Source organism: Portunus trituberculatus, chromosome 44, assembly GCF_017591435.1.
Source record: "Portunus trituberculatus isolate SZX2019 chromosome 44, ASM1759143v1, whole genome shotgun sequence".
NCBI lineage: Eukaryota > Metazoa > Arthropoda > Malacostraca > Decapoda > Portunidae > Portunus > Portunus trituberculatus.
Window position 1 is genome coordinate 1442501 of NC_059298.1, and position 120000 is coordinate 1562500.

Here is a 120000-nt window from a genome sequence, read left to right on the forward strand (position 1 = left end):
AAGGGAAGTATTATGTTAAATTACACCATTATGTTCTACAACATTAGGAATGTGATTTTTGTTTGCCTCGTTTTGATTTAAAAAAAAATGTCTTAGTTTCCGTGAGAAATGCACGTGAGTTTCCGTGAGAAATGACCGTTTTTCTTTTTTTTTTTCTTTGAGCTCTTCCCCAACAAGTGTGAAGAGTCCCCCACACATAAGAATAGTTACGAATATCCTTGGCTGTTATTGTTATTTAAAATTATTTTGAATATCAGGTGTTCGAGAAAGTGTTTGTCAGAGCATGATTTTGGAACTTTCACTGGAAGTGCACATACATGGTCGATAAGTTCTTCACAACTTGTAAACAAAAATTGATAAAATTATCAGCCAAAAGAATTTGTAAACTGAAGGTTGATTTTACCATCCTTTGAGATTTCAATGTTCACCACCAGGTTTGGCTTTCCTCTCCCTTCACTGACCATCCTGGTGAACTAGCCTTCAACTTCGCTATCTTCCATGACTTAGAGGAAATGGCCCAAAATTCTTGATTTTTTCCTTACCTCTAATCCTTCTGCTTATGCTGTTACCCGATCTTCTCCATTGGCCTCCTCCAATCACAACCTCATTTCTGTATCTTGTCCTATTTCTCCAATCCCTCCTCAGGGTCCCCAAAGCGGAGGTGCCTCTGGCGTTTTGCCTCTGCCAATTGGGGGAACCTGAGGAGGTATTATGCTGATTTTCCCTGGAATAATTACTGTTTCCGTGTCGGAGACCCACCTCTGTGTACTGAACGCATAACAGAGGTGATAGTGTCTGGCATTCTTTTTCTCAACCTAAACCTTCTAAATCTTGGTTTACCACAGCCTGTTTTCGTGCTATACATGATAGAGAGGTTGCCCACAAAAAGTACTTGAGCCTTTCATCTCCAGCATATATATCTTTCACTTTATATTTCTGCCTGGAATCATGCCAAGTCTGTTTTTCAACTTACCAAACCTTTTTTCATAAAGAGAAAATGTCAAAATCTTTCAAACTCTACTTCCCTCGTAACTTCTGGCATCTTTCAAGAAACATTTCCTTCTTCATCTTTCCCTCCTTTATTTCATCCTGATCGCACCACTGCCATCTCATCTGTCTCTAAAGCTGAACTCTTCTCTAAGACCTTTGCTAACAACGCCACCTTGGATGATTCTGGGCTTGTCCCTCCCTCTCTCACTCTCTGACTATTTCATGACTAAAATTAAAGTTCTTCATAATGATGTTTTCCATGCCCTCGCAGGCCTAAACCCTTGGAAAGCTTATGGACCTGATGGGTCCCTCCTATTGTTTTCAAAAACTGCTTGTGCTTCCGTGCTTGCACTTGCTTGGCCAAAGGGTGGCAGTGACATAGTGGATAAGGAGATGAGCGTGAGTCCAAGCGTAGATTCGAATCCCACCAAGTATCGCTTTGATACTTTGCCATTTGTCGAGTGGTTTAAAGTTACCTGCATATCACCATGATACCCAGGTTCTAGGTGGTTACACCAAAGATGCGCTTGGGTGGTGATATGGGCCCTAGTTTGGGTACCACTATAAATAAGATTGCCTGCGCCACTTATGGGTGGAAGTTTAACAGAGCTTCCAATACTCTTCAAGTTACCTACAGGTGCTATAGGCCACTGGACATAAAAAAAAAACAACACTCATTCAGCTATGTCTATCGACTTCTACCTATCCTTCTTGCTGGAAGTTTGCCTACATTCAGCCTGTTCCTAAAAAGGGTGACCGTTGTAATCCCTTCAAACTACCGTCTTATAGCTTTAATTTCTTGCTTGTTTAAAGTTTTTGAATCTATCCTCAATAGGAAGATTCTTAAACATCTGTCACTTCACAATCATCTATTTGATCGCCAGTATGGCTTCCGTCATTGTCGCTCTACTGGTAATCTGGCTTTCCATACTGAATTTTGGTCATCCTCTTTTAGAAATTTCGGTGAAACTTTTGCTGTCTCGTTAGACATATCAAAAGCTTTTGATAGAGTCTGGCACAAAGCTTTGATTTCCAAACTGTCCTCCTACAGTTTCTATCCTCTCTGCAACTTTATCTCAAGTTTCCTTTCCAACCGTTCTATTGCAGCCGTGGTAGACGGCCACTGTTCTTCTCCTAAATCTATTAATAATCGCGTGTTCCTCAGCCTTCTGTCCTATCACCCGTGCACTCTCTTTCTATTATTCATTAATGATTTTTTTAGCCAAACTTCTTGACTTATCCACTCCTACGCTGATGATGCCACCCTATACATCTTTCGACGTCCTTTCAAAAACGATCAACCCTTCAGGAAGTCAACAGATCACGCAGGGACGCCACAGAACGCCTGACTTCTGATCTTTCTAAGATTTTTGATTGAGGCAGAGAAAACTTATGTTCGATACCTCAAAAACTCAATTCCTCCATCTGTCATCTCGACACAACCTTCCAGACAAGTATCATCTTCAATGACACTCAACTGTATCCGTCTTCCACACAGAATATCCTCTGTCTGTCCTTTACTCATAATCTTAACTGGAAACTTCACATCTCATCTCTTGCTAAAATAGCGTCTATGAAGTTAAGCGTTCTGCGGCGTCTGTGCTAGTTTTTCTTGCCATCTTCCTACGATTTCAACTAACCTAACCTAACCTAACCTAACTTGAAGAGTGAGGTTTCATGACATGTTCCTGTCTTTTGGTTAATTATTTACCGATCTTTTAAGGAACTTGCAGTTCAAGTGGGCATTTTCTTTTATTAATCTTTTGTTGCACTTAGCTAGTTTCCCTCTTGCATATATATATATATATATATATATATATATATATATATATATATATATATATATATATATATATATATATATAAACACATTCTCTCGCTATATGTGAAGGTGTTCATTCGCTTGTTTTGGAGGTGTGGAAGCAGTTTTTTTTTTTCTTCTTTTTTTAATGGTGCAGCACAATTTTTTTTTTTTTTTCCTAAATCACACCGTTATTTCAAGTACTATGAAGTGTCCAGAGTATCAATCGTAGTGCAACTTTCGTGAAGAACAAGGTGTTTGGGGTGCACGAAAACTTTCCGTTGGATGCATAAAGAAGCAGCAGTATAGGTATTAGCTACTGTGATTACAAGGTAAGCCAGTCTAAGGGTTAAGTTGCATTATGTTACATTACTTTACATTAAGAATATATTAGGCTAGGTTAAATTAAGTTAGTATAAGTTAAGTTTACCAGTCATATATATATATATATATATATATATATATATATATATATATATATATATATATATATATATATATATATATATATATATATATATATATATATATATATATATATATATATATATATATATAGATATATATAGATAGATAGATAGATAGATAGATAGATAGATAGATAGATATAGATATTGACACGAAACTGGAAGACACTTTGAGCAGTACCTACTTGTGGAAGCGGTGTCGAGATAGCACATGCAAGAAGTGAAGGAAAAGAGAATGGACAAGGACAAAAGAAACAGTTGCAAGGTGTACAGCACAAGGCAGTCACTGCACCAAAGACTGGGCGAATAAGAATGGGTCAACGTTAGATGGAAGTGAAGGAAGAACAAGCAAGAATGAATGAATAATAGACAAGATTTGGACAACAATTGAATGACATACAGAGATAGTCTGTATGGGCGGCCGCAGAAGACCGCTCATTAGGTTCACCAAGAGGTAAAGTAGGTGGATGATAAGATGAATATCATAACTAATGCATAGTATGGCAGTGTATATTTTGTGTATATGAAGGTGAGAGTTGTTAGTTGACATAATACACTTTGGAGAAAGTAGCACCCTCTGAGATCATGGCGCATGCCGCGCTTCTTTTGTCTAGGCCTAAGTACGCAGACGAGTCACGACTCACAAGTGAGATAGTTTGTTGCGATGCACTCCTTGAGCACTTGACGCTGTGTACTCTCACCTACCCCCATCAAGCAGAGACCATGTGACCCCGCGCTAACTGCACCAGACTCAGCTTAATACAGCTAAGTTTAGGCTAAGGATTGGAAAGGCCTTCACTGCATTAGCTTGGGCTAAGCTCGCAGCAGCGGCAGCCATTAGCCACCCTTAAATCGTTTATCAATAGTACGCTTTTTTTTTTATTTATTTATTATTTTTTTTTTTTAAGCCTTGTCTCCACTCGCATGGTATTGAGTCCCCCGCTAGTTGTGACAGTGAGTATTACAAGTGGCAGAGTGCAGGCCCTTGAAAATTATTTGACCAAAAACGAGCAGCCAGCGGCCATGGAAGACCGTTGTCTCGTCCAGTGTGTTATCGCTGTAGGATCGAGTAACTCGAATCCACGTGCACTGAATTGACGTCTACCCAGGGCCGGTGCTAGGAACTCCTACTCCACAAAAGTAAAAATTTGTCTGTTTATATTTCGTGTAGTATGTTCATTTTTAACAGAAAGAAAAAAAAATTAAATGCTTGATATACTAAAATTTTGAAAGACAATATGAAAGTTTTACTTTTTATACAAAGGAAGGCAATCACAGACATACTGCTCGTACACAGGTCTTTTAGAAAAAACTTTTATTTGCAAAGTCTCTCAAAATATTTTCAAGGTCAGTGGTTTTAGCAATGGCATTAAGTAAATCCACCAAGCAATAAAACATTAGGAAATGCTGGAAGTCGATTGTTTACTACCAGGTATTCAAACAGAGCATGAGGCTTAATGATACTGGTAGGAAGAAAAGTTTTCAGAGCTTCAAGTTTTTCAGCCAACAGATTACCATCAATGTCTTTAGTTTTTTTTATTTTCAGTAACTAGCTCTCCATCAATGATCTGTTTTATTGTGGTGTCTGTTAAAACTGCTTCAAGATCTGCGGTGTGTTTCCTTATTTCCATTTTATGTATAGCTATTTTGAAAGTTATTTAGAAATCCAAATAATTTTACATGGCTTTTAAGTTGATCAAATCTACACTCCAATGACTAAATAGCTTGGTCTAGCACTAAGTTAAATCACTGAAATCTGTGTACTTCTTTTGGATCATCTAAAAGTTGATCTTTTGTTTCATATGAAAACATTCTCAATTCCTTCTATGTAATTTTTTTCTTGAAGTTGTCTAAACTCCAATGGTAATTCAACAGCTTCACCCAATTCATTTGCATTGATTAGAACATCATTAAAACTTTCCTCTATAAATTCTTAGCCATGATAATGTTTTTTAATTGACTCCATGCTTTCATCTGTGTTCCTTGTTTCACCTTGTAGTTTTTTTTTTTTTTTTCCTACAGTGCCTGTAGGCATACTTGAAGAGTATTTATATGGGAAGTGCTGTTAAGCTTCTGCCCATTAGTGACACAGGTAGTTTTATTTGTAGTGGTACCCTTATTAGGGCCCATATCACCACCTAAGTGCATCTTTGGTGTAACCGGCTTTAAACCGGCCCTGGGTCTACCAAAAGTGCCATCATTGGCAGTCCCAGTGCCACAGATCATGTGGGGATGCCAGTTAAGAAGAAGCATTAGGAGTTTGACAGTAAGGTTTCCTGGGAAGCCTATAGAACACAGTTTGAGGTGTTGGCTGGACAGAATGGATGGGATGACAAGGGAAGTGCAGAGGGCGTTGAAAATGGTTATTTTTCAAAAGTTGCCCTGTTCAATTTATGCAAGTAAATATGTCAGATGAAAATTCACATTGTGCAAAAGATAGAGGAGTTAAGATGTGCAGAAGGTGCAGATTTGTGCAGTTTGTTATTTGGGCAACTATTATTGGGGATTTTCACTAACACATTGTTGACGTACCTGAACCACTCGCATTCATTTCCCGTCATAGGCCTGAATTTATCAACTTCTAGTGTTTCCATACATAGGCACGCCATTGCTGCCCCAGGGTGTTGCATATATTCCTGCGTTTCGAACTTAAGTGCACAAAAATTTACAAAAGAATGATCTTTTTTCCCTCTTTCTTTTGTTGACCAACAGCATGGTTTCATATATGTGATGTCAAATCAGTTGCATGAAAGAGCTGTGAAGGGGGAGCTGGGAAACGAGAAGAGCTAGAGGGTCATGTATATTAGGACAGTGCCGTGCCGTTTGCTTGGTAAGCAGTCTCAAGGGTACAGCAGTGGAGGTTCTTATGCAGCTTGACAGTGTGGTGAAGGGGAGTTGCTACAGACTGGCACAAGCGTTTGGAGCAGCATTATGGGACGAGATACAGGATGAAGTTTTCAGGGCCAGATTCTGGACCTGCACCAGGATGCAATCTCAGGAGAAAGTCCCACCAACAAGATCTACTGGGCTCAGTGGGACACTCTTTGGAGTGTTGCAGTGATGCTGGACCTCTCGTGATGGCCTTCAATAATAGTGGGTAACAGTGCTCCCCATTAAGCTTTGGGAGACCATCTTGAGGGAAATGCACTTCATCACCAATGGACACCTTAGAGTGAGCCACCTCTGCCAGAGATTCTAATGAGTGAGTATGAGGAAGGATGTGGAAGAATGGTGTCAGGCAAAGAAGGGTCCCCAGAAGCATCACCTCGCTCCATTGTAGTTTTACCAGTTCCGGAGCTCCAATGAAGAGGATGGCAGTGGACAAGTCAGGGTCCTTGCCTCTCACAACAGATGGAAATAGATTTATCTGTGTTAATAGTGATTGGCTACTTCACTTAGAAGGCTATGCAATCCCTGACCAGGAAGCTACTACCATTGCCAAGGTGTTGGTGGAAGAGTTCTTTTGTCTCCAGTGTACCTAATGAACTCCGCTTTGACCAGGGGAGAAACTTTGCGTCGACAGTTTTTGCTGAGTGCTGCAAGCTCATGGGGCATCAAGAAAACCTAGACTACCCCTCTCCACCCATAATCAAATGAAATGGTTTAATAGGATGCTGGTTCAGGAGCTGGCCAAGTGCATGCACCCATAGATGATCTATATAGGATAGGAAACATCCTGTGCTGCAGATAGCTTACAGGTTCACTGCCTATGAGGCAACAAGTTATATGCCAGCAAAGTTGATGTTTCTTAGAATCAAATAAGGTATGCAAATATCACATTCCCAATATTGTTGAGTATGATGGTGTAATTTAAAATGATATTCTAAAAATATATTTTCTTTAAATCATAATCGATATAATGAAGGAATCAGCACAAATTAAGGAACTGAATGTGTTTACATCTAACTTGATCCTCAGATATAAACACTAGGCATTGTTATTTCTGTATTGCTAGAGGAGGAGGAGGCAGTAGACACCTGCCAAAACGATAATTACTCTGAGTGAGGTCTAATAGCACTGGTTCAAGGGGTGCTGTGATCTCACTGAACATTTCCCTATGTGTCTCACAACATAAGGGGGCAGTCACAGCCTGCCCTCCAAAGACACCTCTCTTCCTTCACACAAAACTACATGTACCTCGCTACACATACATTCTTTACTTAAGATTTAGAATTGGAAAAAGGAAAATAAAATTTCCTTTCCTTTTGACTTGTTTAGGAACTGGCACCTTAGTGGGCCTCCCCTTTATATATGTATATATATATATATATATATATATATATATATATATATATATATATATATATATATATATATATATATATATATTTTTTTTTTTTTTTTTTTTTTTTTTATTTATTTATTTTTTTTGCTCTTGCCAGTTCCCCATCATACATAAAGAAAGATAAATAAACAAAATTTGTTGTTAGAATCAAGGTGACACAGTGATCGCTATGAGCTAAACAAAATAATAAATCACTTATGAAATGCATGCCTCCCTTAACCCATTCCTCCTCTTCCCTCACTCATGTTTTGTCCTTATATTACCTCTCCTTTCTCCCCCACAGGGCCCACACAAAGCATTCATGCTTACCTGGCAGAAAAAGCATCTTCACTGCTGGTGGTGAGGAGCAATGGAGAATATGAACATACTGCACAGGCAAGTAGGAATAGCAATGATTATATTATATTAAAGATTGTGAGAGATCATTCAAGTGATTGTTATGGGGGAGATAGGAATGTACCTTGTGGGCATTTTAAATGAGCAAATGAACAAGAATGGTGAGATGCTTGACAGTTTTGTAATTAAGATAGATGTGAAAAATTTTATTAGAGACCCAGGCAGAAGGCTGAGTGACGATGTGTTAAGAACCAGAAGTCTGCGATTGATTATATGCTGGCAAGTGAGAGAGTGAGTGAGATTGTTGATTGATGAGGGTGGAAAGAATGACATTGTCTTGATCCATAATATGCTTGAGTGGATGTTGTGGAAGAGAGGAGAGGAATGGAAAGGGGAGGTTGATGGATGTAGGATGAAAAAATTTCCATTTAGACGAGGGAGACAAACTGGGAGGATGAAAGCTTGAGTGGTGTGGATAAATTGAATAACAGTTATGTAGAGAACTTGAGGAATGCAGCAGCCAGCCATACATGGTATGGAAGAACAAGTGGCAAAAAGCATGTATGTAAGCTGTGATGGAATATGAAATCAGTAAAAGTGCAAGGAAAGAGAGCAAAACATTAAATAGGTTGTGCAGATGATTGAGGAAGAGGAGGTATGAAAATGAGGAGACTGAAAATGAGTACTGGATTGCATGGACAGCATATGTAAGGCAGTATCAAGTGATGAATTGAATGGGTTTTGAGGAAATAGAAGAGTAAGATAGATGAAGCAGTGAAGTACATGGTAGTGAATAAATAGAAAAAATAAGATGGAATGAAAGAGTAAATTTACCCCAAAAGACCTGTTTTGACCAGGTTTCAGATCCAGGCATCAGCTCTCACTGTCCTCAATCAGGATGAAGGACAAGAGATAACAGCTGCAGGTTTGCTAAACTTACATTTGGATAGAAAAGAAAAGATATTGGTTTTCCATTTGTGCTAGATGAATAGAATGGAATCATTAAGTTCAAAAGAAGGATAGACAAATTTGTGAATAAGAAGTGATTTGTGAACATGATGTTGGTACCCTGTGTATGTTTCATGCAGGAACTAGCAGATATAGGGCCCATGGTTTCTTTCAGCTTCGTTTATGATTTCATAAAAGGAGGGTATATATATATATATATATATATATATATATATATATATATATATATATATATATATATATATATATATATATATATATAGTGGAGATTCAATACTCGAACGTCTCAATAGTTGAACTATTCAATACAGTAAGTCCTCGTTATACGGTAGTTCTCTTTCAGGTTTTCAGGTTCACAGTTACAGTATTTAGAAATTACTATCCTCAATTCAATATACGGTAAGAAAAATTCACAGATACGGTATCTGCTCGTGTCATCCGAGAGGGCCCTTTTCGGGGGAGCAGGTGTGATGACGTCATCCACACCACACCTCCCAGCCACTCACAGTACTGACTTTACCTTGACCACCCTTGGAGCCTATTATATCTTCCCCTCCCCCCCTTTTTTTTTCTTACTGCATTACAAATTACATGCATTATTAATTAGATGAATAATTGGAATATTAAAGGGTCTATTGTAAGCACAAATATATTCATAATAATCATGGCAAACACTAAAAGCCTACTACCAGTGGCGAACCATGCAGCAACTGATAAGGGCACAGATGGGTCTGGCAAGCCCACAGTCACTGAATGGTGAAAGTCGTATAACATCAAGCACGCCTTAGATAACATCAAGTCATCTTAGGACGAAGTGAAGACGTCTACCATGAACTTGGCCTGCCACTCACAGTATACTGACTTTAACTTGACCACCCTTGGAGCCTATTATCTCTTCCCTTCCCCTTTTTTTAACTGCATTATATATTGTTATTTGTTTTTTTCATCATAGATTTCTTGATAAATGTTGACACTTTTCTCTACGTCATGAGCCACTTTGCTACTCCTGGCAGGATTTGGGTCACGTTCCTTCAGGGTTTCCAGAGCTTTTTCGATACCACCGAGACATTCTCTAAGAGTTTTGATGTCCAGACCACGCACAGGTTCTTCCTTGTCTCCCTCCTTTTCTGCCTCTTGTGATGCCTTGTCTAAGTTCATCATTTGAGAGAGATTCACTATGGCTTTCCAAAAGATCTTGAACATCATCATGAACTTCATCGAAGCCAGCCCTATGGCAAAGATTTACAATGTCATTTTTAATCGCACCGATGTCATCTTCAGCGAAGCCTGGGAAGTGCTGAGAGAGGACGGCTGGGCTCCAGGCCCATCTGCTGCGGACGGAAGAAGGAAAATACCTATGGTGTTACAGGGCCCGGGTAACTCTAAGTTAGTGTCCTGTTAATGTCCTACTGTCGCTTAGTGTTGAAAGTGAGGGATATGGAGAGTGATCCCTGAGAGGAGAGTGTGGGCGGTGATTGTTTTGGCCGTAATCAGCTGACGATAACAAAAATGGCGTCTAGACAAGCCAGAGACTTTGAAGGTTTTATAACTACGCCAAAAGGACTGGAGAAACTAGATATGGATGCAAGAATCCAGGCACTGGAAAGTAAGTTCCTAAACATTTTGTCCATAGAAGAAAAACTGGATAGAGTTCTAGCCGAGAATGATTCGTTCAAAAAAGAGATCTATTTGTTAACGTTAGCGAATAAAGAGCTATTGAAGGAAAAAGTAGAGATGGAGAAAGAAAACCAACAACTAAGGAAACAATGTGAAGAGATGAAGGCTAAACTCATGGAAATGGAGATAAAAATATCCGAAGGGGACTTGAGGAAGGAGGAATGCCTTAATCTAATTGATACCAGGATGAAAGAAGTGAACCATGAACATCAGGAGGTACAAAGGTCGTTTAGGAGATAGTAAAAAAGCAGGAAGAGGAAAATAAAGGGATTACGCAGAGGGAAATGGTAAAGGCACTAAAGGAAAATGAGTATGTGGTGAGAGATATTGCTGAAAAGAAAAAATGTGTGATCATAATAGGATTGAGGAAGAAACTAACAGGAACTGGCAGGACAGGAGGGATAAGGAAAATGACAGGATTAAGTCTTTACTGAACAAGATCTCTGTGGAAGAAGAGGACCTATATGCTGAGGTAGAAGAAAGTGTGAGATTGGGAGCTTTTGAGGAAGGCAAGAATAGACCATTAAAATTGAAATTAAAGTCTCAGGTGGCAGCGGAGGCCTTGTTGAGGAGGGCTTGGAAACTTAAGGACTCTGAGGAAACCAAAACAATTTACATAAGAAGAAATATGTCACAAGATGAGCGAATGAAAATGAAGGAGCTTGTAACTGAAGTGAAGGAGAGGAATGACGAAAGAACAGAGGAGGAAAAGACCAAGTTTTTTGGAGGATGAGAAATGGGAGGCTAAAGAAGTGGTGGATAAAACAGACGGAATAGGCATTACATGGAAGAATGAGACTAGGAATGGAATAAAAGTGACTTACACGAACATAGATGGATTTCTGTCTAAGAGGCTAGAATGTATGGATTACCTAAGAAATAACGAACCGGACATAATGTGTGTAGTGGAAACAAAGCTAAGGCCGAAATAAAGCTAGACTGGTTTGTTGTAAAACACTACAAAGTATGGAGAAATGATAGAAAAATAAAGGAGGTGGTGGTATAATGGTTCTTACTAAGGAAGATCTGATAGTGAAGGAGGTGAACTATAGTAAGAGAAATGAGGAAGTGATAAGTATGCTTATAACAGATGGCAAGAGGGACATTAATATTATAACAGTATACATACCACCCAGAACCAGTGCTTGGGAATATGAACAGTACCAAATGGTGATGAGAAATACTCTAGACAGAATGAAGCAAGAACTCATCAGAAAGGATAGAGTGATGATAGTTGGAGACTTTAATTGCAAAGAAATAGTGTGGGAAGACTACGAAGTGGTGAACGGTGGTGAGTGGGCAGAAGAATTGTTAAAGGTAGCAACAAATAACTTGATGACACAGTGGGTGAGATCACCAACAAGGTGCAGGGGACAAGATGTTGCAGCAAGGTTGGATTTGGTATTTACCAGGGAATCTCTAAAAGAGGAAATTGAACATGAATGTCCCTTGGGGAAAAGCGATCATGATGTCCTAAGCTTTGAGCTGGATACGGAATTAAGCACGAATAAGATTGTGGAACGCAGGGAGGAAAAATTAAATTATACTAGGGCAAATTATAACCATATAAGGGAGTTCTTTAATGAAATTGACTGGTCCGTGGTATACCAGGAAAGGGATATGCAATTGAAATACGATAAATTTATGGATTTGTATAACTCTGCTGTGAAAAGTTTGTGCCATATCACAGAAAGAGGACTTTAAATAATAAACAGTGGTTTAATAGAAATTGTGAAGAAGCAAAAAAGAACAAAGAAAAGGCATGGAAGAAACTTAAGAAAAACAGTGATGTATTATCAAGAGAAGTCTACAAAACAGCAAGGAATAGATATGTTGAAGTAAGGAGAACAGCACAGAAGGAATATGAACAGAGGGTGGTGGAAAACTGTGATAGTGACCCAAAAATGTTTTACAAATTCATAAATGGAAAACTAAATAAAAGGGAGGCAATAGAAAAGGTAAAAACGGGAAGAAGTATATGAAGATGCTGGAGATATAGCTGAAATTTTGAACGACAACTTTTGCAAAGTGTTTACAAAGGAGGAGCATTTTATGGGAGGAAGGCCTACGGAAATAAAGCAAATGCAGGACATCATGGTTACTAAGGAAGATGTAAGGAAAATTATAAGCAATCTGGATATTAATAAATCAATGGGGCCTGATGGCATATCTGGGAGGTTGCTAAATGAATGTAAGGATCAATTGTTGAACCCCGTATTTGATATTGTGGAAACCTCCATACGAACAGGATTAGTCCCGAAAGAGTGGAAAAGAGCTGACATTGTGCCTATATATAAGAATGGTAGTAGAATGGAACCGCTAAATTATAGACCAGTATCGTTGACTAGTATATTGTGCAAGGTATGTGAAGAAGTAATTAAAGCTAAGTGGAGTGAGTATCTAGAAAGTGAAAACATTCTGAGTGAAAGGCAGTTTGGTTTCAGAAAAGGAAGATCGTGTATCCAATTTATTATGTTTTTATTCAAGAGTGACTGACATACTACAACATAGAGAGGGATGGGTGGATGCTATCTACCTGGACTTGAGAAAGGCCTTTGATAAAGTACCACACAATAGACTGATGTGGAAACTAAAGATGATTGGAGGAGTAAATGATAAACTAGCAAAATGGATGGAAAATTACTTAATGGGAAGAGAAATGAGAACAGTGGTGAGAGGAAGGAAGTCCGAGTGGAAGAAGGTAACCAGTGGAGTTCCACAAGGGTCAGTGCTGGGTCCCATCATGTTTTTGATTTATGTTAATGATATGCCAGTAGGAATTGACAGTTACATGAACATGTTTGCGGACGATACTAAAATTATGAGGAGAGTAAAGAATGTGGAAGATTGTAACAAGTTACAGGAAGATCTTGATAAAATATATGAGTGGAGTAAGGAGTGGCAGATGGAATTTAATATAGACAAGACCCATGTTATGAAAATGGGAAGAAGTAGATACAGACCAAACAGGGATTACAGGCTGGGTGATGAGAAAATTAAAGAGACCAATGAGGAGAAAGACTTAGGAGTAACCGTGCAAAACACCTTGTCACCGGAGAAACACATTAACAAGATTTTTTGGAAAACATACAACATGCTTCAAAATATTGGCCTTGCATTCCACTACCTAGATGAAGGAATGATGAAGAAGATATTATGTACCTTAATAAGACCCCAGTTAGAATATGCAGCATGTGTCTGGTCACCGCATATGAAGAAAAATGTGAAGAAGGTGGAAAGGGTACAGAGGCTGGCAACAAGGATGGTACCAGGACTCAGGGAGTTAGACTATGAGGAAAGACTGAGGAAGCTGGGGCTGACCACATTAGAAGAGAGAAGAACAAGAGGAGACATGATAACTATGTATAAATTGGTGAACAAGATTGACATACTGGACAGAGAGTTGATAAAGGTGACCACAAGTAATCATCTCCGAGGACATGGAAAAAGCTAATAAAGGACATCTGTCTAAATGACGTGAGAAAATACAGTTTCCCGCATCGTAGCATTGATAAGTGGAATAAACTGAGCAGTGATGTCGTTGACGCGGTGTGTGTCAATCAGATGAAAGAGAGATATGACAGGAATGGACAAGGAGACAGGTCACAGAGAGCTTAGCTCGGGCCCTGTAATACACAAATAGGTAAATACACACACACACACATGATCACAGGACACATTTGCTCTACATGTGAATTTTACGGAGTGACATTTATAAGTACAGGTAACTCAATTTACGTGTGTTTGATTTACGCGTTTTTGTTATAACGCGACCGAAAAAATATTATAATTAATTTAATTTGCACGATCAGTTTGCTTATACGCGATTTGGCCCAACCACATTTTCAAACTGAGCGACAGATGCAATTTCAAACCGCGCCAGAGAGTTCCGCAGCTGGCCGATAGGGGGGAGCTCCGGGGCCGGATCCAAGAAGCAGGTTGTTGTCTGTGTTGGTACAGACAACCTCCATAGCAACCTCCTGCTCACATACCAACCTTCGTAAAATAGCATCCACAAAGATTCGTTGCTGTTGGCGGGTGGAGGTTGGTAGCCCGCCTGAAAGTGCTCATTGGCTGCCAGGAGCTGGATCCAAGAAACTTTAACAACATCAGAGCAACCCCTTTACCGTGAAATGGCATCCATGAATGCTTGGAGGGACGGTAACGAGGTTGCTATCGGGTTGCTCTCATGTTGCTGGGAACACCACCTCTCAAGGTGGTGTTACTCTCTTTTATATATGGATTTATGTTCACAAAACAATATTTCTATTAGCTTTTTACAAACCTTGCTCCCAAGAAAGGATTGTTTTGTAATGCATAAAGTGAAATCTGACATGGAATACCAAAAAATAAAAAGATGAGATTGACCACAGACGAGGTGGAGACTCGTGGCGACTCGGCCGCTTCTTCTTCTTCTTGTGACCCTTTTAGCTTGCGTGTTGCTTTCACCACGATATTTATGTTTCCACTCTATTGCCTGCTATAATGGAGCATATATGAATACTGTACTGCGGTATTTCATAAGTAATTCACTATCACTCAGTGCCATGGGGTTGAGGTTATCTTCATGGCATGGGCATATATGAATAATAAGATATGAGATCCATTTTAGCAGGCAATAGAGGAGTGGAAACATAAATAACGTGGTGAAAGACAACATGCAAGCTAAAAGGGTCACAAGAAGAAGCAGCCGAGTCGCCATGAGTCTGCCTCGTCTGTGGCCGATCTCATCTCTGCTTTATTTTTTGGTATTCCATGTAAGATTTCACTTTATGCATTACAAAACAATCCTTTCTTGGGGGCAAGGTTTGTAAAAAGCTAATAGAAATGTTTTGTGAACATAAATGCATATATAAGATGGTAACACCACCTCCAGAGGTGGTGGTCCCAGCAACCTGAGAGCAACCTCCTAGCTCTTCTCGTGCCTCATTTGCAGTCTGCCAGCACTGAGTACAGACGGAATGGAATCTCTTCAATCTGCCTATAATTTGCCAAGATAGCCCCAAAATGTCCTTCATCTTCTGCATGTGGGGTTATTTTTGGTAAGTGGATTTTTGATAAAGTGCTAAAGCTCAGAGGAAGATGACACTGTGGTGTGAGTGGTGAAGTGAGTGTTTTGTTTACATAATCTTTGTTTTGTTGTTTTCTCTTATTTTTTGCTTTCTCTTATTATTTCTTACTTTTCACTTTACTTTAAATACTCTTCTAGTCTTTAGAATGGTAAATAATAAAACATGTTAATTTAGCCAAATAGAGTATTTTGTATGAATTTTTTTGGACCACATCCCGCATCCCCTTTATTATCTATTGTTTCTTATGAGAATTACATGTTTGTTTTAAGCGAATTTTGATATACGCGATGCCTCTTGGAACACATCTATTGCGTAAATCAAGTTACCTGTATATAGCTGGGTTCATGCTATCACTACTGAAAGGGAGAGAATAAATACACAATTTCTGTTTTTCCTACCTGAATGGGGAATATACTGTGGTATGTTTGCTATTGTCACAAAATATAGTATTACCTGTCAGTATTCTGAAAATTAACCTTCAAACATTCAATACAAAATTAACTAAAGACAATACTAAAAAGATGGACAAAAACATACAAAAATCAAACCTACTGAAGACAAATTGAAGTAGCTTAAGAGTGTCACATTAGACAAAATCTTCTCAATTAATGTTTTTTTTCCCATCAAAAGATGAAGAAAATAAAAATTTAGAGCTGACAAAAGCAGGTATACTCATGTGATAGTTCTCATGCATTATTTCACTAATTTATGCTGACCTTCAATACTTCTTAAATATATTTTCCTCCAAGGGAATGTTATTGTGTTCTGAGTTGTTGATGTTGAAGTGTTTACACTTTTGTTACTAAGGTAATTTTGGAAGAAAAAAGAAAAAAAAAATGGCATTGTACTCAGAACAAATGCATGGGTAAAGAAATTTGATTATTTTACTGCATCTCTAGCTATTAAATATCAAATACTTCAAGATATTTTCTGAAGCTTATTTGAGCACCAAGTCTTCTACAGAACCACCACAACCTTTTCTATTTTAGCATATGGAAGAATTTTACTCACCCAATGGGATATTACTTAATCATGTCTTTTCTCATAGTAGTACAATAGTACTTAATTTATTCTTTAACTGTGTTATTCTACATACATTATAATGATAAAAATCCACTATAAAGCTGTTGATGCCGTTTAACATATTAACCTCTTCAGTACCATGACGTGTTTCCATATTAATTCTGCTATCTATTTGGTGATTTTATACAGCTTCAGGAACTCATGCGTGGGATTTAAATAGTGAAGACTCTGACCATTAATCTTCTAACCTCCATAGACCCTTTCTAATGTCAATGAAATGGTCTTCGTACACAAATCTCAAGGTAAAAATGTGTCCCAGTGTTGAAGGGGTTAAAACAATATCCTAATAGATTTTAAAGCCTGTGTTCATCCATATAATGTTATATTAACACAATGATGGGAAACAAACATGATCATGCCTTCAAAGTTTGCTCAAGCAGGTAATGATCTGTATTACTATTTGCAATAAATTATATTTCATTCTTGGGCTATATGGTAATCAAACAAGGAAGTGTTTACCTACTGTTATTTACAGAAACCCCCAAACCTAACTATAACACAATGAAGCTATAAAAGACAAGGTAGGATCTGAAAAACAATGGAAGAATTAATGAAAAAATATAATTTGCATGTCTGTGTGTAATTCACCACTGTCCTGACTCAGAATCTGTTCCAGGACTTATGATTGTCAATTTTATCCGTCCAGTGAGAGCTTAGACCCTATCAAATACATTAAGTGGCTAAGGTTATCTTTCAGAGAGCCACACACATCCCACCTTGTTAAGTTTATAAAATGATACTGTACATGCAATGGAACCCTTTAAAAACTATTCATGTGGCTGACCATTTATTATTAGTTGATTTCCTTTCTACTATATTTAACTTCAAATGTGTTTGCAGGCTATGAATACATTAAAAATTGTCACAAGATGAACTATTAATGTCTCCGTATTTAGTGCTTCAGTGCCATTAGGTAAGAAAAAAAAAAAAAAAAAAAAGTTCAGTCAATAAATAGTTAAAATATAGGTGTTTTTAAAAAGCATATAATCTGATAATCACATTAGTTTGTGGATTCTTAGAGTTGGCCAGTAACAGGATTGCATCATATTTCCTCCTGTGTATTTCCTGCACTGCACATCTACAGCCAGTTGTGTTTAAGATTATATAGTGATAATTTTCACAAATATGGCATATCTCCTACACAATAATAATGTATTGTCACATTTTCAACACTGTAGGTGCACTCCTGTGTTAGGATGCCTCTTTGTTTTCAGCATTATTGCTTCCTTCCACTCCTGATCACCATAAGTATAAAAAAAAAAAAAAAAAAAAAAATACATATATTAAAATTATTATACCTTCTTGTTCTGCACTATATGGAGTAGAGATTATTTTTTACTGTAGAATTAATAAACTATTCTTAGCAAAAGGGTAGTCCATAAACAAGTTTACATATTATGATCTCTTAATGAGCCATCTTCCTGGGAATTTTTTGTTGGGTGTAACAGTAAATATTTCATGCATAGCATAGCCAGATTTCATATGATTGATAATGTTATACAGTGCTTTATGGGGTACATAGTAGATGAGTGAAAAGGGATATGACAGACACTAGTTTGTTACCAAAATTCAAGGCAGTCATAGAAAAGGTGTGGATATCTCTAAAACTCACATGTAACTTGACAACTTTGTTCCAAACTAACAAAAAAATTGTTTGTCAAGAGGAGTGAAATTTTCATCAATAAACATTCTAAATAAGTGTGCACCTTGCTTTATGTTCAATGTGAACCTGATGCAACCAGAAGATAAGTCTATGCAACTCTAAGCACCTACGTTCATGATAACTCCTGTATTTGTTACCAACACTAAGCTACACTTTTTCTTTACCTCTATTACAGTAGAGTACGAGACAATACATGATCGTTATAACCGTGGAATGACTAACCAAAATTGACATAAACTCACCACTTGTGCAAGCAGTGAAATTTTAATAGAAATGTATTTGGAATAACAGACTAAAACTTACAAGACTAACTCAGCTTTGCGATCTGCTGCTCACCTAGCCACTGACTGTCCCTTCCTTCCTTTCCTCTCCCTTCTTTCATCTTGCCTCAAACCTCCCACCCTGTAATTTCCCTTTCCCTTTATATGTCCAAGATAAGGGACAAGAGAGTGATATCCCCTCTCTCTCTCTCTCTATCTCAGATGGAAGAGGGGAGAGTGTGTGAGATAGATAAGAAGTTAATGGAGGAGAAAGGTGGAAAAGGGAAGGGGAGGAGAAATGCTGGAGGGACTGACTGAGTGGCATTCCTAGAATGGATGTTTGTTTGAACTGGAGGACAAAATTTGTTTACCAGCCTTGTTCAGTTAATTGAATTAAAGGACATTTGAAATAACACTTATGACTGTATTCCCCTACACTAAAAAACAAACAAATGACTATAATAATCAATGATCACATAAGCAATGTGTTCAATTAGTGAATGAGTGAAAGGATATGATGGAAACATTCTCCTGCAAGTAAGTAAAAACCAGCTGTCAAATGTTCAAAAACAAAAAATAGAAATGCATACATATATTTACTCATTTATATATTATTTGTCAAAGGAAACCGATACACAATTTGGAAAAATAAATATGACCGATGCAATACATGAAAGTAATCCAAGTAATTCTCCTCTTCCCAGGATGCTGCTACTTTGAAATTCAAGAAAATGACCAAGAAAGCAAAATTATTCAATAAAAATGTTTATGCAAGGATGCATATTGGAGTTCACTCAAGAGGCATGTTGTTGGGTCAGTTGTTTCAGCTGCTTCAGAACAGTCTCCAAGAGTTTCTTTTTATCACTTCTCTTAAGGATGGAGAACATTCCTCGCTTCTCACCTTCTCTCAACCTGGAGAAAAGAAATTCTGTAAGTACAGTTAAATTTTGTATCACATAATTAGTGTAACATACTTTACATCAAATTTTTTTTTAACAAGATAGCTGTAAGTTGCACACTCAAATTCTGGAAATATAGAATCAAAATATCAGAGATGTACATAATATTTTACCTAACCTTACTAAATTGTGTGGGATATGAAGGTTATGTTCATAGGGGGGCGTTATTGCAACAAATTATTGCAACAATATTGAGATGTTAGTTATCCAATAGTTCATTTTCCTTGCATTATTAATTTACCAATATCATCAATACTTTTAGTTTCTAGCTAGTGATACTCAGTAATTCTTTCACCAAGTGTGCATAAAGTAAAAAATTTTGTGCATTGTATGAGTGATGGAAACAAAGCCGGAAATGCATTAACCAAGGTGCGGACTAAAAGAGGACTAATCTATAAAAGAATACTATGTATTAAGTTATTACTCACTTTTCTACGACAATTATGGCATTATGAGGACTGACTCGGAGGTATTTTGAATTTTCAGATCCATAATCATGAAGATATGTTGACCAGTCTTCAGTCATGAAGAGGTCTAACAACTGCCGGAGATCAGCAAAGCACATAAGGAGTGCACCCTCTTCAAATCCTTCAACTGGTTCAGTGGCAGCAAATTCTGTAAGATATTAAAACATGTTGAGACAATAATTAGTAATAATCATATTGGAAATAAAAATGTGAGAATTTCAATACATTACATACAGAAGGCAAAAATTTTAAGCACTATTTGCAAGTTTTTAAGTCACAAGAAGGTATTTTATCAAATGTAAACACTCATCGATGGATATCTTCACTACCGTATATTGTAGCCTAAGTCAAGTTTTTAAGGTAATTTTTATATGGTCAAAACTCATGGTTGACTTAGAGCAGTGGTTCTTAACCTTTTTCAGTTCCCGCACCCCTTGATATCTCAGAAAGATTTCTCGTACCCCCTCCAATATGAATACTATACAAACATGAAAAAAATGTGATAGTGTTTACAGCACTAACTTAAAAAAAATAGACAATTACAGTAAGAGAAAAATTAAGAAAATATATGTTTTGCTTTCTCATGGTAAATATACGGTACCATTGCACAGGCTACCATGTCTCGTACCCCTTGGGGGTACAGGTACCCCAGGTTAAGAACCACTGACTTAGAGGGTAGATATAAAATATATAAAATAGCAACCTTTAAATATATTTGCACCAGTACCATTTGGATACCAGAATACTACTACTGTACTTTGCCTAAGGGCTGTTCTTACACACATGGTATAAACCAGAAACTGCTACTCATGAGGATTGCACATACTGACACACTGTAGTAAGTAGGAAGAACATACCTGCCTACAAATTACCATAGTTTATTACTATAGAATATTTTATTGATACAAAACCTAAAAGGATAATAATTTTGTAATGAAACAATCATGGTTGACTGCCCATTGCTGCCACCTAGTGATGAGAATTCCATTTGAGCAGCTGTTTAGGTGTGAAATTTTAAATTCATTTTACGTTTTGAATTTTTTATATTACTTTAGGTATTAAGTTTTTAGCTTTTGTATCAATGAAATATTTTATAGTAATAAACTATGGTATGTGTTTTTCATACTTACGACAGAGTGTCTGTCCCCTGCACTACATGGCAGAGGAAGAGGCATCTCTGGCTTTGAGCCAAGAGTCCTATCTGGCTTCCCTGAGTCCCTTGCCTGTGAAATATTCACATCATCCTTGAACATATTCTTTTTGGGAATATGTGCAGTCCCCATGAGTAGTAGTTACATTAATTTCTTTTGTTCTAACATTTGAAGCAGAACTGTAGGTGGTTGGACACTTGCCCATTGGAGTTTTAAAAGTAAATATTCGTCTGATATAGAGGTCAAACAGGTGGGTATAGAAAAAATAGTAAAAACTAACCACTTGTTTATATTGAAATGCTTAATTTGGTGGTGTTTCCAATTTGTTTGAATTTTATTAATTTTATTGTAGATAAAACTTGATTTAAAAAAGCCACTACTTAAGTGACTCAGGCTGACATGGGCCAGGCTTAGTAATAATTTAGGGTATATTGTATATACTATATACTGCTAGTGTTGACATCTCTCTGCTCTCCTTTCTTTCAGTGCCTTACCAAACACATCATTATATATCCCCACAACCCATATTCTTCAATTTTTGGTGGGTTAATACGTGTCAGTGTGTGGATGGCAATGCTACCTGCTAGAGGTATCAGGTAGATATTGCTGCCTAGCAAGACTGACACGTTGGTCGTGTCCAGATACTAGCAGACTTATTTACATTCTGATGTCACAGAAGAGGCTTTGAACATGTGGTGTCCAGATACAGATAAGAATGAAGGTAAGAAAAATCTAGTAATTTTTTTTCATGTTACAGAAATTATTTACAATAACACAATGTCAAGATGCTTTGCTGGTATGGCAAATGAGATAGACCTGCACCACCAAAGGGCAAGCAACTCTAGTCATACATACTGACAGAGTACAAGACTGGGGCCAATGTCTCCATCTTACACTCAGGACTGAACTGGAGAGAGGAGGACTGTACAAACTGCATACTTAACTACACGGAAAAATATTACCAATCTCAAGGAAGTGTTCAGCACCCCACTGTTGGTCTTCATAGTGATGGACCATTCCATTGCAAGACTTTCCATAAGCTGAGCTGCAGGAAACTGCATATATACTGCATGGTCTTAAGTTGTACTGTATCTCTCTGAGCAAGACCTATAGTCAAAATGTAATAGAAATAAGGTATTCCTGGGTCAACCCAAGATTCGTCTACCACCTTCACTACTAAACTATCCATACGAGTCTCTACGAATAACTGTAAAAAGAATGACCTTCCCCGTGGTGTCAAAACTTTTCACGTATACTGTATAGCAGTGGTCCCTCACATTGAGGGTGAGGTATTTGTCTCTTCAAGCCAAGACCTAGTAGGGACCTGTGGAGGGGAGCTGCAGCAGCCCAGTGAGTGCCCCAATCCTCAGGAAGATTGATGCTGCAGTGAACACTGATCAGATATACTTACGTTCACATTGAATGACATCAAGGTTAACTTGTTCCAGAGCTGCAAGAGACATCTGCTTGACATCTTCACTGAGTAACATTGTCATAAGGGATTTGGCAACATACTGGCAGGCAGACATACAGGCAGTCTGGGCCACCCTCACCTACAATGTAACCAAATATTATTCATCTTTCTGCAATGTAACCAAATATTATTCATCTTTATCTTAAGTAATCCTAAATATAATTTCAAAGTACTTCAGATCTTTATTCACCACTTATATGTTAAATCCCAAGTATTTAACCTATTCCAAACATTTCAGTCCAATTTTGAGGAGTTTTGTGTGATCTTTACCTCTAAACCAAGTAGTCAAAATTTGTATTTATAAGCATTGAATTTTGTTTTTATGAAAACAAAACCCTGTTCTCTATATTTGTAAGTGTAATATAAACATCTGCATTATACAGTATTGGAATGTAATATTGAGACAATCAATTTTGATATAATTAATTATTATGATAGATACAAGATATTTTATCTAGTCATATACATCTAAAGCTAAAAAAGAAATTCAGGACTTACTGGCAAGTTGGTGAAGGCAGTAAATGTAGAGGTGAGGAAGGCTATAAGATCTAAAACATACGACGATGACATTCCCTTAGGCTCTGCCAACATCCAGTCGTACGAAGCTAGCTCCAAAAATTCATCAATCTTCAGCCTCAAAGCAATATAAATTTGTTCTTCAGCTTCACCTCTTATATCTTTGAACATGGCCTTCCCCTGCAATCTTCCTAGGCCAGGCTTACTGCTGTCCTCAATGCTTCTGATTGTGGTAAAAAGAAAACATTACTCAGGTATTCACCACAATAACATAATTATACTCTTACCAACTGAATAACTAAGTGAAGGTTATACTCTTACCAACTGAATAACTAAGTGAAGGTAACAAGACAATGTCTTGAGGAACACCATTGGTAACAAGACAATGTCTTGGGGAACACCATTGGTAACAGAGTTAAAAGAACACTGGTCATTTACTATTGTAGCTATTGTAGGAGCAAAACACCAATAGAGGAACAAGCTCTGTCAGGATCATAGCCATGAAATGGAGGAATTCAAAACTGGCATAAACCACAGACCCCCATCAGAGGCATCCACTATGAAACATACATGGTAGCTTCTTATTAAAGGCATTCAATAATTTCACATGGTGGACCCGTGATTAGAAAAAAAATATGAGAGAGGAAGAGATGAATCATGAAAAATGTACAGGATTACTAAAGATACTGAAAAGTAAGGATTATGTGAAGTTCCTGACTACTAATGCCTTTATTGGTAAGGCAATTTAAAGAAGAATACAAGTTTATTTCCCCTAATAATGCACAGGGCTGTATATAATAAGGACTCTAGGATCTAACTACATGATAAATAGTTTATGACTTCAGACTGCCACACAATGTCATCTCACCCAGTCAGCTTGGCTACATAATGTTCTAATAGGACATTAGCATGCTCCAAATGTAGAGTGTTGATAGTGATCTGGATGAGCTGAAGAAGCCGCAGTCCAGGTCGCTTGATCAATGTTGCTAGACATCCACTTAACGTTCGAGTCAGCAGGAGGTTGGTGGACTTTCGAACCATATCTTCCTTTTCTGTTTGACTGGAAAGGTGAGACTTCATTAAAAAAAAAAAAAAAAAAAAAAAAACTGACATTACTTAGTTGAGAGGAATATCCTGGAATTGCTACAAGGCACCAGTGACTTACTATAGAGATACGAAAAAAAGTCTAAAGCTACAAACTGACTTTTAAATAGGATTGACATCTAAAAGTAGTTCATTCATTAACATCTCTATGCAACTAAATTTCTCCCTTTCACATATTCTAACAAATTCCCTTCAATCTCTCTTCTGAATCGTCACAATGCAGTGCCATTTACAAACACCAGATAATTTTACTCTCTACCATCAGTATTCACAACTCAAACTTCTACCTAACAGTCTTGACTTGTAAAGAACACAATAAGCAACCAATGAGATATATCTGCATGAAACATCATTATCAGTACCTTTTACTAAAATACTTTTCACATCTGTCTTGCAGCAAAGATTTGGTCCCCACAATGTTTCCTATAAGCAAACTATTCCACACAAAACAGTCCCTCTAATCTTCTATCCTCTATTGTATCACACTTCAATTATTTATATATATATATATATATATATATATATATATATATATATATATATATATATATATATATATATATATATATATATATATATTTGATCCCACATTGTTTTCTATAAACCAAACCATTCCACACAAAACAGTCCCTCTAATCTTCAATCCTCTATTATATTGCACTTCAATTATACTTTTTTTTTTCTCCCTTCATACATACTACTATATACAGAAAAAAACATTCAACCACTCAAGCAATACATACAGTCAATGAAACACACAATCAAATTACCATACACTCAACAACAGCTACACCAATATGATATATAGATAAAATGTAAACTAATTCAGTATCATTAATGTACCACAATACTATACCTTTCAGAACAAATGAGAAGGCTACATGCAATCACTGCTCTCAACAACATTGGAACACAACAATACTATCAACATTATATACATGTATTTCACTTGTTTAAATGCCACCATACATACTATATGATAAATAAATGAATAAATTAGCAAACTTAGTGAAATGGCACTAGTTAATTTTGATCTCTTATAATAAGGATTTTCTGGCATATATTAATCCCATCTACTGGAGCCTTTTGAACCAGTAGAATTACAAACAAAAATAAGTTGGTAGAACTACTGAGCTTTAGCTTTGCATGGTAAGGACAGAATAGAATCCCTTGGTTATGTCCAATACTTCTGTTGGGTGATTAAGAATTGCAACATACTTAAATTTTAACACAGATTGAAATATACAAGCATCTTTACAAGATAGTGTTCATCTAATAGAAATAATACCCATTATTTAGAAAAAGGAAACCCTTTCACACATTTTTTGTACCTTGTATGCATGCTTTGAAGTTTTATGATCAAAATTCAATAATTCTAGTAAGAACAGGACAAGTTTATGCTATCCCTAAGATTTTCCTTACCTGAGATTTAAGTCCTCTGAAAACTCAAGGCAAGCAGAAATGTACACCTTGACCTCCTGGAACACTTTTGGAACCATCATGGAGAATGGGAAGCGCTTGGGAAACTGTGCCTGTTCGAGATTGCGGTCACGGTACGGGAATATTTCTGTAATGCGGCTGAACTCCTCCGGTGTCTCAACTTGCACTGGGTGGTAGTTATCCTTCTCAAATATATCCCTGAATACCTGAAACACAACAAACTATTAGTCTACTGAACTTTCACTGAAATCTTTTTAAATGGATTACCTAAAAATACAATTTAGTCATCTTCATAATACAGATGATATTCATATCCTCTCTCTCTCTCTCTCTCTCTCTCTCTCTCTCTCTCTCTCTCTCTCTCTCTCTCTCTCTCTCACACACACACACACACACACACACACACATTGAACTACATCAAATTATATATGCCACAAAGCTAGAAATTTCCATATTATAATCCAAAATAGAGTAAGCACTCACCTGGACCCACTTCTGCATCAGTACTTCATTATAGTGATCCTTCACCTCCAGCAGCAGTTCATGCAATGGATTCACAGTGTACCCATAGTTCTGCAGCCAGACATAGGTGGAGATTACAATCCTATAAATACTGGCTATTACTTTCTTCTATTTATCAAATTCAAAAGCATTTTCTTATTCTAAGGACTTAGGTAAAAAAAAAAAAAAAAAAAAAAAAAAAAAAAAAAGAGGGGGTGGGGGACCCATTGAGATATTGAATCCTGAATAGTTGAAAGTGGTCCTCCAGGAGTCTCTACGAATTATGAAGAAGGTATAAATACATGCAGCCTCACCAACTAACAGCCGCTACAATAACAGTGCATCACAGTGATGTAAATTCGTAAATTTTAGGCAAGTTTTGGAAAGTGGAGTTTGGGACTAGTTGTTGCTATGTATGGATAAAATTTACATCCAGCTGCTTTTAATCCTTTGGCCACCTGACTGGACAAAGGAAATAGTATGCCAAACTTAGTTCAGTTTAAGGAAGAGACTTTAACCCTTCAGACAGCCTGAACTATCTGCTAAACCCACTGTTATTCCCCAAAATTACAGAGTACAATCTAGAAGGGATTAATGTGTCTGTTTTTCTATCCATATTTTCTTTTTTAATCTTGCAGAATACAGGTACATCTTACATGCTGGCAAATATGATATCTAAAAATATGGGTTAATGCAACACCTTGAATTACTCTTTTCACTATCACAAGAACTTCATCAAGACACACTCACCTGAAGCGTATGTGCAAATAGCATGATGAGGTTCTTGATGTTTAACATAAGGTAGGTGTCAGTGCAGTATGATGAATGATTACGAATGTTGTTAACAACCTAAAAAGAAGAAAGCAAGATGAAAATTTATGTTTATCCTCCTATATGTTTACAACTGACCCAGTTCCTTGTATGCTTTAACAACCTTATTCTCTTTTCAACCATTTGTGATACACATTACATATTCCAGCATTCATACCTTCCTTATCACTGAAGAACATCCTCTTGCATCTATTATGTCTAATACATTTATTGACAAGCATTTAAGTCTCAATTTTGGGCATTTCCATTATTTCAATGTCATGGTTTTCTGAATGCTACAAATGAAATACAGTGGTACCTTGAGATACAAGTTTTTTGAGATATGAGCTACGATTTGGTCCAATTTTTGTTTAGAAATACTAGTGAAATTTTGAGATACCAATCGTGCTTGGGAATGTTGCCGCTAGTCGGCGGCTCAGCACATCTCCGCCTACCTCTTCGACCAATGCTCATCACCGAGGGGGGAACAATATAAACAACCCCCCCCTCTCTCTCTCTCTCCTACTTAAAACTTCATTTATTCCATGAATAATGATTAAAGAATTATCAATGAGCTATTCTGTGATTATTAGAGTAGCCAGTCCTCTGTGGGTGGCTATACTTGTATACTCCAGCTGATCAACAGATGCAAGTGAGGATATGGATGCAGTAGAGTAATGTCCTGTGGAATGCAACCCTCTGAGATAAATATACTATAAAAGTAGTTTATCTATTTTTAGTCTCTTTTGTTATGTTTTATTATGTTTCTATACAATAATTATTATTCATAAATACCTTTTTCTTACCTAAAAACACAAAAAAAAATTGGGGTTATTTTTGGGGAGGCTGGAATGAATTAATAGCATTTCAATGGTAATTTTTTTTTTTATACAAGCATTTTGAGATATGAGCTCTATCATGGAACAAATTAAACTCGTATCTTGAGGTACATCTGTATGCTGAGATTTGATTTAAAGAATTTCATAGTAAAATATCTATCTGTTGACAGACTTAGTTCAAAGACAGATTTTTTTTTTTTCCCACTGGTTTTCATCAAATTAATTTCACAATATCATGCAAAATAGTTTCTATCTTAATGTTTTTCTTTCCACCAGGTAAAGAAAGTGTACTATTGCCACTATTACCTCCCTTTATCCTGGCCCCAAGATAAATGGTAAGCCAGCAGTAACACAATTAATACAGTAAACAAATAAAAATATATAAAAATAATAAAATAAATAGGAAAATCAAAGCAATCTTGGAACAATCTTTTGCTCAAATCCCAGTTTCATCCAAACACAACAATTCAAAATGAAAATTTTTTACAGCTTACCTTGCCTGATGCCATTTCCCAGACTTCACCCAAATATGATCTGGTAACAAGACCATTGCCAATGTTGAGCACATGATCTTCTATTACAAAGAAGCCCAATACTCCATAGAGATACTGCCGATAGGCTTCTAAGTTTTCATGCTGGAGAAAGACAAAAAGTAATTAAAATATTATCCTTTCATCATGAACTTATCAACTAAACACTATTAATCAATAAGGCATCTGTTATCACTATGCATGTTTTCCTCAAATGTGATGACAGACAATGTCTGCAACACTAAACAACCATAGAAAGGTTTCTAAATTTTAATGTGTTCATCCTAACAACAACAGGATTCTCAATTTTTTTTATTTATTTATTTTTTTTTTTTATGTAGAGGGGAAACTGGTTTTTGTTTTTTTAACTGCATGTAAGTATATTTTTCACGTGTTTAGCTCAATGCAAACCAGTTTATGTAAGTTTTAATTAATGTTTTATCTTTCATCTATTCAGGAAGTTCAAGAATCCCTGAGCTAGGCCATCTAAGGGTATGTAGCCTTGACAAACATCAATGATGGACATTGGAACTGAAATTAGTCCAGTTAGGGTGAGAAGATAGCATTATCACCCAGCTAGAGTGAGAAGAGAGCTTTACCTCCCTCATCATACAATGGTTGTGTTCAAGGTACAAAACTTACAACCTTATGGCCATAAGCCAAGCACTCAACCACTGAGTCATCTGGTTATCTGTAATGTTTTATCTAAAAGAAAAATGTTAAAATCCAAGCTAAAGATCTTTTATTCTGAAATCCTAAAAATTCTAAAATCACAAAGTGTTGGATCCCAAGGTTTTCAGATATGTGACAGGGAACTTTCTTTGCTTATGAATGTAAAGTTAAATTACAAAAATTAATTTAATGGTAACGTATATGGAACCAAAACGCAATACAGAATGGATCTAACATATTACAGGAAAGTGGAAAAACCCTACTTATTTTTAAGAAAGCTCCTACCATATTTGTTGGTGGCTGAAGAGCTAATCTGGCTTGTTCTCTTCTTTGCTCCCGGTAGTATGTCTCAAATTGGTCTCTTGCACCAAGCACTGTATAGATGTGGAGACACCTGTACACAGATGTAAAATCAATCAGGTCTTGAGCACACAATTCTTCTTCCTCATCACTCTGGGCCTCAGCCTGAGCCTCATATGTTTCTCCTGGAATTAATATATTACTATTACTATTTACAAAATCCTTTATATCGACATGAAAAAAAAAAAAAAAAAAAAAAAATCAGAATGTCTGTTCTCACTTTATCAAAATATATCCACTGTCTGGCAATATGTGGTAGCAATCTCAATGCTCCACTCTCACATCAAGTACAGTGGTACTTCGAGATACGAGTTTAATTGGTTCCATGAAGGAGCTAGTATCTCAAAAAGCTTTTATCTCAAAAAAAAAAATTTTCCCATTGAAATGCCATTAATCTGTTCCAGCCTCCTCAAAAAGAGCATCCCAATTTTTTTTTTGTCTTTTTTACGTGATTTAAAGTAAATAGGTATTTATAAATAATAATTATTGTATAGAAACATAATAAAACATAACATAAGAGAATATAAAAAAATGAACTACTCTTATAAAGTATATTTTATCTTGGAGCGTGTATCAGCTGGAGTGTGCAAATATAGCCACCCATGGAAGACTGGCTGTTCTAGTAATCACAAAAGAGCTTGATGATCCTTTAATTATTATTCGTGGAATAAATGAAGTTTTAAGTAGAGAGAGAGAGAGAGAGAGAGAGAGAGAGAGAGAGAGAGAGAGAGAGAGAGAGAGAGAGAGACTGCTATCCCTGCAGGTTTGTTTACATTTTTCCCCCTCTCAGTGATAAGCATGGGTGGAGTAGGTAGCGGATCAAAGATTTCAGTTATGTACACATGCATACTTTATCAATGCATAAAAATATATAAAATAAAAGCAAAAGTTTATTTAGTGTTATTATCTTGGAGACAGACTAATGGTGGTGAGTGGCAGCAGAGGAGGAGGAGGAAGAGGGAGGGAGGGATGCAGGCACCATTCACATGTAAACATTTAATGTAAATTAAAACTACACTTACTTTAAACCAAAAAAAGGTAAGTAAATAGTGTGAAAATAATGAAAGAACAATCACAGTGCATGAGATCCACAGGAAACACGACGATACTAGCTGTACTGAGGCTGGACCGATGTGCCGAGCCACTGACCTGCAGCAACATCCCCAAGCATGACTTGTGTCTCAAAATTTTGCTTGTATCTCAAAACAAAAAATGGACATAATCGTATCTCATATCTCTAGGTACCACTGTACTTTTAATTAAAGCTAATCTATTTAACTCCATCAATCTTAATGACACAAAGAATAATTTGTACATTGTGGTCCAGAAACATTTGAGTGGAGTGGTTAGTGACATGGTTGTCCCTTGGGTTCCTTTCAAATGCAAGTTGTCACCTTTTTTATAAATGTACTATTATTTTTAGGCACTTTTCTTTTACTCTGTTCAATTGGTTTGTCAGTTCAAGCTGTGGATTATCAATTACCTATATTTTTTTAAAATTGCATTTGTATATGTATCTTAAAGTCCTATTCACTTCTTTCTGGTTTTTGAAAATTTTTGTATGTTCTAAATAATTTTCTAATGAACAAAAACTCAAGAAATAAATAGAAGGTAATCCAATTTTATTTTCATTCACCTTACTGTACTCAAACAAATTTTCAAACGTTTTACTTCAGAAATTTTTACATCATGATAGATTTAATAAATATTGTACTTATGTGAAAAACTCATGCTGGATAGTATATATATTAAACCATAATTTCTTTAACATTGTCCAAGTTTAAAACAAGGAAATGGCTTCATAAGTCAAGAAAAAATACTCAGGGCAAACAAACAAGGATTAATGCAAAAATGTTACTAGAAGTAAAAATAAAATAAAAATAAAAACATAAATAAATGAAAAAAAAAAATAATAGTAATTATTATTAATTAATAAAAAAAATCCTATTTTAGTAAGTCAATTTTGTATACATTTTTTTATTCAGATTTTTTTTCCATTTGGGCATACAATTCTCAAGAGTTCAAGGCAAGACTGCCACACCAGACAGGAAGCTTTGATAACATCATGAAATAGTTTTTACAACAATTCCATAAAACAAAATTAAAGTTTAGATAGTAGGTATTTTATGCGAATCATTTTCTATATTATAATTTCTTAATTTTTTTTTTTTTTTTTTATAAACTAGAATCTCTTTCAAATCTAAGAGGAAAGAACAATTGATTTTTTCTTCCACTTAAATCTATGATGTTGATGAAATTGCAGCTTGACTAACCTGTAAATGGGTTTGGAGGTAATGTTCCATGTCTTTCATTCCTGGTCACAGCCACCTTTGGGTCCATATTGTACTGAAGGGCAGCACGTTTCATGGCCACCTGCCCAATTCGTGTTGATACCCTGAAGCATGGAGAAAACTTAAAGGATGATCCATTTCTCGTGTCTTTTAGGATGATTCAAGTGCCTTCTTATAAGCTAAAATCAGTACTTCATGTTTTCCTTCACTTTATTTTGTTTTCTAATACTGAAGTTTTTTCCACTAAATCCTATGTTTAGGGCATATCATAAATCCACATAATTAACTAACTAAATAAATAAAATAAACAAATAAAGAATAAAAGGGAGGGGGTGGGAATGGACATTTTTTTTTAAGATGACCAAATTTGAATCATGAGGTGCCACTATTCAGGATAACTTTCTGATCACACTTTTCAAATACTTGATGGTATAACAAGTGTAAACCCTTTAGTTACCATTAAAACAATTTCCTGTTACAACTCACCATCTAATAGCTTCAAGGAAATCCTTTATATCAGACATGGATGCTTGCTTGATGTCTTCTCGTACTCTTGGAATGTTATCACGCATTTGTTGAGCAAAGCGATAACTGGCAACACGAGGCAAGTATGTGTGTTCTAACTGTTCCAAAGTTTTCAATGCAGGGTAATATCTGAAAATCATTGTTAATATGAGTTCCTCCAAGAACATATAACATTTCTGACACAAGAAAATTGTAACTCAAACTGAATGTGAAACCAATATAATCCTTTTATTACTTTATTAATAAATCCAACTAGTGACAGTATTTTAACCTAGTATGCATACTGGGCCATGGAGTTAAATATCTCTTAGAACAAGAAAGGGAATCATTCTGTCTGTTGCTTTGTATGACTAAGAGAGATCAGGGTCCTGATAAAAGGGTATGAAAACATATGAGCATCTAAGCAGAAAAGTGACATCCTCTACATGTTAACGAAGGGATTTGCCCTGCAGGAAGGCTATGTAGGCTGCTTTCCCCCACATGCTGCCTCTCTCTGGTAAACTCCAGTATTGCACATTACACTCTTGGGTAAAACTCGGGGCTTGAGCCCAAGTAGCCATCCCCTAGATCTGCCCATGGTCTGAACACTCAAGCTGGATGGAAGCACTGATACTTTTTTGGTAGGAAATAACAAAATAAGGATCAAGAGAAAAGTTAAAGGAGAAGAACAAGTTAAATCTAAAATAAAAATTACCAAGCAGTAGAGTAAATAGTGATATGTGGATGACTACCAACCTCTTGTCTTTCATTTGACTCTGAAGTTTAGAGTAGGTGGTGAGAACTGGAAGACACAGGGTGAGTGCATCCACTGCTGCAGAAATGTTAGACTGAACTTTTCTAGTCTTTATCATCTCCTCACTTTTGGCAAGTAGTTGCTTAGCTGATTCCTGTGCCTCCTCATCTATTCTCACAACTTCTGTCTAATGAGTAAAGAAATGGATAAATAAATAAAATAATAATGCATTTACAGTACAAGAATAATCTGGTAGAAATTGTGTATGAATTATTGGAACACATAGTTTTCTCTATTAACTTCATTGCTCAAATTAATGCCTTACAAGTTGGGCACATCTTAAGATACATGTACACTGGCTGACAATATTTCATCTGTCTGCTTGTATCATAGCTTTCTCTTTAAGCACTAACATAACAGGTAGAGTATACAGCAGTCATGAGTATGAGGTTAATCTGCAAAACCTTTAAAAACTATTCAGCAAGTCAATCCTACATTTAGTGGACACTGATTTAACAGAGTTTGGGTTTAATGGGTACTTTTAGTTATTCACTAAAGTCCTAGATACATCAATTTTAGTCACTGATACTGACTTCACAGTCTTAACTGATACATTTTTGATACATAGTGAATTTCATCTGACAATTTTAGGAGCAATCATTTGTAGAATGTCCTCCACACAAAGTAAATAAAAGCAATTCAAATAAATGTATATAGTCTGACCGGGCTTAATTTACGGCTGTGGTAGGGCGAGGGTAGCTCTACAGTGCTGCCACGTTTCCAAAAAATGCGATGTGAAATGGAAGTTATTGGTGTACAAGGCATCGCAAACACCATCAATTCAGATGTATAAAATTTCGACTTCTGTATATAAATGGATGAATCAACAGTAACAATCATATGCATAAAAAACTATATAGTACCCTACAAACATGGCATACATATTCAACAGTGTTGCTGATATCAACTGTAGTAACTTATAATGGTACTTAGTGTATGTTTAGGGTGTGTAATAATATCAGCATTACAGATATAAGATAATGAGCATGGAAAAAATAAATAATCTTTTATAAAAAAATAAAAAAAAGTAGAAGTCTTGTGAGTGGCGGCAATACTGATGAACCCAGCCTGGCCAGGCCGAATAGCCTCACCTTGTAGTACGAGAAGTTGCTATAATTATAAGATAAAATGCTCACATTTACTGGCTTTTACAGTAATTTCAAGGGTGAGGCATAATTGCATTCATAATTCGTAAGCCAAGCTAATGTGTAGTTTCTATTTTTACAAAATAGTAGGTATATGCCAATACCTAAGTGAAAAAAAAAAAAAAAAGCATTATTCACTTGTGAGCGGCAACTCTTCCACACCCAGCTGGTGGCCTTGACACATTGTGGTGGCGACGTGACTGACCTCGTGCCACTCACTTATATATATATATATATATATATATATATATATATATATATATATATATATATATATATATATATATATATATATATATATACACACAATTATAAATGACTTATTAAAGAATCAAAGGTAAGCAGAGAGAGAGAGAGAGAGAGAGAGAGAGAGAGAGAGAGAGAGAGAGAGAGAGAGAGAGAGAGAGAGAGAGAGAGAGAGAGAGAGAGTAACGGAACAACAGTAGTGAAAACGTGGCAACACTGTACAGAGACGCTCGCCCCCCCCCATGGCCATAAATTAAGGCTGGTCAGACTATAGTAATCAATTTTGTGTGTATTGTAAGTGTTCTGCTTACCTTGAGCTTGTGGGCCTGTGAGCGTACTTGCAGCAGCTCCCTGATGGAATCAATAAAGCCTTGGTAGTGGTGGTTGCACATGCGTTCGATGTCTCGATCATGATTCCGGATCCTAGTGTCCAGCCTTTCCATGAACTTTCCATGCTCGTCGCCATCATAAATTGTCCTGGAAAATATTCAGGTGAGTAATTTGATATAGATAAAATACATTACTTAAAAATCTAAATATTGAAATTATGACACAAATTACATGTAACATTAAATTTTCCAACAGAGCAGGAAAGGATATCTTACTCAGGAAAGTAGGGGGGAAACTTCTACATGTGGTGAACGTGTAGGGATAATTAAATGACAGAAGTTTTGCACAAGAGAGAGAGAGAGAGAGAGAGAGAGAGAGAGAGAGAGAGAGAGAGAGAGAGAGAGAGAGAGAGAGAGAGAGAGAGAGAGAGAGAGAGAACACTGGCAAAATACTACCAAGAAGATATAGATGATACAATAAAAGAGCATACATGGAGAAATGTCTAAATGGAACAAGAGACCAGCAAGATGCAATGATTCTGGGATAGAAGTGTATATAAAAGGACTTTCTGCCAGCCACCTATGTGACACATCTTTGAAATTGATACTGCAGAGAATAAAATGTGTATTGCAATATATCTATGCATATCATTCAACAAACCTTTATGTGATATACATGCAAGAGAAATATCCAACAGACATCTAAAACAAGAACACTTTAACAGATACCTATGTAGATTCACTAGTACTTTTATACATACATAATCTCTTGATAGAGTGATGATGTGGTAAAGATCCTTTCAAAGTGGTCTAATTCCGCGTTTATCTCACCACCATCCATTATCACGTTAGTATAAAATATAAAATATTACATATAACTTTAAAAAATTGTACCAAACATATTAGGAAATGTTAAAAGTTATTGCATTTATGTACTTCAATGGTTAAGAAATATTTTTCTTGTGCACCCCTGTACTTATGTAAAAATCACTGACTATTCACAAGCAAAAAGGCTGATAAAAAAGCAAACTGTAGTGTGATATAATATAGATCAAAAGTGACAAAAAGCACAACTGGTTTCTTTCCACCAGAGCTCTCTCTAGGGCACAGGTGTAACTCCCTCAAAATGCACTATTCTCTCCTCTACTAAGCTTTGCTTGGTGTAACATGACCACCACTGACACCTAGCACCAGTAAAGGGGAGGCAACCAGATCAGGGTGCCACAAGTGGTTATATTCACAAGTTTTTGGAATGTGGTGGCAATAATAAAATAATAAAAATAATAAAATAATAAAAAAAAAAAAAATTAGCATGAAGTCCCAATAATTTTCAACACATCTATCAGAAAAAAAAAAAAAATAATAAATAAATAAATAAAATCTTCATCTTCACATGTAAATGGCAACTCTGAGTACAAATGGTTCTGAGTGCAAACTATGATAAAGCAGTGATGCTGGTCAAGTGTGTATGAGGGTCCGTGTCTCCTCACTATACACATGAAGACAAATATCCTTCATCCTCCATCATGTTTTAATTAGACATCAATTACAACCTTTCATAACCAAGGTGAGTCTCATATTTGAAGGTAATGTATACAGAAGTAAACAAAGAAAGAAAAAAAAAAAAAAAATTACTTAACTACTCTTAAAAAAATGTAGCTCAGCCCATCTTCATCTTCCTTCCAGCATATCTGGTGCTACAAAGATTTGCAGTTCCTTAAAGATTCTTACTAGTAAAAATCCAGGATGTTATACTTTCATCAACACACTAGGTCAGATTTGTCCTTGATAATATCTTCCAATGATAGGATAAGTTTACAAGTACTATATACATAGAATATTTAAGAAATAATCAAAATAACTATATATAAAAAAAACAAACTGCAACAGAGAGGCATACATTATTTCATTTTACTTATCCATCCATTTATATATCAACAAAAGAGCCTGGGGCCTTCAAACACTTTTCTGTTACACTTTTCTGTTATGTCCTTTTCAAATTTTCTCTCCTCCTCCCTTTTTATTTCAACATACTCACTCCCTGCTTCTTTACACTGCACTCTATTATCTTCATTTTGATGCTTCTTCAGTTTCTTTGCCTATATCCTTGCCCTTCTGCACATCTAGCATTACATCAGTTTTGTTTGTTCTTACTTAGTATAAAGGGACATACTTATGCATGGTCTCATTGTACTTTTCCAGAAATGCTTCTTGTTTTTCTTGTACTGTTCCATCCTTCATAAGTCCCTTCCAATCAATACTCTCAAAGCATTTCCTTAAATCTGCAAAATTTGTCTTAGCATAATCTAAGGTGGTGAGCGTGGGATCGGTCAGACGTCCATGCGTACATTCGAATCCCACCACATACTACCTTGAAACTTTGTCATTCGTCGAGTGGTTTAAAGTTATCTACATATCACCATGCTACCCAGGTTCTCAGTGGTGTACTGTCATACCTCGCCGAACACGAATTCGCTGAACACGAATCCATCCTTCATAAGTCCCTTCCAATCAATACTCTCAAAGCATTTCCTTAAATCTGCAAAATTTGTCTTAGCATAATCTAAGGTGGAGCGTGGGATCGGTCAGACGTCCATGAGTACATTCAAATCCCACCACATACTACCTTGAAACTTTGTCATTCGTCGAGTGGTTTAAAGTTATCTACATATCACCATGCTACCCAGGTTCTCAGTGGTGTACTGTCATACCTCGCCGAACACGAATCTCGCATATACATGAATCGGTAAAATATACCATATTTCGCCGAGCACAACTTTGACTTGTGATTGCACAATTTGGTCTCCATTTGAATCTCCTGCTGGTCCTGGTGGATGCTCTCGACCTCCCCTCCCAAGCTTCTTGGACTTGCCCCGGGGCTGGCGGTAGCATGCTGCCTCGCGCCACTCGCTCTCTCCTTGTGCTGTTGTTGTGTGCAGATGTGGCTCCCTTGCGCTCTCTTGATTTCATCTTTGTCATGGCCAGTCAGAGGCCCATCACTTCGTATTTCAAGCCCTCTCCAACCAGCAAATAAACTAAATAAGGTACTACAGTCGTACTGTAGTTAAATAAAATGTGTGTTTGGTACTTCATTTATTGTTTTATTTCAGTCTTTTTGGTAAAAAAAAAAGTGTATTTTTGGAAGGATCTGGGAACCTAAGCCCTATTTTCCCATAGGGCCTATTATTCGCCCAACACGAATCTCGCTGTGCACGACGAGCTCAGGAACCTAACTGTTGTGTTGGGCGAGGTATGCCAGTAATTGCCTTACATCAAATGTCAATTTTTTATATATATATATATTTTGTTACCCTTGGCTGGCCCTCTCTCCTACATAAATAAAATAATTAAATAAATAAATAAATAAAATAAAAAATAAAATAAAATAAATAAATAAACAAATAAATAAAACTGCCTGCGTTGCTAATGGATGGAAGCTGAACAGCGCTTCTCATACTCTTCAAGTAGACCTATGGGCACTATAGGTCATAATGTAAAAAGAATAATAAATAAATAAAAAAAAATAATAAATAAAAAAAAATAAATAATCACGTTAAAAGCTCAACATCCTGCAGTTCCATTTCATGATTACTTTTCCCAAGGACTTATATATCCAATGGCTGGACAGTGTTCCAGTTTCTTTGTGAATACCAAGTCCAGCACAGATGGTTCCTCCTTATACACTATAGCCTTCAACCTCGTCTGCCTATAATAAATAAATAAATAAATAAATAAATAAATAAATAAATAAATATATATATATATATATATATATATATATATATATATATATATATATATATATATATATATATGCTCATCACACCATTTCATGCATTTCCTTTTTATTCAAACACAAATTTAGTGTGACTGGCATGCTTATCCACCTCTCATCTAGTAACTCTTATACAGGTATATTTTGCTGATATTTCAATGGCAATACTGTTATTTGCATTATTCAAACTATCAGATGATATGTACTGATCATTGTGCTGAAAGTTTTTGATCAATCAAATGTACTTCCTTGGCATAAAAATTAACCAAGATCCAAGAAATGTCTATGAAATATTATTAATTATAACTTTTTTTTCTCTCACCATGACACCAAATCTGTCGCTTCAAGGTCTTCCTCTCCTGGATATATCATTACAAAATAGTAAATTATGCCACTGCGTGTTTCTTATTTACACCCTGGTGGAGAGTATTGATAGTTATTAACACCTTGGCTCTGGTGGAGCTACTCCGGATGCAAGTCTGATAAGCCTTCTACCTCCGTCCACTGTCGCTAGAGAACATTTTGTAAACGACAACTGTACAACCAGGACTCAGGATGTCATCCCGCTAACGTAAAAAAAACTGCACTAAGGAGCCCATATAAATGCCCAACTGAAAAAAGTTTTACCTTATCACTAATGCTACGCGACTTGTGTCCGGCCCTTCTAATTCGTTGAGTAAATGTGTGACGGTGTGTGGATCCTCTTCAAACCCACTGGAACTGTTCGGTCCAGTATGTGACCACATGGATGTAATTGTCGGGAGGGGCTGTTTACCCCTCGGCCTCTCCCCTCGACGTGACTCACTGTCCTGTCAGCTGATTCCTTCAGGCCAGGTCCCCCCCAACCCCCCCACCACTTGATACCTTCTAACGTGCTTTGATATTTATTACATTGTTATCACTTCATAAAAATGTACAAACTTCAGAGTTGCATTCCGTGCATTACGAATTGTTACAAAAATTTTGTTTAGGTTTTCTTCGCGGGGAAAAGCAGACGACGGGAACCGCACAATAATGTTGAATTTCATTTTCGGCTTATTCCACGATTCTATATTCCTTTACTGTTTAGATATTATAGTCTGTATTTTTCTTTTAATTTCAATGAGACCAATGTTAAAATATAGCCGATTATTTACCAATTAAGTGGTAGAGTCCCAATGTTAATTTAAACAAACGCAGCGGGTCGATGCTCGATGGTAGGATTGACTGTCGCTGGACTCGCTAACGTTGAGTGGCAAGAGGGGAAGGGAAGCCCCGGTAACCACACTTGGACGTTTGCCTGGCAGTGTTATATACTCTCTACATGTGTGTGAAGGGCTATTGTCCCAAAAATGCAACTGATTGACATGTTAATGGAACGTGGATTTTCTATGGTAAATTTTCTGAATCTCGCCCGTCACACACGACAGACTAAACTCGATTACTGCAGGTAAGTAACAATTAGACGTTGCTTACCGTCGAATTTCCTACCCTTTAAAAGCTGTTATTTAAAAATAATCTAATCCTTAAAAAAATGGTTAGAACATTGTATAAAATAGTTAATGGCATTGAAAAGACAGACAAGGAAGACCTGGTGCGGTGACAGAAGCTGGAAGGACAAGAGGACATGTAAAGAAGATTAGGAAGAGGCAGTGTGTGAAGGATATTGGAAAATACAGTTTTCCACATAAAACGGTGGAAAAGTGGAATGCATTGAGTGATGAAGTTGTTAGAGCAAATAATGTGCATTGCTTTAAAGAAAAATGAGATAAGTGGAGATATGAAGGCTGGACACTGAGCCCCGCTCGAACCTTGTACAATACAACTAGGTAAACACACACACACACACACACACACACACACACACACACACACACACACACACACACATGATAAAAAAAAAATATACATACAGTTGATAAATTGGTTCATACTGCTCATTTCAAACACCTTCATATACATTTATTTAAAATTTTTGTCTTTTGCACACATTATTAAACACATTTACACTAAAAAGGCTCTTACACTTCCCATTATTAAAATTTTGAAATCTGTAAACAGTACAGTATTATATCAAAGAACCATTAACACGTTTCTGGTCTAATTTTGTCAGTAGCTACTTTCACTGTACAGTAGGTATCTCTTTATGTCATAACTGAATCAACCACTACATTCTCCAAGACGATACAATGAAATATGATTCCATTGTTAATATAAGAGGTGGATGACCATAGGGATCAAAGCTGGATTAGATTGGCCAGAAAGACAAGCCCTCTTAACTAGACCAATCAATCCAGTTTTCACTAATGTTTCTCTGTTCTATCACATTAAGAACACCATACACCCAGGGCTTACATTCAATTGTATGCTAAAGTTTTGTTCTGTATTAACTTTGCTATATTTGCATAATTTAAAAGGCATTCAGCCAACTTGGCAGCCTCCCATCAAGATATATGTACATACACTAAAAATATTGCACATTGCCATCCGTAAATCCAGCAATGAAGCAGAAATTTATTTCTTTGATCTTCTTTAATTGCTATTGTTAGTAAAGATCTGCTTCTAAAGTCTCTCAATACTTTGCAAATGCAAATCTTACTCTGATCTGTACCCTTTCAACTATACAGATCTTTTTCTTAAAACTATATAATTCATTGCAGGAAAAGAGCTTCCAAATAATAAGGGTGAAATTAAGCCTGATGCTTAAGTATCGTGCTGGAGGGTCTGCACCATGAAACGAGGCTTATACCTCTCTTAGTTTTCACATTTCTTTTACCATGAATTTCCCTTCTAGAATAAGGAACCTTCCATGCTATCACATGAGCCATAATAGCCTCCCTCTCAACTCCTTTAGTACCATGATGCATTTTCCTATTTATCTGGGTACTATTTGGTGATTTATACAGCTTCAGAAATTCATGTAGGGATTAGAATAGTGAAGACTGTTGCTATAAATCTTTTGACCTTCATAGACCCTTTCTAATGTCAATAAAATCCTCTAATCATACCCAAAACTCAAGATAGAAATGCATTCCAGTACTGAAGGGGTTGAATTATTTTATACCTTTCTATCTCTCAGTTTATTCATCCCACATTAATTCACCATTCCTTCAACCTTCCTCGCAGTAATTAATCAATGAAAGACCTGAGTCATATTACTCAAAAATGTCTGAATAACACAATGATTATTTCTATTCCCTTGTGTCTTGATGACATAGGGTGGGAGTGAGGAAGGGAGGAAGGTATATGAAATAAGTTACTGTGTCCTGGTAGTCACAACAGATAAGTCTTATTATATAGTTTTCATCATTTAAATAAATATCTATCATCACTAAGGTATATAAACCACAAAAAAATATTTTTGCTCACATATGTTCATTTTGATTAATCAATTTATACTCCAACGTTTACCATATCAGGTTTTGAAAATAATGTTGTAGTTGTAGTGACTGACTGACTCCAATGAAATTAAACAATTTAAATTTTCCTTGTAGGGAAGTGAAGAAATGCAAATATTTATTGAAGAAAATTGAGTGAAGATGAGAAGGTACCATAACACACTGGTGGTGTCTCTGTCCAACAGGCTTATCAACAAATGGTAGAAATATAACAACTTTCATAAATGAATGAGAACAGTAGAGTAAAGCCTGGACAATTCTAACTTCAATTTGAATAAAGTTGTTGAAAATTTAAACTGGCCTAAAATAGAATTAATTATTCTAAGTTTTTACTGCTGTATATTGATTAAAATTAGAAAGGGTTTACAATAATAACTTTTAGCATTATCTTAATTACCTTCATGGTGAGGTATTTTATGGTGGCCAGAGTTTATGCAGTCACCTCAGTTCAGTTCAAACTACCATTCTGCATACAAACACAACAGTCCTCTTCATCTATGCTCCTAATCCAGAAATATACATTAGTACTGCTAGCCACACATCATCTCTAATACCATCCTACATATATCAATGGAGTTTACACTAAACTAATCTAATCCATCAAATTTATCCTCAGGATGTCTATATGACTTTGTCAAAAATTATCAAAATGTTTCTACAAGATTGTTTTTGTTTACTCTTGTACTCAATGACATCCACTATAATTGTAAAGAAGATATTTTCACCATTCAGTTATCTCATGTTCAGAATCCTTGATTGGTTTATAACTCAGCTATAACATCCTTCAACACTACTCTAAAGACTCCTCTGATTGTCAACTCATAGACATATGTACTGTTGATTAGAGATGTACCGATACCACCTAATTGGGCCAATTCCGATACTACTACTTATAGTGATTACTGCACTGGACACCAGGATGAGTTGGTGGACGGTGAGCGTTATCAGATGGGAGGCTTTGTTTTGGGGGATGCTGTAAGTCCTTCTGAGAACGTTTGTGAAATAGGAGCAATTCTACGAGTAGAAGCTTTTTTGAAGCCATTTGCAAAAGTAAATTACTCAGTAATTGGAATGAATATCTTCTCAGTCTTCTGATTCTTGTCAGTTGTTTTAAATTCTTACTTCTTACTCCTTTAGTGACCATTTGGTCTTGTGCATTTTCATTATTAATTTTATTGACAATATTTTGGCGATCAAAAATATTTTTTAAATTATTAAAATTGTAAAACAGACACAAAATATTAGCAAAAGAAACTTATTTTGTTCTTTATGTTTCTCTTTAATTAAATCTGACATCCTTTGATATTAATTCATTAGACATTAGTTGGCCAATTCAGAAAAAATGAGCTTTCACCTAATCTTTTCAATTAAATAGAAAAAGTTTAGTTTATTCTAAATTTCTAGTGAATTGCTATGATCTTAAATAATTAATATGCAACAAATCATACACAATGCACATGATTACAAAACAGAATCGTTATTTTCTTAGTTATGGAATTTTCACATCCTTAGGTTAGCAGAAGTAACTAAAAAATTAAACTTGCATTAAAATTAATATACATATATAATTCGAGCTTCCACCTATTCCAGTATGATATCTTGGAAAAGGCTAGCACTAGCACTGTTAATTATTAATTATAAATCAAATAAGAATATGCTGTTATTTACAATAATGCAAAATGCCTAAATATATATATATATATATATATATATATATATATATATATATATATATATATATATATATATATATATATATATATATATATACCAAATCATTTTGTTGGATTCTCAATATCTGAAGTTTGACATTCTTAGATTATAGTTCAAAAACATAAGCTTTTCACCTGTGTGAACTTTGTGTGGGTGGAGGAGCAGCGTCTGACTGAGAGACAGTGAGAATGCGTGGTGACTCATGACCGACCGTGTGACAGGATGCCGGAGTTCAGCCTATACGCGTTTCATAGGCGTCCAATTTAGAGGTTGTGGCTTATTACCACAGAAAACAGTATTCTATGACATACGGTAATCACCACGGAAACTTAATACGCCGTATTATATTAATTTGGTATCATCAATATCTTATATCGAGTATATCACTAAGTAGTAAATTCCTTTTAGGTATCGGAAGTATCGGCATAAAATAAGCCGATACCGATACCAATACCGATACCCAAAAAATGGGCTGATACGGCCGATTCCGATACCGATACCGATGCATCGGTACATCTCTGCTGTTGATGACAGTCTCATCCTTTTTTTCCAAGATCTCATACTGTCTTGGCTGTCCCTTTAAAGGTTGGGTTTGTAAGATTTTTTCCTGATTAATTTCTTTTTTTTTCTCTCTCTCTCTTTCTCTTTTTCTCTTAAAATCTTTAGGTCATCAGAATGAGTCCCACTCAGTTCAATGATGATCGTGATTTTCATTAATTCATGCTACATTTCTTAACCAGATTCATCTAATGATAAATTTTAGAAAATTAACTCTATATACACTTTTGTAAAGTTAAGTTTAAAGGATTATTTTGACTGAAACTTTCATGCAACTATCTTTGTAGATGGAATTTACACAGAAGCTGGAGGAACAAAAGAATACAGAAATAAAGTTCAGATTGAATTATTGTAAAAAGAGAAATTAAACATTTGCTCACATGTAACAAGATAAAAATTACCATTAAGAGAAGTTCATAGGAAAGACTAGCCACTGTATGAGATTGAAACATGGAAATGAAATATGGAACAGAAAAGAGAGCAATATTGATTGTAATGGATATAAGGCATCTGAAAAGTATTGTGGAATATCATACGATGATCAAATAAGGAAGAAACGTGTTATAAAGGACTGGTATTGAAAATAAGTTTGTGTTCCAAACAGAAGAGTAGCTTGAGGTGACTGGACTTGATGCAAGATTAAGGAAAAGCCATACAGAACTGATGGAAAGTGTGAAAAAAGCATAAAGTGCAAGAGAAAAGAATAGATATGTGTGATGGAAATGACAGAGATGATCTAGAGAACACTTCTTGATGCATGGTGAGATACATGGTCCTCATTGATAGATTAAGTTGATGAAATAAGATGCAAGTAATGACATTGATTGTCAAATACAATGAGTAACTAACCCCTCCCTGCAAAGTTTGGGCAAGATGAGAGGGGGTATTGTAGATGTTAATTTAAGCACACAGAGTAAGGTCATTCACTTCAAATCTAAGATAGAAAGTAAATATCTAAAACCAATGTACAGTATTTTAAAAGACAACTTTCGCTATAAATAAAAATCTATGGGGCATTAGCTAGCATGTATTTCATATTTTATTTATTTATTGTTTTACTTTGCAATATTTTTTTTAATATTTCTAATTTCATGCCATCTTATATCCACAAAAAATCATACCTACGTTTTTCTATTAACCACTTTTTTTTTTTTTTTTTTTTTTAATAATCCACACATTAATGAAAAAAAAAATCACAATACTAGTAGATCTAAAAATAGGCTGGCTGATGATTGACTACTACATAAAAAATAATAATAATAGTAAAACAAATGGAAATAGCCCTACTAATTACTTCTTAGCCTTAACAGCAAAACACTACTGGGTTAGTTACGCCACATCCATACACTTTACAACACCATTTATGCGTGGATGTATGTGGACATTGACTTTGCATGACATGAACATCTACTGGCAAGCAAACTGTCCTAATAGCGCGGTGTTTATCTCATTCAAAGTGTGTATTAATTTACTCTCCCCTACCTGTTGCTTCTGGGACAGGTGAGCGAAGGTGTGAGTCACCACTAGCAACTCACCTAAGCGTTGGGCCCCAATATTCATCAATTGCTTCGATTTCACGGAGTAGTAATTCATGTCTTACAGCTACAGGGTCTTCCTCCACATCCTCCTGACTCTTGGAAGACAATTCGGAGGGCTCTTCTCTTGCTGTCACCTCCATAACAAACTTACTTTTCTCATTCCAGGTGGTATCACTGTTGCCAACACAGGTGATCCTCCATCGGGGGCACTTTCCATTATAAACTACAAGTATTTCAAATAAAGATTAAATCAATAATATTTTGTTTAAAATTTCATAGGGGTCAAATGATCACTTTTATTAACACACTGCAATCTTAATATAATTCAATAAGGATCATGGCACCTAACTACCTAAGTAGATACCGCACCTATCTCCAGAATGCCGGAATTCCCAAAAATATATTATTATTTTTCTATTGTCTGTTTTACTGTCAAAATAAGTATATAGAGAACTCAAATACTGGGACCCGGGAGCACTGTCACTGTCAGCAGGTAAGTTTGTGATCGGATTAAAGTGAATTAAATTAAGTTTTTAATTATGGCAAGCTTTATGTTATTTGATTTTGCATGATTGGAATTTATATTTGAGAAAATGTCACTATAATAAAGTATTACTCTCATATTGTTAATAATATGCGGCAGGGAGTAAAATGGCACGATAATTAAGCAAATTGTTGAGTATAGATACTCGAGGGAGTAATGGCCTTTCGACATTAATTCTACTTAGAGATCTACGTACATGTAAAAGCTGTTTAATGATATTATTATTGTCTTTGTACTTGTTGTTTCTCTTACCATTCTTGTTGGTCTTCACAATATTTATCAATGTTAAAAATATGTAGCAGACCACTACAAAACCCCATTTCAAACTTTCTTCGTTTATATTGTTTATATTGTTCTCACTTCTCGATACTTTCCAAGAAGTCTGTCTGTTCGTATTCTTAGGCACTTCTCTCCGTAGCTAACTAAATAAAATGAATGTAACTTTTCATTATAACTATTTAAGTGTTCACAAGGCATGGTGGATCGTCTGTTGCCGCTAGTACGTGCATGAAAATTGTTCAGTTAGTGAAAATTAATGTTTGTTACAATCAGGAATTTAATGGCAAATATTCTCATTTTACGTCTCTGTACAACTTGTAGAAATAAATATAATGTTCATACGTCGATCCTTTGTATATGTACGTACCTACGTATATGTATGTATATGTTTATGTTCCCCCGAAACACCATATATACTTCCATTATCTCATTGTGGATGTACTACTTTTATATGCAACAGTAAATCTATCAAATGAAATTAACAATATTCTTTTACCTACCTACCTATATTACACTAAGTTGTCTATGATTATAATTCACCACGGTTGTCTGCTGGTCATCCAGCCAGCCTTCCGCATTACTAAGCGAGCTCAGAGCTCAAAGACCAATCTTCGGGTAGGACTGAGACCACAATGCACTCCACACACGGAAAGCGAGGCCACAACCCTTCGTGTTACATCCCGTATCTATTTACTGCTAGGTGAACAGGGGTTACACATTAAGAGGCTTGCCCATTTGCTTTGATTTAACTTGATGGCATACGTGGATCTCACACAAAATGAACTGCTTATGAAATTCTTGAAATAATTAGTAGTAATCTCCCGCGACATTTTGGCACGCTCATGATCTAACCCAGTTTACTAGCATTTCATGTGATGATTGGCCATGAAAATCGACTAACAAGACCAACATGTTGGTCTTGTTAGTCGATTTTGCGACTTTATTACGTCGTGACGTCACGGAGTAAGCTTTGAAAATGTGGTCTCCACAGGTATAGATCAGATGATGTTAGAATTGATGAAGGAAAAAGAACACATCTGGGACCCTATAAATGAATAATAAAGAAAAAAAAAAAAAAAACTGCGCAAATCGTCGTTCGACGAAATACCTGCCACTCGAGAAGAATTGTTTCCTTCAATGCAGGGTGTTGTTAGAGGTGAGGATTGAAGACTTGTCAGGATTTACTTTGATTGCAATTGTGTATATGATTTACTTAAGATTAATAATTTTCTTATGAGAAATGTAGGCTACTTTAGAGTGTGGTAGACACTCCTTTCTTTCCTTCTACTTAGCCGTATCTACAGGCATTTTCTTTTCTGTTGACTCTTCGGTACGCCAAGAAGAGCAACCAGCTTCAGGATCGTCACTGGAGGAAGACATCTTGGCGGGTAGCTGTTTGTTTACATTCACTTCCCGCGAAGGCGTCAACTATATGGTCGATTCTTTCCAGGCGCTACGCGTCATGGTACAATAACGAGAGCAAAAAAGTTATTGTACCATGCTACGCGTGACACTTTCCGATTGGAAGGGATGAGTCAGAAACTCTACCGACGTAAAATTTCAGTCGCAAATTGGCACGTCTGAACTCTTCTTTACTCCAAAGACCCATCCGCCCACCCACACACACACACACACACACACACATATATATATATATATATATATATATATATATATATATATATATATATATATATATATATATATATATATATATATATATATGTGTGTGTGTGTGTGTGTGTGTGTGTGTGTGTGAATTCATTGCTTCCTCTTAACATAAATTATAGGGAAAGCGCGAAGCATGATTATCAGGTCAGATGAGAAGGTAATTGATATGGCAACACTGAGATTATGCGGCTGTAACAGGTGGTGGGCGTCACAAAACATGGTAAGGAAAAAATTATACTTGTATGCAGTATTATAATGTCAAACACACATAACTTTTATAGAGTCAAACATTTAATAAACAATCAATCAACCAATTACACACACACACACACACAGGTTGTGGCCTTGCTTTCCCGACGTGTTGAATCTGGTGTGACTTGAATGGTCTCAGTCCTACACGAAGATCGGTCTTTCTGAGGTCGCTCCGTAACGGAGAAGATTGGATGACGAGCAGGCGACTGGGAACACACAAACATACTGGCTTCACAAGCCAGAGGACCGGGGTTCGATTCCTCGGCCGGGTGGAGATATTTGGGTGTGTCTCCTTTCACGTGTAGCCCCTGTTCACCTAGCAGTGAGTAGGTACGGGATGTAAATCGAGGAGTTGTGACCTTGTTGTCCCGGTGTGTGTGTGTGCCTGGTCTCAGGCCTATCCAAAGATCGGAAATAATGAGCTCTGAGCTCGCTCCGTAGGGTAACGTCTGGCTGTCTCGTCAGAGACTGCAGCAGATCAAACAGTGAAACACACACCGCGTAGTGTAGTGGTTAGCACGCTCGACTCACAATCGAGAGGGCCGGGTTCGAGTCCTAGGAAGCGGCGAGGCGAATGGACAAGCCTCTTATGTGTGGCCCCTGTTTACCTAGCAGTAAATAGGTACAGGATGTAACTCGCTTTCCCGGTGTGTTGTGTATGATGTGGTGTCAGTCCTACCCGAAGATCGGTCTATGAGCTCTGAGCTCGCTCCGGGGAAGACTGGCTGGGTGACCAGCAAGCGACCAAGGTGAATTATTACACACAGAGGTTGTGGCTTCTCTTTCCTGGTGTGTTGAATCTGGTGTGACGACTGGTCCAGTGCTACCCAAAAATCGGTCTGAGTTCTTAGGTCGCTCCGTAATGGAGAAGATTGGATTACCAGCAGGTGACTGTGAACACACACACAAACACATATGGGGCCAGCGCGAACAGTGCACACACACATACACACACACTGAAAATACTTCTTACGTGAACGAAAGCTGAAGTAGACGTGCAGGGCCTCGATCATAGTTTCTGTCAGCTGGGTAGACACTGAACATGATTTTCGCACTGGTATGCAGACAAGAGGCGGCAGTTTACGCTATCCTATGAAAATAGGTGGCAGTGACTAACGTTGACATTCATATGTAGGTACTACTGAAACAGTGGACCTCAACGTACCTCAGTTATAGTGGAAAGCACACTATCTAGTTCTCTCTGGCACGCACACAACAGTGGAAAGGTACTTACTGGCGAAAAAAATTTGAACTTCGCCTTGTCATTTTCACTGTTTAGGTGTTATGGGACTTAACGCGGGACATAGTGCATAGACCTGCCAGGCACACAAACAGTACTCTGGTACTAGTAGTGCCGACACACAATCCTGTTTCGCGTCTCTAACGACTAGGACAAAATTTCTCAAATGACACTATGTGAGAGCTATCTTTGCTATTTTAAAATAGTACTAGCCTAGTGGCTTAACATTACTCAATGAAAGGGGAAAAAACTTGTGCACTATGGATAAAACATTGAGAGAAACATCTGCTTGTGACTACATGTTTATCTGTAGTGCATTTATTACCATAGTAGAAAAGGCAATCTGAGAAACAGTTATAAGTAGCTACTGCATACATGCAAAAAGCCTTCAACAACTTGACTAAGTTTATTTTCTTCCTTCTAATGCTCGACCTGAATAAGAAAAAAAAATTCTATTATACAATACATTAAATTGTATTTGATGAAATGTATAACAGATAATATATCAAAGTATTCAAAGTCTCCTGTAATGTATTTGTACATCAAAGAAAGTTTATTTCAATAAACATATTTTAAGACAGATTTCTTAAATCTTGAGAGAAAAACAATTCAGAATATATATAATATGTATTTTTTGTACACATTACAGCATAATTTACATAATGTACACAAACAGCATAATTTACAGTAACAATAAAAAAAATTTTCACAATTAAATGATACAGTAGTTTTAACTAAAATGTGTTATTTTGGTCTCAAAGAAAAATCAAATATATTTGTAAATCACATCCTCTTTGTCTGTAACTGTCTGTAATTCCAACTTTACAGGACATTTAAGCCAATATGACAAAAGCTCTTCACAATAACCTATAAGAAAATACATTTTTTGGGCAGTTATCCTTTGATGGATTATTCCAGCAATCCTGACCATATTGTGTTGTCTCTTGATTATCACCTAGGGGGAAAAACACAAAGTATAATGTGCTCTGTAAGAAGTTTTCAAGAACAACTATCAAAATGGTTTGGCTTTACTGTTTCATCAATCATGCCTATTGTAAGCATTACATGACAAGTTGGCTCACAAGTTAATTTTTTCTACTTTTCTAATTAGAGAGAGAGAGAGAGAGAGAGAGAGAGAGAGAGAGAGAGAGAGAGAGAGAGAGAGAGAGAGAGAGAGAGAGAGAGAGAGAGAGAGAGAGAGATCTGCTATGGTTTTTACTATACCAGCCTAGTAACTGGAAATCCCAGCAGATCTTGCCACAAATTTGCCAATATTTACCTTTTCTAATAGGGATGAACAGTTCACTACTTCAAACTACCGATCTACAGCTTCAATACTGTATGTCTTTCTAAAGCAAATATTACATATATCCTCAACAACAAGATTCTGAGGAACTCATCTTACCTCTGAGAGAAACAAGTTGTGCCAAGTCCCTGTCATGAACTTGCGTATGAAGATGTCCTCTACAACTGTTTCTGGTTCTCGCATTCCCTCAAATAAACTTGCTGTTCATATTAAACAGATTCAGTAATGAAGCACAATACTTCAATTAAAATATTCAGTCATGAAGCACAATGCTTCAGTTAAAAAGTAAGTCAATATGTGACATAGGTGTCCTACAGAAAGAAAATAAAAGTAAACAGTGGTGTTGAGAGGCAAATTTCTAAGCAAGATATAGATTGGCTGAAACAATATCTAAATCTATGACAAAGTTAAAACCAAACTGCAAGTAAGGAATTAAAAGAATTTAGAGAAAAAAAAAAAAAAAAAAAAAAAAAATCTTAAGCTACACCCAATAAACATAGATAAATTCAATAGCTATTTTTGGCATACCTTTGTCCCTATCAATATTTGTTGTAATAATAAATATTTTATTCATATTCATTTGGGATTACAAATAAACAATAAGAGTTAAGTAAAGCTAAGAATTTAAAATCTATTCACTAAGTACATGATACACAAAACTTACTTGTGTTCCAGCTATTCCATGATTTACGATGAGCAATCTTAAATGGTTGGTTTGCCATTTCATAAGTAAGAGGCCTGGATCTGTCTCTAGTGACTCTATAGCGACCAGCTTGAGCTTTGCTAGCGATGGCTGTTGTGTGGAGGCCTCGAAGTTCTGCTCCTGGTATCATCCATTGCACAGTATTATGCCACAAATTTAATTGTGGCCTCTGCAATGAACCTTAGTGTAATTAGAAGTTCTTACTTACTTACTTACAATGTTTCTCTCTCTCTCTCTCTCTCTCTCTCTCTCTCTCTCTCTCTTCAGAAAAAAACAAAGCTAACAAAAGTTCAGCATATGTTACTTAAGACCAGGAAATTCTAGACACATATACATGAGAGAGAGAGAGAGAGAGAGAGAGAGAGAGAGAGAGAGAGAGAGAGAGAGAGAGAGAGAGAGAGAGAGAGAGAGAGAGAGAATTAAGATCAATAAATGAAAAACATTTTATTTTTTTGTACAGTATTTTATCTATATTTTTAAACACTCTCTGACTTACTGATGTTTGATTGAGCAGCAGAGAATATATGGTAAATGTTTAGGGTGGCTAACTAATGTTAGAGACAAGCAGTATGTCCAAATTGAATTTTTGTCCAGGGAAATGCAGTTATACAAGCCACTGTTATACAAGAAACTGAGGATAAGACACGTGTAAATTAGGGACTATTTTCTTGATATGAGAGCAAAAATTCAATTACAGGTACTCCACACTATACACTTCACCATAAAATATTTCACTTTCATGATCTTTCTTCTTTATTGCCTCTTGCCCAGTAAACAAATGGCTATGCTTTGTGTGCACTCACTCACTCTACAGGTAAGTATAGCTGACTGACTCAACGAACAACACTGATGACAGATAGAAAGACATGAAATGTCATATATGTAAATGATATATAATAAGAGTAAAAATGATAATGATAATGATAGTAATAGTAGTAATAACAAAAACAAAAATAACAATAGTTAGTTAAATGATGTATCAGAACAAAACCAATCATAGGCCTTCATCTAAAGGATATCCAATGAGAGCCTGCCTTGCTAAGAATTACTTATGTAGTAGTGCATTTGTTTCTTGAGATAAAAAAAAAAAAAAAAAAAAAAAAAATCTTATGGTCTATAGCACCTATAGGTATACTTGAAGACTATGGGAAACAATGTTCAGCTTCCACCCATTAGTGGCGCAGGCAATTTTATTTATAGTGGTACCCATATTAGGGCTCACATCACCACTCAAGCACATCTTTGGTGTAACCACCTAGAACCTGGGTATCATGGTGACATGTAGGTAACTTTAAACCACATGACAAATGGCTAAGTATCAAGGCGGTGTGTGGTGGGATTCAAAACTACGTGTGGACGTCTGCCCGATCCCATGCCCACCACCTTATCACTACACCACATCAGCTTCTACCAGTAGCAAGTTGCCTTCACCATGGGCACCTGCCCACTGCTCAGATTGTGAGTTCAGGCTTTTTTTTAGCTCTATCATCTCTACACTGGAAAATGCAAGCATTTGACTGTGTGTACATCACGAGTTGATTTACTTCCCAAACTGTGAGTAATATCAGATACTACCAGACATTTCTGTGATTTCCTTGAAGGGGTGCAGCACGACAAGGATTAGCCTGATAGGAGGGAGCGGCTGTGGTGAGCCTATGTGCTTTTATTGGTGAGCATCATTGCCAATGTTTTGCTACATTTTGTATATTGGTCAAAATTAGCTTAGGTTAAGTTTTGTTTACGGTTTGGTTAGTAACCAGGGGGAAGTCTGAGGGGGTTGCCTCCTGGCTAATCTAGAAAGGGCTCCATGTGCGGGCACAGCCCCACCATGCCAGTCTACAGGGGGATGTGGGGGAGGGGGGCACAGCCACCAAAGCTAGTCTTGGGGTGGGGTCTGGAGGGGCACAGCCCCCAGCTAGTTTAAGATGAAGGGGTCCATAGACTTTTTTGTGGGCAGATTTTGCTAAATTTGTCTCCTCCCCTAAACAAGATCACAAGGTACATGTTCTCCATTAACTACTCATCATTTTGTGTTATTATTGCACGGATTAGAGAAGAGGTCCTGATTTAAAGATTTAGGTTCATTACTTTTGGCGATAAATGTATTCAAATATGATATTCCATGGCTTTCATGGCTTTTAAGGGTGAGGCACAGCACCCTCGATTCGGCTAATAAGAAGTAATAAAGAAAATGACCTTAAAAATTTTTTTAATGCCAACATTTCACTTATTTTTCACAACAGAGACAAATGATATTTGATCGGTCTTAATGGTTAATGAACATTTAGTATTAATCTTGTCAGTAACTCGTGATGCAACTACACAGTACTTTACGTTAATGATTTTTTCGCGCTTTTATTGACTAGTATTGATGATTTTGAAAAAATACAAAGTAAAAACACGATTCCCCCATAGGCCCTCAAAACTGTTTTTTGAGGATGTCTGGTGGCGAATGCGGGGTTGGACTTCTTAGCAATAATCATCAGCTTAAGTAATTTCCACAACAACCCATTATTACGGTACCTACTCACAAACAAACCTCTTGATTTGCTCACAACAAACCTTACTCTTGAAGAGGAGATAACTCAAGCCTGCCATCAATGGAAATCTTCTTCCCTTTATAATTCATACAACCCCTGTTTCGGCCCCTCAATCTTAATTTCGAAAGGCCTCATGCACCACTATAAAACCATTCACACTTTTCTTACCGAAACAGTATTACGGAGCATTGCCAATATCACCATCACGCCCTTGATGATCTTGATCTTGATCTTGTCCTCGATATGATCTTGATCTTGATGTTTAGGTGGCTCGGGATCACTACGGAGCCCTTTGGATCGGCAACTAGTTGAAAAAAAAAAAAAGAAAAAGAAGAGAAAAAAAGCAGTATTCTATTCACTAGTAATCTCTACACCTCGCTCGCCACATTCTCTCCAGATACTCCTTCACAACCTCAATCATCCTTTCACTAGTCTCTACACAGTCCCAACAGCAACACCATCCATTCCCTTCCTGTCTTCTCCATTCTTTCATCCCTATTATGCCCCAATTCAGTCAAAATCACTTGCATCATCTCATGCATGTCTCTCTCATACTCTCATACTCCAGAATGACATATGCTCCACCACTTCGCTTGTCACACATCGGGCATACTTTGCTGCGGGACTCAAGACTCCCTGTAGTTCCTTGCATGTACATCCATACACTGTGCCCTAGCTCGGAAGAGAAGATTACCACCCAGGTTGCCATCATACCACCTTTCATATATCAGTGCTTCCTTTTCCTTGTACCATTCCAGAATAATCTTTCGTTCCATCTCATTCTTTCATATATTTAGTCCCACCCCCTTCACTTCTCTGTCTATCTCACTCTTCCATTTCCTTGCATCCCATTCAGTTCCTACTCTGCCTCCTACCTAGATACACTTATTATAGCTTATTACCAACCACCTCAAACCTCCCATTCACATTTTTTTCACTCGCCTTTATCAAAGGCCTACAGTGCTAATGTGCTATACCTATCCTGCCTCCCATGTTCTGTATTTGTAATCCTTGTCTTTATGTTCAACATAAGCTGTAGGTAAGGATGCATATGTCTTAAACTATCCTAAAAAGTAATTCTACTCTCAGTATAAAATTATCCATTTATTCCTATTATTTATACAGATCTTTATAGATTTAATTTCCTTTTCAATATTCCCATACTTCATCAGTTGGCAAACAAATGCACGTTATACATATGTAATAGCTAATATCAATATGATGACAATGTTGTGGTACCTTCATTAAAGTCAATCAATTACAAGATACCCACTCACCATTATGTCTGTAATAGGATGTTGAATCAAGAAAACTAAAATTGCAGACACTACATGTATTGCACATTACATTACAGACATTCTAACTAACTAAATAGGATGTTGTGCTTACAAAGGTCAACTAGTAATTGTTCAATAGCAATATATCATACCAGCTAGCACATGTTGCAAGTTGCCTGTTCATTAGATACTTATACTTATGCAATAAAGCTGCACTGTAAATATCCAAATGTAGTTGAAGATGATATTCAATCAAATAAGAGGTTCCCCAATTCTTTTTTCCCATAATTCACTAATGTGAATTGCCTCTGTAAAGGAAATAAATGGCTAGCAGGAATTATTATTTGTCAGAATTGTAAAAGTGCAACTTGGCAACTGCTTTCTTAAGGAAATATTACAATTACCCACATTAACCCTTAACTGACGGGGTGCTTGATTTTATCTGTCTCCATTCCTGGTCAAAATTCACACATTTCTAAAATGTCAGAAAACTACTTTAATTACATAAATCTATGCCTTCTTTTGATAGAATGCAATGATGTCTTTCTTAGCGCACAATTATATCTGAGAGTAAAGTTATTATACATCAAATAGTTACATAATTGGCACATGATGTGTGCCTGCTGTGTGATAAGGTAGGAAGTGGAGATAAAAATAGATCAGACTAGCTAATCTTCACCATCGACATTTGCCCACACACCTTATGTAAAGAATCAATATTCAGTGAATCTCAAATTATAATACATGCTCAAAATAAATTCACAATGAAGAAATAGCTTATCAGCTGCTGCTTATGTAACTGATCTTAGTGCCTCAAAACAGGATGGCATGCACACACATGAACAATCATTGTCAGTTAAGGATTAAAGTCTCCACAAAGGCTACAGTCACAAGGAGTGCTTCACATAACAATGAACTCATAGACTCTGTAGCTATATAACAAATGTATTTACACCACTAACTGATATCTGAATGCCTTGTAAGCCTTATCACAGATGAAGGAGTGAGCAAACTGCTGCACCTGGAAGTCAGTCCTTGGAGTATTTCTGGACAGCCTGGACAAAGGCAGCCAGGTGATCTGGATCCATATCTGGGTACATCCCATGTCCCAAGTTAGCAATGTAGCGATGACGGCCAAACTTCTGCACCATCTCCTTCACAGCAGTATCAATGGACTTCTGTGGGACATCAAGAAGGCACCTCAGTAATTTCTATGGAGAGGTGCTAATATCATCAACATAGACTTCTTTCTCTACTCTGAAGCACAGTAGGGAACTGATGAAAATATGCAATATAATGTAGATTGTTCTTCCTTTGTAGCCATACCTTAAAATACTGTGCCTATCAAGCTACACCATTACTCACCATTTAGTTCCCTTGCTTGGCCACCACTCACTTTTTAAATACTTATACTTTTGCACAACCCATTCATTAACAACTACCTTCCTTCTATGCAATTATAATCATGGGTAGTTATACACAACAATTAATCAAATACATAGATCAATACATTTAAATACTTATCAAACAGCATCTTGTAATGCGGAGTTTTCAGAACTGGAGATCAATACATTTAAACACTTATCAAACAGCATCTTGTCATGGGAGAGTTTTCAGAACTGGTGAGTGTCGGCAGGTGGAAGCACAATGCAAGTCCCCTTCTCACACATATGACCAATATCAAATATGGCTACAGTATCATTCTATATAGATAAAGATCCAATATACTTTTCCACAATTCTTTTAAAGTACTTACACAGGTAAAATTGAACTTTATCTATAAACTTTATTCATACAAGTTAGTTTTCTAGTGAATTGGCAATTAGATCTACTTGGTCATCTACAGCTTTCCAAACAAATAGACCATTGTACAAGGTGTACAATTGTACACCATGCATCATACACAGTTGTACATGAGCGGGAGAGTGTGACCTTGTTGCTACCTCCACCTGACCTGTCTTACCAGTCATTTCTGATCTGCCCTCACACATACAGTCTCACTAAGGACTTTCTGCTTCAAGCTCACCATATAGCCACACTCACAGCCAATCAAAGGCATTTAAACACAACATGAACAAGTACTTTTTGTAAGAAGGGCAAATAGAGGACCTATACTGCCACCCACAGCAGCAATTCCCAGGACAACTATGGTCACTAAGAAAAGCAAAACAGTGGAGGACTAGCTGTCAAACAGGGGACGGTACCCAAATGGCTACCTTAGATTACGATGGGTCTACCATAAGTTCAAGCATTATCAACTGCAATGGTCTATCTTGAATAATAAAGGAGTTAAGAAGAATAATATACAAACATAATGGCCAGATAAACTATAGCTGTGTGATGAAATGGTGCCTAAACACTAGATGAATACCTTCCCTGAACTAACATAATTTATGCAATGTATTTGCTATTACAATTATATTTGCATTTATTCTTCTAAGTTTAATAAAACTTGTTTGAAATCCTATTAACTTCTGTAAACATACATACCTTGTCACCATAGAGTGCACATGGATCTAGGTTTCCCTGGAGAACCTTATTTGGTCCCACAAGTTCTCTGGCCAAGATTGGGTCCACTGTCCAGTCTATCCCAATCACCTCATACTTAAGGGAAGCCAGATCTTTCAGGGTATAGTGACCGCCCTTTGGGAACACTATCTGCAAGTAATAGCTAAGTTATAAAGTGTGTGTGTGTGTGTGTGTGTGTGTGTGTGTGTGTGTGTGTGTGTGTGTGTGTGTGTGTGTGTGTGTGTGTGTGTGTGTTATTCACCACAGTTGTCTGCTGGTCACCCAGCCTGCCTTTACCCTATGGAAAGAGCTCAGAGCTCATAGTGACCGATCTTCGGGTAGGACTGAGACCACATCACACACCAGGAAAGTGAGGCCACAACCCCTCAAGTTACATCCCGTACCTATTTTACTGCTAGGTGAGCAGGGGATACACATTAAGAGGCTTGCCCATTTGCCTCGCCACCCTGATGTTAGCTAGTGTCCTGTATGTTGATGCAAATAACCCATTTATGTTTCTCTCTGGAGTCAGGGTGTCTTGTATATCATCACTCCTAGGTCTTTCTCTTCACTCCTTTTTATTATAATTTTTTTTTCCCATTTTGTATTCACATGTAGGTCTTTTATTACTTGTACCCATTCCCATTACATGGCATTTCCTGGTATTAAATTCTAATTTCCACTCTTCGCTCCATTTCCAGATCCTGTCAATATCTTTCTGTAATTCCATACAGTCCCCAATTTCCTGATTATTCTCAAAAGTTTTGCATCATCAGCAAAGAAATTTATGTAGCTACTCAAACCCTCTTGTATATCATTAATATATACTTGGATTGGTGCCAGCATCGAACCCTGTGATAGCCATTAGTAACTGTGCTCCAACTTGATGGGTGTCTCTTATCCCTGTCCTCATTTCCCAATCTGTCATCCATTTCAGATATTTCCCTGTATTCTTTCGACATGTTCTACTTTCCATGAGTCTTCTATGAGGTACTCTATCGAGAGCCATTTTACTGTCCAAATACACCATGTCAACCCATCCATCTCTCCCTTGTACTTCATCTATTACTCTTGGATAAAAACTTATAAATTTGTTATGCATGACCTTCCTTTTCTGAAACCGAACTGAGTTATTTATTATTTCATTTTCCTCCAGATATTCTAACCATTTTTTCTTTAATTACAATTTCAAAGATCTTTCCCACAACACTAGTCAGTAACACTGGTCTATAATTTAGGGGCTTGGTCTTTTTTCCTTTTATATATAGGGACTATATCTGCTCTTTTCCACTCCCTTGGTACCTTCCCTTCCATCAGTGAGCTGTTGATCACATCCCAAATTGGTTCCACCAGTTGTTCTCTACATTCTCTCAGTGTCCATCCTGACACTCCATCTGGCCCCATTGCCTTTCTCACATCCACCTTTCCTAGTAGTTTGCTAATTCTCTGCTTATGCACCACACTGTTTCTCAATCCTTCTTGTGTTGCTTGGCTGCTTGGTTCAATGAAATCTCCCTCTTCATTAAAAACTGACTTAAAGCTCTCGTTCATAAGTTTGCTCATTTCCTCCTTTGTTTCATATATCTTATTTCCCTTAATTAACTTAAAAGATAGTCTCTCTGGTTGTCATTTTTCCATTTATGTACTTATAAAAAGCTTGAGTTCTTCTTCACATCTCTTCACTACATCCTTTTCAAAATTTCCTTCCTCCTCCCTTCTTATTGTAATATATTTGTCATGTGCCTCTTTATACTGCTTCCTATTTACTTAGTTTTGTTTCTTTCTTAATTGTGTGTGTGTGTGTGTTTACCTAACTGTATTGTACAGGGTTCGAGCGGGGCTCATAGTGTCCTGTCTCCCATGTCTTCATTTATCCAATTTTTCCTTAAAGTTATGCACATCATGTGCTGTAACAACTTCAATATTCAATACATTCCACTTCTCCACCATTCTGTGTGGAAAACTGCATTTTCCAATATCCTTCACACACTGCCTCATCCTGATTTTCTTTACATAAACTCTTGTCCTTCCATTTTCTTCTGTCAAAAGCACTAGGTCTTCCTTGTCTATCTTTTCAATGCTATCTTGTACATTGTTATTAGTAGATCTCCTCGTTCTCTTCTAACTTGTGAGGTTGGTAGCCCCATTTCATTTAGCCGCTCTTCATGTGTTAGGTCCTTTAGTTCTGGCACCATCTTTGTAGCAATCTTCTATACCTGTTCTAATCTCCTTATATCTTTTATAGAGCTCAGAGACCACACCACAACTGCATATTCCAGCCTTGAACGTATCATGCTTGTGATGATTTTTTTCAATCATATCTTTGTCCATGAATTGAAATGCCACTCTTATATTAGTCAATATTTCATATGCTAATCCCAATATCTTTTTTTTTTTTTAGGGTTCAGATTTTCCTGTATAATCATTCCCAGATCTTTTTCTTCTTTAGTCTTCATTATTTTTCCTCTCCCATCAAATAGTCCCATACTGGTCTTCTTTTCCTCTTTTCTAGTTCCATTAAATGACATTTCTTGGCATTGAACTCCAATTTCCACTTCTTACTCCACTCATAGATCGTGTTTATATCATCTCGTAACAGCAAACAGTCCTCCTAGGTTTTGATAGATTATTGTAACTGTTTATCCCATTGTGAATGTCATTTACATAAATCTGAAATATAATGGGGACTACCACTGACGTTTATGGCACTCCACTTGTTACTTTACTCCAAGATGAGTATGTTTGATCATGGTTCTCATCTCCTTGTCCTTCAAATAATCCCTTGTACACTCTAACAAAGTTCCTCATGGTCCTCCTATGTTCTCTATTTTCCAAAGTAGTCTTCCGTGTGTGTGTGTGTGTGTGTGTGTTTGTATTTTTTTAACGGGTGATTCATGGTAGCTAGTCTCAATGTCAATCATAGTATAGTGATTCGTCCACATTAGCTCCGGACGTGTGTGTGTGTGTGTGTGTGTGTGTATGAGAGCCTGCATGCATGTTCCTATGTAACAGTTAGGAGCACTTGGGTATTCGAATACGATTCTATTTTCATCATCTGTAATTAATGCAGTAAGTACACTGTATAGCAGGACATCATGCATGTTGTGCAGTGATAACTGCTTTTCCTTTTCAAGGCATAAATGTAAAAATATTATAGGAAACTTATGGAAATAAACAAGTACCGTATTTTACGGCTTACAAGACGCACTTTTTTTCCTAAAAAATACCCTGAAAAATACTAGTGTGTCTTCCAAGATGAATGTTGTATTGTAAGGCAGCATCCAACCTCAAGTGAGCTTGGACACTTGACAGATAGCGACCTGGATTTGTATGTTGAGTCATTACATTATGATGTTAGCTTAAGTACCATTTAATTTGGTTTTTTATATTATGTAAACTCAGTACTTAGGTGTTACAAGTATTTACAATACCATAATCCTTCCTGCAGCCTACTCAGCGTGTGGAGAAAACGGGCCGCTCCCCTCGTCTCATTGCAACACACACATACATGCACACGAACGCATACACATAATGCCAGATGCCTTTATACCTTAATTAATAGAAAATCCAAGTGGCTTACTCATTCAAGCAAGAGTCAAAACTCCACTTGTGAATTGTATTCACATTGATAAAGCCTATGAAGCACGACTGCAAAATAGAATAAATACAAACTGCAGCACTGACATGTTCGGTTTCGGCGATCGGACAAGTGATTCCGTAATGCAAACAACAGGTCCAAAACATGCCGTCGCCCGCCACTAAAACAAGAAGAGATGGACTGTTTCACTGTGTATATGTATTTACCTATGGTGTTTTTATTTACATAGTTTTAAATTTGTGGTGAGTGCTCCAGCAAATTTGTAATGAGTGGTGAAACAATAGTGTCTTGCAGACTCCTTGCTTCTGATGTTTTTTGTGCTCAGTGGTCGGGTATATGGTGAATGCGTTCTTGTATGAGAATGACTTTTTTTTTCTTAGAAATTTCTTTCAAATATTAGGGTGCGTCTTCCAAGATGCAGCGTCTTGCAAGCCGTAAAATACGGTAGATGCCTTATCTTGGCTATGTGAGGCACAAAATTCTAGTGTAGAAGTTGGAATGGCTTTAGCACCACAACATATGAAACCAGAATTTTGTCATGTACTGCTACTTACTATAATACAAGCCAATATGAATCAATGTTTCATGCATAAGTAACTTTAATTATTATCTATATGAACATTACCATTATTGGAAGGAAACATGAAGCCACACACGTCACTCACTCACCATTGGAATGTCTGGGAGGCCAAGCTGCTTCACTCGTTCCTTCACTTGGTCACAGATCTGCTTCAGGTAAGGCAAGGCAAAGTCCCTAAACAGTTGTGGGCCCAAGTGTTCAGCATGAGACTCAAACACTTGCAATACCTGAAAAATGAAGTGTTCAGCTACTGTATATATATATATATATATATATATATATATATATATATATATATATATATATATATATATATATATATATATATATATATATATATATATATATAATTAACTGGACTAATTCGGGGACAAAAGTATAATAAGATGCATGGGCAGGTCAATTTATGCAATGATGACAGGAATGGCTGACAATTCAAAGCCATAAGCATATTAATAAAACCTTCAGCATTATTAACTCATTATATGTAGGAAATGAAATCATATATTATTTTACAATTAAAACTTTCCTGCAAATACTAGAATAGATGAGAATGTAAAACAATGGAACAAGAAAAGCTGCAACACACACAAACACATTTTTCTTTGAATTTGTTCATCTTGTCATTCCATTATGTAATTACTATGACTTCAAACTAAGCAAATATAGATAAAGAAAGTATCATCTGAGCCTTTACTACAACTATACAGAATCAATGTAAACACATAGAAACAGACATCTAAAACTTGACCTTGTTGAAATGCTTAAATTGTCAGGGTTTTGACAGATCTTCAGATTCCTCATAGTCCCATAACTATATCTTCAAATTTATCTTTGTATATCTTAAGGAAAACCTTTACCTGAGCTCCAGCTTTGACTTGACCCACAAGATAGTGAATGGTTGCTTCTGTGATGATCTTGAGGAGTCTGTGGCTGGCCTCAGCATGCCTGTACAGCCATCCCTTGGCATTGCTCATGGTCTTGGAACCTTTGCCTTCAATCATGTAAGCCATAATTGTCCACTGAAAGATTAAAACATTTACTTTTCATTTTAAAGTAATTAAATAACATCCTCCCACAAGCTACAGTAGGCCAAGACAAAAAGTCTTCATCATGAAAGCCAGCACACATAATACTTACTGGAGCCCCACTAAAGCCTATGAGTGTTGCCTTTCCTTTCAGTTCTTTCCGAGTAAGTGTGAGTGCATCAAACACATACTGCAGTTTGGTGCAGGCATCCCCAGGTGGGGCCAGGCGAGACAGGTCATCAGGCCCACGCAGTGGAGATGGAAACACTGGCCCCTGGAGTGGAGGGGAGATGTGAATTAAAGAAATCAATTGAATTCTAAACAGAAAATATCTACTTCAGTATTATATATCTTTTGATGGAAAGCAGGCTGATGTAGTGGTGCAGTAAGCATGATGTCACAGAGTCTTTCTTAGAAGCTGACAAAATCATCATAATTTTGAAAGATTTCATGCAGGCTTGCCTGTCACCCTTCTTCACCAGATTGTGAACCAGACTCCCTGCATGGATCTTAACTGCTGGGATCTTTCTCAACCACTTAATTTCATGTTTTCTTGTGTCTATGATTACAATTATTAACTACAAGGAAATAACAATAAAAATAAAAAATTATCACACAATAAACTCTGCCTTCCTCTCAATATGGCCAAGTCACCCTCTCAACACTACACTAATACATTTCATTCTGCTTACTTCCGTCAGCTAAACACCCGTGATCCCATATTCTCCAAAAAAGTTGACATGTACCATAGTTATAGAAGATGTGTATCAACTTAAACATCCATAAGTTATATAAGTTTAGATGAGTGAAACCACCAGTCATAACCATAGTGGTTACTTGATTTCAAATACTAAAAGACGAAGCAAAAGCATCTGTTTACTACTAATTCATAGTTTCTATAAATACCTCTTTCATTTTGATGTATTGGGAAAAGAGACAGTGTGTAAGACAGGAATTCAGTCTTTGGAATATAGTAAATGTGATCCTCTAGGAATGCCTCAATGTATACCATTACATTTTTCAAATGGTTTTGTGGCAAAGATGGCTGACTTGACAATCACCAAGGGCATCAATACTTCACAACTGCATCTTAAAAGTAGATTTTCTTAGCAACAAGATGTCTGTTACAATCACCTTAATTTTGGGGTGAGTTTATTTTTCCTTTCTGTGTCACTGTAATGCTTTCCTCAGTAGATTGGAAACAAAGAGAATGTCTGTAAACTCTATACAATAACTTTCGATGAGTTTCACATCACTAGGTTCATTTAATACATCCTAACTGGATAAATAATTCATCAGCTAGAAATGTTCTGGAGCAGCCATCTTGACTATGGGGAGCCTGTGTCATAAGCTGCTAAGACAGGGTGGATCCAGTCTTAGCATCACATGCAGATTTATGAAGGAGATGCACAATTTATGACAAGTATACATAATTTTGTCACAGCTATGAAACATTTCATAGCTAAGGCTCACTAGGACTGCTTTGTGAATGTGGCCACTATGATTCCAAATCTTGTGTATAGCCACATACTGCTCAGCCTGGCTCACTAGGTGACCAAGGGTGATGCAATCATGTATAAAGCTTTTCAAGATAAGGAGAATGATAATGAAGACAATGACAGGAAATGTTGAGCTTTCAGAGTTTCATGAAAAGCATATTAGGACATGTCTGTAATGCAAAAAGAAAATACCATGAAAGATTTGATAAATACAAGAATGCTCCATTTGGATTCAGCAAGCAGCTGGGAGTACAAATACACCAACCATGTTAGGTGGTTTCAAGACTCTTGTGTGGTATGTGTATGAAAGGTTGAGAGAGAGAGCACGTGGGGTGGGAGAGCTGGACATCTGCGGGCATATACAAGACAGGGTCACAAACAAAATCAAGAAATGAATGCATTCAAAAAGGAAATGGGAAAATATTTAGGCTAGCATCAAGTACTATAACAACTAATTAGTGGTTCTCTATATCAAGAAAGGTGTCACAAATGAACATTCACTGGAGGAGACTAAAGTGAGTTTTTGGTGGATAAAAGGGATTTACTGAAGATGATACAGCAAATGAAAAAGTAAAGACTTAGGGTAGTGGTTCATAAATAGAATGGAGAGTGACAATAAGAGTAAATGAAACAGCCTAAACTCTAAAGGACCAGTCATGGTGGTGATTTTCATCCTACTAGGGCTAGGGCTAAGCATAAAAAGTAACCTATATTCACACACCTCAAACTTGGCCAGCAATGGAAGAGCAAATGAACATCAAGACTTTCTCTTCTGCCATCTATATATCTCTATATGCAATGGTTATGGAGCGACAGTGAGTTGAAGAGGAGAGCCTTTAACTTGCCTGCCATACATTCAACTTACCTGACTCGATATGGCTAACAACTAATGAAAACAGGTGCCCTAAGCTCTCTTCACACATGCAAACCTGGTTTATTAAGTTCCTGCCCTACTGTACTCTCACTATGAAGTATAGCAAACAGTTGAGGGAGAGTGGGAACAGTTGAGTGTGAGTGGGTAATATGCATTGTGTTATAAATGGTGTTTGTACATCAGTTATAACTGTCACCAGTCCTTGCCTGCTAAAGTGGCTATAGCTGCCACTGGTCCATTAAGGATAAGAATATTATCTTAAAACATAAAAGATGAAAAAAAAAAAAAAAAAAAAAAAAGGCCAAAACAAGTTGTATGGTAGCAGTTTTGTGTAGTCAATAATCTGTATGAATCTTGTAAAATCACCATCTTGGATACCTTGCTTCAGGCAAAAGCACCTCATTGGTCCCCCTTTCTGTCCTCCTACTTCCCTGAAGGTCATTCTCCTCTAGCCCCTGTGTCTACCACACTCAAACACTTAGTCATCTCACTTTTGTCATGGCCATGCACAGAGAGAGAGAGAGAGAGAGAGAGAGAGAGAGAGAGAGAGAGAGAGAGAGAGAGAGAGAGAGAGAGAGAGAGAGAGAGAGAGAGAGAGAGAGAGAGAGAGAGAGAGAGAGAGAGAGAGAGAGAGAGTTAAAATTTACATATGCATCTATGATAAATTCCTAATTAAGACATAGCTATATATACAAATGACACATAACATATTTTCTTTTCAGAATAGATAAGAACATTAATTGATCTTCATTTTGGTCTAGCAGTGCATGGATGATAAAGTTTACACAATACTGATTAAAAAAATAGTGATAAAACAAAACCTTTTCCTTTAGCTCATCTTACCTCACCAGGCCTCATTTCTACTTCCATTCCTAAGGCTTGAGGAATCACCAGGATGTCAGAGAAGATAATGGCGGCATCCAGAGGAAAGCGATTCAAGGGCTGAAGGGTGACCTGGCACGACAGTGATGGTGTCTGGCACATGGTGAAGAAATCATGTTTGGCTCGTACCTCTCGGAACTCTGAAGAAGCAACACTCACATCAATAACTTTATCTAAGGTAGCAGGTGTTTGAACATTTAGTGTTCAGGTGCCTTGGTGGTACAGTGATAATTTCATGGCTTAAATATTGCAAGTACAATCGTGGCTAATAGTAATATCCAGATGAAAGAGGCTGAGCTTACTTGTGAACTTCTTGTGATCTCATAACTCAATATTAACAATAATTTCTTACCTACAATTCCTAACCCTTTAGCTTTAAGCACTGAGACACTGCAAGCCAATATACACCCCACCAAGAGAAACCTTATTCATAAGATGGGTTTTGGAAAGTTAACCACACCCCAGTACTATACATGTCTGACAGAACATTGTCTAAATATGCACAAAACATCACAGCTCTTCAAAATGCTAAACGTATTCAGGAGATTAAGTTCAGTGTATACTGCTATTATAAGATTGAACCTAGTCGAACTGTTGCTTAAATAGAACACATGTGGTAAGGTTCCATGGATGCATGTGAACATTATATTTATACCTATCAAACTTTATAGAGCAGTGGTTCTTAACTTTGGGGGCGCGCCCCCCTTGGGGCGGCGTGGGTGATTTCCACGGGGCCATGAGCCTCAGGTGAAAAGTAGAAGTTTTTCCATTTATGGGTTATTTTCATGACAAGAGCATGGGCCAGTACTGTAAAGATAAGCTTATAAAACAATGCAGAAGTATCGTTGTTACTAACTCTTGTTTTCAAAAGTCTCCCAGACATACCATTTTTCATATATCTATGTGAAACTGCATTTTCCACGCTCGTTGCTATCAAAACCAAGTACAGAAACCACCTGAACGTTGAAGGGGACTTACATTGTGCACTCTCAAGCATTCGACCACATATTCAAGATCTGGTAGATAAGAAGCAGTGTCAAATATCTCACTAATCATGTATTCAAGATCTGGTAGCTTAGAGCAATGTCAAATATCTCACTAACCATGTATTCAAGATCTGGTAGCTTAGAGCAGTGTCAAATATCTCACTAATGTAATTCATGCTTAGTAAATGGACTAAAAAGCCATTTTTAAAATTTTCTTTTTAAATCTGGGAGTGAAATTTGTCTATAGATGCAAGGGGGGAGTGGAGGGAAAGAGCAGTTTCTAGAGGGGGCGTGATACTAAAAAGGTTAAGAACCACTGTTATAGAGCAATAGGCAACTAAGACTTTAGTATCCTTGACTTGCCTGGGAGGTAGCGGCCAGCTTGCCTCATAACCCACACAGGCACCTGGTCCACCTCCTCGCCCCTTGCAGCACGCAGGAGACGGTCATTGACCATGGCAGGGAATCCACTCTGGAATTCCAAGATGTTGTGTGAGAGGACATTATAAGTGTTGAACAACTTCGCATTGTCTGCCTTTCATCCTATAAGAGAAATCATGTAAAAAAGAAAAAAAAATAACAATAATGAAAAAAAAAAAAATAAATAAATAAATAAATAAAATAAATAAATAAATAAAAATAAATAAATATAAAAAAATAAATAAAAATAAAAATAAATAAATAAATAAATAAAAAATAAAAATAATAAAAAAATAACAAATAAATAAAAAAAACAAATATAAAATAAATGAATAAATAAATAAAGAGAATAAAGAGGCCATTATTTCAGGCACTGCCCAGGACCATTCACCACTAGTAAATATGAAAGGACCTAAATCAGCCCTTGCAAGTTTCTTTCTTCAAATATAAGAATGAAAAAAATTTTGCACTAGAATCTACAGGTTATCAATCAGTGAAATTTCACATTCAGGTTTTATAGAGTAACTGCAAAACTCATGATTGACTTCCAAAGAGCTGACTTGATTGTTGCTTCAGCCATGGATGCTCTAAATACGAGATATCAAATTATTCCACAAAGTATCACATCTTTATTTCATAGCTAGTGATGGTTTGACAGGCCAAGATGAAACATCTAGAATAGCCTGCTTTTTAAGATGAAAGTAAATGGAAAATAAATGAGATAAAATGTAATAAAGCTCGGACAGTATTTCACTAGAATTCAAACTACTACATTAAAAATCATGATCAAGTAGCCTTTAGGTTAAGTTATGTTATATTTTGTAGTCTCCTTTATGTCATAATATGAAACACAGGTATTCAAGATAATCAGAAGAGTATTGAGTATATATAAGAATAAAGAACATAACTTCCACAGCTTGGGAAAAGGAACACCTGTGCCATACCAACTCCCTCATCATCTGCATTGAGTATCTGATCATGAATATTACCTGATGATACAAATGTTGGTTCCATCATCATGAAAAAGTCCATATGAAGTCAAACAATTGTAAAAGAGATAGTAGTTGGTGAGATCTAGATCATTAGTATTCAATGTTATGTCTGGCAAGTTAAAAAATAACCAATGAATGTCAAATTCTTTTCCAGTGCAAAAACTATAAAGGAAAGCAATCATTATCAATATCTGGTGATGGAACACCACATTTAGGTAGATCCCCAGGTACATCTTTTATGAGTAAATAGTAACCTAGTATTTCAACAGTGCAACTGGAAATGGAAGACAATAATCATGTTTCAATCATACCTTGGACAGATATGTTGGGAAAAAAAAAAAAAGTCAGTAAGCGAACTATCATCAATATGTGCTTAACCCCTTCAGTATTGGGATGCATTTATATGTTGAATTTGGGTATGATTAGACTATTCTATTGATAATAGGAAGGGTCTATGGAAGTCAGATGATTTATGGACAGAATCTTCACTATTTTAATCCCCCAAATGAGTTTCTTAAGCTGTATTAAGTCACCAAATATTACTCAGAATGAATATGAAAATGTGTTATGGTACAGGTGGGGTTAATACATAGTGCAATAGAACAAAATTAGTTTAAAGCTCCAGAACTGTTAGGGACTCATCAGCCAGAACCTCATCTCTGCTGCTCAAAGATGCAGCGTTATGATTAGGCCTCACAACAAGGACTCCAGGGTGTTTGAATCCTGAAACAGCAACTGCTGGGTAATCATGATTTAAGTTAGGATTTACCTATGAAGAACTACTGCAGGTGTTCGGCGTGGTAAATCTATCCACACCAACACATGGTGCCATGGCACCATAACTAAATCTAACCCTACACGTATATACATAAAATATATAATTCACTGAAAATGACCATGATACTGCCGCTTCACCTAAAGGCAAGACAGAGGGTTAGCCAAGCCGTGACACAGCTGAACGGCGAACAAACAGCTGACGGTCCCTGTAATCACCTGTGAAGATTTAATTTCCTCATCTATCTGTGGATTTGGTAAGCAGTCTTTCCCTCTATTGATTCGTGATACCATAAAGAACCGCAAATGTATGAAAAACCAACATGCCACCCATCAATTCAGTCATTACACAATAAGCCTAACAGTACTTGTCATGTTTTACACTTGACTAACACAGCAATTGTCATTCATGTCAATCACAAAAGCCAAGTTAATAAATATCAGCCAGCACCCACCTCCTGAGCCATGGCTGGAGGTGGAGGATGATGGGAACCTTATGCAAAGGATCTATCACCGGTAGCCGCACACCAACCACCAACAACCACTCTCAGCTAGGTAACCCCAGCCCTCAGGTAGGTTCAAGAATCAAGATTCCACCATTGCCTTTGCAACGGCGCAGGATCGACGATGTTCCTTCCTGTTTAGTTCTGTATTTTTCTTTGCCTGAAAATCCATATATTATCAATTTACTGTTTAACTTTTTCCATTTTACATGAATTTCTACCCTTAAACAGTAGTAGATCGCTTGTACAACTGACACCTTGAGTCGTGACCCCAACACGTGCTCACCGCTTAATAAGTAGCAAAATATAGCATAGAATCCTTGATAGGTAGTTACATCTCAGGCACAATGTGCACCCAACAACTCCACGACGCATTTTGGAAAATGAATTACAAATGTGCTTTCTAAAGAAAACTGCATTTTTTTTTCGTGCCATTTTCTTCTATTTTCCATGGAAGCACAGTCGGCTCCCTACTTGATGAAACAGTTTTCCTATCTATAGGTACCTACCTGTAATTCTAATAAAAAATATTATTTATATTATTTTAGTAGCTGTCATTGGCTAAAGCTAAGCTGCTTTTTTCCCATCCACACCCCACGACCCACTCCCTATTCCTCCTTCCCTCCAGCTACGTACTACATGCATATACTTCTCATACCTTCTTCTGCCAAGCGTCCCTGCTAGCCCATCCTACCGCAGCCAAGGTAACAAATATTTCCTCTCTTATTTAGATTAGAGGAAATTCGATAGAATCCATCGAGTTGACGAATGGCTTTAAATAAAAGAAAGGATATAGGAAGGCTGCTTCTGGCACAAAACTTTGATTTCCAGACTATCCTCCTAGGGTTTTTATCTTTCCCTCTCAAGGTGGTTTTATAACAGGCGGCGTGACGTCACAAAAATGAAGCCAGCGCGCTATTGGTCGCTGCTGCCCCTACCCCTCTTTACACACAAAACATTGCCGACCGCCCATTTAAAATACATGGGAACCCCAGAGTTACGCTCCTTATTTTCCGTCTTATGTCCATGTTTCGCGGCCGCTTACCATATATGTGGCCTTAATAGACTCAAAATAGTCGTGGCATACTGTGCCACGAAGATTTAGACGGTCAATCATGCATACAAATGAGATAATACAGTGTTTTCGAGCTTTGGTGAACCTGGTGAGGTGTGGGAAGCTGTATTTGGGGCAAACTTATGATTGAGCAAGGTCATGTACACATATGATTATACATGTACATATGCATGTGCATTTAAATGAAGGATAAGTAAACTGTATATAAGGTGAAACTTTGCCTGAAGGTTGATTTTTCTTAGTATAGAAATTACTTAACGCGTCAAAATGCACTCTCTCTCTCTCTCTCTCTCTCGAGCTTTTATTTAGAATGATGTGTGATTTCATGTCACTGAGCGTTGGAAAAACATCAGTAACTGAAATTTTACTTCACTATTTGTTCCTTCTCATGCATTAAACGAGAAAAAGTAATCTTTTTGCCGTAATTTCTCCCAGAAACGTACTGCTATATTTATTTCAATATTGTAGCTATTTCGCAATAACACCGTTAATAACAGGTCTACATGACATATTTAGGAAACTATAATGTGGTTTACATAAGTTAAACTATCAGTTCTTTCTTAGTTTTTCTCTAGTAATGAAAAAGAAAGTGGAAATTGATTGGAGTGCATGCGTCTAGGCTAAGCTAGTCTTAAGCCCCTTGCAGCCTCTGCCTCCTAACTGCTTGCATGCTACCTTCCCGCGGTCCCCCCCCCCCCGTTTCCACAGAATGCATGCAAGTGACCGAGTGGTCTGACGGTATATTCAGACTCCCTCCCCCTGTTGCCTTGTAGGGTACGCCTTTTTAGGCAAAGGCTAGGAGAAGGAAAACTTCAAATCCAAACCCCCTGCTGCCTTGTAGGGTGTGCCTCTTCAGGCAAAGGCTAGGAGAAGGAAGACTCCAAAATCAAACCAACAAGACCCCAACGACGGAGCTATCCAGCGACGGCGGAAGAGGGCAGCGCCTGGCGGGCAGGCGACAAGGCGGGCCTTGACACATCAAGAACTCGGCAGCCCGATGCAACCAACATCGGAGAAGCTGCCTGTCTCATCTGTCTTGAGCCGCGGTGGAAACGATGTGGGCCAAGTGTGTGTGCGTGGCCGTCGCGCAGCCACGACCACCCAAAACAATACTCAGCGACTGGCATTCTGTCGTTTCCTCCACCTCTCTTTATCTTAAAGATAGGAGACGTTTGACTAACGACAGGACCCAGTACTCGGACACGAGTGGGAGCCGACGATGCTTAACACGAGAGAGGTAATGTTTTGGGTGTAAGTTGCAATCATAAGCTCCGCCCACTGGCTTCGGTTTTTTTTTTAGTACAGCTCCCATTATGTTTCAGATTTATGTAAACGACATTCACATTGGGGTAAACAGCTATATTAATTTATTTGCTGATGATGCAAAGCTGCTAAGAGTTATCAAAACCAGAGAGGACTGTCTGCTGTTACAGGAAAAAATAAACAAGGTCTATGAGTAGAGTAGGAAATGGAAATTGGACTTCAATGGCAAGAAATGTCACATAATGGAACTAGGAAAGAGCAAAAGAAGACTGGTATGGAACTATTTGATGGGAGAGGAAAATATGAAAACTAAAGAGGAAAAAGATCTGGGAGTGATCATACAGGAAAATCTGAGCCCCGAAAAACACATAAGCAAGATATTTGGATTATCATATAAAATGCTGACTAATATAAGAGTGGCATTTCAATACATGGACAAATATATGATGAAAAAAATCATCACAAGCATGATACATCCAAGGCTGGAATATGCAGCAGAGATGTGGTCTCAAGAGCTTTAAAAATGATATAAGAAAATTGGAAAGGATACAAGATTGCTACAAAGATGGTGCTGGAATTAAAGGACCTGACATATGAAGAACGACTGAAGGAAATAGGAATACCAACCTTAAAAGATAGAAGAGAATGTGGGGACCTAATAACAATGTACAAGATAGTCAATGGCATTGAAATGATAGACAAGGAAGACCTGGTGCTGGTAGCTAGCAAGGATACACATCCTTACTAATGCAGGTATCTACATGAATAAACTTTTGATTCTAATGTCTTGCAAATTAGTCTTTACATTTTGCTGGCAGGAGGCATAAAGCAAGGCATGAAGCCAAGAGTCATTAGAGAGCACACTTCTAATTCCAGGGCACAAAGCTTTTGTAATTTATTCCCAAGTTCATTTCATTAATATTCTCAGAAATGTACACTTCTTTGAGGCTTAATCTCTTGTCCTCACTAATCAATATTTACACACAACACACTAACTTCCTTACTGTCTATCTACATATGAGGCTGGCAACTCCATACAGGGTGACACAAAGCACCACATTGTCATACATGCATTCATTCAAAGACCATCCTACAAAACCACAGGTGACTACACTATCACCTTCTAGATATATAAAAGAGGAAAGTAAAAAAAAGTACAGCTAGTATTAATTTTATATATAAAATACTTACTAATATCTCATCAAGTGACAAAATGCTTGATGCCTGCACACACACACACACACACACACACACACACACACACACACACACACACACACACACACACCATCCCATCATACACACATTTCCATACCCCTACACCTCACACAAGATAAAACACATTTTTGAATTTTAGTGTCTAAACTTCCAGGGCACAATAAAATGATAGTGAATGAATACCGATTTTGAAAAATGAACAATGATTCCTATATAACAGGACAATCAATGAGAATAAACAAAAAAGTATAATAAACTACTATTGATTGTAAATCTTAGAAGTAATCTTTAATTCATTAACATCAAATATTGTGGCTTAAAACCTTTATGTCAATTTTAACTCCATACTCTTAAATGATATCTACGTACACATAAGACTGCTCTGATAATGCTGCAAACATTTTCCACATTTTTAGGTCTCACAGTTAGTCATTCAAGCTTACCTTGCATGTGCTTGTTAAACACCATTTACTTATGAACATAGAGAATTGAACACATTTACTAAGTTATCTATCCTGCCTCGCTGTACACAAAGGAAGCAAGTCTACGGGCATTTCCTTTCCACCTGTGACTTACCTGACTCATCATATTCTTGTTTACTTATCCACATCTGTTGGAAGGATCCCAGGGAGGCCAGAATGGAGCCTCCGATCCATGAGCCAAACCTCCTTTCTGTAGTACCAGTGGAGGAGATCAATTTGAACCTCATGTTGGGTGGAGTGCGACTAGACAGATCACGGTTGAGGCGTTCCACGTATCCATTGAGGAGGGAGTTGCCACCAGTCACTATCACGCTGGAGTACAGACTTGGCCGCAGGTCAATGTCACACAAGCCAATACTAGTGGAAACAACATGAGACATTCCCAGCATGGTGGAGCCCACACCCTTGATGTAGCTGGGGTCAAAGAGGCTCTCAGTGATCCGGTAGCGTTCCAGCCCATATTCCTGTATGAAGGTGTGAGTGAAGGGATTAGAGTCTGTGCTGAATGATCTAAACTATGTTGAACAAGTATAGTCATAGTCTAATCAACATAAATTTCTATTGTTTTCTTTCTCTTGTTGATTAATCTAAAACTCCCTGATTTGCTAGCAATCCCCTAGTAAAATCTGAAAATTGACAAATTCTTAGCAAATCAGAGGAATTTGAATCCAGCAAAAAAACACAAAACACACAGGAAGTAAGAGCAGATTAATCTATTCCTGTCCACAATTCTACTACAAGAACTTAATCCACCTATCATTGTTCTGTTCAATTGTGAGCTTCACTCTGAGGCCCAATTTTTTTTACACGACTACCTTAGACTCCTTTTAAAGTTTGACACAATACAACCTGTTTTGTGATCCACTGGCATCATAATTCATAGTTAAAGCATCGGGGGCCTGATCCTTCAATACTTGTAAATAATTAAGATGGTCTACTTTCATGCTTGACACATTTAGCAGACAATTAATAGGGCAGGCCAGATTCAGCTTTGAGAAAAAAAAAAAAAAAAAAAAAAAAAAAAAAAAAAAAAAAAAAAAAGTTAGCTCAGGAACAAACCAACAAGAGTAAGTCCTCACATTGTTGTAGCCTGAAGGGAATTCATAAGGTTCTGTGGGGATGCCCATGATGGCGTCCTCATCATAGGGCGCCTCGGAGCAGTGCAACAAGGTCTGTTGGAAGTCCCGCACCACCTCACGCTTCATGTAGTTGTGCCAGGAAGGTGTCACCTCTACAAGGTTGTTCTTTTTGGTCCATTTGGGTCGGTCTCCTTCCTTGACGGATTGCTTGTCTGCCACCATGTATGAAGGAACAATGTCCACACCTGACTCCTTCAGAAAATTATTGGCCTGAAAACAAAACAAGAAGCAATTTTTATAAGTTATTGATCTAAATAATTTAGTATTGGTTAAGGTCATAAAGGACAAAAAAGTAAGCTTTATGTTCCAAAAGATGCATAATAAAATGGAGAAACTTATGTGTGGAATGAAAGTTAAGGATCTTGTAAACTGAAGTATGAGATAGGCTCTTGAAGTTGTTACGTTGTTACCTGAGTTGGCCCTGAAAGTGACCCATTTTTTTTCTTTTTGCTGCTGTATCCCATCTTCTTATTTTATATTAATTATCAATATTATAATCATTTGTATTAGATGTTTAGTTGTAGTATATTACATAAGTTTATTCTCCTTTATATTTATGTGCTTTATGTCCTTCTAATGTAGTGAAATAGAAATCTAATTCACTGTGATGAGCAGAGATGCCAAGTGTAAGCAAAAGTGGGAGAAGAGCGTTGCCTGAGACAAAGGAGGCGAGAGGAGGCTGGGATGCTGGTCTGAGGGGAAGCAAATGCATTGTTGGACAGCCAGTTAATTTCTGTTGTAATGTCCATGCCACTATGCCATGAGGAGGAGGAAAGCTTCACATAATCCTTTCTCCTCACTCTACAGTAGTCCTGTAATATGCTTGTTCTATGCTGGACTGTTTTGCTACATCTTGATCTTGATTTTGACTTGTGAAAGCAATGCTAAAATCTCCAAGAAAATAACTACATTCATAAATCATGATGTTACTAAGTATGCTGGGTCATACTATATAGTACATTAAAAGTTTTTACCTTTTTCATTGTCCAAATCAATATATTTTAGACTTGTAATATGCCATACTTAAGATATTGATAGCAGTATTACAAGATAATCACAAACTATTTTTGTTTTGACCAACTTCTCCCAAAATTATCCATACATGGTATTTAAAAGTAGATACAGTATCATAATAATCAATGTTCTATGCATATGTATGCACCTTGGATTTAATACAACAATATTTTAGCTCATGTCAATAGGGAACATATATCAGTGGTGACATCTGGTGGATTAGTTCCGGAAACATCCCATTAATGTTGCAAGATATGCAAAATGAAATGTGTTATATTTAGAGACAGCAGGAACATTAGTGCATTACGAAGCACAAGATACAAAACAAAACAACAAGTCAAACACCAATGATATATCACTTGCAATGAATGCTGATACTGTTCGGTATAATAGAAACTCACCTGGTTCAAGAGAAAATCTCCTCCGAGAGGAGACTTAACAATGGCATGCTGGAGAACGTAGCCATCATGGACTGGGATGGCTGAGGTGTGTGTGGCGCCTGAGTCCAATACCAGACCTGTTGACCGGCCATTGGCAAATGCAGCAAGAACAGCAGATTTGACCAGGAAGAAGGCTGGCACCTGACCAATAAAAAAACCCCACTGAGTTCTACCATAGGCACAATGTGGTACTGTACATTGTCAAATGTGAATAAAAAAATATGAGTTTCGATTTGGACTTCTGCTCAGGATATTAACCAAATGAACACAAAACATCTCAACATCATATCCAGAAATCAAAACTTACTCAGTCACAGTATATGAGATGAAAGACTCAATAGCTCAGAGAAAAAAATAGGGATGTACAAAATTACCTGATACTTTTCAAAAACTAGTTCACAAAGCCGCTCCCTTTTACCACGAACGTTCCACTGAAAGTAACAAAACCACATTAAGATAATGAATATACAATTGTTACAATCATAAACAACAATTGCTATAAATCAAAAGCAGAGAGAGAGAGAGAGAGAGAGAGAGAGAGAGAGAGAGAGAGAGAGAGAGAGAGAGAGAGAGAGAGAGAGAGAGAGAGAGAGAGAGAGAGAGAGAGAGAGAGAGAGCACTCTATCATTTTTTTACTTGATGGTAATGGTTTTTGAAAACAGACACTATCACAAACAATATATAGATAAATGGCAAAGATTACAAGTGTTGAGCAATAACTGTGTACATACAGTGGCTTCTGAGAAGAGGACTGGGTGATACTGGGCCTCACTCTTAATACACTTTTCATAGGAGTAGTCCAGGACTTTCTCAAAGGTGTCCCAGTCCTCTATCATCCCCTCCTTCATGTAGTTCACCACCTCACATCCTGAAAAAATTGTCAGTTCTCTAATATTTCTACTTGGAAACTATAGGCAATTTCATGTGGTTTTAGTGAAACAGACTGGTTGATAATTACTGGATGAACTGATTGAATGCTGGGTGACAGACCATGAAAAGTTATCATGAGGGAAATATACAGGAAAGCAAGTAGCACATATTGGTAACTATACTAATGGTGCAGCAAGGTGATCAATCAGTGACTAACAAAGATTATGTTACACGTAAACATGAAACTCATTCCTGATAAAGACAACTTACCTTTACGAGGAACATGAAGAGCTACTGTGTCAATGTGATATTTCTTCTCATTAGTCTCTTGATCCTCAATGACCCCCACCCATGATGGGACATCAAACTTGGGAGAATCTTCCCCAGCATAGCCCACCCTCAGGGAGGAGTGGCCAGGATCAAACACCAGCGCCCCCACTTCATCTGTCATAAAGAAGATATATCATTACTTAATCTGGAAAACAAGTCAGAGCACAAAATTTTGCACACGATTATTCCTTTTCCTCAAGCATAGATATTGAAAGAGACACTGTATCCTTGGTAAACATTTATCATGAACAAAGCAAGTAAAGATATTAATGGGCATTGCTGATAAAATCTAAATTGATATAAGGTGTAGCTACATTTATAAGAAAACAAAAAGCATCTGAAAAAAATAACTTCTTTTCATGCATTTGGAAAAAAAAATCAAGAAGAATGGAGTGTATATTTCTTATTAAAGCCACTAACTCATATTGCCAAAAAAGCAAAGAAAATCCTTAAGCAGCAATGAAAACAGCAGTGTTAAAACCCAGCCACTGTTAAAGAGCAAAACATTTAAAAAAGTGAGACATGAGAATGTTCGGACCTGAGTTGCCATTGTTTGCATTTTCCATTTCTAGCATGCTTTCCCTAATTTACTCATGTACTCGTAATTACATATTAAAATATCACATCAAGCTAGAATAACGTGAAAATTATTAATGCAATAATAGATAAGGCAGTGCAACACTTCAAGAGAGAGAGAAAAAAAATGGTGTCATTATCTGGAAATACAAAACAGTGCATGGCTGGGTGGCTGATGGCACACTCTTTGACTATGAAGGCGCATGAAACACCAAGAAGAAGCAAATGACAATATCATGTTATTTGAGGGTAATTTTGACCTTAATGCAGTTTGCATTCTGTGCCTTGTGGTTGCTCTTCAGATGAAGAAGGTTTGGGTTACACAGTGCTACACTTGACTCGATTTCCCTACCAGTGGCGCTTGGCAAACTATTATTAGGGACCTCATAAGAGACACAAATTACTATTGAGAAGGAAATGAAAGGCCATGTTTAGATTGGTGAAAAAGAGTAAAATAATACCAGGGAGGTTGTCTACCTGCACTGTTGCCACACAAATGTTGGGTGTAACTACTTGACTTCCTCTTAGTTTCAGAAATTAATGACTACTGTTGGATAAAATAAAAATAAGTTATAAACACAGATCCAGTGCCAAATTTATAGTCATGTAGTACTAGGAACAAAGTGATAAATAAACAGCAACAATTTGTTTAGTCACCTAGAAAAATTGAAATCAAGTATCCAAATATGAATAAAGATTGTCCGTCTAATGAATTCCATACCTATTTGTTAATACTATGAGTATTATTGTTGAATATTAGTATAAAAAATGGTAGGTTAGCAACTTTGTCTCATAAGGCATACCTACAGTGATCAAAATAAGACGCCACAGACACACCGCCTGGGGATGTGAACTGCTTATATATGTGGATCGTTTTGTCAAATATGTAAAATTCAAACAAAAAACTTATCTTAGGTTAATGTTTTAATATAAGTCCTTGTCAGTAACTCATGACACGACATGTGGTGGTGGTATACTCATTGTACTTTATATTTATGATGTTTTTTTTTTTTGTGTGTGAATGGTTGGCTATTGTTGAGTCATACTGATGTTTTTGAAAATCAACACATTGTGCCAGAAACAGAGTTAGGTTTATGTTAGGTTAGACTGTTTGTTTTCTTACTTAACGGGTGAAACAAAAATAGGCCAAATTTTGTATTTCATCAAAAGAGGTCTAAGGAGATACATGACCAAATTTGGCAAATGATGGACTTGTAAATTTTTACCATATATAGCAAATGAAAGCAGACCTAATGATAAAAGAAAAAAATGGAGAAGTGACTCGGTAATAAATCTTGTAGACTACTATTAAGTGATAAACTATTTTTCTTGTTGATGTGTATATGAGATTGCCTCCAAAATAATAGCAATTCCATGGTGTTGAGAGAGAGAGAGAGAGAGAGAGAGAGAGAGAGAGAGAGAGAGAGAGAGAGAGAGAGAGAGAGTAATGTACAGTCCTGCAGCATTGTGCATCCCTTGTTATGACAACTGTGATCCACTAATACTAACACAATAATATGCATCAAACACTCTCATGAAAATCACAAATTTATGAAGAGAAAGGAATGAAGACCAACACAATCAGTGAGTTTGGACATTACTAAGGTAAAAACATAAACTTGTGAAAACTTTATCAAGAATAAGAGTCACCATAAATCTGAAGACTTAGATTACGCACAATATATCGAGGCACAAAATGTACGAGTAGAAACAATTATAATAAGCCGCGGGAATGAAGTGAACGAAACACCGCAGGGTCCCCAGTCATTTCCCCAGCCCGTGTCGGTCATCGTGGCGCCTTACTAGTGGCTTCACTCACTTCTGCAGTAACTGTGGAGCCCTGTGTTAAACGTAGGTGTACTGATACTCACCTCCACCGTAAACTCCGCCACTCATGCCTAAAATAGAGTGTTAAGGCAGCTCAACTTCAACCCGGCGCGGCGTCCTTCCCTCGCTTGTTGTGGTGCCGAGGAATGTTCTTCTATTCAGTACTGTTCGTTTGTAATTGCCACAAAATAGCATAAACGTGTCTTTACCTAACTAATTTTGTAAGAAAATACATAAAAAAGTTTTGTATATTTCCAACAAACTATTTGTCTACAAATGAAGCGGCATTAAAATCATGTTTAATCGCAATGTTTTTTTTTTTTTATCTAGCTCTGGGGACTGTCTTCAGAAAGCACAATAGAGATGGAGCTCCTTCAAGGAAGAGATAGGAAAAGGGAAAGTATGTTTTTGCAAAGAAAATTGAATCTATGAGTGATGAGAGATGGGCCAAGCAAACATATAATGCATGTAGAGAAAAGTCCAAATGGAACAAAGAAGTAGAAAGATGGACAGGGAAAGTAAGAATGGAAAATGACTGGCCAGAATTAAGAGTAAAGGAAATCAAAACCAGAACAGAAGGACATCAGGAATGGAGGAATGGTATGGAATTAAAGAGTACATTGAGGCGGTACAGAAACAAGGAGAAGATAGTTAGAAAAGAGTGGTACCAGGATGACCGGGCAGGAAAATTACTATTCCAAGCAAGAAGCGGTAGGTACATTATAGAGGTGAATGGTAGAAATAGAAACCCTGATGAACAACAATGTGGTATGTGTGGAGAGGAAAAAGAAAGTGCAAAACATTTTATAGTAATGTGTGACAAGTACAGAAAGCAGAGAAAAGCTCTGAATAATCAGGTAGCAAATATCATAGGTAGGGAAGAATGGGAGGAGAGAAAAGAGAGGGATTAGAACAGTACTAGGACTGACAGGAAACAAAGAAAATGATAATGAAATAGTGAGCCACACGAAAATCTTCTTAGTCGAGAGCTGGTCAACAAGAGTAACTTTACAAAAGGTGAAAGAAGGAGAGAGAGGATGCGATTTTAAGCGTTACAGGTTCAAAGAAGATGTCTTGAATTAATGATTTAACAAAAAAAATCACAAAGAAAAATAATTAATTTCAAGTAATCAATGATGTGAACTTGCAAGCAATAAGATATGAAGAAAGTAAACATAAGTAGGAAGGATAATTCTTTCTAACTACTCTCGCCGTTTTTGTCTACCTCCATAGGCAGGAGTTTGACAGGAATCACATCATTTAGTCCCTTTCACTACCAAACTCTGGAACCTCCTGTCTGCTTCTATATATTCTTTCGTTGTCTTTGGCTATTACCCCTCTCACAAAAAAAAAAAAAAAAATGAAAGGCAGAATGAAGGTATACTTTAGCGACTAGGGAAACCAGTCGATTTGCGACTTTATTTACGTTGTGACGTCACGGAGTAAGCTTTGAAAATGTGGTCCCCTGGTATAAAAGATGTTAGTGTTGGTGAGGGAAAAAGAGCACATTTGGACCCCAGAAATGAATTATACAGTAAAAAAAAAAGCTTGCACAAATCGTCGTTCGACGAAATATCGGCCATTCTACAAGAACTGTTTCCTTCAATGCAAGGTGTTGTTGGAGGTGAGAATTGAAGACTTGTCAGGATTTAATTGAGAAATGTAGGCTAATTTAAAGTGTGGTAGACACTCGTTCCTTTCCTTCTACTTAGCCAGGGACATATCCACAGGCATTTTCTTTTCTGTTGACTCTTCTGGTACGCCAAAAGAAAAACAACCACAGCTTCAGCATCGTCACTGGAGGAAGACATCTTGGCGGGTAGCTGTTTGTTTACATTCACTTTCCACCAAGGCCCCAACTATTTATAGTCGTCGCTACGTCTGACACTTTCTGACTAGAAAGGATGAGTCGAAAACTCTACCGACGTAAAATTTCAGTCGCAAATTGATACGTGTTAACCCGCCTTAACGGAGGTATATGACTACTGCTTCTACTTTTAAATGTAGCAAGAAATGTTTGGCTACGAACTACACAACTAGTATATACTGTATTTTACCTTACGATGCTGAAGGGAAGCAAAAAACAAATTGAATAGAAGAAAATAAGGGAAACTACAGGAAGCCGTCACCCTGTCAAGTCTACACGTTGCAGTCTATAAATCTAAAGGTGGCAGTTCCCGAATGTATGCTGACCAAACTAAATGGACAAAATTAGACATGTACTGTACCTTCAAACTTTCTGTCTCCACCTACGTGCCATGTAAGAATTCAATGCCACATCAACGGACACATATTTACATAGCTAATCTTGCCTACGTGCAGCCAATTGCAGCAGCAGCAGCTTGCATCTTTCTCTTCCCTTATAGTGTATCTATTAAGTTTTCTTTCCTTGTGATCTCTGTTATTGATTGTGTATATTAATGTGAATGAAAAAAAAAAAAGATAGGCTAGTTATAGTAAAAAAAAAGTCTCAGTATCATGATGTTTGAGGAGGAAGAGGAGGTCAGTCATGGGCAGGTTAATCGTGGCTATGTAAATGTAGTTGGGAAGATATGGGGGACAAGGTGCGAGAGAGAGAGAGAGAGAGAGAGAGAGAGAGAGAGAGAGAGAGAGAGAGAGAGAGAGAGACTCCTCACAAAGCCAGACCACAGTCGCGTCATCAAAGAAGCGTCACGTCTCCACCTTTTCGGCCACCCAGAACGTGTCATGATCAGCGGCATATGGTAAGGGACGTCCCAGACACAAACACACATGAGAAAATGAGCAGGAGAGGAGGAGATAAGGCGAATATGACTCATAATGTACATGAAGTGGAGGAAAAGGAAGCTACTGCTCGAGATACTTATGCAGCTCAGATCTTAATGAACAATGGTTTTAGATAGATGGCAGGAGAAGCAACACATTTCACTGAGTTTACGGTGCTTGCAGTTGCTACTTCATATCCTGAGCTAATGCAGAAGGGTAGGTACAGGGAGGGACGAAAGAAGGAGATGGTGAAATAATCTATGGCACCACAACCAGCAGATCAAGAGAGAATCACTCTGTCTTCGCCAGCTTAAAGTAAAAAGAATAAAACGTGTTGGAAGTTACTCAAATAAAAAGATGAAGGAAGAGAAAGAGGAAAATTATGAAGAGCAAAGAGAGGAGGAGGAGAAGGAGGAGGAGGAGGAGGAGGAGGAGGAGGAGGAGTAAGTCAGTGGTGTAGTCTTCTTGAGGAACGGAAACAACAAGAGCGAAATAAAGATGTAGAAAGATGAAGAGAAGACGAGGTTGAGGCAAACAATATTTTCTTCGAAAGTGTCGTGTTTATGAGACGAGGAGAATGGCGAGGAGAAGGAGGAGGAGGAGGAGGAGAAGCAGAAGAAGGAGGAGGAGGAGACTTACGAGGAAACAAAAACGTATAAAAATGAAGAGGAGCAAAACTTAAGAGGATTAGTGAAAAAAAAAAAAAACGAAAGGAGAACCAAGTAAGTGAAGAAGATGAAGATAAAAACAAGCCTCTCCCCCCCCACACACAAAAAGCTGAAAGCAGAACAGCAACATCAACAACAAGACTAATAATAAGACAGGAACAAAGAATTAAAACAACGAAAAACAAGAATGTATACAGTAGATACAGGTGCAACACGACCCTAAGCGAAGGAGGAGGAGGAGGAGGAGAAGGAGGGACCAACCTAAAGATTTATAGTCGCAGCGCCTCGTAATTCACAGGGAGGTGCTCAGGTATGCTGCAGCTATACCCACACCCACCTACACCTCCTCCTCTCTGCACCACTTCAGAGTATCTACAAACCAGACGGTAAGCATTAGACACGATAACGTAAGCTCGTATTTAGAAACGCGTTGCTCTCTCACCACGACTATTTTCAAAACTCACAGCGATGATTAGATGTGTTTTCAAGACCGTTTATCATCTTAATAATGTAGAAATTTTGGTAAACTGTCATTAGAACGTGCGGTGTGGTGTAAAAAAAGTGATTCGGAATGTTATGGACCTTACGCTCAAAACACTTCGATATTCAAGTGACTTTAATTAAACTGCATGATTCGAATGTTACTAAAGTTATCGGGAGTTTTCAAGAGAGTTTTCTCAATTCTGGCGGGAGTTTTAACAAGGATTCTACATCATCAGTGGCCCGGCAGACGCTTATGAGAGCCAGACTGTTAATTTCTGTGGCCTTCGAGAGTCGCTCCGGAGAGGGAAAGAAGGTTTTTAATTAAGAGCACTACTGAGAAATGTTGTGCCGTGTGTAGTTTGTGTGTGCGAACATACTTGATAATAAATGCTCAAATTGAACTGATATATTACTTTTTTGATTACTATGCATACGTACGTGCGTAGCTGCTGAAGAAAAGTGAGAGAGAGAGAGAGAGAGAGAGAGAGAGAGAGAGAGAGAGAGAGAGAGAGAGAGAGAGCACATTTCCATTTATACATAACTATGAGTGAAGATGACAGCGATGACAAGAAGAAGAGGAAGAAAAAGAAGAAGAAGAAAATAAGAAAGAAGAAGAAGAAGTAGAAGAAATAGAAGGAAAAAGAAAAAAACTACCACCACCATCACCACCCCCCACCACATCCACCATAAACAACATCACCACTACTAGGACAACTACTCAACTTTAGTAGTAAGTAGTGTATGAAGAAAACGAGGAGGTAAGATTAGGAGGATGGCTGGCAGCTGTACAGACACGAGGGATGGACTAAGTGCCGTTTAAGTAGACAATAAAATAGAAAGAGACCTTAGCGTCGTTCTCGAGTAATAGACGGGATGGATGGTGGCAGGCTGACACACACACACACACACACAGAGAGAGAGAGAGAGAGAGAGAGAGAGAGAGAGAGAGAGCGCGGATAGGGGTTGGAACGTGATAAGGCGGCTGCGAGAGTGAGATAGACGTAATAGTAGTAGTAGTAGTAGTAGTAGTAGTAGTAGTAGTAGTAGTAGTTGATGTTGTTGTGGTAGAGGAATATGGCTATTTTGTGTTCAAGAAGTGTGTATCGCTGCCTCATCTATTTTTTTTCTCCTCCTCCTCCTCCTCTTCTTTTCTTGTTGTTGTTGTTGTTCTTCTTCTACTGCTGCTGCTACTACTACTACTACTACTACTACTACTACTACTACTACTACTACTACTACTACTACTACTACTACTACTTCTACTACTACTATACTACTACCACTATAACTATTTATTTTTCATCTTCCTTTTCCTCCTCTTTCTCCTCACCCTTCCCTCTTCTTATATTACTTTTACTTTCATTTTTTCTTCTCATTTTCTCCTTCTTTCCTCAGAGAGAGAGAGAGAGAGAGAGAGAGAGAGAGAGAGAGAGAGTTTGGAGACTTTGTCCTTTCCTTACTATCAGACCGGCAGTAGCTACACTATAAGAAAGCGACTGGTTGTTTTGTTTTCTTATAGCGTGACAGGAAGTGACAACAAACACGGATTTAGATTACGGTTGAGTTACGTAGGCGGTAATACAGAGGAAGGATATAGTAGCTGCTCAATTTTCTCTTTTTTATACCATGTGGGATTTTCCCAGGAATTTATGGGCTAAAGGGGATACTTTTTTGGGGTACCTCCTATCTTAAAGCCCACCCGCTGGGAAACCGCTGCCCCAAGTGAGGAAACCCAACCTACACTCGGACCGTGGACAGGATTTCATGATTTTATACAGCTTCAGAAACTTATGTGGGGATTAAAATAGTGAAGACTTTGGCCATTAATCTTCTGACCTCCATAGACTCTTCCTAATGCCAATAAAATGGTCTAATCGTACACAAATCTTAAGGTAAAAATGTGTCCCAGTATTGAAGGAGTTAAGTGTCTTGCTACCACCACCACACATGTAAGGAAATGCCCAATAGCCTTGAGGAGGAGGGACTCAGAGTTTGACCGTAGCCTTCCACGTACAGCACGGAAACCAGCAATAGTGTTGGTGGTAGCAGCTGTTTAGTCTCGTTCGTGTTCTTGCTCTTCTTGTTCTTTTTGTCCCTGTTCTTGTTCTTAGAATTACCGTTTCTTCACCGTTTCTTCTTCTTCTATTTATTGTTATTATTATTATTATTATTATTATTATTATTATTATTATTATTATTATTATTATTATTTCTTCTTTCGTTTTTTCTTCTTAGTAACAGAATGTAAAGAAAGGGAACAAGAAAGAAGAAGAAGAAGAAGTAGTAGTAGTAGTAGTAGTAGTAGTAGTAGTAGTAGTAGTAGTAGTAGTAGTAGTAGAAGAAGAAGAAGAAGAAGAAGAAGAAGAAGAAGAAGAAGAAGAAGAAGAAGAAGAAGAAGAAGAAGAAGAAGAAGAAGAAGAAGAAGAAGACAAAAACAAGAACAAGTACAAGAACAAGAACAACAGCAACAGTAACAACATCGACAAAAACTACGTCTCAAACACCAACATATGAACAACACACACACACACACACACACACACACACACACACACACACACACACACACACACACACACACACACACATAGTAATTAGGAAGCATACAAGAATCAAACACGTCAGTCGGTACTTCCTGGCGATAACGGATAAGATAACAACAACGTCTATCCTTGCAATGAGAGGGAAAGAGCGAGAGAGCAAGTGAGCTAGTGAGTGAGTCAGGTGCACGTGGTGTCCAGTTTTCAGAAGCGCTTTACCCTCTCACACCACGACTGCAAGTACTTACAAAGAGCACAGAGAGGATTACTTGAAATATATTACTGTAGGAATGTCGTTAATCTATCACTAGAACCATGATAACTTCCTTAAAACCGATATGATTTCAAACAGAGGCTTTCGAGAGTATTTGAGATGTGGCAGTTAAATGTTTTGGGAGATGATGGTCCAATATCCTCAAGAGTGTTTCTTCTGTTAACCAATAAAAAAACCCCATCACATTAATCTGACAATATAGAACCACAAGAACATCCTTAAATACCTGCTTAGTTACCAGTAGAGTCTTTTGAATGAAATGCAGGTGTAGCGCAGTGTTGCAGAATGTGATCGTTTAGCATCTCACATTGGAGAAAAAAAAATAACGTTATGCTGCAAAAAATATTATGTTCCCTATTTCTTTGTTCTGCGTAGTTTTGCCAGAGAGAGAGAGAGAGAGAGAGAGAGAGAGAGAGAGAGAGAGAGAGAGAGAGAGAGAGAGAGAGAGAGAACATTTCCGGGCAAGGCAGTAACTTAACGAACCTTTAAGACTAAAATTAAATAACAGGAAAAAAAAAATATGCTTAGATGATGTAAATGGATTGAAAAAAAAAGAAAGAAAGAAACGATTGATGCAACTAACAAAACTTACTAAAAATAAAGACAAAAAGTAGAACAGGAAGGAAATATTCGTGTTTTTTGTATATTCTTTTTTTTTTTTGTTGTAATAATTGTTGAGCACTTTTTGAGCTTTGTTTGCTGTACTTGTGTGTGTGTGTGTGTGTGTGTGTGTGTGTGTGTGTGTGTGTGTGTGTGGAAAGAAAGTATAAATAGAAAAAAGAAGAAAAAAGAAAGAGAAATTATAACTGACTGGAGGAAGAAAATGAGGAAAATGAAGTGAGGACGAAAGCAAGGATGGGATGATTAGGAAAGGGAGAGTGGGAGGAGTAAACACTTTTCTGGTGGGAGAGAGAGAAGGGGAACGCTTTCCTGAACCCTCCCACCACCACCACCATCACCACCGATACCACCATCTTTCTCCATATCAGGCTTATCTGAGTCACACACACACACACACACACACACACACACACACACACACACACACACACTTGTCAGTCAGTGTATATGAGAGCGGTGGTATGTGATAGTGGTGAGGTTTATCGTGGTGGTGATTGAGATAGTGATGTGCTGTGGTAACTTGCGCGACGGCAGTAACAGCATTGTGGTGATTAACGTGGTGTTGCGTGGTGGAAGGTGTTTGGGTGGAGAGAGAGAGAGAGAGAGAGAGAGAGAGAGAGAGGGTGGTGAAGGTCATGATCGGTAGGGTGAATGATTAGCTGAGTGACTGGTGAAGGATGTGGTGAATTGAACGTGTGATGGTGAAGGTAATGAATGAACGGTTAGTGGAATGACAGATAGGTTAGTCTGCAGTGTGTGTGTGTGTGTGTGTGTGTGTGTGTGTGTGTGTGTGTGTGAAGCTGCGATGAGAAGTGAAGGAAAGACAAATCGTCTCGAGAATCCGTTGTCTGTTGGAAGGTGTCACTGTTACTTACTTCTTACCAAAGGACTGTCAGTTCAAGCAGGAATCGTATGAAAAAAAGAGAGAAAGAAAAGAGTATCATTGTTAATTCTTATTCATTACTCGAACAAATATCTAGGAGTGATTGCCAAGGAAGAAGAAAAAAAGAGATATTTGTCTCTTCCTGATCTATTTTGAGTCTTTCATTTTAGAAACACGAGAAGAGTTATTTTGTTGAACATATAAATGCCATGTTGTTATTTCTTTGTAGTAACAAAAAGAGCAAAAATATATCTATAGTTATTTCCTGACCTGTCCATCTTGATGCCTTCACTTCAGACTCACGAGGAATTCCTCAACACTTTAACTGCTTTGAGTTCTCCTTAACACTTTCCCTGCTATCTTTTGTCTCAAATTACTAACACCCAAAACATTATTCTTTTCTTCTTGCTCTAGACACGTTCAAACCACTGTACTGAAGAAATTGTTGGATCAATTTGTTAGAATTCTTTTTTCTCTTGTCGATGTTTGTAGAGATTCGATGGTTCTTAGTGGTGTGAATTGTTGCATATTGCAGCGAAAGAACAAACAAAATTTGTCACTGCCATGTAAGCAGGCACAAGTTAACTATAAGGTGAAACTCTTCGTCTTTTTTCCAGGTGATGCATCATTCTCTTGAAACTGTGCGTTGTGAAAAGTCCTGCGGTAATGGCAACAAACACGAAATTTAAAATTAATGATGAAATGTACTGTATCATTTTACTCAATGATTATCATAAAAGAACGAGGTAAAACGAAATTTCGTGTACTGTGCACGTGGTGTGTGTGTGTGTGTGTGTGTGTGTGTGTGTGTGTGTGTTGGGGGAGGTGGAAGCTCAGCACTCACAGGGCTCAGGGGACGGTGGATTTCCGTACCTTTGACGTCAACGGACAGAGCGCAAGTTTGTGACTCATGCATCGTTCCACCGCGACCTGCGCAAGGTAGCACGGGGCATTCCCTCCTTGAAGAAAACGTAGCCTCAGTACAGAAAGGGAGGGGAAGTGAAGTGAGAGGGATTGGTGCTTGTCACTCCTATGAAACACGTCGCCTTAGAGTGGAAGTGACGAGAAAAGCGAAGTGAAATCTATCGAAATGTTAACGATTGATCAGTGATTCATTCTCTATAAAGAAACGTAACCTGGGAATGAAATGCAAGGAAAAGTGAGGTGAAATTTTAGATGATGAAGTGTGAATGATTGGTGTTTAATTTTCATTGAAGAAAGTTAACATTGATGTCAAAAGTATATATGAAAAAAAAAAAGGTGCAGAGAATAAATAATTGAGGTACTGAGGTGTGTGTGCTTCATTCTCTCTCAAGAAACGTAATCTGAGAATGAAAACAAAAGCAAAAGAAAGTGAATGTGTAACGTGAGCGAGCAGTGTTTTATTTACGAGAGAAAAGACATCACGAAAAGAAAATAACATAAGAAGACTGCAAAGACCAGTCAGTCATCATAAGACAGCTCCTGAAACTACACAAACACAACTGCTTGCACAAACACACACACAAAAAAAAGGACACAAAATACCCTCAATAAGCAACATTTGAACCATAGAAACGACAAAGAAAGAAGGAAAGAAAGCAAGAAAGAAAGAAAGAAAGAAAGCAAGAAAGAAAGAAAGAAAGAAAACGAAATAGAAAACCATATAGTCACCAAACAAACCCCTACACACAACGTACTGTATACACAATTACAGTTTTCGAAGTCTCCATACATGCGTGGCGAGAAGGACACCATGCACAGGGGAAAGCCGAGGATGAGATCGAGGTGGTACTTCGACGAGGACGAATTGGACAGGGCGAGGGGGCCGCGTGGGGTACCCGACTCGCTCTCCTCGCGGGAGGTGACATGGAGGGCGGTCGAACTGGGACGTGAGCTGGGCATCCCTGAGGTAAGTGAGTGAGTGAGTGAGTGAGTGAGTGGTGATTGTGAGTGATTGGTTTTGCTTAGCGTAACTTTCTCCTCTGGTTTTGGTTATTATTGTATTGCTGTGAAATACTGCTACTAGTTCTACAGCTAGTGTTGCTGTTGCTACTACTGCTATTACTTCTACCTACTACTACTACTACAACTACTACTACTACTACTACTACTACTACTACTACTACTACTACTACTACTACTACTACTACTGCTACTATAGTATCACTACTACTACTGTTGTTGTTGTTGCTGCTGCTGCTGCTGGTGGTGGTGGTGCTGCTGCTACTACTACTACTGCTGCTACTACTACTACTACTACTACTACTACTACTACTACTACTACTACTACTTTTATGTGAGAGAGGCACCGGCCAAGGGCAACATAGTAGTAGTAGTAGTAGTAGTAGTAGTAGCATTATGATGCCGGTATTGGCGGCGTTTGAAATGATCGAAAACATCATCAATACAAGTATAAAGTGACGTGGTATGTGGCCGTTGATTTAGTACTGAAGTGAATACTGGTATACCTAAAGTGAACACTGGTACACCATTAAGTGACCGTTCATGTACTGCGGTGAACGCCATATAAGATAATACAGAAGTCTACGAGTCTTTCTGAGCCATGATCGTACCAACTCATGAACTCCTGCCTGCTTCTCTACTTCCATCTTCCTATGAGCTGATTATTTAAGAGAGAGGTTTCAAGACATTTATCCCATTCTTTTGGCTAACTCTCTCCGACCTGCTCCGGGACTGGCTACTAACTGAACTTATTTATTTAATTTTTTGTTGCTTTTGGCCAGATTAATCCTCTTACATAACAAAAAAAAAAAAAAAAAGGTACACAAAGGAAAGTATTACGTCTGCGTTAACCACGAGGCCTTAGAGCATCGCCTTACATTCAAGTCTCAGTATGTACAAACGCCGCCTCTGCTTCTGTATATCACGAATGGTATCACCTGTCGAGGCTATTTTGGGATTATTCTGAAAGTATCAATAAGTGTCAATAAGTGAATAGAGATCTGACTTGATGAATATGTTTCCGGTTTTCTGAGAATGAGCAGGCGATTGTGGTACTATAGGGGGTTTGAGGAATGGATGAAGTCAGTCTCTCTCTCTCTCTCTCTCTCTCTCTCTCTCTCTCTCTCTAGGAGTAAGTGGTATATAGTAAACGGAAACATTCGCTAATGTGGAAGATTGAAAAGAGAGCAAAAATTCTCCTCCACTTAGGCTTCTTAGAGCAGTAAAAAAAAAAAAAAAATAATAAAATAAAAATAAAAGAGAAAAACTCTTGGAGAAATTAAACTGCATGTATCGCCATTAAATCTGTAGCAGGCAACAAAACATTCGAGATGACAGGGAAAACAAGGGAAGGCAACAAGGCGTAACGTCATGGCCACCAACAGACACGACAGCCGCGCAAGCAAAGGCCATATAGATGGATGGACGCAGTGGACGGGTGGATGGGTGTGCGGCTGCACGCGCACGGTGAAGCAGCGTCGAAGTGTCTCTCTGCTTCGGAGTTTTATGGCGGGTTGTGGCTGCTGCTTCTACTTACGATGAGGTATTAATATACTGGAGGAGGCACGGGGAGGAAAAGGGAGGGGAGGGAAGGCATCGGGCGAGGCCTCCCGGAGTGAGGCAGCAGTATGGGGGAAAGACATAAAACATACACGTCCGTAGCGCAGCATTAGGGGCTTTATTTGGAAGACGTTTTGACCACGCGGTGACTGGCCTTCGGGATTTTCTGAAATTTTGTTGCAGAGACCAAGTGTGCCAAAGGTGAACGCTGGCCATTCCTGCACAGACCGAGCAGGACCCGCCCGCCTGCCCGCCCGCTGCCACACCCACTTTGGCGTGATGTAATCTTGTAGTAAATCAGTGGTGAGGGTGTCAGATGGGATGAGGGTGTCAGGGTTGCTTCACGGCGCGGGTACAGTTAGTATAGGCGGTGCGGAAAAGGGTGCGGGCAGGGGAGGGGGCGTCCTTCGCGGTGCTGAGTCAGCCGCTGTGGGAGGTAGGTCGCGTGGCCGCCTGTGGTTTTCGAGGGTTGGTTGGCTCTGGTCGTTGAGTCACAGAAGCGTGTTACCGCGGCTCCCTTGTGTTGTGATCAGCTGTGAGTGTGGCGGCGGTGCCAAGCGTGTGCCTGCTACATAGGTTGCCCTCAGGGGCCTGAGTTGGCAACGTGGTGCCAGTTACAGTGTTGCCAGGTGTGGTCAGGTGCGACGTGGCAGCGGGGGCGGGTATGTGGTGCCCGTCAGTGTTGTCTGGCGCCGCGCCACCGCCGCCGCACCGCTCCTGCTGCACAGTGCCCAACGCGCCACAGGGCGCCCCTACATCGGGCTGCTGTTTTACTCCCCAGTTGTGGCAACTTGACCTTGTGACCCCGCCCTGGGGTGCAGAGAAGCAGGATCAGCGGCAGCAGCGGCAGGAGGGGCTGGCGCCGCGATCGGGGCCTGGCATCCGGCTCCCACATGCCCCGCTTTGCCTGCCCCTATGGCTCCCATGCCCAACTCCGGCCTCGCCCTCGCGTTGCGTCTTCTCGTGTTGAGCCCACGGGCACGGAGCTAGTGCGGGCGTGATGCGGTGGGTGGCGTCGCACGCCCTCGTCCAGCGGAGAGGGCGGGCCTGGAGTCCCTTACAGCCGCCCGCCCGTCAGTTCGTACCGGCCAAAGTCTCGTGAAGAGGGTGCTGGGGCAGAGTGCCTCTTTGTTTCCCTTTCCCTCCCTTCCCTTCCACTCCTGCAGTAGCTATGGCGACACCCTGTTGGTTGTTGCGCTACACTGATTGACTTCACGAGCCCGAACATGACGAGTGCCGCGTGCAGTTTCCGACAGCCGTGACCCAGCCCGGGCCAGGTGCGCGGCGTCGGCGGTGTAGTGTTAAGGCATTCGCCTGGATCGTTGTCACGGTCTGTGTCAAAAGAATTTTCCTTCGTTTGTGGTGGAGTGAGTGAAAACACGATACTGACTTGATCATCTTGAGAGTGCCCTTGTCGTCTTACTGTCTGTGTGGCCGCCAACAGTGCGGGCGCGCGCGCCACCAGTGGGGCTTTCCTGCAGTTTTGTAATTTTTGGTGACGAGTTCTCGAAACAGTGAGGAATTACTAGTTTTCATATCAAACCGACGGACTTGTGTGATCAACTTTTTTTTCATCAAACTGTATTAAATAGACGTGCATTCCTTCCGTTTCTCACGCCTCGCAAGATCTTCCCGACAGCTGCAGCAGCAGTGCACGGCAACAAGGCTGCTCTCTCACCAACAACAAACCAAGACTGAGTGAAAAATAGGAAGCTTTTCAAATTGATACTCACGTGAAGTACTAGATTTTATAATTTTTCGTCAGTCCTCAGAAAGACGCAGATCAAAGATTTATATATACATAAGACAAAGTTCGCAAAAATGAAACTTTCTTTTACCACGCGCTCAACATAGCAAACTCACGTGAACCAAGAAAAAGCTAGATATTTTTTATAACCACTTACCAAAGCCGTCCTAAACTCAACCCAAGAGGACCAAGTGTTCCTGTCCAGCACGCACACCTCTCCTACTCGAGGATAGGCACGCGACGTGGCAGCCTTCACCGCCCCACGGATTAGTCCAATCGAGAGAACCAAGGCATCCGGCGGAGGAAAGAAGATACACTCAGCGGAAACACGGTGAGGAGGCAGGGCGGGGTTCGGGCGCGGTGACCCCCCAGGCTGCCGTCAAGATGATGTTCACTGGGGGCGTGGGCAAGAGGCGGAGTCAGTCGCAGAGCACCGCACATCGCAAGCCCACACATGAGCGCGCCAGGTTCTCCTACCAAGAGGTACGTTTGTGGTGTTGCTGTGTTGGTGTGGCGACTGGGAGGGACGAAAAAAAAAAAAGAGCCATAGGAAGGGAAGGAAAACAAAATGGGAAAGAAAACAATGACAGGGAATAAGAGGGAGGGAAATAGGACAGGAGAGGCAAATACAGTGGCGAGAGGGAGGGGAACTGCGGGAGGTAATGAGAGGAAAGACAGGTGCGAGGAGACGAGAAAGGGAAGGCTGTGGGAGGATAGAATACTTTAAGGGAAGGAAGGGTTGAGATTTGAAAAGAAGAAATGGAAAGGGGTGAAAGGAAAACTATAATGGGAAAGGAAGTGAAAGGGAGAAATACACGGGAAGAGAATAAGAAAAGAACATGGATGAAAGGAAAGGAGAAAGGAAAGGAGAAAGGCAAGATAGAAAAGAGAAAGAGTTTTAGTAGAAGGAAAGGGAGGGAGAGAGAGACAAGAAGATGGGAAATATGGGAAGGCAATAATATGAAATGAAGATGTACAAGAGAAAAAGAAAAGATAAATAAACTATGAGAAACTGCGAAGAAAGGAAAGCAAGATAAAGGGAATGGTATGAGGGAAAGGTGTAAGAGAAGCATGACGTGGCCGGCCAAACTGACACATTTCCGCTCCCTAGAACACGGAGTTTGTGAATCACGCTGTTGTCTTCCGCTGAATGATTAACCGACGCCTGAATGATTTAGGACGAGAAAAGAGACACACCGTATCCTTATTGAGACGAAAACTCATAATGTAGGTTAGGATTCTTTCTTTAATCTCTTCAATACTGAGATACATCTTTACTTTGAGATTTGTGTACGATTAGACCATTTCATTTACATTAGGAAGGGTCTATGGAGGTCAGAAGATTAATGGCCACAGTCTTCACTATTTCAATCCCTCACATAAGTTTCTGAAGCTGTATAGAATCACCAAATAGTAGGCAGAATGAACATGGGAACGCGTCCTGGTATACTGAAGGGGTTAATCCTAATTTTAAGACCTGTATTTTTAATCGTATCAACGCCTCAATCCCACTACTTGTATTAATCTAACAGTCACTGGTGGAAGTATACATAGATTAGGATTCTTTCTTTACTAATCATAATTCTAAGACCCATATTCTTAATCGTACCAGCGTCTTATCCCCAGGACTTCTTAACAGGCTGTAGGTGAAGTTACTGAACGGTTTTTTTTTCCAAGATGTCTTCATGATTCTAGTGATAGTTTGGCAAATATTCCGCATCATTAGTGAGACATAAGAACCCGACAGATCATCTATAAGGCCTTAAAAAGAGTCTGTATAAGGTTCTGAATAGTTTCAAAATAAGGAGTTGAGAGTAAAGTGTTGATCGTTAATGTGAAATAAAAGATATGAGGAAAGGTGGTACTGACAAACCTTCTTTCAGTATCTCAAGGCATCCACCTCCTGTAAATTAACTTGCGAGGGGAAGCATACATTTTCTGCGCTCTTTGATAATACTGTAGCTTCCTTTACATACAAATGGAGTTATTGGTGATGTTAGTATCATGGGAATGCAAAATTAAACATAGGTATCTGCTTTACTTAAATGCCTCTACTGTTTCATCACGCGCTTCTTGTTTGAAACACATACAATATACATCCGTAGTTAATACTGTAGCTTCTTGTTGCTCCTAATGCATGGGCAGAAATACACACGAGTAGAAGTCATTGGTTGAGTTATTGGTGTAGGAAAATGCGAAACGAAATAGCCGTACTTTATTCTAATGTCTCTACTGATGTATCCCGCGTTTCTTGTTTGGAATACGTGAGTTAGAACACAAACACACTGACAAAACTCGGTAGAAAATAAAATAGAGAAAAACATACTAAAGATAATCACCATCTCTCGTTTTCTTAAGCTAGCGATGTGATGATTAGCGGCTGAAAATGGAAGATGAAGGCGTGTAGAAAAGTTAGAGTAAGGAAAGAAGCCACAGATGAAAGACAAGACTTGAGAGGTAACAAGGACTATACGAAGAAGAAGTACTACTCGGGAGGAAGGAGAGTGTGAAGGGAGGTTATGTGGGAAAAGGATAGGAGGAGTCGTGGTGTGGGATCTGGTTGTAGGACAAGTGAGAATGAAGAGAATACATAGAGAGGAACGGAAAAGGGAGGAAGAGGAGGAGTCGCTACAGATGAAGATGGAGGCAGACAGAACAATCAGCCAGTCACTTACAAACTAGAAATAAAAGTAAAGGACTATTGTTGCATTCTGAGTTATCCATTAAATGCAAACTAACTATACATTATACACTGACACTGAGAACAATATGCGACACTTGCCACAATGCACAAAGCGAAACCCGGGAGTGATTTCTTAAAACTCAAGTGTCCTATCTCAACTACTTTGAATAAAATAATGGAAGTTATTTAGAGTTTGCAAGGATGCTTTCATGATTCTATTGACGGTTTAACAAAATTTCCACGCCATTAATACGAAAAAAAACAACAACACGCACCAAACCTAAATAAGTGGTCGTCATGAGAGAAGAAAGTGTTTCAAAATACAGTCATCGAGGTTTACAGCTTTCCCAAGGCTAGTGAGGGAAGGAGGCAGTAGAGTGGCGGCCAGTGACAGGGAGCTTCTCGGCGCCTAGCTCTCTTCTCGGCGCTCTCACAATACATTCCTGCCTCATACCGTGCCGGGCTGGTGTAACTTCCCGCTGCTGACCGCCGGGTAAAGACCAGCTGGCAGCGTGGTGGATTTGCAGGCCTGGGGTAGGGGATCGACGGGGAGATGGTGCACGGGGCAGTTCACAGGCGGAGTGTATTTCTAACAACATGACATATCCCGGTCCACTTCTTGACTTTCCGCTTAGTTTGACGTCACGCGGGCCGGCAGACTCATTTTTCTAAACCTGAGGAATTATACAAATGGCCAAGATGGAATGTTAGGGTCAGTACATACTCTTTCTTATGTGGTGGTATTCTGCGTGCAAATCTCCGGCCAGTGTCTCAAGTGGTGAGTGAACGTGAAGTAATGCAAAGGTTACCCAGCGGAGTTTCAGAGATGCGCTACGAAGTTCGCCTCTCACTGCGGCAGGATTGGCAAGACGTGCAGGGACGCAAGGAAAACAAAACGGAGGGCCACAAGTTGCTGCTTCTATTTAAATTCCACTCGAATAAATCACAAAAACGAAGACTCCTTCACTGAAAAAAAATCATCCAAAATAATTATTTACTATGATGAATTTCCTCAGCCTAACCTAATCTAACCTAATAAAACACAACATTAGGAAAGTCTTGTGTCAGTGGAGAGTTACCTGGTTGGAGCTTACAATAAATACCAAGTTGTTTTATCGTCTTCAGCAGCCTCCCTCGCTTCGCTGCTGTGTTGCGTCTCTTGCCACATTCTACTGCTATTTTCACGTTGACTGTCCATTTAAACTTGCTTACTGCGTGCTTGCTAACTACGACTTTGCGCGTTCGAGTACTGCACAGCCTTTCATTACATAAGCGTATAGATATTCAATAAAAAAACAAACATAATGTATAAATAAAAACAAAAGACATAATAAACTTGACATAATACACAAGAGTTCAGCTTAATTAAAAACAGATGAATATGTTTACCTTGCAGGAGTGAGAACCTTGTCTTTTTTTTTGGGTCCAAGGAGATTTTTTTTTTCCATGCTCATTTGAACTATCTACAAAAGCTCCTGGGTTACGCTGCTGTCCACTGCTGCCATTCCTGAGAGATGTGGACCATTCCCTTTGACTCCAAATAGGAAAGGTGAAAAACAAAACAAAACAAGAATCATACTTTCGTTAGCGTCCTTCCCTGACTCCTACTTCCTCAACCCTCCCACAAAAAGAGAGAGAGAGAGAGAGAGAGAGAGAGAGAGAGAGAGAGAGAGAGAGAGAGAGAGAGAGAGAGAGAGAGAGAGAGAGAAAAAAAGTATACGATGGGAGTTATATAGATAAATAGACACGCATATAGATGAGAGAGAGAGAGAGAGAGAGAGAGAGAGAGAGAGAGAGAGAGAGAGAGAGAGAGAGAGAGAGAGAGAGAGAAACAACACTTGCATAATTTTTTTCTCCGGTGAGTGATGAATAATGTTCCCCCTTCAGCCTGTCTCCTCCAGCACGCCGCGTCACCCACACCATGGGTAGAGGAGGGTAAGAGAGAGAGAGAGAGAGAGAGAGAGAGAGAGAGAGAGAGAGAGAGAGAGAGAGAGAGGAAGTGAAACCGTGAAACCTTACCTTGATGAAGCGTTCGCGTCGGGCATGTGTGTGTGTGTGTGTGTGTGTGTGTGTGTGTGTGTGTGCTAAACTTTTCATTCACTTAGATACTCATTTATTTATTTATTCATTTATTTATTTATTTATTTTCTTTTACATTATGAACATAAAACCTTTCCTAGATTTTGTTTTCCCTTGTTTGATGATTTTGTAAAATTTTTCAATGCTGGTTTGTTTTTATTCATGTTTTATTCCATCTTTTTTTTTTTTTTTTACAATTAGACGGGGTTGAAAATCTTAACCTAACTTCCTGTTTGCTGTAAATATGACTTAATTAATTCCATTCTTTCAACCAATAGTGATTTTATGAAGTCTAAAGAGTACGTATGTAACACTGAATGAGTTAACAGTGACACCCTCCCACCCACACACACACACACACACACACACACAGCACGTTGCAAAAGAAGACTGAGAGAGAGAGAGAGAGAGAGAGAGAGAGAGAGAGAGAGAGAGAGAGAGAGAGAGAGAGAGAGAGAGAGAGAGAGAGAGAGAGAGAGAGAGAGAGAGTTGACAACATATCAAAATGAACACACCACCACCACCACCACCACCACCACCACCACCACTACCACCACCGCCGAGGGAAGCTGGTGAGGTGCGAGATGAAGGTGGACGTCACGAGTTATTAATACCAGCGCGAATTTAATCTCGGTAACGGCAATGCAACCTGCGAGTGGCTGCGGAAACACTCTGCAGGAGGCTGTGGCCGTGTTGATAAAAAGATGATGGTAAAGGAGGAAAGGAAATGCCACATACAGACCCTGCCTCTGCGTGATCTGTTTCTTCTCCTTCTTCTTATTTTCCTTTTTCTTTTTCTCTTTTGTTGTTGTAGTTGTTATAATGCGATGTTTACCTCACAATATTACGGCAAATGAAGAAAAAGTAAGAACAATTTAATTTTTGGTAGTTGAAATACAAAGTAGAAGAGAGTAACGTGAAAGAGAGAACAAGATGGTAATCATTAAAAAGTGACAAAAGTAATGTGACGGCCAGAATAACGTGACAAGAACGACATGACAACCAGAATAAAACGGCAACTGCAATAACGTGACATTAAGAATATCATGACAAAATAATGTCACAACAAAAATAACGTGACAAGAATTATGTAACTAGAAACCAAGACAGAATAACGTGACAAAATAACGTGACAAGAATGATATGCCAAAGAGAATAACGTGACACAGGTGACAGCACTAAAATGACAACCACAGCAACACAAGCCACAACAAACACACACAAAACAACAACAACAACAACCAGGAAGTAACACCAGTGGAACCATGCGTGCTTTGGGGTCCGAGGGGTCTCCAAGCGCACGGGTTTGAATCCTGTCCACGGTCCGAGTATAGGTTGGGCTTCCTCACTCGGGGCAACGGTTTCCTTTCGAGTGGGCTTTGAGATAGGAGGTACCCTAAACAGTATCCCCTTTAACCCATAAAATCTCATGAAAAGCCCACATGGTATAAAAAATAAAGGTGAAAAAAGGGTAACACGCAAGTCTCGAGAGTGTAACATGAATAAATAACACTTGCCAGTGAAACGAATTCTAATACTCAACAACATGCAATACTTCAAAATCAATCAAGCGAAATACCACAAGTAACACCACTCATTAGAACCGAATCCCTTAAGCAGTATTTCAGAATCAAATTAATGTTGATAGGTAACACGCTAGATTATAATTAAATCCCATAGATAACACTTTACCCAGATACTAGAACGACAGGTAACAATGCGCCCAATCAAGTAACATTCTAGATAATATTAACCCCTTCAGTACCATGACATATTTTCTCCTACACATTTGGTCGCTATTTGGTGATTTTATACAGCTTCAGACGCTCATGTAGGGATTAAAATAGTGAAGACTATGGCCATTAATCTTTTGACCTCCATAGTCCTTTCTTAATGTAAATAAAATCGTGTAACCATAACCAAAACTCAAGGTAGAAATGCGTTCCAGTACTAAAGGGGTTAAACCTGATAGATAATATAATGATAAAAAAAAAAAAAAATAGAAAAGACCCTGCTAGTAATGCAAAGACTTAATACTTCAATAAATCTTTGCCGGTGTGATATTTCAGGCTGATAAGGAAGCCGATAATTTGCCATAATATCAAATCAGACAAATAACATAATCAGAAAAAAAGATAGAAAACACTGATAATTATATAAACTCTTAACACTTCAATAAATCTTTGCCAGCATGTCATTTGAGGATTAGAGGACTGCTGATAAGGAAGCCGATAATTTGCCAGCTGGTTCTCTTTTATCTCCCTTTTCTTCTTCCCATCCTCTTCACCTTTTTCCTTCCGTGTCTCCCTTTCGACGCCATCCCTTCTTTCCCCTCTTACTCTTCTCATCTCTTCCCTTTCGATTTATTTATTCTCCTTTGCCTCCTCTTCCTTCTTCTCCCCTTGTTCTTCTATCTCCTCCATTCTCTTTGTTTTCAATTTCTTCCTTTCCCTTCACTTTTCTTTAATTCCCATCAGTTCCTTTACCTCCTTTTCCCCCTTCCCTTTCTGGCATTTCCCTCCCTTTTCGTTGGTTCATTTGAAGCAATGTGCTACATCTAAAGGAATTTAAGACACCTCCGTACCTAAAATGGCCCTCCTATAGTATTTCTCTCTCTCTCTCTCTCTCTCTCTCTCTCTCTCTCTCTCTCTCTCATTTTGTGGGAGAGACTTTTTATTCTTCGGAATTTGCTCTTGGCTCTTCCTTTCCTGTGTATAACAAAGAATAAGAGACAGAGTATGGATCGCGCTCTTAAACGTTCCAATCTCTCATTAGGATTACTTTTCAAAGGCCACAGAGATACTTATACTTATGTTGCCGTAGGTTTTGTCCTTCCGGCGAAGTAAAATCAGTGTTAAACTATCACTGGAACACTAAAACAATCATTAAAAAAACCCTCAAGAACTTTTACTGACGATAAGGAATACGAAGGTAAGAAAATGTGAACTTGGAAATGGTCAACCAAGGAGAGGCAAGTCAGTCAAAAAATCGCTTACTGAATTGGAATACACAAAGAACCGAGATAGATAAGAGAAGAAGCATAGGGAAGCTTTCTGTCCTGTAGTGGAGGCATAGATGATAATAATATTATTGAATTAAAAGAGCAAAGATATAGATAATGCGATTTTCTCTTTGGATGACGAAATGGACAAAATAAGGAACCAATAAATCAGAGATGTAACACAGAGGAGCTAGACTGAGGTGACTTGGCAGTATCGAGAAGAGGGACGAGGAGTATACACGAAGAGGAAGGTCTAGTGACTGATCTATCCGGGAGGAGAAAGAGAGGAAGAACTAAGAGAAGGTTTATGAATGCACTGAAAGAAGACAAGTTTGTGATGAGTGTGACTGAGGAAGACACAGAAGACTCCGTGCATTGGAGGTGGACCTGTTGTGGCGACCCATGACAAGAGCACCTGAAAGAAGAATGGTGGTGATGATGAGTAAGCGTTGCGTTCATCACCTCACATGGCTAATGCAGTGTATAGTTTGTCTCCCTTTACTTAAGTCCGCCTTTAGCATACAGTTCTCGGCAGTGGTGACGTGGTTGGCTGGGAATGTACTCACTTTTGTCTCCTCACTCATACCTCGCCACGCCAGGCCAGCGAGACTCGTGCTGCCTGGTGACGTGCTGTCGTGCGTCAATTGCACGGGGGGTTACCAGCCAAGTGGTGACTGGACACAGATAAAAAGACCAATTGTGGATAAATCTTGTTATGGGAGAATTCAAGGTTACCAGACATCACATTTTAAACACTTCGTTGTCTCATCTCGTCTACTTTGAACCAACTGTGGTGAAGATTATTGAAAAAAAGAAATGGAAATAAAAAACAAAAGCAAAAAAAAAAAAAAAAAAAAACACCCATGAAAACCCGACTGTCTCTCTGGCGCTTGATGAAAATCCTTATGGGAAGTTATCAGGATCTTCGAAGCTGTTATAATTATTTCAGCGGCAGTTTGACAAGGATTCTGTATCAATAACATCGAAACACTAATGGAACCCTGACAAATAACCTCTGTAGCCTTTCAAAATAGTCCTTATGAAAATCTACTAAAGTTTTCGAAGTTATCGTAATAAATTCAGTGATAATTTAACATAATTTCTGCAATAGCAATTAAAATAAAAAGTTCCTTATGAGTGGACGCAAATTGGTTTAAAATACGAGCATCGGGAACAGCAACAGCACTCTCCCTTGTGGCCTTGAGGTTACGTGTGTGGCTCTAAGGACATCCCTGTTATCTATTACGGCCTGTTGTGGGCAGCGGTGCACTCGGGATATAGCCATTTGTGCCCTACTTACGACCATATTCTGAAACGCTCCTGACCACACGTCCACGAGTTTCGATAGGCGCTTGTTGAAGTTTTTAAGTTTTTTTTTTTCTAAGGTTCGAATGACAGATTAACAACATTTATATATTATTAATAGGAAACACACTTTTGATAATCCGGCAAGTCTTGTCTACTGCCTTTGGAAGATAATATGGTGAAGTGACATGGTTTTAAGAGATACCTTAACAAGATTTCTACATTACTAACACAAAGCCACTCTTGAAAACCCGATAATTATGTCTCGTGGTGAAGTGATACGGGTTTTATAGACATATTAACAAGATTTCTACATTACTATCACGAAACACTCTTGTTTGAACTCGGATAATCATTTCTACGGCCTTTGAAAATAATCGTAGTGAAGTGACACGGGTAACATACATTAGCAACAAGAAAAACACTCTTGAGAACTGTGCTAATCATGTCCGTAGCCTTTGAAAATTGTTAGGAGAGAGCAAAGCGTTTCAAAATACTAATCTTAACCCTTTCAGTATTGGGACACATTTTTACCATGAGTTTTGAGTATGATTAGACGATTTTATTTACACTAGCAAGGGTCTATGGAGGTCAAAAGGTTAATGGCCCAGAATCTTCACTATTTTAATCCCCCATGAGATTTTGAACCTGTATAAAATCAGCTATTAGTAACTTGAATAAATATAAGGACGTGTCATGGTACTGAAAGGGTTAAAGTTGAGAGCGAGTGATGGCTAGTGGAGTTGAGGATGATGGCAGAGAGAAGACAGTCCATCCAGGCAAGAGAATGATAGCGTAAGAATATTAAGTAACAACCAACCATCTAACTAGCGGGGATATATTGCACTGACTCCTTCCTCAACCAGACGGTAAAAGAACGCACAGGAGAGCAAGCAGTAGTTGTACGTTTGTCTCTTGTTTCTTGTGAGGATGTTTGTAGTTAGTGATTAGCGTTGATCTAACCTCTTCACGCGTTTTTATATTCATTCTGCTTACTATCTGGCGATTTTAAAGAACGCAAAGGAAGAGCGAGCATCAGTTGTACGTTTGTGAGGGTGTTTGTAGTTAGTGATTAGCGTTGATCTAACCCCTTCAGTACCAGGACGCGTTTTTATATTCATTCTGCTTACTATTTGGCGATTTTAAAGAACGCAAAGGAAGAGCGAGCATCAGTTGTACGTTTGTGAGGGTGTTTGTAGTTAGTGATTAGCGTTGATCTAACCCCTTCAGTACCAGGACGCGTTTTCATATTCATTCTGCTTACTATTTGGCGATTTTAAAGAACGCAAAGGAAGAGCGAGCATCAGTTGTACGTTTGTGAGGGTGTTTGTAGTTAGTGAGTGGCGTTGATCTAACCCCTTCAGTACCAGGACGCGTTTTTATATTCATTCTGCTTACTATTTGGCGATTTTATACAGCTTCATAAACACAACAACAACAACAACTAAGCAATAAATAAATTCATGTCAAACTGAGAAAGAGAGAGAATAGAGAGAGAGAGAGAGAGAGAGAGAGAGAGAGAGAGAGAGAGAGAGAGAGAGAGAGAGAGAGAGAGAGAGAGAGAGAGAGAGAGAGAGAGAGAGAGAGAGAGAGAGAGAGAGAGAGAGAGAGAGAGAGAGAGAGAGAGAGAGAGAGAGAGAGAGAGAGAGAGAGAGAGAGAGAGAGAGGGAGAGATTGAAAAAAAAAATAAATATGGAAGAAGGAAAGGTAATATATAGCGAGAAGAGAGGAAGGGAGAGAGAGAGAGAGAGATGGAGAGAAGGGAGGAAGAGGAGATAGAGATGGGGAGAAGCGAGGAAGCGATGTAAGGAGAAGCGGAGGGAGAGGGAGGTGGGGAGCATTGGGTAGCATTCAAAGTGTAGCCTTCTGGTAGAGGGTAATAAATTCGCCATGGGATATTCATTAAGGGCCAGACTGTGACTTCCTTGGTTTGACACAGACAGAGGGCAGCGGTAAAAAAGCTCCACTGGGGAATGTTTCAGCCTCGCACGTGTTAATGTATCATGCGGAGCTGACAGTACAAAGTGTTGATGGCTTAAGATTAGTTAGGTAAGGCACGAGTATTGGAGTGGTGGTGGTGGTGGCTGTGGTGTGTACATACTCGTATTCAGCAACGATTTTTCTTTCACCATGTGTGTTTTCGGAAGGCCATAGAGATGATGAGCCGGGTTCTCAACAGTGTTTCTTCTGATAATAATGTAGAAATCTTGTAAATCTGTCACTAGAATCATAGAAACATCATTGAAAACCAGTGTAATTTCAAGTGTAGCGTTCTGGGGGTAGTCGGGTGGAGCGGACAAAAGGTTTCAAAGTAAAGTTCATAGTCTTTAAAACCCTTGTACTGTTGTGGTCATCTTTGCCAGTCCTCGTTCGTGTTGAGAGCAGTGTAGAAGCATTGAAGGAAGGAAAGGCAGAACAGAGGGTTAGTTTCTTGTCTCTCTTAGTCACAGGAGGTTTTAAGTTGACTGGCACGAAGGTAAGTGTGCAAAAACCTGTTAGGTGGTTTAGGATAGATTTGCTTATATATGTAAGAATGAAATGGACTAAAAAGTATACATTATTATTATTACTATTATCATTATTATCATTATTATTATTATTATTATTATTATTATTATTATTATTATTATTATTATTATTATTATTATTATTATTATTATTATTATTATTATTATTATTATTATTATTATTATTGATATCATTATTATTATTATTATTATTTTTACTATTATTATTATTATTATTATTACTACTACTACTACTACTACTACTACTACTACTACTACTACTACTATAACTACTACTACACTACTGTCATGGTAAACCTACATACATCATATACTGTACATTCATCAAGAGGAAAAGAATGACATACTTAGTAACCATCTTGTATATTCAAACGATTTAGAACTAAGCACGTTTGAAAATACAAGACAGTTTTTCATGTGTGTAGTTGTTCTTGGTAATGAGACCCCAAAGGAACGTTTCTGTTAACATTCACATAATTTCATACATGTCACGAGGTGGTGGAGGCGCGACGGGTGGTGAGGGTGTGGCGGTCAGCATCACCACGGCCGCCACCCATCTTCGCCTTGCCGCCCCGCTGCACACTCCACGCAATCACCATTGTGAATTACAGTGTTCATTATTCACACAGAGCGAAGTGGAGGTGGGCGTGAGGGATCGGCGTGAGGTGGGTTGACTTGATAGCGAGTAGAGGAGCGAGACGGGGCGCCACGGAACACTGGGCAGAGGAGACTGAATTTATCCTCTCTTTTACGAGGCTAACTTTCAAAGTCGACAGAGATGCGTTGTCGAGTCCCCATGAATGTTCTTTCTCAATGATGTGCAGAGTCTTTATAAGACGATGACTTGAGTCATGAGAACGCTCTTATAAGCCTGATAATTTATCTTAAATCACTCTGCTTTCTGATGTCTATTTTCAGACTACAAAAATTAATAGACTTGATTTCATGTGTTTTTATAATTGATAATGCAGAATACTTGTTGAATTATCACTTGAATCATGAGAGCACCCTTGAGTATCACAATGAATTTTACTATAGCCCGTTGATAGTGTCAAGGTAATCAGCGAAACTTTTGAGAATACGTCCCTGAAGTCATAGAAAACGGTGTTCATCTTAACGGGGACTATAATTGGTTGAGGTAACACTTGAGGCGTTGGTGGTGTCATAACGGTGCTTAGCAAAATAGCAACAATGAAGCACACGATTGAGAGATGATTAAGGGCATAAGGAGAGCATTCAGTCAGTCCTCTAAAGGTGCAGTCCGTGGTGACCCTGTTCTTGCGCAGTTTTTGCAGTCTGGAGTTTTTTATGCCTCGAGTTGGGCGCTGAGGACATGGACGCCCTAAGAACCTCACATCACAGCTAAGCAGGACATTGAATTCCTCCTCTATTACTCACACGTGCCATGGCATGACTGGAATGCTAAAGAGGTCTTGCATATCACCGCTCCCAATCATCTAGCGTGTCATTCCCGCCCCCCGAGTGAGGTTTTCTAGGGTCAGGCCGCGACTCTGATCCCTCTCATTGTGACTTGGATGGTTGTCAGTGTGTCAAGCCCCCGCCAAGGCCAATAACGAGACTGAGGCAGGAAAGGCGAGGCAGGGCAAGACAAAGCAAGGCAGGACAAAGCTCTGTGAATTCGTGTGGGAGTGTCGATGAGCTGTGTGTTCTGTGGCATAACTACTGACTGTGTGTGGTGTGTGTGTGTGTGTGTGTGTGTGTGTGTGTGTGTGTGTGTGTGTGTGTGTGTGTTAGGAGGTGGGGAAGACATATATACTGCCTATAATTCAGACTTAAATACCCATGAAGTGATGTCACCGGTTAGTGTGATATATTGAATGGCATGAAAACGTCATAGTCTTCACATCATTATTTCTTGGGCTGAACTATTTCGAGCCGCGACACTACTATTCGTATGTTACACCACACACACACACACACACACACACACACACACACACACACACACACACACACACACACACACACACACACACACACACACACACACTGTAAAAAGAAAAAAAATGTTGCATATTTATACACGTCATCACATAACATATAACGACATATGACGAGAAGCAAACACTTTTATGACCCTGACGGATATAGACACACACACACACACACACACACACACACACACACACACACACACACACACACACACACACACACACACACACACACACACACACACACACACGTTTTCATTAATTTGTATATGTATCTTTATATCAAAAGCACTCCAGCCAAGGGAAGAAAAAAAGGGCCCAGTGAAGGTTTCAGTCCTCAAACAGTGGAGTCAAAAGAACTATCCAAATTTTGAGAAGTGTCTTGAAATCTTCCATTTGAAACGTACCTACCTTGTCTATTAAGATCACAATGGAAGTATAAGTTACACCTCAAACTGATGTAATAAACGCGGTGGCTTATTTTTCTTCACCTTCCTTCGGTTCTTATATCAAGAGAGTAGAATCAAGGCACCACTAGAGCTGAGCAGCATGAGTGTGAGATGATGGTGGCAGGCTGGCATAACTGAGACGTCCTTATACTGCGGCACACTGTTCCCCACTCAGCCTATGATACTGCCTTGTTGTATTTAGATTAATACTGAAATAACACTAACATTTCCATCTGAGGGCTGGGTTATCCTAGGTTGTGTTTATTCATATCTAATCATTGAATTAGTTTCACTGTGTAGAACACGATTCGAAAAAAATAATGCGTCACATTGTTTTTCAGTCACTGTCTCATAATTAATAAGTTAGGATTATTTTCATAAAACTGACGAAAGGAGTGAAGCCGCGTAGCTTGTCTTGTGCCGTTACGTTTCTCAAGTCACTCCGTCTTAGCGGTCACTGTCAAACACTGATGTTTGGAAGCGACGCGTCATGGGATGGTCATTCAATCATATCATATTTCCTGTCTCGTTCCATGAATTTTTTTTCGTTGTCTCTCCTTTTCTGTTGATTGCGCGCTCACACACACACACACACACACACACACACACACACACACACACACACACACACACACATCACACACACACACACACACACACACACACACACACACACACACACACACACACACACACACACACACACACACACACACACACAGGAAACAGCTGCCGAGAGGAGAGGGTGCACGTCTTTCCACTTTATGTAGCTGTTGCCTGTGTGAGAAGACTCCGGTAACTTCAACCAGTAAATTCTAGTTAAGTTTTTTGTTTTATGTGTGAAGAAGGCTGACCAAGGACTCAAAAATCGAAAAAAAGAAAAGTTGCTGCTTCCACTCCTATGGAAAAAACAAAAACAAACCAAAACAAGTGACTGAGATTCGGACATCTGTTTGTGTTGACACAGTGGAAGCACGCAATTTACAATATCTGTGAGCTCTAACACTCCAAGTCAAAGAAAAAAACAAAGATAAATACAGTGTAATCATGCCGTACAAGTGATTAATTATATGTAGGTAGCATGTTTTGATTGGCGTGGACAGTCTGGTTAACGAGGGAACATTGTGCGTGTATCTTTAACCTTCTGAGTGCTGATGACAGTAACCTTTGGACGATCAGGGTAAAAAGAAATAGCGCCGTCACTCGCTTAGCTTACCGAAAGAATGCTGCGTGTGTTATCTTAAACTTTCCGACAGCTAGTGGAATTGTTACTAGTTACTTCATCGGAGTAATCTACGACTATCTCAGCCAGAAGTTTGGCGCTGACACCTCAGTTAATATGAGAATGCTGCGTGCGTATCTTCCTTCTGGTTACTGATGGTAATGTCACAAATTACGTAATCTGAAGGATCCTAATTGAAAATACAGCTAAAAATACAAAAATATCTAAATAACTCCATCTTTCGATTAACTGCCACTATATCTTTCTAAATTGCTCCTTAACTTGTAAGTCAAACATCAATTAACTTTGAGAAGAAGCCACAGAATATCAAACTGTTCTGGGGAAAATGGCCTGTAAGAATTCTGCAGGAGCGAACTCGTGTTGTGTTGTGTGCTGCGAGCGATGTGACTCTGAGTTCCTCAGGTGCTACAAGTGTAAAGAGTGCGTCCACGCAAAGTGCTCCAAGCTGCCTCACTACTACATCGTGGGCCTCTACGCCACCAAGACTCAGTACATGTGCGAGGGTTGCATCTGTCTCTTTGTCGTTGCTATGGATGACTTGTGCACCCAAAATGATGACAACTTGAACCAAAAGGACCATCTCTTGAACCAAAACGACGATCTCTTGAATTCTGCAGGAGCGAACTCGTCTTGTGTTGTGTGCTGCGAGCGATGTGACTCCGAGTTCCTCAAGTGCTGCAAGTGTAAGGGACGCGTCCACGCAAAGTGCTCCAATCTGCCTCACTACTACATCGTGAGCCTCTATGCCACCAAGACTCCGTATATGTGCGAGGGTTGCATCTGCGTCTTTGTCGCTACTGTTGATGACTTGTGCACCCAAAATGATGACCACTTGAACCAAAAAGACCACCTCTTGGATCAAAATAATGACCGTTTAAACCAAAACGACGACTTCCTGAACCAAAACGATGACTTCTTGAACCAAAACGATAACTTCTTGTTCTGTAACGAGAATGCAAATCAAACCGCTAAAGACACGAAGGAGTCGCCATCACCAGATGTTGTGCAGCCCGACGAGGACCTGGAAGACACAACAGTCGTCCTTCGGAGACGTAACAGTAATAGTTCTAGATCTCCGAGGATATGGGAAGAAATCACAGACTGGGAAGAAGACACAGTGGAGTCTTGGGATGAAGAAGACGGATGGGTATGTTACTTGTAATTTCAACGGCAAAGTAGATCAAATATGGTCATTAAGGGTCGTGCTTGTTGCTTTGTGTGTTGGGATGTGTTAGAAAGTACAGCGAACTCCACCGTGCACACCATAGGTACAGTCACACTCATATCACGGTCCAGCCACTTACTGTTACATGCATATCATCAATGGGAACCGTGAGCGATAACGTGGAAGCTTCTATTGAAATGCTTTTGATGTAACTCGAGCGTGACAGCCCCTACAGTGACCATCGGTCGTAAAGTGTTACAGTGGAACCATGCGTGCTTTGGGATCCGAGGAGTCTCTAAGTGCACGGGTTCGAATCCTGTCCACGGTCCGAGTGTAGGTTGGGCTTCCTCACTCGGAGCAACGGTTTCCTAGCGGGTGGGCTTTGAGATATCCCCTTTAGCCCATAAATTCCCGTGAAAAGCCCACGTGGTATAAATGAATAAAAAAAAGTCGTACCAATTCGTGAAGATGATTTAGTGACAACAGTTCAGTTTTATAGACCAATTCCTTTCGTGTTCCTTATTGCTGAAATCCACCAACAAAATGATAGCAAGACAAGAAAGTATTAACCATTCCCGAAGAAAATGGAGGAATTATCACCATCTCTCCATGACTTGAACTCTTTTAAGAGGAAGGTTTAAAGACATTTATCTCATTCTTTTGGCTAACTCTCTCGGATCTGCTCGGGACTGGCATCTCAATGGGCATTTTTAATTAGTCGTTTTTTGTTGCCATTGGCCGGATTTCTCCTCTTACATAATAAGAAAAATCGCAACTCCCACTCTGCACTAGTGTTCTCAATTATAGAGTTCTTGGAGAGCAGGCAGATCATACGTGGTGACATCAGTGCCGCAGTTTCATACCAACAAGATCCCTTCGCTATGTCACCTAGTCCACTGGGAACGACTCAAGGCGCTAGAGTTCCATTTTTCCACCGACTGACTGAGACTGATTTAACAGCGAGATCACGTGACGTCGCTACTAACTATAAAAGACAAATCAGAGTTTATATTCCAAAACACACGTCGTTTCATATGGAGTACAATAAAAAAAACAACTCAGGATGCAAGTTAGTGTATGCAGTTTGTGTCTTGTATGATCTATTTACCCACGAAGAGGTGATGCTGTCATACCACGAGGCCTCAGAATAACACGGATCACTCATGTCCGCTCCTGACAACATATTCTCTCTCTCTCTCTCTCTCTCTCTCTCTCTCTCTCTCTCTCTCATATACACACACATCACACACACAAAGCCCAGTACCATTATCTCCATCGCTTCCTCTCTCATCAGATCTCCTCATCCTGTCCTCCCTGCCTCAACATCTTTACCAAGGTAGCATCACACCACTACGATAGCCACGATATACACATCCTCACCCAAGGAAGGTCAGTTAGAAGACAGAGATGTGGATGCGTAGTTTACATAGCACCTCATAAATCTTAAACGCTCACACGAGAACATGATTTGGGGAGCTTGTTCTCAAATGTTTCGTCATGTTATCATCACTATTCTTAACTGCCGCTGGAAATGACCCTCTGGGATTTACAGGAGTTATTTTTTTTTGTTGGTTTAAGAATAGTTTATCATACGTTTTGCTTTGATAATTGGATAAAGATACCTATGAGAACGTGATTGTAATTTTTTTTTCTTTGTGTGTGTGTGTGTGTGTGTGTGTGTGTGTGTGTGTGTGTGTGTGCGCCTTGAAAATAGTCTGATGAGAGAACATAGTGTTTTAGAATACGAGTTTTAGAGGAGGTGGATAAACAGACGGGACACAAGCTTCCATGTATTTTAAAAAGTAACTCGCGCCTTTATTTTTGTATGAAGTTTACACGCTAGTCACAAAAGACACACGTGATAGATAGATAAATAAATGAATAAATAAATAAATGAACGAATATAAGGAAAACAATTGAAATAAAACTCAACATTTAAAACCCCCATACAGATTAATATATAAACATGATTAAGGACTTTATGATAAGGAGTGTAAATAAGAATACACACACACACACACACACACACACACACACACACACACACACACACACACACACACACACACACACACACACACACACACACAATACCAAAGGAAGAGAAGTATCTACATATCTATTCATAACTACGGAACACATATCGAAATAGCACACAATTTAATGAGACGGTTGGTATACACATGCAGTGAAAGAAGAATTTATTCACTAAGGAACACACGATTACAAATAGCACACGACTGATATGAAACTGTTGGTCTGAAAGAAATAGTGCAGTACTGTTACAATCACACACACACACACACACACACACACACACACACACACACACACACACACACACACACACACACACACACACACACACACACACACACACACACACACAGCTGGACCCACTCTACATTGCAGCCAAAAACAACCAATCAATGAAGTCAATCTACCCACCGACCCACCAATCCACAAACACACCCACCCGCATGCAGTAATCGTGACTAATATTAAGACAACACTCTAGTTTATCTTCTAACGCTCCCTCCGGCTTTCCCATTCTTTGTCCAGCTTATCATGGGCACCACTTACAGATAACACCTTCCTTACTACATTCCAACACTGTTTTTCGGACCCCCCACGAGAGAGAGAGAGAGAGAGAGAGAGAGAGAGAGAGAGAGAGAGAGAGAGAGAGAGAGAGAGAGAGAGAGATAAAGGATATGCATAGGGTAGGAAAACTCAATACGAAGAATAAGAAAAGTAAAGAAATAGGATATAGAAAGATAGACACAAAACAAGAAAAAGAAAGAGTGCATAGTAACGACACAGGAAAGAAAAACATATAGACAAAGATAGAAGATAATGAAAAGAAAAAAAAAAACATATAGTAATAACAATGATGGGATAAGATAGGATAATAAGGAAGCAAAAATAGTGTAATAGAAAAAATGATAAATAATATACAACAGTTACTACATGAACAAGTAAATAAAGGTGAAGGTTAAGAGGGAAATTAGTAAGTAGAGAGGGAGAAAAGTAAAGAGTAAAACATGTGATCATTTTTTTTTTCCAAGCAAACTTAGATGAAGTAAAGGCGAAGGACTATGAATTCCTCCTCACCATCACACACACACACACACACACACACACACACACACACACACACACACACACACACACACACACATCAACACACTCAGTACTATCGGAGAAAATACTTGAGATCACGTTACACTGTTTAGGTGATTTCAATTTCTGTGTTCCCAAGACTAGTTTCCTTCCTACTTTTTTTTTTCTCTTTTTTATTTCCCTCCCTCCCTCCCTCCCTCCCACTTCCGTCCCTCTATTTCTCTTCCTCGTTGCCTGAGCACACCGCGTCCTCCAAACAAAAACATTCTTCGCTTACGTGACTTTCATTCTCAAAACGGTTCAAATGCCGCACTTTATAATTCTATTTACCTCCCACACCGCCACCCGCCCCACACATCGACACCTGCCTGTTCGCGTTATCTCGCCACACAAACACCGCACCACTGCCTCTTTTTATTTAGCCAGCATTCCCAGAGATTAGCAGAAACTCTCGCCCACCTTCACTGGCTTGGACCTCCAATGGGTTCAATAAAGAAAACACGAGAAAACAAAAAATAAAAACACAGGTATTACAAACAATAATCAACAAGCAAACAGACGTTACACTGCTAAGAAAAATCACACTTATTCTAAAATGAAAAAGTTACTAAAAAGAAAGAAAAACAGAAACAGTATCTCTTCCAAAATAAAAAAAAAAAAACCATGGTTAGCAGAAAGAGGATCATCATAACTGACGGAGAGAGAAATGAAACTTTTCCGAGACAAAATAAAAAGGAAGTCGACAAACAAACATACAGACAGAAAAAAAAAAGAAATAATTATAATGAATAAGGAAATTCTTACATAACGATAAATGCAATCACCACACAGTGAAAAATTAAATAACCAATACAGCCACTTGCACACACACACACACACACACACACACACACACACACACACACACCGCACTAAATAAAACATATACCTACGTCAAACAAACACCACAACCTCAATACAACAGACTCAGAACACTCCTAAGTACCACCACCCACCACCACCACCACAACCACCGCTACCATCAGTACAGCCTCGCCACCACCACCACCATCACCATCGGCGCCAACCAGTGTACCAACATAAACATCCTTTCTCCCATAAAAACCTACTTCGATTTGAGGAGAGAGGGAGAAAGGTGACCAATTACACACAAGACCATTTCCCTGCTGTAGTCATTCCTTAGCTCAGTGATTTTTAACCTTTCAAGAGTCTACGAACTGAAACGAAAACAAGTCTCAGTGGGGAGGTGCGTATCTCTTTTTAACAAACACTGCCACCAGAAACGACAGATGGAATTCTTGAGTCACATCATGAGGTGGGCAGCGTTACGACATCAACGTTTGACAGGATACGATATGAAAGGTCACGAGGGAGGCAAAGAGAGGTGAGAGTGAGGTGAAAGTGACAAGCGTGGTGGGGATGGACAGGGCAGCCAGATTGTTGTTGATGAGATGGGAGAGAGCAGCTTGGTTTTCCAGTGTTGCTAGAGTCTTCAGAGACATAAGACTTCGATGGTGCTGGTAGATGTGGTAGTGATGATGATGATGATGATGATGATGATGATGATGATGATGATGAAGGGATTTGGAAAGATAAAACAAATACAGTAGGAAATACATGTGCAAGGTAGATGTGTTTCAATCAGGCTCAACCACGTGCTGATCTAATGTATTCTTTGCTGTGATGTCTACTCGTTGAAAAAAGAAAACATGTGGATATATTGAGAGTAACAAACAGTATTTCGGTCTATCTTAAAATGCCGCTGCGGAAACCCTGCCACTCACTCGCCGACACCTTGCTAAGAACCATCGGCCCAGTGCCTTCCCCTTCAAGACCGAGACCTAAGTACTTGAGACATCCTTGCTTAAACACATATACACACATAAACACACACACACACACACACACACGTAGAAATGCTTGCTACGAGTATTATTCCCTCTTGCCCTTAAACACATAAACACATTCTCTCTCTCTCTCTCTCTCTCTCTCTCTCTCTCTGGCGAAGAAGGTGTTATTGTTGGTGTAAGACGTGGCCTGCGACCAGCGCCATCTGCGGCCAGCTGCGAGAGACGGGTCGTGTTTACATTCTACCGCGCCCATTAGCGTTTTTTAGCAGAGAGTAACCGCGAGCGCCCTCTACTTCCGGAGATGTTTGGTGGGAGAAATGGCACCACACAACCCTGTCCAACTCGAGAATTCTATTAACCTGAGGCACCTACGGGATGGGCGGGGGCAGACGCGGCTTTAGAGGAGCAATTATGGGGACAAGTAGGGTCTTTTTTCTGATGGAATTTTTTTAAGTGAGTTTTAATAGAAGTGGAGAAAGGATACAAATGAAATGAAAACGAATGTAAATGAGGAAATGATTATGAGAATAGGTTGTTTTTTTTCTACAAAGATTTGATGTGAATGATGAGTTTTGATGAGAATGGAAAAGGAAAAGAAAACAAAACAAATAAATCATTATAGGAAAAACTAAAGCATTTTTTTATTTATTTTTCTACTTTACGATGAGTTTGAATGAAATTAGGAAAAAGGAAAAGAAAACAAGCATAAAAAAGCAACAATAATGTGAACAAGAAAGATATTTTTCCTGCAAATATTTCAGTCAACGATGAGTTTGAATAAAAAAAAAAAAAAGAAAACGAAAAGGCACATAAAAGAAACGAAACTTTGAGAATATAAGAAGTTAATATTTTCAACAGTTAAAATCTTGTATACAAAAACAATAACGACAAAAAGACACAATTAAGAATCAGATGAACGTTCTGCTGTACCAAACACGTTCAGTTGCGGAAAAGAAGAAAAAAAAAAAAAATAATATGAAAACAGAAAACAAAGAAAACTTAACAGAAACATAAAAAAAGGAAGAGAGAGACAGAGAAAAAAGCAATTTCTTTCAGTTGTTAATGAAATAGTGTTATGCATGATTTTTAGGTTCCAAAGGACTTCATATAACTAACTGTAACAAAAAAATAAATAAATTAAGGACAATAGTAATAAGTAAATAATGATGACAATGTGTGTGGGAAGTCTTCAACATTGTGCCCATACAGACTTTCACTTACAGTTCTCAATTACGTAACTCAAATTGATAAGTAAAAAAAGAACATGATATTTCTAAGGAACAGAGTAATCCAATGTCTTAATACTGCAATAAAAAAAAAAGAAAAAAGGTAAAATATGTGTGCAGTTTTTATTTTGTGCATTTGATTTATACAGTTTCATTGGATAACAAATGAGAGAGAGAGAGAGAGAGAGAGAGAGAGAGAGAGAGAGAGAGAGAGAGAGAGAGAGAGAACTTTGCCCTCTTAGAGAGAGAGAGAGAGAGAGAGAGAGAGAGAATTAACTCTCTCTCTCTCTCTCTCTCTCTCTCTCTCTCTCTCTCTCTCTCTCTCTCTCTCTCTCTCTCTCTCTCTCTCTCTCTCTCTCTCAGACAAACAGACGACAGGGAGGAGGTAAAACAAACGAAAGAGAGAGCAGAATAACAAACAGAGAGAGACAACTTGTAGTAAACGAAGAGGGCAAACAAAAATAACCTCATGAACGTAAACAAACCTGGGAACAAGCAAACATACACACACACACACACACACACACACACACACACACACACACACACACACACACACACACACACACACACGAATAAATGGAAAAGAATCCAAAATCTGTTAATTTTTAAACCGTCACTCATTCAATAAAGTAAAAAATAAAAAATAAGAGTAGGAAAAAACTAAATACAATAAATAGAATAAATGAATAAGATTAATGAATATATAAATGGACATGATGCGTGAAATTAATCAGGATGTTTACTGCCTGTGAACAGAACAAAATATATAAATAGATAAAAAGTGAAAATAAGATCAATAAAATAAATAAATAGAGAAATAAATGAATAGAAGAATGAAATAAAAATCTGGATATCTTTTTTTTTATGAATAGTGAAAACAGAAATGGATAAATAGATAAACGAGCAAAGTAGAATAATAAATAGATAAGGACATAACACAAAGGGAAAGATGATTATGCATGAAGTGATTGACAAAAAATGCGAAACGTTTATAAATAACTCAAAGGATAACCGTTTTTGCTAATTATTTTATAACAGTCCTCGTAAATATAAGGAAAAAAAAATGTTCATGTACTTGTCCAAACCAATTGTATTATAGATAAAATAAACAAACAAACGAGGTAAGTGATATCAAATTTAAAAAGAAAAAAAACTAATAAAGTGATATGCAAAAGAATTTCATATAGAATAAAGAAGAAGAAGAAGAAGAAGAAGAAGAAGAAGAAGAAGAAGAAGAAGAAGAAGAAGAAGAAGAAGAAGAAGAAGAAGAAGAAGAAAAAGAAATTGATTAGATTGTGGTTGATGTCCTCAGAGGTTGCCGTGTACATACAGGTCAACTTTGATTTCCTTGCTCCTTTTATCCTGTGTTGTTACTCGTGCGTCCTTATCCAACCCTCTCACTGCTCTGCGTTTCCTCTGCTCATATTTAGACCACTGTAAGGAATCGTTTGCATGGACACAAAGAAACAGGAGAGAACAGGAGGTCAGTTTCGTGTTTTGAAAGCAACGGAACAGTTTCAAAGTCTGTTGTAAAAGGATCAGCGTCTCAAAATTTGCCGCCGATTTTCTTTTAAACTGCCAGTGAATTTTCAGTGGACTTTCTTATCAGTTTTCGTGCTCCAAGCTAGAACCTTTCATTGATCAACGGAAAACAGAACAATCTAAGAGTCTATTGTATGAAAAATCAACGTCTCTTTAGTTACAGCCGATTTTCTTTAGAACTGCCACTGAACTTTTAATGAACTTTCTGTTTTCTTGGTCATTGCTAAAAGGAAAACAGACAGGAAAAAAAAAGGGAATGATGGCAAAACAACGCTATCTATACGTAACACCATGTTGGAAGGGAGTTTTATTTCTGTAAGTTTTGTGAAGAGATAGATCACAAGACATTGGAGGTTATAAGACATTAAGGTAAAGCAACGAAGGGATAACTACCGTGATGCATAGCGAATAGAAAAATAAAAAGTGAAGAAAAAGAGAAAAATGCTTGAGGAAGTTACATTAAAAAAAAAAATAACAATAAGTATCATGTAACAAAGGCACGGCTAGGAACAGGAGATACCGTGACGCATAGGGAATGAAGAGCTGGAAAAGTGAAGAGAGAGAAACAAAAAGAGGTTGAGAAAGTTAGGTAGCAAAAAAAAAAAAAAAAAAAAAAAAAAAGGCACATGAATGAAACAAACTCAACGATCAGGTTAAATTATAGGAGTTAATAACAAACCTATGGATGCGAGATGGAAAGAGGTATGTTGTGTATGGGAAGTACCAGATGTCCCTTGATAACTTCCCACAGCTTCCTTCGAAGGATAGCAGTGTGTGTGTGTGTGTGTGTGTGTGTGTGTGTGTGTGTGTGTGTGTCCCAGTGGTGGATGGAGGAATGATTAGCGTGATGTTCAGATTGTTCCACTTCAAACGTCACGTTCAAACATCATTACCAACCGTGTGACGTGTGTGTTATGAGTGTCACGAGGAGGATTGCCGCGATTACTCTCTCTCTCTCTCTCTCTCTCTCTCTCTCGTTTTACCAGAGAGAGAGAGAGAGAGAGAGAGAGAGAGAGAGAGAGAGAGAGAATACGGTTCAAGGTGACTAACACACACACACACACACACACACACACATATTCTCTCTCTCTCTCTCTCTCTCTCTCTCTCTCTCTCTCTTTCTGAAGGGTAAACACAGCCATTTATGACTCGATGATTGGGGGACAATAACAAAGATGGCCGCTAGGTGGAGGAAGATGAGGAGGAGGAGGAGGAGGAGGAGGAGGAGGAGGAGGAGGAGGAGGAGGAGGAGGAGGTTGTTTCCGTTTGTTGAAGGATAGAAAACTCTCTCTCTCTCTCTCTCTCTCTCTCTCTCTCTCTCTCTCTCTCTCTCTCTGTCTTTCCTGCCACCATTTTTCCTACATCCAATCTCTTAAATCCACTCCCTCCTTGCCTCAAATCGTTTACAAGGCTTCTCTTCCTCTCCTTCCTTCTCTCCCTGGCCTATATTCCTTCCCTCACATTTTTTTTCCCCCTACTTAAGCATCTTTCTCCTTTTTCCTCCCATTCACTGCAGTCAGCACATAGAGGGAAGGTTTATGAATGAGAGAGAGAGAGAGAGAGAGAGAGAGAGAGAGAGAGAGAGAGAGAGAGAGAGAGAGAGAGAATACGGTTTGAATGTATAAAATCGCTAAGGAACAACAGAAACACCGGCCTGCATTTTCTTCCTCTTACTCCAGACACACAAACACCTTACGTAGATTACACTTCCGCGCATCTCCTCCGAGTACTAAGAACTGGGAACGTGTGGCTAAGTGTCACCTGGAGCTAAATAGGAGAGTAATTGTTCATTCTTTTGTTCTTCAAGAGGTATAAAACGTTAGGCTATAGATTGCTGGGTTAATGGAGCAGTAGTCGATTTTCTGCACCACTGACAAAAATGCCTAGTTGCTAATCTGTTCACGAAATCTGCTCTTTCAGAAATTCATATCCTCCTGAAAGCGTGACAATGAGAGCTCCTGGCTGGCAGTGAGTGGATGA

General features: G+C 38.4%; 4 protein-coding genes and 1 long non-coding RNA gene across 10 annotated transcripts; 1 reads left to right on the forward strand and 4 right to left on the reverse strand.

The window, feature by feature from the left end:
- Positions 1 to 19180: 19180 nt before the first annotated feature.
- On the reverse strand, positions 19181 to 46935 carry LOC123518643 (exocyst complex component 6B-like). 4 transcript variants are annotated; one of them, XM_045279563.1, is made up of 15 exons: positions 45714 to 46935; positions 34738 to 34903; positions 32978 to 33162; positions 32204 to 32371; positions 31700 to 31821; positions 29352 to 29551; positions 28359 to 28499; positions 26966 to 27064; positions 26198 to 26287; positions 25697 to 25920; positions 24039 to 24230; positions 23153 to 23393; positions 22592 to 22733; positions 19991 to 20177; positions 19181 to 19515 (listed from the first exon to the last, which is right to left on the reverse strand). In XM_045279563.1, the coding sequence occupies exons 1-15, from the start codon at positions 45854 to 45856 to the stop codon at positions 19398 to 19400; spliced, it is 2418 nt and encodes an 805-aa protein (XP_045135498.1). In that variant the 5' UTR covers positions 45857 to 46935; the 3' UTR covers positions 19181 to 19397. The 4 variants fall into 4 exon arrangements, with proteins under 4 accessions (XP_045135498.1, XP_045135499.1, XP_045135502.1 ...); XM_045279564.1 differs by lacking the exon at positions 45714 to 46935 and adding an exon at positions 39158 to 39374; XM_045279567.1 differs by lacking the exon at positions 45714 to 46935 and adding an exon at positions 38853 to 39006.
- LOC123518644 lies at positions 39502 to 45973 on the forward strand. The gene is made up of 2 exons (XR_006678852.1): positions 39502 to 39959; positions 45882 to 45973. It is a non-coding gene; the product is annotated as an uncharacterized LOC123518644 (long non-coding RNA).
- Positions 46936 to 50314: 3379 nt separating the features above from the next.
- On the reverse strand, positions 50315 to 54547 carry LOC123518646 (28S ribosomal protein S24, mitochondrial-like). 2 transcript variants are annotated; one of them, XM_045279571.1, is made up of 4 exons: positions 54420 to 54547; positions 51673 to 51880; positions 51108 to 51208; positions 50315 to 50657 (listed from the first exon to the last, which is right to left on the reverse strand). In XM_045279571.1, exons 1-4 carry the CDS (start codon positions 54453 to 54455, stop codon positions 50469 to 50471), a joined length of 534 nt encoding a protein of 177 aa, XP_045135506.1. In that variant the 5' UTR covers positions 54456 to 54547; the 3' UTR covers positions 50315 to 50468. The 2 variants fall into 2 exon arrangements, with proteins under 2 accessions (XP_045135506.1, XP_045135505.1); XM_045279570.1 differs by lacking the exon at positions 54420 to 54547 and adding an exon at positions 54274 to 54395.
- A 1022-nt stretch (positions 54548 to 55569) lies between these two features.
- Positions 55570 to 70278, reverse strand: LOC123518645 (uroporphyrinogen decarboxylase-like). 2 transcript variants are annotated; one of them, XM_045279568.1, is made up of 9 exons: positions 70125 to 70278; positions 67847 to 67955; positions 66459 to 66637; positions 65007 to 65090; positions 63355 to 63516; positions 63075 to 63236; positions 62304 to 62441; positions 58019 to 58186; positions 55570 to 56706 (listed from the first exon to the last, which is right to left on the reverse strand). In XM_045279568.1, exons 1-9 carry the CDS (start codon positions 70134 to 70136, stop codon positions 56557 to 56559), a joined length of 1164 nt encoding a protein of 387 aa, XP_045135503.1. In that variant the 5' UTR covers positions 70137 to 70278; the 3' UTR covers positions 55570 to 56556. The 2 variants fall into 2 exon arrangements, with proteins under 2 accessions (XP_045135503.1, XP_045135504.1); XM_045279569.1 differs by lacking the exon at positions 65007 to 65090.
- Positions 70279 to 73667: 3389 nt separating this feature from the next.
- On the reverse strand, positions 73668 to 80558 carry LOC123518933 (actin-like protein 6B). Its single transcript, XM_045280003.1, has 7 exons — positions 80451 to 80558; positions 77944 to 78117; positions 77535 to 77671; positions 77178 to 77234; positions 76765 to 76944; positions 75290 to 75559; positions 73668 to 74674 (listed from the first exon to the last, which is right to left on the reverse strand). Exons 1-7 carry the CDS (start codon positions 80473 to 80475, stop codon positions 74273 to 74275), a joined length of 1245 nt encoding a protein of 414 aa, XP_045135938.1. The 5' UTR covers positions 80476 to 80558; the 3' UTR covers positions 73668 to 74272.
- Positions 80559 to 120000: the final 39442 nt, after the last annotated feature.

Bases quoted from the DNA above. Each gene is read 5' to 3' on its own strand.
- LOC123518643 (XM_045279563.1), bottom strand. From the start codon at position 45,856: ATGGAGGTGACAGCAAGAGAAGAGCCCTCCGAATTGTCTTCCAAGAGT. The intron at 34,904-45,713 runs GTGAGTTGCTAG...AATATTTTCCAG, and splicing joins TATTGGGGCCCAACGCTTAG to GACAATTTATGATGGCGACG. The intron at 25,921-26,197 runs GTGAGTGCTTAC...GTTGTGTTTCAG, and splicing joins TGATGCAGAAGTGGGTCCAG to GTATTCAGGGATATATTTGA.
- LOC123518646 (XM_045279571.1), bottom strand. From the start codon at position 54,455: ATGGTGATATTGGCAATGCTCCGTAATACTGTTTCG. The intron at 51,209-51,672 runs GTAAGTTTTGTG...TAATATGAACAG, and splicing joins ATGGAATAGCTGGAACACAA to CAAGTTTATTTGAGGGAATG. The intron at 50,658-51,107 runs GTAAGATGAGTT...TTTTCCCCCTAG, and splicing joins ACAACTTGTTTCTCTCAGAG to GTGATAATCAAGAGACAACA.
- LOC123518645 (XM_045279568.1), bottom strand. The intron at 65,091-66,458 runs GTAAGATGAGCT...ATATGCCCGCAG, and splicing joins TAGAAATGAGGCCTGGTGAG to ATGTCCAGCTCTCCCACCCC. The intron at 63,517-65,006 runs GTTGGTGTATTT...CCTCCACTCCAG, and splicing joins TCTTGAAACCACCTAACATG to GGGCCAGTGTTTCCATCTCC.
- LOC123518933 (XM_045280003.1), bottom strand. From the start codon at position 80,475: ATGAGTGGCGGAGTTTACGGTGGAG. The intron at 78,118-80,450 runs GTGAGTATCAGT...TCTTTATGACAG, and splicing joins TGGCGGAGTTTACGGTGGAG to ATGAAGTGGGGGCGCTGGTG. The intron at 77,235-77,534 runs GTATGTACACAG...TGTTACTTTCAG, and splicing joins TCCTCTTCTCAGAAGCCACT to TGGAACGTTCGTGGTAAAAG.